The 103512-nt window shown below is 38.1% G+C and overlaps 1 protein-coding gene across 1 annotated transcript; it reads right to left on the reverse strand.

Moving 5' to 3' along the window:
• Positions 1-12631: 12631 nt before the first annotated feature.
• Positions 12632-102877, reverse strand: kitlga (kit ligand a). The gene is made up of 10 exons (XM_057836032.1): positions 102567-102877; positions 27919-28029; positions 27512-27568; positions 26373-26525; positions 24372-24549; positions 20758-20817; positions 19150-19247; positions 18914-19023; positions 18768-18822; positions 12632-18605 (listed from the first exon to the last, which is right to left on the reverse strand). The coding sequence occupies exons 1-9, from the start codon at positions 102579-102581 to the stop codon at positions 18792-18794; spliced, it is 813 nt and encodes a 270-aa protein (XP_057692015.1). The 5' UTR covers positions 102582-102877; the 3' UTR covers positions 12632-18605; positions 18768-18791.
• Positions 102878-103512: the final 635 nt, after the last annotated feature.

Raw genomic sequence — 103512 nt, forward strand, 5'->3', positions numbered from 1 at the left:
CCTGATATGTTCATGTAATAAGTTATAGTCAGGGGTGCACATAAGTGGTCCGCATGCGCGCATGCGTACTGGACGTAGACAAACGCGCTGGCCCTCAACGGCTTCCATACGCTTTTGCGTACCGATGGCTGACCACTGTATTTGCGGCGGACACGAGAAAATAACTTCTCAAAATGTCGAAGAGGCAGGCCACACTGAGTAATTACTTCCGTATTCCTCCACCCCCATCTAAAGACAGACAGACGACAGAGACGTCACCGGAGCTACCGAAAAAAATGACTTTTGCTGAAAAGTGGCTACAGGAGGTACCATGACTAGAAGCAAATGATGCTCGCACGGAAATGCTGTACAAAATGTGCCATGAGAATCCCAATGTCGCCGATAAGAGCAGCGCATTTTATGTAGGGTCAAAGAATTTCAGCCATCCAAACTTTGAAAAGCACGAAAAAAACAGAGAGCATGTGGGAATTAAGCAAACTATCGATGTCAAACAGGACCCCACTTGCCCTATGGACAAGTGGCGGAATAGGGCGGAATAAAGGTAATGAACAGCGACATGCACTGACCAACGTGTTTTTGCTCGCATTTTACAAAGCTAAACATACACGTTCAATGAGGTCTTATGAGGAGGACATCCCACTTTTAAAAAGGCTTGGAGTTAATGTGGGAGCAGCATAATGCCCTTTATTTTGAAATGGTGCTTTTTATTTCTTTACATTTCACTTCAAAGAAATGGCAATTTTGTTGTGCCAGTTGATGTTAATCAAGGATTAATTGTTAATATAATTAATTAAAGTTAATTGGCTCTAAGTAAAGCTTGTCATAAATTTATCGCATCAGGCGGGTCGGCTCTCAAGCTGAATGAGGACCAAGTCACATCTCCAGGTCCTCCTCTGAGAACCTGGGCAAAAAAATTATGTGCACCCCTGGTTATAGTATAATTGAAACAGTTCATATAGAAATAAAATCAGCCATTATAAGCTACAATAGTACCGCGACATACGAACAACTCGCCATACGATCCTTTCGACATCCGACATGAAATTTGACTCGGACGACATGCTCAAAATACGACGATTTACAACAGCATCACAATTTCATTGTTTCCCCTCAAGACGGCAGCAAGGCGGATTTTCTAGTGAGAGAAATCAATATGGGTGCCAAGAAGGTTTGTGCAGGTGGTGAAAACAGGAAAAAGGTGACGCTTACTATTGAAATTAAGATGGAAATGATGGAATATGTCTACGATCTCGACAGTCTTCCTCTGACCTCTGTTGGCCGGTCTTCATAAGTTAAGGTGACAGTTATTATTATTGTAACATCAGCTAGAAGGTCGCTAGCTTCATCAGTTTTTAATTCAGAATTTGTGCAATACAACATGGCTGCTGTCCACCATTGCTGACGCCAACAACAACAGAACAAGAAAAGTGAAGGTATAAACTCTTCCGCACCTCTCTCACCCTGTCATCTATCGCACTGTTCAAGAACATGCAAAAACACAACCGCCACATTAGAACCTGATTCGTTTTATTATTATTCGGATTTTGTATTCATCATTTATTTGTTTCGCTATGTGTAATTGCTATTTGTAATTGTACCTTCAGTATTTATTAGGGATTTAGCATTGGTTTTTGGGCTGTGGAACTAATTACTGTAATTGAATTATAATGTATTCTTATGGGAAAATCCCCCTCGACATACGACCATTTCAACTTACAAATGAATATGACTTTTAAATAAAAACTTAGCAGGTAAAATGTTGTCTATAGAAGTTGTAAAGCGATAAAACAAATAACAAAAATGACTGAAATGAACAAGAATCCTACAAAACTGTCCTTTACTCTGCTTAGCTAAAACTTCACCTGAGGAAGCAAAGAGGATGTTTTTGGAATTTCTTTGTTTCAGGTTTTGGGGATCGTTCTTTAAATCAGCAATAAAAAGAGCTTTTGATGGCAAAAGATCTTTTAAGTATAGATACAGTGGGGCAAATAAGTATTTAGTCAACCACCAATTGTGCAAGTTCTCCTACATGAAATGATTAGAGAGGCCGGTAATTGTCAACATGGGTAAACCTCAACCATGAGAGACAGAAAAAACCCCAGAAAATCACATTGTTTGATTTTTAAAGAATTTATTTCCAAATAAGAGTGGAAAATAAGAATTTGGTCACCTACAAACAAGCAAGATTTCTGGCTGTCAAAGAGGTCCAACTTCTAACGAGGTCTAACGAGACTCCACTCGTTACCTGTAATAATGGCACCTGTTTTAACTCATTATCGGTATAAAAGACACCTGTCCACAAGCTCAGTCAGTCACACTCCAAACTCCACTGTCGAGCTGTCGAAGGACACCAGAGACAAAATTGTGGACCTGCACCAGGCTGGGAAGACTGAATCTGCAATAGGTAAAACGCTTGGTGTTAAGAAATCAACTGTGGGAGCAATTATTAGAAAATGGAAGCCATACATGACCACTGATAATCTCCCTCAATGATCTCCCAAAATGATAACAAGAACGGTGAGCAAAAATCCCAGAACCACATGGGGGACCTAGTGAATGACCTACAGAGAACTGGGACCACTGTAACAAAGGCTACTATCAGTAACACAATGCGCCGGCAGGGACTCCAATCCTGCACTGCAAAACGTGTCCCCCTGCTGAAGAAAGTACACGTGCAGGCCCGTCTGTGGTTTGCTAGAGAGCATTTGGATGATGCAGAAAAGGACTGGGAGAATGTGTTATGGTCAGATGAAACCAAAATAGAACTTTTTGGTAGAAACACAGGTTCTCGTGTTTGGAGGAGAAAGAGTACTGAATTGCATCCGAAGAACACCATACCCACCATGAAGCATGGGGGTGGAAACATCATGCTTTGGGGCTGTTTTTTCTGCAAAGGGACCAGGACGACTGATCTGTGTAAAGGAAAGAATGATTGGGGCCATGTATCGAGAGATTTTGAGTGAAAATCTCCTTCCATCAGCAAGGGCATTGAAGATGAGACGTGGCTGAGTCTTTCAGCATGACAATGATCCCAAACACACAGCCAGGGCAACAAAGGAGTGGCTTCGTAAGAAGCATTTAGTTTAGTTTAGTTTAGTTTATTCACACATCGTATCATTGTACACACAAAAACATGGTCATATATAGAAGCAGTTCATCTGACAAGATGCATGAAAGGGACACTCCGAATAAGCTATTTAAAGCTTTTAGTAGGGGCCCAGTCAAACAACACACACATACACACATCCATACACATACATACAATTAACTATGGGAAATTTCAAAATTCTGATTACATCGGATTTGACATGTGATACCTTAGGAATGTTATTCAAAGACAGCATATTAAGCATACAGGGCAAGGAAATGAGTTTTCAGTTTTTTTCAAAAATAGAGATGGAGTGTGACATTTTAAGTGTTTCGTCCAGTTCATTCCAGATCTGTGGTCCTCTGCACACAATGCCAAAGCTTGTAGACTTTAGCCTTCTGTTTTTTTCCCTGTGATGTGATTTTTTTCTTCTGGTAGTATGTGTATGCTGAGGAGTATAGATTGGGATGAGATCACTTAATTTATGGTTTAGTTTATGGATGACCTGATACATTATGCAAGCATTTTGAAAGTAGTTGTGTTCTTTCAGCTTCAGAGGGTGGTGATGGTGAAATATTAATTTAGTTGGAGCATTGAACCCGGACCATGTTATGGCACGTATGACTTTTTTCTGCAGTGTTTCAAGCTTTTTTAGATAGGTTGGAAATGTGTTGCACCATATGATATTACAATATTGTAGATGTGGTACAAATAAAGATTTATACAGGGTGAGAAGTGCAGATAGTGGGATATAATGTCGCAGTTTAAAAAACAAAACAATTTCAAGGTCCTGGAGTGGCCTAGCCAGTCTCCAGATCTCAACCCCATTGAAAATCTGTGGAAGGAATTGAAAGTCCGTGTTGCCCAACAACAGCCCCAAAACATCACTGCTCTAGAGGAGATCTGCATGGAGGAATGGGCCAAAATACCAGCAACAGTGTGTGAAAAGCTTGTGAAGAGTTACAGAAAACGTTTGGCCTCCGTTATTGCCAAAAAAGGGTACATAACAAAGTACTGAGATGAACTTTTGGTATTGACGAAATACCTATTTTCCACCATGATTTGCAAATAAATTCTTTAAAAATCAAACAATGTGATTTTCTTTTTTTTTTTTTTTTCCCCACATTGTCTCTCATGGTTGAGGTTTACCCATGTTGACAATTACAGGCCTCTCTAATATTTTCAAGTGGCAGAACTTGCACAATTAGTGGTTGACTAAATACTTATTTGCCCCACTGTATGCAACTACACTCTTGGAGCAGTGCTGTATCGCCGCATGACCCAAGATGAACATCAGTTGCTTCTTTTGCCCAGTCATGGGTACAGCTGCCAAGAAGCTCTTTCTGCCTCAGTCCATGGAATTTGACGACCGAGTCTGACACTTACTGCCTGGGTGCCAGATCGTGGCTAAGGACTCCCAGACTTCACTGTCCTGTCCCTGTTACCACCTCCTGATCGCCACAGGACTTTGTCTGATCCGGGATGTGAAAATGATGAGCTCCCATTTGGGAGAACACCTGTCCTTTAGCGTGGGGAGTCTGATGCGCCAGCAGCCAACACACAATCCCTGGCAGAAAGGGGCCTTAATCTAATGGCAAGGAGTCCATGATGACTGGAGACCACCTTCTGTTGCAGCCCTCTTCCACCTTTAGTGTTGTTGTGACTTTAACAACATCCACCTGTCCATTTCCGCCATTCCGAACTGCACTTTATCTGGAAACTCCCCTTTGACCGAATAGGGATAGTTGAACCTACCAGGAGCAAAAGCTCCAGAAGGCATCACTTTTAGTTTCAATGGAACAAACAAGGATCTCCACCTTGACAAAGTCGTGGTCCAAAATATATACAGTATATACTGTATATATGAAAGGGTAAAAAAATTAAAAATTGGAGGTAAAGTGGCCACATGGATGTGGGTCATATTGTTTAAAGGTACCAGAATTTCTAAGGATATTAAAGGAAGGTAAAAAGTCGTTTCAATACACACTTCTAAGGTGTATGACAAAGGCACCGATTGCCCAGTGCTATGCTAAGGTACCAGAGTGCCGTGTCGATGTCGTGTCGATTGTGTGACGTCTGACAAAGAGCAGATGTCCCAAATGTCACGACTCTCTAAAAGATGCAGCCCCGCTTTTGTTAGGCCGCTCTCTCTTTAAATGCTATCATCTTTCCCTCCTTTTTTGAAGTGGGAATGAAAATGGAAGCGGCTCTTCGTCAGTGAAGTGGAGACAAAGTGACAACACCCACGCCAGCGCCAATTACATCCTTTTAGACAACTCGGTCGCGCTTTCATCCTCTCACTTCAATTTTTTTTTAAATCAATATTTCAGCAAGCACTCCAAGATGAAGGTCACTTAATAGAATTTGGAGGATCAAATTGTTGGGCTACAAAAGAAATTCATAAATAGACTGAATAAAATAAATATTTCCACTTCGACAGTATTTTTCACGTGACCTCTCTTCATTCACGTTACGAGCCAGAGCCCCTCTAGATGTGCTTTGTCATTGACTGGTGACCAGTCTATTGTTTGTATGTAACATTGACTCTTCTGTTGTGGGGGCGAGCTGTTGAGCTGCTTGGTGACTCATCCACCCTGAGCGGAGCTGAAAGGGTAAGCTAGAAGGATGAGTAAGGGGGGACACTTAGTCACAGTGAACACGGCTGACATGGGATCAGATGACGGGGGCTGGAGTTGTCGCGCGTGTGCTTGTCAGAGTGATTCATCTAAGTGCCACCAGACACACCCCCGCCCCCTACTTGGCCTCCCACGCCAATGACTTGCTGCCTTTCATCGCCGCCTGTGTGCTCCTGCTCCTGTTGGAAAACTGTAAAACTTCACAATTTGCCCCCAACCTCAATAAGTACAAAGGAAAGGAGCATAAACGTCATAACATGCGCACACGATGGACCAGCCAAAGTTTTGTGAATCAAAGAAAAAAAAAATCTACAAAAGCGATTTTTTTAAATTCGATGTTATATAACTTTCTAACTGAAGTCAAATCTTGCACTTTTTTTTTTTTTTACTAAACCCTACAACATCTCCTCTTTGAATACTGACACGGAAAATTGAGTTCGATACATTGTTTTATTCAAATAATAATTTTCCAAATCTGTGTTTTTATTGCCATATGTATGGTAGTTTTCTTAACTCTCTTTCATTTTTGGTAAGTTTCCATTTGGTTGCCTCAAAAAGATAAATATACCATATTGGCCCAAATATAAGACGGTGTTTTTTTGCATTGAAATAAAACTGAAAAAGAGGGGGGTGGTCTTATATTCGCGGTCTAGACATTATACCCATTCACGACGCTAGATGGTGCCAGATATCAGTGAAGCAATGTTCTGTCATGACATATCTCAGCTACTCTCAAGTTAAACCAGTTTGCTTTATTTTATTGCAATGTTTTTCCTTATTCAGATTTGTTTCAAGACTACAGTTAGTTAGACTTCACTTTGATGGTTAATGCAGTTATTGCAATTTTGTTGCTTTATCACAAAAGATTAATTATTTACATTTCAGAAACCAGAAGCCATTCATTTACAAATGTGATTGCACTTTAGTTTACATATTTAAATGTTCAGATATTAAGATTTGAATGAGGCAAAATAACACGCTTTTTCTCTCAAATATATTGTTATGATCATTTGTTTCGGATGTACTGTAATTATTTTCGGTATAAAAATTAATTTGGTGTTCAAAAAGTATTTTTTTCAAACTTGAATCTTGAAAAAGAGGGGGTCGTCTTATAATCAGGGCCGTCTTATGTTCGGGCCAATACGGTATATGGTCCATAAACATTCCCTTTCTCTCTTTCTTCTCCATTACTGTGTAAAGTCATCAAATGGTTTTGGCTCTGTATCCAGTGCACATAGTTTTGTGGTTTCAACCCTTTAATGCCTGCAATATGAAGCAATTGTCAGAGAATCACAAAATTTGAAAAAAAAAAAGGTCTTAATGAAACCTTTTTTTTCTTCCAAATTTGTAAAAAAAAAAAGAAAAAAATAATATATGTAATAAGCACTCTAATATCTATAACCCTTGCTAAATCCTGTTTTTTTTTTGTCATGGAACCTGCAGATGCATGAGTTGACTTGCATCCATTTTTTTTTTTTTTTGAGGAAAGATTTCAAAATTCTGAATTAGTCTCAAAATCATGAATTTCTAAGTGTATCAAATGTGATACATTTGGCAAGAAAGGATTAAAACATTACAGAAGATAAATGAATGAATCCCTTGGCCTAAATTACTAGTGTTTTTTTATTTATCCTTTTATCATTACTGGTGCAGACTTGGATCCCTATACAATATTTGCATCACAGCAATTTAAAGGTTTATAAAATGTACTTGTCCTATTAAAAAGTTGGATATGAAAGAATACTTAATTTATTCTTACAAACGATGTACTTGCACTCATTTACACATTAGGGTACAGTCGTTTTGTCCCCATTTTATGTAGCCATTTATCTAATGGTTTCATAAGCAGACATCGTCATCAGATCTGGCGAATCTTTGAAATCCAAATTTAATTTTCTTATTCAGTTCTGGGCTCTCTTTCTTCCATGTGTCTATTTTCTACTGATAATTTGATACTGCGGGTACACGGAAGTGACTTGTGTTTCAGAGCAAATACAATCAACCACTATTGATTCTAACAGAATTGGGGACATTTGTGGATGATTGAGACCATGGGATTTTCTGCGTTTGCAGTAGAGAAATACTGTAACAACTTCAAATGTGATGGGTGTGTCTATGAGTCAAAAAATTTCATGTACCCGTCCCCAAAATGCAACAGGAAGCTGGTCATTTTGGTTTGCTATTTTAAAATATGTTCCATGTGCCCCTTCAAATCCAAACTCACAGTTTCACACACAGTAATTACAACCAAATTTTAACCTCATTTTCTAAAAAAGATGGTTGCCAATCTTTACTTTTTGATGCACTTTTTTGGGCTGCATCTCTTCTCCCTCCTGCCCAGCAAAGTCTCCACTGAGAGGCGGCCTGGCGGACCTTTCACAGGAGTATTACAGCACAGTCCGACACGGCGATAAGCCTCCTGTTACGGCCTCTCGGGACGGGGCCGTACGGGGGCCGTGTATTCTCCCGTGGCTGCGGGGAAGAGCAGCATAATGGCCAGGACGCATCATCATTGCGGCAAACTGAGAAGGCCTGACCTGTGACTACGCTACTGTGCTCATTCCCACACGCCTTTAGCATGCCGCATAATGACACTTTTTGTTTGACAGACTGAAAAAGAGCAAGACAGAGAAAGACAGAGTAGCCAGAGATAGACATGGAGAGAGAGAGACAGACAGTGAGGGTTAGACAGATAAAAAGACATACTGTTTGAGTTTCAACCACAGTGTTTTCGAGAAGGAAATTACAAATTATGATTACTGATTTCAAAATTTGGCTTGTAATTTTGATTTAGTTGCGCATCCTCATAATTTTGTTACCTCATATCTTTCTCAAATGTTTTCAGCCTGAATGTTGAGCACGCCCTCTTCTCCATATTCAGTGGACCATCATGATACGAGCACCTCACGAGTTTTTCACTATACGAGCATCGTCACAAGAAAAAAACAGTCTCCATTATGTTCGCAAATTTTAACAAGGCGAGCAAAATCCAGAAAAGCCTCCCTTTTGTTTGGCGTATCCGAATGCTTTATCATCCTGCCAGGTGGCACGCAAGCTCTCTTTCGCTTTGTTTCCCCAAGTGTCTCAGTATCCCGCAAGGCGGCATACGAGCATTTTGCGTCAACAGAATCCCTCATCTGTCCACCTGCCACTCATCCTCGTTGTCTAATTTTGTATCAAAGTGCATCTGAATCATTTGTGCGTACAAGTGAACATTAACCATGTCCTTCAGGCAAATGGTAACCAAAGACAGTGGTGAGAAAAAGAAAAGAATGCTTGTTAATGATCTTTGTAAAGAGCATAAGCATTCAAGTTCTATAATCTGGTACCTGGTTGTATAAATGACATTGTTTTTATACTTTAAATTTTTTTTCAGATTATTTAGCCATAAAAATGATGCCTTGGATTGATATTTAAGGGTAACGTGGGGGGTCGTGGTAATTGTTGCACGTCCTAACTGGAATTAAATAGTTTCTTATGGGGAAAATACATCCATGATTGGTGCATATTTAAATTACGAGCTTGGTCGTGAAACAGACTGTGCTCTTATCTAGAGTCAACCGTATTCGTTTAGTTGTGCAGCCGTATAGTTTTTAAAATCACTTCCAATTTTTAAGCTACTCTCTTCCTTCGACATGCTGAAAGATTTGGCAAACTCCCTCGGCACATCCTTAGAAATCCGTTCAAAACAAGGCTTTTTAAGCCAATAAAGATAACGGACATATAGTTATGCATCCAAATGCAAAGTGCTAAAAGGGATGAATATTAGCCTTTTTCCAATTTATTGTGCCAAACACCTCCACTGTCTTCTTGAATTGGTGCACCTCTCCCACTCACACTGTAAATCCCCAGGTGTGTGCATAATAACATTTAATATCCTGACACACTTGGCTTACTCCTCCTCGTCTCCCCTTTAACCCTTTGATGCACAACATGGGTCAAAATTGACCCAACCAAGTTTTAATGATCTGTATCTTTGTAATAACTTCATGTTATCTTTCAGCATTCCAGGTATTCCTCAATTAACTTGTTTTTGGTTAATAAGTATTGTTATTCAATTATTTATCTTCATACTTTTTGAATAAAAACATTTTTTTATCGCTTCCCTTCCAATGCACAACATGGGTCAAAAATGACCCACATCTATTTTCTATGGTATCACATGTAAGCCCGAGTGTTGCTTAGCTATACATTTGAAATAAATGTATTTTATTGTTTACTATCACGTATATTCAGTAAATATCATGTTTTTGTTCAGCACTAACCATCATTTTTATGTTTCCTTTTTTACTCTATGAACAAACACAATTTTTGTATTCGCACATCAACTTCACACACATGGGTCAGAAATGACCCACCTGCCTTCACTGTGGTACTTGGTAGGAACCTTTTGAATTTTAGCGTATTTGTAATCAGGGATACATTTGGTAAATGTTAAATGGACAGTACTTGTATAGCGCATTTACCTACATGGTTACCATGCCCAAAGCGCTTTACATTAGCACAGATTTACCCTTTCATGCACACATTCACACACCAATGGTGCTGCTGCCATGCAAGGCGCTACCAACTTCGACAGTGGAAAGTTGTAGCCGGGAATCGAACCACTGACCCTTCGGTCCAAGGACAACTCCAGCTACACACTGCACCACGGCCACCCTTTTGAATCCTCCCACTTCCAGCAGAACAAGAAGTTATACCATTCTTAGAAGTTGCTCTGGACCTACAACTGGATCAAGAACTGTTTTACCAAAAGATGCATGGGATATGTTCATCACTGAAAACATCATTGAGGAGGTTCTAAAATGCACCAACTTAGAGGGACGCAGAGCAGCCGCGGCTAAAGGGAAAGTGTGGAGAAATATAGAGAAAAAGGAATTCATGGCCTTTATTGGTTTGACCCTCCTTTCAGGGGTGGGGGAGAAGAAATGGGATGTGGCCTTGCAAGAGCTATTTCTAGATCAGCTGCAAAATCCAATGTACAAGGCCATTACGGGGCTCAGGAGATATGAGGATATCCGCCGCTTCATACGGTTTGACGACAGGAGGACCATGGCGTTGCGCTTGGAAACAGAATACATGGCAGCTTTTAGATATGTGTGGAACTGTTTCCTTGACAATTGCAGAAGACAGTTCATCCCCAGTGATTGTGTCACCATAGATGAACGGCTGGTGCCATTCCGTGGCAGGTGCAGGTTTTGCAGTACATGCCTAGCAAGCCTGCAAAGTATGGAATAAAAATCTTCTGGAAGTCTGATGCAAGGGTCCCTATGCAATAGATGGAATTGTATACACAGGGAGACAGGCAGGAGAGGAGGTGCAGAGGAACCTTGGGGAGAACGTCGTCCTAAAATTGAGCAGTGGAATCATACAGACAGGTGAATATAGAGTATATAAAAATATATAAATTCTACAACACTGTTAGAATTGATATAATTTTGAATTCTATGTCGAACATTTTGTTCATTTCCTCTCATATGTCGCAACATCACAATTGACAACTTCTTCACCAGTGTCCCTCTGGCTGAGAAGCTCCTTGAGAAGAACCTGACTATTGTAGGGACTCTTAGCCAGAACAAGCCAGACATACCACCAATCACAAAGCCATCCAAATCACGGCTGATTCATAGCTCAGAACTCTGGTTCAATGGTAGCATGACCATGGTGAGCTATGTGCAGAAGAAAGGAAAGGCTGTTGTCTTTCTGAGCACAATGCACGATGACAAAGTGGATGACACTCCAAAGAAGATATCCGACGTGATTCACTACAACGATAGAACAAAAGGAGGAGTGGACACAACAGATCAGATGGTTGGCACCAACACATGCAAGCGGAGAACACGAAGATGGCCCATGGTTCTGTGGTACAATATGCTGGATATTGCCGCTCTCAATGCTTACACCACCTTCAATGCAGAACACCCTGGTTACATGGCCGGTGTCACTAATGCACGCCGACTGTTCATCAAGGAGCTGGGCAAAGAGCTGGTCATGCCACATACGAAGAGCCGCTTGGAGGGCACACCCACACTCCAAAAGCATATAATCGAAGCAATGGGAAGATGCGGGATCGAAAAACAAAGCAGCACCGGACCACAAGAGGACAAGGGCACAGCAAAGAGGAAGAGGTGTGTGATCTGCCCATCTGCCAAAGACCGAAAAGTCAGAAGCTGCTGTTCCCGGTGCAAGAAGCCTGTGTGCAAGGAGCACAAACGTACAGTGGTCATTTGTGATACTTGTGAGGAATTGTAAGAACTGAATTTACAGTTTGTGCTTTGATGATGTGATCAGTTGTGTTCGATTTTACGCTGATCAAATTCACGTTTAGTTATCTGTCAGATGTTTGGCAAAATGACAAATAAACAAGTTTCTTATAACAAATGCACAGATTGTTTGGCCTGGATAACATCTAAAATAACTATTTGAAGAAAAATATTATAAAATATGCCTTCGTTTGTTTTTAAATTGCACTTGGATAAATGGGTCATTTTTGACCCATGTATGTAAACTTGATGTAGTGTCACAAAAATAACTTTTGTTCATAAGATATGGCAGAAAAAATATAAATAATGATTTGTGGGAATGAAAAACAAGATTTTTAAAGAATACTTGGATTAATAAATTATGAAATACATAGATTTCAAAAGATGCAGCAAAGAAAAACTCCGGCGGCAGGAAATAACATGAGAACTATATGGGGGTCATTTTTGACCCATGTTGTGCATTAACAGGGGTGCGAATATGTTGTGCATCAGAGGGTTAAATATCCCTACAGGATTAAAAAAAAAAAAAAAAACTAAACTAAATTTACGAACACTGTATATAGGTTAGAAATCCCTAAAAACATTTTCCACATTCAAATCTTGGCAACTACTTTTATATACATCTGGACCAATAACTACACTCAAAATCCAAATCATTGCCTGCCATGGTTTGAAAATCCCTCATTTTAGACCATGCAGTCTTCATCAACATCCTGACAGCAGCACACCAATACACACCCTAGAAGAAATTTAAAGCACTATAGTTTGGGAGTCCCTTAAGGCTCCTACCAAATGTTTGGAACCAAGCACATCCCTCTAGTTCTTGACATTTTGCACATCCCCCCACCCTAAAACCTTAAAAAAAAAAAACTGGCAAGAGTTTAGCGTAGTTTGGGAATCTGACAGTCTTTTCCAAATGATTTAAGCCATGCAATCCCTTCTATGCGCAGGCCCTCAAAAGAAAAGAGTTGCCATACCCCCCCGAAACATTTGGTGAAGGTAATCCGTCACTGTTTTGACTGGTATGTCACTAATTAGCCTTCACATAAAAAGGCTAAGTATTTCAGCCTCGAGCAAATGTCTGAATGTTTGCAGCCATTTGGAAAGAGTATTTTCATATCAGGATACATGTACTTTATTCATATTGTATGTATGCTTGTTAACATTTATACAAAAATACAGACTACAGTAGAGTTCTCACCCAGAATTGCAGCTGGGCATTCACCATCATCATAGTAATAATAATATCAATATATGCCTTTTTTTGTGGGCCATCCAGATTTATTTTCATTTCTGGAGCTGTTTTGATTGTCCCACTGTGAGATTAAAACAGAAAAAATGAACAGGAGGGTGGGGAGTGGTATTCATGACCAGTAGAAACAACAGAATTCAAGGAGGTGTGCAAAAGTTCTTGAAACAAACGCATCACCACCACGTTTTCATTCATTCACAGCTTTCGTCAAAAGTCAGTGTGAGGGTGAAAGACACTGTCGCAGCAAGGCGTGTGAAGAAAGGGCGGAATTGTAGCAGTAGCATCCCGGGTCGGGACATTGTAGAACAAATGGAAGTCTTTTAAGCAATGACAAACAAGCTCCGATGACAAATGGGCCAAATGTACGCGGAGGAACACACTCGCAAAAAAGTGGGCGAGAAATCCATCCATTGACGATCCCATTGATGGTGTGTAACAAATTGTCCAGTCATATATGCACTGTCACATTGTGAATCAAAATTACCCGTAGTATTGTTTACAACTCCAGAAAAAAAGTATAAAAAAAAAAAAAAAAGGATACAATTTCTTCCGCTGGCTTTAACTTTTGGTCACTTAGGGCCATTCATTTATGTTTTCATTTGAGGTTTAGACATGCACATATAAATTTGTAGCATTTTGCGTGTTGTTTTAAAGTTGATCTGGAAAAGAAACTAACACGAAGGTTCCTCACCGTCACTTGAAACAAAAAACAACGATTAGCATCTATCCAATCAGTCAATAGCCCTGCCAAGTGGACTTTCATTCAAAATCAATATAAGAGAACTTGATCCATTAGATTCTAACGTGCACACTGTTGGCATGTGGATTCATTGTAATTAAACGAAATGGTCCAATTACAGTAGATAATAACATAAGATTGGATATGGCTCCATATTTAAATTAAAAATTTCATTTAAAATTTATTTACACTTGAGTTGAAATGAGGCCAGTAAATATAAAATATTAATTACACAATATTTTGTATGTATATGTTGTAACTAGTGTTGCACCGATACCATTTTTTGGGCCCGATACCAATACAGATACCTGGCTGTGCAGTATCTGCCGATACCGATACCATTCCGATACCACTGTTTGCAAAAAAAAAAAAAAAAAATATATATATATATATATATATATATATGTATATATACATATATATGCATATATATGTATATATATGTATAAGGGATGCAACGATACAGTTAAGTCATGGTTCGGTACGATTTTCGATACAATTCAATACATTTAATGGTCTGACACAGAAATTACAACTGTTATTATTATTATTTTGTTTAGCTAACAAGCAAAAATAACAGTGCCATCATATAAACAAGCATTTTAATGCATAATATTTATGTGCCCACTTCTTACTGATCTGAAGAAATTTTGTATATAAGTGCTGAGAACAATCTTTACTGTTTGTAAAGTGGGGCACACTGTTGATTGCTGCAGCTCTCTTAGCAGCTATATTTACCATATAAGCAAAACATACTATTTGTGGTCTGAGTCCATCTGTAACATGTGCTGAATTAAAAGTATTTGCAGCATTATCTATAGTCACTGGTATGGATTGATTTGGCCTGCTTAACTTTCATTCAGTCATGGCGGTTTCTAATTCATCAATGGACAATATGGCGTCGCTCTGGGCTCACGCAGCTAATGGCATGGGATCTAATGTAGCACATCTAGGTTGCTATTTGATGATATCTATGGTGTGCGCGTGAGAGTTAGCATGGGAATCTAACATAGGACATCTAGGTTGCTATCTGATGATATTTAGTGTGCGCGCTTCGCAGCTTGAGTGTTTTCTGGCCACAGAAGTCAGTTCTGCTCATTACTGCACAACACCAGCATATGATAATCGACTTTTATAAACAGGACAAGTTTGAAGTACGGCGCTCTTAATTTGCCACTCATTGTTCATCATGAAACCATGAGTTTGCTTAGTCTCTCATGGTCTTAACCTTTCTGATCCCATCATCTTCCAACAGCAGTCATTAGCTTACGTATGCTAATCGATTGTGAATGCCATGTTAGAAAATCAGCGTAACATCTCGGATATGCGTTGTAGTGAACGTCTGGAGTATTGAAGACGAAGATGATACTTACGTATGGTAAATTCGAGACAAATACATACAAATGTCATGCATCGAGATTTGGAAAGTTAGCTCACGTGGGAAAGACAGTTCATTTGCGCTCAAGTGACGCCAGTAGATGGTATCGGCGCCCTAAATGATGGTACTCGTCGATACCGATACCACCAATTCGGGCCGGATTGGCGCCCCCTGCCGATATTGGTATCGGTATCGGTGCAACTTTAGTTGTAACAATACCTGATACCATCATGGACAATATAAGTTATACATATATAATTACTTACACTGCATACAATTCAATTAAACATTTTAAAATTATATCTTTTTTCTATTTCACTTAAAAGTAGTCCAATAATTTCAATTTTTGCAATGTTAGAAATGCAAAATTGTTTTTCTTTACCCCCAGAATGTTGGAGTCCAAAATATGACCAGCAGTTGATATAATATACGTGCTTTGTTACATCCCAATCCAATTATATTCAATAAATATATATTTTTTTAAATATAACATTTGAGTAAATTTCTTATTCCATCATGTTACATGAGTTTTGATCGTAGCATTTGTAAAGCGTCCACCTATTCCTGCAGATGACTCATACTTGAAGCTTGAGTGCATTTAGCTTTTGGCACATCAAAGACGCGCAGAGAAGTGGAAGAAAATGAATGAAGATGTCTGCTGTTTGTTAGCTGCAAATCAGCCTCATAGACTGGACATTTTAAAGGGTTAGCTTCAGCTGGCGCAACGCTATTTGAAATACTTCTCCAATTTGATGTTGGTTTGCTACAATAAGGCAAAATGGAAAACAAAAAAAACAAAAAGGATGCAAATGCATATATTTCTTCTTTTTAACGGGCATTCGTGGCTCTTTTTGGCGTTCTCGCGTCATCTTTCTTAAATAGCATAGCAGCTGGCATGTGTTTGAATACAATGGAACTTTCAAAGCCAAAATCTCAGTCCTCTTGTTTCAAAATGCAGTAAACCTTACTTGTTGGTAGAAAACATGTAAAGACTGAGAACTACAGAATGTATTATACCACTGTGGGAAAATAATAGAAGCCTGTGGTCATTATTTTCATATTATTGACATGTGGTAGAACTGCTTACAACACTTTGTGTAATATGTCAAATTTACAAGACATAGTTATTTGTAAAAACTTGAAATGTATTTTCCCATGAGACTTTAAACAGATTTTGTATTACTGTTAGCACGAACAAACAAACAAACAAACAAACAAACAAACAAACAAACAAACAAACAAACAAACAACCCTGGAACAGATTATTTGCATTATTTCCTTTTGGGAGGTTTTAATGTTTTTTTTTTTTCTTTTTAATTATTTTTATTTATCTTTTTTTAAAAACAATCTTTAACCTTTTATTGATCTACCGTATTGGCCTGAATATAGGACGGTGTTTTTTGCATTGAAATAAGACTGAAAAAGTGGGGTTCGTCTTATATTCGCGGTCTAGACGTTATACCAATTCACGACGCCCAGATGGCGCCAGATATCATTGAAGCGATGTTCTGTCATGACATATCTCAGCTACTCTCAAGTTTAACCAGTTTGCATTATTTTATTGCAATGTTTTTCCATATTCAGATTTGTTTCAAGACTACAGTTAGACTTCACTTTGATGGTTAATGCATTTATTGCAATTTTGTTGTTTTATCACAATAGATTGGTTTTAGGGCTGTCAAACGATTAAATATTTTAATCGAGTTAATTACAGCTTAAAAATTAATTAAACATAATTAATCGTAATTCAAACCATCTATAAAATATGCCATATTTTTCTGTAAATTATTGTTGGAATGGAAAGATAAGACACAAGACGGATATATACATTCAACATACAGTACATATGTACTGTATTTGTTTATTAAAACAATAAATCAACAAGATGGCATTAACATTATTAACATTCTGTTAAAGCGATCCATGGATAGAAAGACTTGTAGTTCTCAAGAGATACATGTTAGTACAAGTTATACAAATTTTATATTAAACCCCCTCTTAATGTTTTCGTTTTAATAAAATTTGTACAAATTTCAATCAAAAAATAAACTAGTAGCCCGCCATTGTTGATGTCAATAATTACATAATGCTCATGGGTGCTGAAGCCCATAAAATCAGTTGCACCCAAACAAAAGTCCAAAAAACACAAGTAACAAGTGGACATTGCACTGCCCTGTCATTTTAATCTGTTTCAGCGAGGCATGCGCGTTAATTGCGTCAAATATTTTAACGTGATTAATTTAAAAAAATTAATTACCGCCCGTTAACGCGTTAATTTTTACAGCCCTAATTGGTTTATTTACATTTCAAAAACCAGAAGCCATTCATTTACGAATGTGATTGCACTTTAGTTTACATATTTAAATGTTCAGATATTAAGATTAGAATGAGGCAAGATAGCATGTTTTTTTTTTCTCAAATATATTGTTATAATCATTTGTTTCAGATGTACTGTTTTCTATTCTTCTATTTTCTGTATAAAAATTAATTTGGCGGTCAAAAATTCTTTTGTTAAACTTGAGTCTTGAAAAAGAGGGGGTCGTCTTATAATCAGGGCCGTCTTACATTCGGGCAAATACGGTATTTTCTTTTGTACTTGTATGACAGCCAAGAATAAAAAAAAAAAACAAAAAAAAAAGTGTTTTGAAGGTTCCACTGTATATTAATATGTTCCTTTTTCCTATGTAATGTTTTTCATCTTTACCCACTCCGTATCCTCACCCAACAGTCCGCTAAATACTCCAGGGAATGTGTGAGAGACGCAAAATACCTCCCTGGAGTGTGGCAATAAATAAATACAATGTACAAGCTTCACAACGAGACTAAAATAGAGATGATGGCCTTAGAGAATGTGGAGGAAAAGGATGGGATATCCGGGGATTGGAGTGAGTAGAGGGCCAAAAAAACCCACCATCAGCATAGTAACAATCTGGCATTCTTTTCTTGCTTTGAAGTTTGTTCTGATGCCATAAGTCCTGAAGAAGAAGGTCAAAGGGCTTTTCATCGGACCACCACTTCTTTTCCTTGCTCCTCAAGGAATAAAACCAGTTTTAAATGAAAAAAGGAAAGCGTATCCATACAGTAGAAGGGTCAGCCAGACCGGTGTTGGTGGTAGCGGTCTAAATGGAGAAACAGTTTGTAAGCAGGTCTTCGTTATGTTTTGTCGTTGTTGTTGTTGTTTTTTTTGGGTCGTTTTTGTTTTTTAAGCACTTCAGAAGTTTCTCATCAATGGAATGTCACTTTCATCACCTGGCAAGTCACAAACACAAAAAGAATTAAATGAGATTTCAATAAAAAAATCTTACATTTGCATGTTAAAATACAACTTGCATTAATTCAATAAAGGAATTGTTGGTTAAAATCAAGTAAAAATTAAATAATGCAAATAAAAACAGAAAGGAGATGTCTTACCAGCTGAAGTAGTTGTAGGAGTCCTTACACAGTTTCAATCATGTTCAACCTGTTTCTGGAACCGGGAAAGGAATAAAAAAAAAAAAGTTGTCAAATGGGGAAGAAAAGCAACCAAGATCTCTTGACAAATTGAGAAAGAAAAATACTTTTCTGTAATTTGGGAATCTAGCGGGGATGCGCTTCCTTCTGTTCCCGTGAAGAGAACGCCTTCTCCAGAAGTCTGTGGAAGACCTCGGCTGTTCCGTCGCGATCTCAGCTGCTTGGAGGAAGGCGGGATTGTTTAAAAAACAAACAAGCAACAACAAAGTACACTCAATTTCAGAGCATCAATGATAGCACGGTTGGGGTTGGGAGACAAAACAGGGTGACTAGCATGATTTACCTTCCATACGAGCAGCAGGATGAGCGCCAGGAACGGGATGAAAAGTAAGGACAGCAGACTTCGCTCCACAATCTCTGGAAGCAGACGTGCTTCTTGGTCTGGGTACAACAATTAATTAATGATGTCATTATCAACAATAAAACTGTCAAAAAACACATTATCATAAATCCAGAGACCAAAACCAAATACAGCAGACATACAACACAGTTAAATTTGTATTTTGTCAATACAGTAAAATTAGAAACACAAATTGAATAAAAAAAAAACAAAACAACTAAATCAAATATTAGAAAACAACCTGACCTTGACGGCCTTTTTGAGAAATTCTGACTCACTTCCGTCAACCTAACCTGTTAGATAACAGGTTTGTCTGCAAACTCATGACTTTCTGCCAATTGCCTGAAGCAAACATTGCTTGTCAATTTCTCCGCAAGACCCATTGACACAACTCCATCTAAAATGATATGCTGACACCCCCAGATTCATTTGTAATCCAACACTTTTGCATCAGTAGTTTTCAAAATAAAATTCTCTTGTACTCAGACATTATGGATACTTTGTCACAAACATATTTGTCCCAGATTAAACAAATATAGCACCTAACAAAGGTAATATATTTTTTTACATTAATAATATCTTTGAATCTTCCCATTTTTTTTTTTCAATTGGACATAACATATACAAACAGTATCGGAATAGTTGGCATCGCTATCTAATTAAAACATAAAACATTTTGTTTTACATATGTAAAATAATATTATCAAATAAAGGGCATATCAGACATGATAGCCTGCACATTTGTATGAGAAATGTTTTTAGAACAGTTCCATGAAAATTTAATCTGTTAGGCCCCCTGCCCTTCCCTCCGATTGCAGGTTGGACATCTGATGGGTGGGGCAGCCACAGGTGCTGGCCATAACAATCAGCCATCTTTAAAAGCCAGTAGACGCCGCCAGCACGTTGCCTGATCAACTTGTCTGTTTTCTCTGTCAGTTGCATCTCGCGTTCTTTGATGATTCCATCTGATTACCGGTTAACGACTTTTTTTGTTCTTGCCCCAGGACCTGCTTAATGCGAGTCTCTTGTCGGATTCTACGCCTGCCACCTTCCGAGCCTCGTCGTCTCACGCCGGCTCAACTACCCCTAGCGGAAAGATCCACACCCGCCCTCTGCCATGGCTCGAGCACGATTTCGTCACAAATAAATTAATAATATTACTCATTATAACTTTGTGCTTGTCTGCTCTGGGATCCCCTCCATTTCGGGCACCCTAACATATTTCAGTTCCTGCAAATTTTGATCAGCAGTAGTGTCGGTTGTTGCAGAAGACTATGATCAATTCCATTTGTTCTCATGTCACATGAAAATTTGTGAAAATGTAGCAAGTGTCACTGACTCACAGTATTTAGGACAATAAGCTCGTCGGAGAGGAGGAATTTCAAAGCAAAACAACGGCACCAAATGTTCTATTAAATATCTGTCAAACAGACCAGCTGGACTAGTTCCTTGGCTATGCGCTAATGAGTTTTTACACACACACCCAACACATGCACACCACCCGGCCCCCACACAGACACAATAAACATACACACATGCTTGAAAACGTACGTGTTTGGCAGTCTGTGAATGTGTTACACTCTGAGTTGTTACTGCTGGATGATGGCAATCCTGAAACACACACAGAAATGCAAATTCTTTTATATATAAAACCTGACTGTATACAGTATATGTAGTGGTGCACTCAAAATTGGCTGTCATGAAAATCGGTTAACTAATGAGGAAGCGATTGGCTGCTAACCAGTCCAGAGGACTGCCCTGCCTACTGGCCACGGTTAGCTGGGATAGGATCTAGCACCGCCGCGACCTTCGTGAGAATAATCGGAATGCAAGAATAAATACAATTAAAATGAATAATGAGAAAGTCATTGCATTGGGGATATTGACGGGAATGTTGTCTCTCTAACGTGGCCCCCACGTTTTTAAGGCTATGTTCATACCGCAGGTCTTAATGCACAATTCAGTTTTTTTCCCACTCGAGTGAGGCATTAACTTGATGGTCTGAACGTGACAAGTCACATAGAAGTGGACAATTTCGCAATCAACTTTCGTATGTGGTTTAAATCCTAACTGGGCCACATTTTTCCAGAATGTGGCGGCGGTCTGAACTGTCAAGTCTCCCAAATCGGATTTCATGCAGCAATTACAGTACGTCAGCAAAGAACAAAGGCGGCAGACAGGACGGCAGCGATTTAGCTGTGCAATAGAGTTAGCGCTTAGCTTGAACTCGGCTTTTACGCAAGAGGGGGGCTTGACCACAGCCACAGTCATAAAAAAAATAAAATAAAGAAAAGGATAAGCCTGATAATGCTCGATTTTCTTTAAGTGTACCAAATGAGCAATATCTCAGTATTGCTTATCTGGCCGAGTTGGGGCGAACTGACGCACACACGTAAGGCTTATGTGCGTGCGCCATGCATGCACAGTGCGTGTATGATTTCTATCAGTCCATATAAACTTTGAATATAAGACTAAACAGGGATTATTAACGTCTGATATTTGTGTCGATACAGGCAGCATGTCTATTTATTTGTTTTGATGCTTTTGCGCTTACGGGTCAGTTTGTTCAGTGGGTGTCGGACTGCAAATTAGAGCGCGTGCTTAATAATTGAACGGGCTCAATGGGCAAAAGCAGTCTGAATGAGCACAGATATGACCAAAAAAAATCGGAATTCTTCATTAAGACCTGGAGTATGAACATAACTTAAGTTACAGCGCGCTTGCGTACTGACCGTACGTTTAGCGGTGTTGCCTGTTCACCAATTCCTGAGGTTTGCTTTACATACTGATCTTGCCGACTTTTTGTCAAGAAAAGATCTGAAGTATCACTGCAGGAGAAGATTTAAAGCTAAACATGGGTGGTGACAAATTTTAAAAGGACAGATATCGACAGTAAGCTACAATGAGAAGCCGAGGCTAGCGCGTTGCTAGCTGAGTTTGTTGAGAGCTTGAGTGATTTTATTTAAAAAATCGTCACTTATAATTTTCCACGACACGGTTTGCTTGCCCATTGAAGCAGACACACCACATAAAACTTTCAATACATGAGATCTTTATAATAGGGACACCTGCCTACCGATCCACTCACTCGCCAACAGCTACGCGAGGTCTATATAATACAATAGCATGTCCACATTCACAAATGACCAAGTAAAATAGCTTTAAAAAATGAGATTCTGAGCATTGTTGAAACATATTGTCTTGCAAACCTGTTAAAATTACATCAAAAAGGGTTTTAAATGAATGTACAAAAATATAACCAAAGCTCACCATTGAAACTGTTTCATAGAAAATCAGTTTTCTTTTCAAGTTGGTCTTTTTCTCAATTGCAAGCCCCATAAGATGGCTGTAAAAATTCAATAGCGTTCTATTTTTCTTGCATGACAAAGAAGAACAGATTTGTTGGGAGGAGTGGAACAGATTGATGGCATTTCGATCCCTTCCAATGTGAAATACTGACAAAATTAATTTACATACTTATTGACGTTTATGTCATTAACAAAAATGTTAATTTCACATCAACATATGATGTACCCAGAAATCAGAGAAACTAGTCATTTTCAAGAGCTAGTGACAGGGAGATTTCTTTGACTTGGATGTAAATGATCTATAGATGGCTTCCATTAAATGAATACATGGAACAAGATTGATGAAAACTACGACACAATCGTAGTCTACGTTTTGTCACCCTGGTGTTAGAATACTTGTGTGGACGAGGGATGCGTGACATCGACATTTTATTTGGCCAAGACAAAGTTCTATTTTCTAAAATAACTTTCCCACACAGCTGAGAAGCAGTGGTTCAAAGTTCAACACAAAATATTTTGGAAAAATATGCCTTCTTAGTCAAATCAGGAGCAATAACAGAAAATAATAGCAGAGGTCATTAGCAGATGTTAATTCAGTGAGTAACTCATTTAAAAGGGTATGCATATGAAACCCATACAGTTGTACAGGATGATAACAATAAAAGTACAAGTACTTTTAAAAATAATAAATAAAAGGTTAAATTTGCTGGGAAATTGGCATTCAACAAAAGTAAAGCTTTAATGTTGCAGAAAAAAAAACCTAAGAAATAAGTGCATGTACAAAAATAAAGTTGAGCATGGTGGACGAGTGGTTAGCATATCGGTCTCACAGTTCTGTGATCAAGGGTTAAATCCTGGGCTTCGATCTTTCAGTGAGGACTTTGCATGTTCTCTCTTTGCCTGCGTGTGTTTTCTCCAGGCACTCCATTTTTCTCCACCTTCCCCAAAAACTTGCATGGAAGGCTGATTAAACACACTAAATTGTCACCATGTATACGTGAGTGTGTGCGTGAAGGGTTGTTCATCTCCTTGTGCTCTGCGATTGGCTGGCAACCGATTCAGGGTACACCCAGCCTACTGCTTATAGTTATGTGGGATAGGCTCCAGCACCTATGTGACCCTGGTGAGGATAAGCGGTTCGGACGATGAATGAATGAATGAAAATAGAGTTGGAAATTTACAAATTAAAATAAGTCATGAGATACCTTCACATTTGTTGTAATATCACAATGACAATAAATATTCAATTCTATTCTATTATGTTACTGGAATAAAAACATTATATTAAACATATCTTGCAACCCTAATCAAGTTATCTTTTTTCAATATGCAATTGATTGCCACTCACTTTCAGGACATGCGAAGCAACGACCTCGGTGAAGTTGGCCCCCCATCAGACGCAAATTTATATAAAAATTTTGTCAATCGTTTGTGCTACATTTGTGTTGTAAAAAGTTTTGTTTGTGCTGCTATCTTTTCGAGATATTTGCAATTCTTTTATAGGTTAATCTGAGGTCAACCGTTTGGTTAAAAAATGGCAAAAAATGGTGTGTGGTTATGCTTCGTTTGTGCTGTAAAAAATTTTGTTTGTGCTGCTATCGTTTTATAGATATTGAAATATTAATTCTGAGAGATGACGTCACTTGCAGCCCTTCCGTATCCTAACTCCCACGGGTGACGGAGCGGACCAACTCTCTCAATAACAGAGGGGTATCCCAAAAACTAGCACAAACGTAGTACAAACGAATGACAACACTTCGGGTCTATTATGCAGTAAATGGGGGGCTGTGACCTATGAGTGACGTTATCACTCGAAATTATTACTTCAAGCTCTGACAAGCTTTGACAACCACTGACCTTTTAAATATTGTTCTGTTTGCGTGTGCGGTGTGGTGGGACAGGGAGGTGGTTCGCAATCGTCAGAGTCGTCTCTGTGTTGCGCGCTCGCCAGGAAGTCGGACACAAACTCAAAGTATTTCTCCGTGGGCCACCGCTCCTTGCGGTAGTGGCACTCAAAGTCGTACATGACAGCCTCCTGTTCGAGCAAAAAAAAATTTGACACGTGATTTGGATGCACGTAAATAAAGTCACTACATCAAAAGTTTCTGTGATATAGGTTAAAACGGCTTAGGCGAATGTCCTGATCAGTTGTCCACTGAGTTAACCCTTTCTTGTTTAATCCATTTTGACTGGGATGGCACTGGCACTGAATCGTGCATTTACAGCCAGTCTTCCCGGTTTAATTGAAATGGACGTCTATCAACATCAATGATATGCAATGAGAGAAATACTATGAAACATAAAATCTTCTTGGAGCCATAACTAGAGGTCATCCGATATGGAATTATCATAGGCCAATGTCGATACAGATAAAAAAAAAACAAAAAAACCCAAAAACAAATTCAGCCGATTGCCAGTGTCTACAAACAATTTTGTCAGCCAATATTTGAGGTACTAGACTTACTTTTTGTTTAAAAGCACGTTGATCATGAAAGGCAAGTGAAACACTCATACATAAATGGATATATTCGAAGCAGTGTTGTTTTTGGCAGCCATTTTAATTTTCGTCTTAGTCTAACGAAAATACTTATGAGACTTAGGCATATTTTAGTCATTTCGAAATGTATTCGTCTTCGTCTTGTTTTAGTTAACGAAAACTCAGACAAATTTCGTCTAGTTTTAGTCGACAATTATCAAAATGTTTTGGTTTATCAACTTCAAACGTTTTAGTCCATGAATAAATAAATAAAAGGTTTCCTGCAATTTCGAATGAACATGACAAACGAGCACATAACTGTAGTCTATAAGGACGTTGCCATTTTCATGATGATATTACACACTCAGCAGGAAAGCTGCACATTATTTGCAATAAATTAAACTCACAGGGACGCAATGAACTGTATATAAAATTTTTTGCATGCGTTTAAGTAGACAGCGAGTCACCGCGCTAAATGCTTATGCTAATGCGAACGCTATGCTAATTTTAGTGTGTGATGATCACTCAGCACAGACCTCAAAAGGCTAAAGCAACATGGCAATCTAGCTAAGATAAGAAAGCAAAAATTACCAAGCAGCACCTGACACATCTTTCACAAAATGAGCCGGGAATCGGCACACGCTTAAGCCTGTGTGTGGGTCGGGGGGAGGCGCAGTACATCACATGAGTGACACAACCAAACACTGCTAAATGCAATGTTTGGTTGGTCTTTTAACTAAACATACAATAAGAAAATATCACACATTGTGAATTTATGGGGGAAACTTTGGCGGATTTTGATCTCGTTCTCATGTCGTCAGACTACAACTGGCATCCATCTCGTTATGTTGGGAGTCCCAAGACAAATTTTCAGCGCATCATCGTGACGTCATCGTCATGAAAAAATTGTTCATTGCCAAAATATTTTCATTATCTTCATCGTTGACGAAAACAACACTGATTTGAAGTTAAGTGAAGATGAAGTTAGATTTCGATTCTGCTACTTGCTTTTGTAATGCTGGCCACTAGGCGGTGCAAAATCCCAATTAACAAAGATCATCACCCAAACAGGGAACATAACAGTTAACCTATTATATCGGTTATATACTGTATCGGCCAATGGCCGATCTTGAAAGAAATCTATATATCGGTCCGATATATTGGCCGGCTCGTACTGCATATCAGTCAGCCATTTTTAAGCTTTTTTTTTAATGACCAAAAATATCCATTCACTCTATGATAGTTAAAGGTTTAAAGGGTCAACTTTTGAATAGCAGCCCAGTAAGGTAACCATAGTCCTTGTAAGGGTTAATGATATACAGCATATAAAAAGAAACAACCAAAATAATGGGATAAGTCCATCCAAATGTAGTCATTCTTACCACAGAGCCCATATTGAGCCGTAGTTCCTGAAGTATTTGTATAAATATGCTAATGTCTTTTCTATTGGACGAAATGTTGCCAAACTTGTGCGCTAAGTCTTGTAAACTCTCCTCTAGGTAGAAGACGTTGAGCTTGACCCAGCACATCCCACCCTGAAAATACAAAATCAAAGTACGGATCAGCACAACACAAGCACAACACAAGCAGCGAGGTTTGTCTCTTCTTAATGGACGCACAACTTTATTCTTGGAAAAGTATAGTCATGCTCCGACTTTAAAAAAAAAATTCTTTAAAGTAGCATGACTTTTTCTCATGTGAATAACTTATCATCATAAATAATTTATTTTTCCCTAAAATAATTTTAGATGTTCAGTAATTCTGTAATTGGGTATGTTTAACATTACATTTGTGGGCAATATCGAAATTAATTTACTGCTTTTACATCAAAATATTGCAACTTTTCTATGATATTATAAATATCCTCAGAATAATGCAATTTATATAAGTATTACAACAAAATTGTTTTCATAACTTTTCCCTTTCAAAATTGTATGACATTACAGCTTATTTGGTTAATATTCTGACTTTCTTCTCTTAATGTTGAGTTGTTTCGTTACTTAGTTTATATTATACTGACAACATTAAACTTTTTATAGCTAAAAACGGTTTCATTAAAATACATTTTCTTTGTGTAAAAAAAAATAAACACAATATACATTTCCGTTCTCATAACAAAAGAACACAGACAGAAGTATTGTGACTTTCTTCTCATGTTATGACAACATTAATATTCAATGTTATCTACATGTTATAACACAACTTTTTTTCTTCTTAAATGTATATTTATGTTTAAACTTTTAATATGTAACAAATTTTTCCTAAAACTAAAACCTTTTAATGTAACTATGACCTTATGCTCACGAAATTAAACTATTTGGAGTATTATAACTCAATTCTTAAAAATTTACCACATCAAAACTGTATTCTGTTCTCTCTTATAACAATACAACTATTGTTGTGCTGTCCAACCTTTTTTAGGACTGTGTTTGCACCACACATGTGCGACATTCAACAAAAAGCTGCTTGCAAATGTTCAAACGTCACCAAATGGCTTTAGTGAAAAAAAAAAAAGTCATACCTCTTCTTTCGGAACGTAATGTACAGGAATTTTGTAGTCTTTGGGAATATTGTGTTTCTGCAGAGAGAGAGAGAGAAAAAAAAACAATCAATTTGAAGGTTTAAATACAAGTTGGCATTTTAAACACGAATGGAAAAGCAAACAATTAAGCTATCCAGTGGATTTCTTTCAAGTAACAATTGTCAAGGCCTCTGTGCACCTAATAACTGCACTATGAAATGAGGCTTGGTGGCTCTTAAAGGAACCAGATGTTTTTTTTTTTTCTCACTGTCTCATGAAAAGCAGGTTGTACTTTGAACATTTCCCCCCCAACTGTAAATACAGCTAGGCTGTTTCAATGGAACATAATGTCAGGACCTATTAAAAAGTAGGCTCCGTTTGTTATTTCTGTGGATACGTGTCCTTACCAATATCGAGAGTCTCGCCACGTCATCAGTCACTGGGTTGACGTCAAATTTACTTGAATGCGCCCCGAGCGTTATCAGCAGCAGTAAATGGACACAGACGCGTATCCGAATCTAACAAACACACAAACAAACAGGTTAATGACAATGTTGCAATCACATGACCTGGGAACATCACATTCCATTGTAATTTTTGGTAACACTTTATAATAACTATCCATTTTACTAGTTAATAAATCATTAGTAAACTGCTGATAAATGATTTATTGTTGATTTGTGAAGTATTTGTTAACAGTTTGTTAAGCATTTACAGGGTGTTCTTAACCTGAAACAAACAACAAAAACTAACATTGTTTTACTCATTAAACCAAATATTTCAACAATAATGCATATTGTAACTGAGGAAAAACTTAGGACACTCTACCACCTAATACTTAGTGTTCCCCCTTTTGGCTGAAATAACTTCAGTGAGACGCTTTTTGTAGGCATCTACCAGTCTTTGACATCAGTCTGAAGAAAGTCTGCCTCACTTCTCAACGCAGAATACTTTCAACAGTGATTGACTGTTGAAGTGAGAGAAAACAGCATGGTGAGATCAAAGGAGCTGTCTGAAGCCTTAAGAAAGAAGATTGTAGAGACTTATGAGTCCGGTAAGGGATTTAAAAAGATCTCAAAATAATATAAAATCCGCCATTCCACTGTCCGGAAAATAGTTTACCAGTGGAGGAGATTTGAAACAACTGCCAACATGCCCAGGTCTGGCTGTCCAAGCAAGTTCACCCCGAGAGCAGACCGCAAGATGCTAAGAGAAGTCTCCAAAAACCCTAAAATGTCATCACGGGACCTACAGCAGGCTCTTGTTAATGTTGATGTGAAAGTGCATGCCTCTACAATCAGAAAGAGACTATACAAATTTAACATTCATGGGAGGTGTGCAAGGAGGAAACCTTTGCTCTCAAAGAAGAACATAAAGGCCAGACTAAAGTTTGCCAGAGTGAATGTAGACAAAGACCAGGACTTATGGAATAATGTTCTTTGGACAAATGAATCTAAAATTGAATTATTTGGACATAAGAACAGAGGACATGTTTGTTGTAAACCCATTCTATTCCAGGAAAAGAACCTCACACCAATTGTGAAGCGTGAAGGTGGAAATGCCATGGTTTGGAGATGTTTTGCTACAACAGGACCTGGCCAGCTCACCATCATAGAATCCACCATGAATTCTATCATATATCAGAGGGTGCATGAGGAACATGTGAGATCATCTGTGAAAAAATTAAAGCTGAAACGAAACCTTGACCCTGCAACATGTTAATGACCCAAACCAGTAAATCCACCAAGGACTGGCTGAAAAGAAATGGAGAGTCCTGGAATGGCCGAGTCAAAGCCAAGATCTTAATCCTATTGAGATGCTTTGGGGTGACTTGAAACGGGGCCATACATGCATGAAACCCCGCAAACATCTCACGGTTGAAAGGATTCTGCGTTGAGAAGTGAGGCAAACTTTCCCAGACCGATGTCAGAGACTGGTAGATGGCTACAAAAAGCGTCTCACTGAAGTTGTTTCAGCCAAAGCGGGTAACACTAGCTATTAGGTGGTAGGGTGTTGTAACTTTTTCCTCAGTTAGAATATACATTTTTGTTGCTAAATTTGGTTTAATGAGTAAAACAATGTTTCACTTTCTTTTCCAGTGACAAAGAAAAACCAGATCAGACATTGAAATATGAACATTTCTTAATAAATAACTGAATATTTAATGGGGTGTCCTAATTTTTTCACATGACCGTAAAATGTTATAAAATTAAAAAGAGATGGTCCAAAGATTCCCCAAAAATATATCTTTTAATGCCACAAGAATGAAGTCAAAATATTATCAAAAGTCATAAAATTATTAGGAAAGATGTCATTTGAAGAGAAAAGAAAGAAAAAAATACTAAGCAAATCAAACTGCTGCAATCTTTCGAGAGAAAAAAAGTCATGATGTTAGCAAAAAAGTTGTATTTTTAGAAGCTAAAAGATTTCATGTCAGTTTATAAAAATAAAGTGCCGTGAACACATGATACTACTTTTACATTATCATCTTGGGGGACTCAAAAGAAAGAAAAAGTGTAAGTGTAAAGTTGGGTAAATATTGTTATGGTATAGTGCGATAAGTTTATTTCGTACGAGAATAAAGTTGCAGTGTTATAAGCGTAAACATAACAAGACATGTTAGTAAAGCAATGGCATTCCCGGATACAGACTAATCAATTAATAATTAAATACTTGTTGGTTATAATAAATAGTGATAAGATTGAAACTCAGAACTTCTATTGCAAATTTACCATGAGAATCAGAATAAAAGTCTAAACATGGAATTTTCAAGTCTTCCAAAAAATAACACTGTGACATTATACAGTACATTGCATTTCGACAGGTTTACCTTTTGACAAACAGTGTTGTGATGAACAAAGAGCAAAATAGAATAACAAATAGAAACTTGCTAAACACGCACACACATGCTTAATCTGTGCTTGCCACTAAACACAATAACAGCTTAGTTTGCCGCTGAATTGGCACGCCGTGTTGAACCAGAATAATTTACTCATTTTTTTCCCCCCCAAGTCGACATTTAATTGTTTGATAATAAGTGGATGGAAGCCTTAATGCTCAGACACGTTGAAACCACAATCTAATGTCACAAGGCATCTGCAGCTTCAAAGAAATTCAGAACTCTTTAACACTATTACTTACACTTACCGACCACTTTATTAGGAACACCTGTCAAACTGCTGGTTTAATGCCAATTTCTAATCAGCCAAACACATGGCATCTACTCAATGCATTTAGGCATTTAAACATGGTCAAGACAATCTGCTGCTGTTCAGCCCGAGCATCAGAATGGGGAAGAAAAGTGATAGAAATCTGATAGAAAGGCTAAAATAACTCAAATAAACACCCATTGCCAGTGTAGCTCAAGTTACCTTTGAAAAGTAAATAGTTACAGTTATAATTACTTCTCTGTCGAATTAGCTAATTACTTTACTGGTTATTCGATTACAAAAGTTACTACATGAAGTTCTTTTGTTTTGCTTTAAAAAATGATATGAAAAAAAAAAAACGACTGAAAAAATTACAGAATTTTAAAATGTTTGTATTTTCATTAGAGCTGTCCTGACTAGTCGACAAAGTCGATGTTATCGATGACGTAAATCCTTCGACGAGCACAACATTCCATCGACGGTTAATGAAGGGTTAAAAAAATATATGCGTGGAAAGTTCAGAATGTCAGATGCTCTGTATGCAAGCGGGGAAAGCGGCACAAAGCCAAAAAAGTGCACCAGAGTGTCCAAATCATTGACTTATTTCAAAGAAACAAAGGAGGGTACACTGTTGTGTGCTGTCTCTTCAATGCCAAGCTTGACTGCACATCAGCTGTGAATGAACATCTACTCTGTCACCCAGTTGTAATTTTCGAAGACAAAAGGAGTAAGTCCATCTAACTAACTAACGACATGTTTTATTGAAGTTGCTAAGCCTGTCGCGGTATGCAATGAGTCAATTAATCGCATGGCAAATAAAAATGAGGGCAGTAATTTTCACAGCCGTGTCTTATCGCTGCGCGCGCGCATTCGTGCATACATATGTGTGTGCGTGCTGATGGCATATGAGACTCCAGTTCCTTTCTCTTATCAACACGCTGTAGATTTAAAGTTCAGACATACAGAATAAGAAAACACATCTATATTAAACACTGTAACGTTAGCATTGCTACACTGAGGTGAATGGGAAAAAAAGGCAACCAACTTTAGCCTACTATAAAACATTGGCAGTCTTCTCAAACGAAACAAACAAACAAAAAAATCTACAACTGACACCACACTTAATGGCAAAAAAATGTTTTTTTTTGCGGCGTGTAAAGCTTAAGTTAGCTGTTTAGCGAACGTACTTCAGGTGAACATTTCAAAATAAAAGCATGTCATGTTCGTCATATAAATATCAATTTCTGGAATTCATCCCACATACTTCAGAATTCAGATTCTAAACTAAGAATACCTTTACAATGACACCCTTTATGAAAAATCTGATTGGCAATGAATAATTATTATGATTATTATAATAATATTATACTGTATATAGTACTATACTATTAAATTAATGCTAGGGGTTTTATAAGAATTGTTTTGAATCATGTTGGAAAGGCAAAGTCAGTGTTCTAAATCTGTTTACATTCCATTCTTTTGCACTAGTTAATTTTATCAGCATTTGAACTCATTTTTTATTTGTGATTTATTATTGTTATTTACGTGTTTATTTGTACTTCAATAAAGAATTTAAGTGTTCCAAAATGTTTTTGTGAAATGATAAGCGTCAACAAAAATTTCATTGCTAAATTAGTCAAAAAAGTATATATATTTTTTAATTATTAGATTAGTTGACTAATCGCAAAACTAGTCGGCTGACTAATCGGGAGAAAATGAGTAAAACTGGAGTTTTATGTGTATGCGCGTAAAGTAAGTTTGTATGTCTGTGTTTAGTACAGCCATATTATTAAGAACCGCGCTATTCTCTCAGACTGTCTCTGATTGGCTTACCCTGACGTCTTGCTCTATGTTAGCCAATAAATATCCTCTACTGGGATGTGCTGTGTACATGTTAGAAAAGCACCATGTGGACTCTGAGACTTATATGAGGACACAAAGATGGCAATAGTGAACACCACAGATAGCGCTCTCTGTTAGAGAGAGCAGTAGAGATGTCTGTTAAATGGCAGATAGACTCACGTGCCATGACGCTGCAAGAGGAGACTTTTCACTTGGATCACGTAACATAAAAACTTAGGTAATGCATGTACTAGTACAATAACTATTGAGGCCATTATTGAATGAGAAAATGGAACACGTTACGTTAGAAGTTACAGCAAAAAATAGTCTGGTTATGTAATGTAACAAATTTAAGGGCGTTAGTTCCAACACTGCTCATTACAATCTGGGTATGCAGAAGAACATCTCTGAATGCCCACCAAGTGAATTTGAGGCAGATGGGAAACAGTTCGGAAAACCAGACAGAGTGCCATTCCTGTCACTTAAGAACAGTTTCATCTAGGCCCACCATTACTGGACATTAGAAGATTGAAATAACGTTGCCTTGTCTGTTGAGTCTTGATTTATACTGCAACATTCAAATGGTAGGGTCAGGATTTGGCGTCAACAACATGAATGCATTAATCCATCCTCATCAACTGTTCAGGAGGGTGCTGGTGGTGTAATGGTGTAGGGAATATTTTCTTGCTATACTTTGGAACCCTTAGTACCAATTCAGCATTGTTGCAACGCCACATCATACCTGATTATTGTTACCGACCGTTTACATCTCTGTATGACCGCAGTGAGTGTACCCATCTTCTGATGGCCACTTCCATCAGGATAAACCAACATGTAGGAGCTAAAATAATCTCAGATTGGTTTCTTGACCATGACCAGTGTTGTCACTAACGCGTTACTACTTTCTTTTAGTAACGAGCAATCAAATTTTTTCCAAACCGGTAATCTGAAGTGAAGTTTCTTTAGTGTCTGTGCGTTACTATTTTTTTATTGCTTCATAAAGTATGTAGAAGGAAGAATATTGTAGTCATGTACGAAGAGCATTTTGAATAGAAAATGTTAGAAAGGTTCCCATTACGCGTTCATTTCCATGGTTACTTCTTGTTTTGGTCGCACACACTAAGTGTTTTGGGACTGAGAAAGGCGTGTGGAGCGCGGGTGCACATTCGAGCCGAGTGCAGTCACCTGTTGAGATGTTTGAGGTAATGTTGATCTGTGCGCATCTATGAATGTATGTGTGTATTTTTCCTTCATTCTGGAGGGTTCCAGCGATAGGTTGAAGCCGCTACATGCGCGGCTGTTTCGTAGCTTTGCCATTGTAACGGCAGGTAGTCATCGCTCCCGCTCGTCCTCGCGAAGTCGGCAAGCATTGTTTACATCATATTCGTGTTGCACATTTATGCCATTCGTTTAGCATTTTTGGGGTTGTAAGTTTGATTGAGTGTAAAGTGTTTAGTTGCTGCCATGTTTTTTGGCCAAATTGACCGCGCGTGTGTATGGCATACTTCCGGGTTGGGCCGTGCATTCACGCCCGCTCCCACCTTTGTGTTTATTGCACTGTGCACTTCATTTGTGTGTTGTTGATTATTGTGCAGTCAATTTGCATTGTTTTACATTGGCACTGATATGCTCTTAACCCTAACCCCTAAACCCTGACCAGTGTTGTCAGTAATGCTTACTAAGTAACGCGTTACTGACAACACTCGGAGATTAATTCTTATGTGAAAACTTCAGTTACATGCGATGAGATTTTTCTATTGTCATTTTTATGTTGAGGCAGCAAAAGGAGAAAAACTGGGAAAAATTAACTCATAAGTTACTTTCAAAGAAACTTAGTTTGATAATAAAGTAATCAGTAAAGTAACTAAATTACTTTTTTGAGGTGTAATCAGTAATTAAATTACTTTTTAAAGTATATTTTTCAGTAATCTGTGACATCACTGACCCTGATCCAAAATTCTGAATTTTTGACAGTAGGCTTAATCTTCATGTTAACTGTGGTTTAATTAGTCGGTGGAGTAGATTTCAACAACTTCCATGCAGTTTTTCAGTAATTCAGGGTTCTGGAGTGGCTAAGCTAGCGAGTGGTGGTTGAAATAAACTCCATCGACTAATTAAACCCCCGCTAACTCAAAGATAAAGCCTTATGTGAAAAACTCTGATCTTCCTCTTCAAATTCAATTACTGGAAATTCAATTATTTGCGATGACATTTTTCTGTGGTCATTCATATGTTGAAGCAGCAAAGGGAGAAAAATTTGTAAAAAGAAACTGATAAATTACTTTTAAAGTAACTTGTTACTTTAATAATAAAGTAATCAGTAAAGTAACTAGATTTTATTTAGGCATGATCAGTAATTAGTAATTCAATTACTTTTTCAAGTAATCGGTGACAACACTGACTACGACATTGAGTTCACTGTACTCAAATGGCCTCCACAGTAACCAGATCTCAAACCAATAGAGCACCTTTGGGATGTGGTGGAACGTGAGATTTGCATCATGAATGTGCAGCCGACAAGTCTGCAGCAACTGTGCGATGCTATTTTGTGTCACTATGGCCACAAAGGATTAAGGCAGTTCTGAAGGAAAAAAAAATGGGTCCAATCTGGTACTACTGTCGTAAGACATATCTAATAAAGTGGTGGATGAGTATACTTCAAAACTATCCAAAATACTAAAATTTTTATATAACCCAAAGTAGCAGTAGTAGTAGGTTGAGTTTTATTTATTTATTTTTTTCGGGGAAAACTTTGAAGACTTGAAACTTTCAAACAGTCACCATCAAAACAAGATTTTTTGTAACGGGGCAAAAAACAAAAAATAATGTTGGGCATTCAGCTTCATACCCCTCATTACAAGAATTGTGGTACAATATTCCCATTCACACAGACAATCCTGTCTCTGAAAATTCTCTGTCAACTTTTCCCAAATTCCATCAGATCCATAAAAAAATTGGGGATTTGTCCACCTGTGACTTTGACAAACAACCTAACTAGCACATGTACATAAATACCCATGGTGCTGAAGCACCTGCCAATTTGCTTTGGATGTGAAAAATTAGCCTTCTGCCAGAGCCTATTGTCATGTCTGTGTGCCTTCTCAGTTTTTTTTCATTCCAACACCTGATTCAGTTGGATTGGCAGGGCTGTGCAACACATCTGTGGCGCATTAGGAACGCTCAATATTTAAACTCCTATCACTGTCTTCAATTGTCAGACTATTGCTTACTTGCTTGTTCACCGCTGTGTTCGTCATCTTGAGTCTCCCGCCTACTTACGTTTGTATTTGTGGTACACTTTGTTTTTGTGCTAGCATTTTTGTTTGTACTTTGCTATTTTGTTTTTGCCTTTTCTAGCCATCGTCTTTCCCTTGGTTCTCTCGCAGACTTGGTTCGTGCCTTTTTTTGTTAGTATTTTTCTCACCTGTTCTGGCGTGCTCCCTTGGTTGTTTTTGTAGTAAATTATAAACAAACTTATTTTCATATTTCACGGCTCGCCTTTTTATCACACCTATAGTTTACCAATTATCCATATTTAAATCAAGCTCCCTCAAGGCATGTTCATATTCGACAAGCATTTATTTGAATTCTTGTGAGAATTTTGCCTTTGAGTGCCGCCAAACTGCTAGGCTCCAAGTCTCCCCTAAATTATAGTATCAGATAATAATAGTGTTTGTGAACATTGCTGTTAAATGAATCATGTTTCAAGAGAAAACACAAAAACGAGAGGATGTATGTATTTTTGTTAAATTCATTTAACGGGTTACCCTGTTTTATCACTGCGGGCGCTCCTTTTTTGGAAGAAGCACTTGCTCCCCAAAATTTAAATGCATGTGACTCGTAGCCAGCCAGACCTGATGTTGAGGCATAGACTTCACTATCAGTTGACGGGGCTCGGGGCCGATCCATAGGGGGCCTATTTTCAAAAACTTCAAATATTTTCAAAACCAAAGCCGCTAGAGACCTAAAACCAAAACAGGCACCTCCACCTCCCTTAGGCATTTATGAATATCCATGAGCAGCGACATAAAAAAAAATTCAAAGTTTTTCAGTAATAAAATCCCGAATAATTATTTTTCTATACAAGTATAACAAAACTTAAAGTGGGAAAAATTCTCAAATTTTACACTAGATGCACACAAATCACCTAATACAGAAATAATTACCTATATTTTCAGGATCAATAGCAATATTTAACATATCATACAAAGCTTTGCCCAAAATAGAAACTTAATATATATTTTTTAAATTTAGTGCAAGTATTCAACAGCTAATAAATCACTCAATTTTCACATCAGAAACTTAATACTTGAAGAAAGCATGAAGAATCATCTTGATTTTACTCAACAAAAGCAAAATTTGCATTTTTCTATATACAATCACAACTTATTTAGGTTGAATGGCAGCCGTCACAAAACAAAAAGCTTTTTAAGTTGAAAATTCTTGTAAATAAATGCGCAAATCTTGGAATTTCTACAGTTATTAATGTAAAACAGTCAAGATTCTTGGTTAAAAGCAAAAAACGGGCAGTTATCGTTCATTTTATCTAAATATTTCAAGCAAAAGTTACAATATTATGTAATCCAACATGACGGCCGTCACGACACAAAGACCTTTTTAAGTTGAATTTTTTTGTAAATAAAGGCTCAAATCGCGGAATTTCTACAGATGTGAACATAAAACAGTCTAGATTCTTGGTTAAAGGCAAAAAAACGGGCGGTTATCGTTCATTTTGCGTAAATATTTCAAGCAGAAATTACAGTATTGTGTAAACCAACATGGAGACTGTCATTAAAAAAAAGACCTTTTTAACATAATACTTGTAAATAAATGCTGAAATCGCTGAATTTTTACAGATATGAACGTAAAACAGTTTAGATTCTTGGTTAAAAGCAAAAAACGGGCGGTTATCATTAATTTTACGTAAATATTTTTAGCTAAACTTTTACATTGACTAATGCTGTGATGTTAACAGATCATTAAATTTGCATTTGATGTGAGGTCTGAAATTGCTTAAAATACAATGGTATGAGTCAGGTGTCAGGGGTCAGGTGTCAAACTTCACTACGTAGGGCTGAACTTCAACTCCCCATTTTATGTTGGTGGTACCATTCCACAGAGCAGCATTAGAAAATACAAGGAAACCTCAATCGGTGCCAATCAATTCGAAATGTAAACTGGGATTGGTTTCAGCCCCGTACGACTCTTGTGAGGATGCGGAACAGAAGATGAATGAGTGAATGCAAACCTAAGTGGCCTGATAGTTGAATGTGTTGAAATTGTTGAAAAATGATCCTAAGATTATACATTGGTCTGGGTTGTGTTATGAGGGATTTTTCCACCCTGATCTCCTGAGAAAATAGTCATAAATGTTAATGCTGAACAATATTTATGACCTCAAATTCTTATGTCAGAACTGAATAATAGACTTTGATTGTGACAATAGCCAGGTAGGAATTAAGCCAGTAGATTCAAGTCAAGTCCATCCATCCAAACATTTTTTATTTGGGGAGAAAAAGATAAGATAATAGGGGTATTTTTTTTAGTTATCATCATTATTTCATAGTAATTTAACAGTTTTAGTTCACAGCATTGGCAAAGTTATGGAAGAGTGTTGTTTTGATAATGTTATATAGCAAAGATTCTTCTCTTTAGTAGTCCAGCACAAAAAAAAAAATCAATCACACATGTATTTTTATAGTACCTTTCATACTTGCAAAGCTGTGTTTTACTGCGTTTGAACCTTTTCATAAATTGCCAAGGACAAATAGTAACAACTCCCTTAACAAGTGTCCAAGCAATCTTAACCTCAACCGCCCAGCAGGCTGCCTTCACATCAATCCAAGTTGACACTAACAGCCTGCGGCTGTTTGGTCTCGCTCCATTCGGAAAGTATTTTCCGACCACCGGCAAGGGGGCTCCCCGAGGGCTCTTCGCATCCAATGAGTTGTAGGATAAAACGAAAGCTATCAGTGTGGCTGTGGGCTTGGCCTTTGCTATGCAAATACTAGTCAATCACGGCTAGGATTAGTGTCTTGGCCACGGACGATGCACCATATACACAAGATCAGCCCAGTGATAGCCACATGAAGGATGCCTTCCCAAATGTGACATTTCGATGAAAAAAATAATTCATCACCTTAGAAAGCATGACTGTGATTATTTCTTTGAAGTAATCTAAACCCTTACTGTATTTGTTTCGGGTTTACAAAAGGCATATGTTGTTAACTCATTCACTCCCAGCCATTTTCACCAGAGCGACCCCCTTTTGACTGATTTTGCAAGGCCCACAGAAAATTCTGTTCTATTGCTATATAAACATGGAACCCACCAAAAGAAAGATTAGACTCTCTTCTTTCAGCTGGAAAAAAAAGTTAGTTCATATCTATTTCCATTCTTTAGAAATCAGCATTAGAAAATAGCTTAGTTTGAGCAATTTTCTAATTTCTGATGAAAAAAGTAGGAGAAATGGAGCTTTTTGTAAAAGCATACATTTAAAAAAATAACGTTGACTTTAACACAGCTATTTTTTGCTTTTGTGACATCCCAAACATCTGAATAATGTTTTCCTTCTACAAAATATCATAAACAACAAGACAAATAGTGCTTTTGATGGCAAAGTAACAATTTATTTATACATAACTAAACTATTGAACTGAGAGATGAAGCTGTTGTGCACATTTCCGGCTGAGTCACGAGACAGTAGAGAGTCACGAGAGACAAAAGCGGCCGAACACGGCAAGGCGAACTCTACTCAACGAGCAACACAGAGTCAACAACATCATCCGCTACACTGGTGATCACGATCGTTCTGCTCGGTCGTCCAATGCCTGGCATCCTGGACGTCCTCCCGATTGTTCTGCTCGGACTTCCCACATCCTCCTGGTCGTCCGTTCGGTCGTCTTCCACTGGCGCCCCGGCTGTGCGGCCCGACCGTTCGTTCACTTAAACCGGGTTGCGCCTGGCATCCTGTGTGGATGGGGACCTGTGTGGTGACCGCTGCCTCATGGCAGAGTTCACCTGGGGAGCTTGTGTGGGGCATGTTGTGTTCCTGGGGGGAACTGGTTTGGCCGTGCGCATTTCCCGCTGGGTTGTTCTCCACATTTTTCTCATGCTTCTTGCTTCTTCCGACATATGACTTCTTACCAAATGCGCTACTGCCCTCCAGTGGCCATTTTTATTGCTTTAAAATGAATTTTGACCATTGTGCTTTGGAGCGAAGTTGCATCAGAACCTAGAGATGTCTCTTGTGAAAAAAATGTAAAAGACGTATAAATAAGTTTTTGGGAAACTGAAACGAATAAAAATAGAACATATTTATACGTTTTTGGGAGCGAGTTAATGAGTTAATTAGGTTGTTTGAAAACAATTGTCATCTGTTCAGGAAAACTAACGATTGTACGTTAATTTGAAGACTAAACTGTCACTGAACCTCAAAAAGACACGTTGGTAAGGTATTACATTAATTTCAGTTAATTGTACCCACCTGGATGCCACGCACTGTATTAAAAAAAAAAAAAAATGTTGCCCGAGAGTTTACGATGACGCTCGTCACGCTAAATGCTAATGTTAACAAGAACGTGAATGCTACGCTCTGAGCATCAAGCCAAATAGCCAAACATCATCGCGTTTGCAATGGCGTCACCACCCCATTCCCTTCTACCCCCTCCCACTCTCTCCATCTCCATGCAACCGAATTGTAACACGCTTCTCCACATCGTCAGTAACAGTAACAACAAGGGGTTTGCATAGGGACGGTAGGGATATAAAACTACCAACTTTTCAGGATGCTGAAATTCCCCCCACCAACTTTTAAGCAACCTTATTTGCATTATATAATGACTTCAGTTATATCCACTCCGCTCCGGAGCTTTGTTGTCTGAAATCGCCAAAACCGGAGAATACGGCAGGTGAAACCCTATTGTGGAGGCTTATAGAGGTCATTAAGATTGTCTTCCCGTATGGATAGAATTGACCCGGCCATTATTAAGTGAATTACAGTACTCTACTTTTATTATGTTCAGAATTACATTGACCCCTTTTCACTTGCTGAATGTGCCAGTCCATTTTTTTCCCCTCAAACGCCTCCCTCCGAAGACAAGGGATATTAGAAGTTTTTTTCCGCCAGCAGCAGCAGGCACTGTATGTATTGTAGAAAGACTTCAATGTTGTGGAGGTGGGGAACACACCACTAATTTTGCTACTAAAAGTCCGACCTGCAACAGAGTTAGCATGGCATTAATCTGTGTGAATTTCTCAAACTCGAGGAGGAAGCTGCGGTGAACTATCCTCCCGCATGTTTTCTACTGTTAACGTTAATTAAACTGTTAGAAATGCAGTGAACTAAGGATTACCCCCTTATAGTTAATTTATGAATAAGTTTGTATTTCTTGTGTATGTTAACATAATTTGTGCTCAAATATTACAATTTAAATTTGCTAATAAATCCTGACATTTATTCTGGAAGTTTTCAAAATGTTTTAGTAGTTTTTGAAAACAAAGGTTTAAATCGAACGGTGTATCACCTGAACCAATCCACTTGAAAGTTAGTATAACTCAATACAGATTTATTTTTGCATTGATCTTAGCCTATCGATTCGGTTCATATTTGTGAGAAATGTAGACCTGACCCCCGTTCACCCAGTCTGTTTGGTTTTATAAATGTCCCGTCCCCAGCAAAAAGTCTACATGCAGGTTATGCTGTTTACCGTCTCAACCAATGTTGAGACCAAACCTACCCATTGGGTAACGGCGTTGCAAAGATGGGAAAAGTAATAAATTTGATTACTCACTACTGAAAAAAATAACACCGTTAGAAACGCCTATACTCTAACGCCGATATTAAAAACACTGGTAATAGCACAGTGCTGTGTCCTGTGTTGAAGAAATTAACAGAAATGGTGTCAATAAAACAATGTTAGCACCGCTTTCCCAAGAACCAAAATGGACGATAAATTGACTCTCCATTCAAGAAAAATGCCTTTACATTACAAATACACTAACTGGCCTCTTTGTAAGCTTATGTAACGTTACATTTTAGCTTTATGATGGATGGTATGAGATGTTAAGATTTAAATAATTATTTATGAAAATAAAGACATAATTTAGGACATTAAGTAAGCCACAAAGTAAAGGCAATAATTTGAGAGATTAAAAAGTCGTTCTTTACGTGTTAAAACTTGTAAAATCTTACAATCAATAATTTTACGAGGGGAAAACTGATTAACGTATTTAACTATAAGCAATAATTTATGAGAATTAAGTAATTATAATATTATAAAGACTATTAAAACATCCAACTCATAAATATAAAGTTGCACATTTTTGCTGCTTTGTGGAACGCGGATAAGAGAGAAATCAGCTTCAGCGGTTGTTTTTTTCCCTTCGATTTCTTGAGAATATGATTGAAATGGAATATTTTGAATACAGATCCTCTTCAATATCTCATGTGCTAAGACAAGACAGATTGCAGTATGAGCTGTATAGGAAATCTTTAGACTAGGCTGAGTGATACAAACAGAAACACTCCAGCAGGCCCTTTCTGCATGCCCAGAGCCTTTTTTTTTTTTTTTTTTTTTTAAAATGACAAATTAGGTTTTTAATTAAATGCATTTTTTGTATTTTCCTCAGATGTAAAGATTCCCAAACAACAACTCTACATTGGGTTTGTAGATTGCGTTAGGATGGCATGTGGTAAAGCAGCAGGGCCAAAACAGTTTGACTGACATGAGGGAAAGTCCTTCCCTGGCAACTGTCATTTGAAAAAATGCAAATAGAAAATGGTTCTTGCAAGTTGCTATTGTAGATTGCAGAAGAGCTGAACCAGGACCCAAAACAGCTTGATATACGTACAGTAGCTGAAAAAACCCCAATTACCTCAAGTGTTTGCTGCTCAATATTGAGAATAAGATGCTCAAGGTAAAGAAAGTCAAGATGAAGGAAAAAAACAACAACACATTTTTGTATTTACATGAAGTTTTCCTACAAGTAACTTTTTCTAAGATCAAATGTTAATGCAAAAATGTAGGATTCTCTTTTTGTGGTGTATGTTTGTCTTTTACAACTTGATATCCTCAAAATTTTGTTAATACACAATTATAATACACAATCAAGGGTGCCAGCAGAAAAGCACTCGCTCTGCTCCTGGCAAATTGACACCCTGGGCAACCACCCAACCCACCTGAGTCCACTGGGCTTGGAGAGTGCTGTTTATTGGCATAGAGTCCAGCATCTCCTCCTTCAGGAATAAGACTGATAGGGCCTTCTCCAACATAGGCCCTTGGGCTTGAGCCCACCTTAGCCTGTTGGATAAGGCGGCCCTGGTTGTACTAGGTGCTATTAGCCTGACAACAATGGTAAAATTCTTCGTTTTCGGACCAGAATTGAGTTTGTACTCAGACGGACATTAATTATCAACAAGGGAAATTTACATGGTCTCTTTAATGTTTACAAGTGATATTTTTTCTAAAATAATAACATAAACAATAGTTAAAGTGCCTATGACAGCAAAATGCATGTTTAGTTCATATTTTCCGCGGTTTTGTATGCTCCTGAATTAAATTGACCGCTTGGATGTGTGTGGAAGCGATCGATATATTTATTTAGTTTTTTTAATCCCGCGTCATGAAAATGAGCGACTTCCTGTTTTGACGAGGATTGCTAATGTGACGTCAGCGGGATAGTCATCTACAGTATGCAGAACGAATGCGGATTCAGCTGGTTTTGCGGATGAATTTGTTTATTTTTCGCATCACGCCAGCCAAACGGCTGCAGAAAAATGTTGCTGCACCAGGGAGAGGCGTTAGACCCTTTTTGGGGTTTCAAAAGGTTCCCATTTAGGGGTCTTGTTTGGCCAAAACAAGCCCTACTACTGTGGGACCACTGGACTTACAAGGAAGTGAGTAAACATCGTGTTTTGTATTATGTCAAATACCGGGATTGTTTTAATATGTAGGTGGCTTGCATTTTGTGGCTGACATGCTCCTTGTCCACTCCGCCAACGACCGGCAGCTTGTCGCACATCCCCCCCGTCGGGACAGCACTATGCTCGGTATATTGCCCTCTTCATGTACCTTATGTTCTGTCAAATTTTCCACCCAATGGGAAATTGCAACTTTGTGTTAAAAATGGCTGTGAATACACCGATTACAAAGTAAACACTACAAACTTTCTTTAAATAAAGGTCTATTTATTTGCCATATTCGTGTTGAACATTTGGCTGCTATGCTCTCCTCCGACGTCGGCCGGTTTGTCCGGCAGTCATTGTCCAAACGAGCTCTCTGTCCTCAGCAGGGGAACGACGAGCTCTAACTTGCTCGCCGTCGGGCAGGTTGCCGATCGGCGAAGACAATCGACAACCCCGCCGCCGTGTCAAATGATCTGGGCTAGTTATGTGTGATTTTTCGCTTTGAAGACTTTGAAACATCACTCGGTTCAGGTTAGCATGTCGGCTAGCTGTCACGCCTCTTGGTTTGTTTACATTCTACGTCTCTTGGTTTGTTTACATTCTCCGAAGCCGGTAGGGAAATGACAAAAGCCCGACTAACTACGGTGGCATAAAATATCGTTCGGGACGTGCGACATTAAAGGTGAAGTAGAAGTTTTGACCATTATTGAGTCATTTTGCCATGTCGTACTGAATAAATGCATTTATATTATTTCATATTACATTTAGAACAAGAGTGTTATTTGTCATGACCATCCAATTTTTTTAGCTATTGGGGAAAAATACTTGGATAAAAAGAATATCCTGTAAAAATATTGGAGTATAGAGACTGAAACAATGACATTTTGCGGCTCTCTTCGTCACATTTTCCTCGTTCTGAATAATTCCCCCTCAATGGGCTGAATAGTAAAACAGATGAAACCATTCTCCTGCCGACGTCATCCACCTGTTGGGGACGCTACAGCCCTATAATGGTAGGCGTGGCTAACTGGCAGATTGGAAGACTAATTTCTCATCAACTGTGCTTTGCCAAATTGTTGTATATAGTTGAATCGTCTCAAAATATGACTGTAATTCACATAATAATGCTATTTAACACTTTTTTTTCTCCTGTCGTACGTTAAAGATATGTTAGCTTACTCACTCAAGTACGTACTCACTTCAACCTCACTTGTCCGAATTCCTGCCAGCACACAAACACTTACAATTTTGCAGATGCTTTTATATATGATTATATAAAAACGATGTTAATGTGACAAGTTCCTTAGCGACAGCAATGGTGTTCACCTTAGCAACAAGGGGTATGGACATGTAACTGCTATCATGATGTCACAGAGCATCCCTATTATGCAAGTCCCTGCCCTCTTCGTTCTTCCTCCAAAGCCACTAATATCAGGAGTGTTGAGTACTGAAAAAAACATCTGGAGGTTGTCACTTCCTGGTTCTTAACGGAGCCAGGTATACATTATATAAGTAATGTAGTATTTGAATCTACTGTATACATGTGCATTAGCTGTGTTTCAGTACTATACATTTATTGCTCGACCTCTTCCTGTCTTTGTCATTTTTTCCTGTGACCAGGAAACCAGGAAATGCACTCCTGACACGAGTGGGCATGGATGAACCACAACGTGGGCAGATTTTTGAATAATAAAGTGCAGGGCGACGTCACGTCATCAAGGATTTGATATCTGCTCATTTTCAGAGTAGTTTGCACTCATTTTGACCCATAGTATGCATAAAACAGAGGAAAAAAAAGAGGTTTCTAAAACCTTCTCATTGGTTTTCAACTGTCCGAAAACCTAATTCTTAAAATGTGATGTGTATATACGGTATATATATATATTTGTATGTTTTACCCTGGTCAGACATCGCGCAACCGCTTTTGTTTCAACCCAGCCATTAAAAAAAAGGTAAGTAATTATATTTATTATTCAAAATGTCTGTCACTTTTAGCTTGGAATCATTAATTGATGTCTAATATTTCGTTAAAAAAAAAAAAAAAAAACGACTTAAAAAAATTATTCACTCACAAATTAATATATATTTATAAGTTTTAAACAAATTACGTCACAATGAAAAAATTGGCGTCTGTAAAAAAGTCACGGATATCTACCTAATAACTATCGCTTAACTCTATTTTTTTCATTACTGTCGCATTTTCCCTAATATTTTAGATGGGAAATAATCGATCCAAACAAAGAAAAAAAAAAAAAACTAGGCCTGCAAGCAGGACTGAACGGGCCCTCACAATCTCGCGCAACTCGGACGTCACGCAACTCGGACAGTGTGCAGGTCAGGGTGGTGGCAGATCCTCCTCTCTAATCATCTCATTAGAACCTAACATGCTCGAAAGTCCCCTCTTTACATTCACACACCTAAGAGATAAAAACCCCTATTGGAGAGAGTACTACAAAAAAAGGAGCCACTACTGAGCTGTGCAGCCAAGCCCTTGTTCAAAACCAAAATGAATCTTCTCACTGGGGCAATTCGACCATGTGTGCGAAATTTTGTGGCTCTATAAGCTGCCTGAGTCTCTGCAAAAAAATATTTCCTTTTAATGGCGAACAAAGGGTCGTCACGGCAACAGACAGAGACATGTGGACATGGGCCGTAAAATAAGTATTTCAAAAGGTGTTGAAACTACAATGACCAACCTGAAAAGAACTGGACATGTATTGGAAAAACGAGTGACTTTCTATTGCCACTAGTTGGCGCTGTAGGGTTGATGCAAATGACCCCTACAGGACCCTTCAGAGTATGACTCAACAAGCACGAGATGTTTGGCGCAGATAAGTTGTAGATCTTCCAAGTTATGACTGTTCAAAACTTGTGGTGAAATGAAATGGCTTCAGTCATGTTCACTTCTCCTGTTGGACCCTTCTGCTTCAACCAAACCTCAGTATTTTTCATCAGGCACCTGAACACATGTCTTATGGCGCCCCTGATGCAGGTTTCAGGTGAATAGATTTTTTTCCCTTGGAGGAGGAACCTGTCTCATAAAAAAAGGCATTTCCTGTTCTCACTAGGGGGCACTAGGCCCAATGGGTAATATTTCAATGCACTCGTGTTAAGGGTGGGATACCGCACATACATGCCAGATATGAAAAAGATTGAACATTGTGTCAAGGAACTATTAGTCATTTACTGAATTTGTCATTTTGCTGAAAAAAATGGCCGACTTTGGCACCATGCCCAGGTCAGACCCGTGAATGAAAACGCACCATTTTAAAAACCTAAGATCTAATATGTTTCCTGAACAGTCTCACCAATTTTGAAGATGATCCAACTAACTCCCTCCGCGAAAAGGTCTCAAATATGCACCCTGTAAATCGATAAAAATTTCATATTTGATCCAAAATAACCGATTTCCTGTTGGGTTTGGAATATGGGTGCCAATGCTTTTTTGGAGCGGTTTTGGACAAAGTATTGACTCCCCAAATTTCATTGCTCTACGCTGACAGACCCTAATGTTATGGGCCAATTTTAAAATTTCAATGGGGCGCCACTGAGCCATTTTGTTACATTTTTTCGCAACGTTGCAAAATTATCGAAATTTACAATTTTCTGCACGTATGTGCAAATTTTGGTGACTTTTCATGTTCAGGCTTCCAAATTGGCCGTTTTTATTTGCCTTGAAAAAAAATAAAAATAAATAAATAATAATAATAATAATAATAATAATCCTTTGCAAAACAATAGGGCCTTCGCACGCTTAGTGCTCGGGCCCTAAAAAAAAAGGGTAAACGTATGAAAATGAACATCTCAATTACTCCTTGATGTCTGCGATTTCAGCATCGCGACCCTTTTTATATTACCATGTTTCACCCATAAAATCCCCCCAAAATCCGGCTGTGGCCATTCACATCTGTGTCTTGACACTCGATGATACATGCTATATGGAGTTTTTGGATTGAAACGAGGTAAGTATGCGATAATACCTCGTCAAAATCATGGCGTCTTTAATTCTGCTGTCGCATGTTCTCACTTCCAGTTAGGGTTTTACTGTTTAATAAAATTACATTTTTTTTTAAAATGCCCTCCTTTTCAAAAATTTTATTCCCCAGAAAATTGACATTTTAAGCTTTCCAATGACATATCACACATGCATATAGGACAATTGTGAAATTTGGCCAAATTGCGGGTCTCACAGCGGAACTTCAAGTCACTTGAGTGTTTTCCGCCATATAAATAAACATATCTAAATTGTATAATGTACCATGACCGATGAAGACTGAAAGGACTGAACTGTTAGCATTATGCTTAATCAACACATACTTGATGACTAAATAGTCATTGGTGTTTACAAAAACATTGTATGCTTGGTTGATTAACGACTAAGGGGCAGTTTACATGGCGACTCTGCGACACAAAGACACAATGACTGAGTAGTGGAATCGCCTCGCGTGCATATGGTGTCGGCGAAGACGAAAAATTCTGAATACTGCCTCCAGAGTGGAAGAATTCGATTGCGGGGGATTGAGGGGGGCTTGCTCCGTATGGATATCAAAAGCTCCCGCGGCGCGAGACCGCGCCGATAACGTTAGCGCTCGTACATGTCACATTGGGCGTGCGCAGTGGTGCTACTAAACATTAAAAACAGAAAATATGGCAGAATTTCGGCTTTAATTTACTGTTTTAATAATATTTTTAAATTAAATATGTTGAATGTTTCCATTTTTATGCCTTTTTGAACAAAAGAAAAATGCCATTGCTTCGAGTGGGCGGGGATATTTTTTTCCGGGCTGAGGAGCTTGTTGGGGTCAAAGTGCATCATTAGCTGTCTGTCCTTGTAAATCTGCACTGCCCCCTAGAGCCTGGCATGAATACTATATAGTTTTCATGCGGAATTTCGACATTGTTCGAATGAAGACGTGCCCATTTAAATGCAAATTTGAAATTTTTCGTATCATCGGAGAGTCACCATGTAAACGCCCCCTAAATTGTCACAAAGTATCTATTTGCAAAAGAAGTGCGGTACATTCAGTTGACCAAACATTCTGTTGTCGCCAATGTTTACATTCTTAGAGTCATTCATTCAATGAATTAATTATTATAATTATTAATTGTGATATTTTGTGTTGCTTAAAAGAAAGAAAACTAAAATGTCATATTAGGTATTTAGAGACAATCGATGTAGTTATGCTAAAGACTAAAAGTCGCCGGTGTTCATTGAAGACAGAATCCTCTTTAATGTTTAAAAATCACACAGGCCTATTCAATACTATTAAAGTTTACTTAAAAATTCATTTACTGAAAAGTACATTTTTGTCAGTTCTTTAACCAAAACATGTACATTAGCTTCATTAAAGACTCGTCTTTGCTGTTTCTAAAAAAACGTTCCGATGCATTGGTTCATGGTATGTTAGTCTATGCCTGTAGTAATACCGAAATCAATCAAATGTGTGTTGGGTTGAATTAAATTGTCTTTTGGGTGAACAAAAGGATTAATTGACAACTCTAAATTATTTTAAAGGAATTCTATTCTGACCTCATCTATTAATATGTTAGTGTCTACATTGTATCCAGTTATCAGGTCAACCACTAAATCAAGTACTGTGTGTTAAAGATTTATTCATTCATTCATTCTCGTTTTTAAATATTGTTTATTTAAGGTGGCACGTAAAGCTTAGTTGAGCAGGAGAAAAAGTACACATCCAGCAATTCACAAATTGAGGTCAGCAAGCTGAGCCTTGTTGTGGATGTTCTATTTGGATTGCCACACTGGTCTCGCAGCAACTTGTTGCAATTTGCATGAAAAACGCTGACGTCCACACTTTGCGTCGCTCACAACAGGAAGAATAGCAAACAGCAGTGCCGTCCAAGGCAGCAGGAAGGACGTAATTAAGCATTAAAAAAAAACAAAACAAAGAGCACGCTAGATCTTTTTCAATTTGTAATACTTGTCATACTTTGCGCTGTTTTCGGAATGTCCTGAAAAAAATGTCTCTGCTTAAATATTTGGACGCGATCCAAAACATGCGGCTGTCAGGTCTATTGACTGCTCATTGAAATGTATCCTCTGTGTTTACTAGAGCTGGGAATCTCTGGGCACCTAACGATTCGATTACGATTACGATTCAGAGGCTCCGATTCGATTATAAAACGATTATTGATGCACCCCCCTCCTTTTTTTTTTTTTTTTTTTTTTTTTTTTTTTTTTAAATGTTTTGTACATTAGTTCCAAAATTGTTCAAAAATACTCTCAGGCTAAACCACACTACTATTTCAGTATCAAGTTAACATATAGCAGTAAACAAATATACAAAAATAACATTAAATTAAAAACTCCAGTCCCCATTCTGTATCAGCAGCTTTAAACTACATTCAATTAATTTAATGTTGTGAATCAACCGTTAAATTTGTTAAAATTGCTCCCGTTATTCCATAATTTCCCTTTTGTCTACTTTTGACATGTGAAAGTTTTAAAACTATTTTAAAGATAGATTCAAGTCAATATTTTACCGATTTAGGAGTATTTTAGATAAAAAGTTAATTAGGTTTGCTTGGAAGGTTCGCTATAACAGCCTTGCAGGGAAGTGTACTGCTTTAAGATGGCGGCCGTTTATAACATCCACATCTAGCTTTTTGTAGATGTGCTGCTAACACTACCAAATCTATAATGCATCTAGTCCTATATTAATGATATACACCGTAACACTCTATGGATGTACTTGTAGCAGCTTTTCGGCAGCAGTCAGATATGTTGTTGTGTTTTTTTATCTCGTTGCATGAGTTGAGCTAGAGCCGTGAGTTGAGCATTGGCATTACCCGAGGGGCCGGGTAATGGGAAGCATGATGTTTAGCTACTCTCGCTCCGTTCTGTCCCGAAGACCGCGCGGCGCGCTGAGTGTTGTATACTTTCGCTTTACTTCGCATATTTCAATAATCGGAATTTGGATGTTTGTGAATCGTTCTCGAATGTTCCACGGCCGAATCGCGAATAATCTAAGAATCGGAAATTTTGCACACCTCTAGTGTTTACTGTTTGAGTGTATGTGCTAGGATGAGTGGGGATACTTAGAGCAGCCCTGTTTTCCGCTGCGTCACCAGATCGACAACTCATGAACATCAATCCGCGTTATTTCTTAGTGTTCAGAGATTTATTCCGCCCTTTTTGCCTGTGTCCCCTAGTCCGCTCAATGTTTTATTGTCCACCTGCCTTGACTCCTGAATGTTCTTTACTTTACCAAGCACACTGATTTGATCTCCAATCAAAAATTTCCTAATTGGTACACTTAACTCAGCTTAATAAACTTATGGGACAAACAACAAAGACTCCAAGATACACTCGCATAATCCACATGAGCACCTTTCATGGACTAAAAGAAGAGGCACCGAAACACACAAGGTGATACCACCATTTTCTGGTTTTGCGGGCGGCATAAAGGTTTTACCCCCCACCCTCCAGTGTTCCTAAGTTAACAAATTGAAATGGAAGGACCAACCTACAAAAAATTAAGTTACGGCACTTGTATTAAAAAAAAATGGAGCAGAGGCAGGACAACAGTGGAATAAAATGAATTAGTGAAAAGCCACATATCTAAATGCTTGTTGTTTTTCTGCTTGAATTGTACTAAAAAAATGAAATTGAGCCAAAAAATACTTGGCATTTAATATTTTTACCAACAATTATGGGGTGGCGGAGAGGCTTGAATGGAGGGAGTTATTCAAGCAGAATTGAAACATTCCAGCTTTGAAGGCAGTGCCTGTATTAGACACTCACACATAAAATACCGTTAAAATTACTACTCAGCCATGCTCCTATTTTTTTTTTTTATATTTTATTAAAATACATTATATATATATATATATTTAATAGGGGTGTTACGGGACACAAAAATCTTGGTTCGGTATGTACCTCGGTTTTGAGGTCACGGTTCGGTTCATTTTCGGTAGAGTAAGAAAACAAAATGCAAAATATAAATGTGCTAGTTGTTTATTACACACTTTTGTGCTTTCAACAATAGGAACAGTAGCCTATACATAGCCTATATATAAGCTAGAATTCTGCTCAAAAAGAAGCGGGTATTTAAAGATAATAATCCAACAACAATTTACCTTTCAGACCCCGCGTATTGGTCAGCTTTCTTTCTGAAAGCAAGAAGAAAAAAGAAGTCCTGTGCTAAAGAGAAAAGCAATCCCAATGACAAAGATTTTAACATGTATTTTACAAATGAAATGCCTCAATGAATTTTTTTTCTTATGAACGGTTTTCACAAGCTTTATTGGTGGATTTTCTCAAGTTAAAGCGCCACACAGAAATTAATAAATTTGTGTAAGCAGGATCTGTATATTATTCTTATTATTTAATTACAGGTGTTTTATTTATCTCATTTCAATTTTTTTTATTTAAATGGGCTATTATTTATTTTATTATGTGTTTGTATTTTACAAATGTGATGTAGTATTCATTTATATTGTATATTTTATGTGTATAACTTTAGTACCCATGTGAGTATTAGTCCCTACTTGTTTTGTTGTGGTAGGAGGGTTTTGTATTGAATACGGGGCCGTGTTGGTTATTATTATAGCAGAGAAGACAACTGTGAATCAACAAAGACAAGTCAACTGTGCCCCGATCTACCACTGAAGAGATCTGATGGACTCAAAAAGTGGGTTACGATTGCATATTAGTTTGAAAATCGACTGGATCCAACGTATTTTTCCACGAGTGACTTCCGGTCTGCCCGGTCTGCTAGCTAGTAGTATTGACGCAGGAGGGCCGCGTCTCGCGTCAAATAATAAACTCGCTGTGAGTGTCGTTGTTTTCGTGTGCATCGCGTTGAGCCGCTTCTGAGACGCAACACGCGGCCGCGCTGTGACTGGTGTGCATTCGCTGATTGACTTTAACGGCCGCGTTTCACTGCGTTCTCGCGGCGGCCACGTTGTTGCGCCGTTGACGTTTCTTACTGTCCTACTGTGTTGGTCCTCATTATAGTAGAGAAGATGGAGTAAATATAATATACACAAAGAAACTGTAACCCGATCGACTCACAGCCTTGAAAAGTAAGGGTTACATTACGTCAGAAACTCGTTCGGTACGCGTCCGTTCCGAACCGAGCGCCAAGTACCGAAACGGTTCAATACGAATACATGTAGCGTTACATCCTTAATATTTAAATATCCATATTTCAAAAATTCACTTTCACTTTTCCAAATATGTGAAATTCCTTAGTTAACTTCATCGCCCTCTTCTCAAGCCAGTATCTTTAATCAAGAAAAGCGACAAAGGAAGAAGCAGTATCCGTTGTTGTAACATCATTATTCCTTTTCAGTCAGTGTCCGTTATGCCCTGTTACACTTCTGTTACTACTTGATAATATGCCAGTTGTGATCCTGCCTTACGTTCTGCATTGATGCCTTTCTCCCTGTCTGCAGGCTGCACGGGTGCGAGAGGGACCAGGAGTGAGGCTAACCAGCAACACCTGTGGCTCGTTAGTGGAGCCTTTTCTGAATTTCAGGTTAGGGTTAACAGCATATCAGTGCCAATGTAAAACAATGCAAATTGACTGCCCAATAATCAACAACATACAAATGAATTGCACAGAGCAATAAACACAAAGGTTGGGGCGGACGCGGATGGCCGCGCACACCTCGGGAGTATGCCGTACAAACACGCGGTCAATTTAGTCAATTTCATTATCGTAATTTCCCGAATATAAGGCATACCTGTGTATAACGCGGACCCCAAATTTACTTGTAAAATCTATGGAAAATTATTGTACCCGTGTATAACGCGCACCCTAATTTTAGCACCACTAAATAGAAGAATACAAGAAAACAGAGCTCGTGTACAGATACAGAAATGTCATTTTACTGACTGGTGAAACATAGCACAAGCATAGCACATTGGTAGTTCAAAACATTACCGTAAACTGACCATATGTACGGTAATAATATGACCTGATAACTTCTTGAACTTACCAGAATCCAGGAGAAAACAAAACAGATGTGACTTTTCTTTTAAAGCCTGCTGTATAACTTGCTTGTTTCATCATGATGAATAAATGTTTCCTCCATGGAATGTTACAGTAAAATGAAATTGAGAACATAAGTCGGAAATCCGAGAGAGCTCATCGCTGTCGACACGGCAGTAACAATAGGAACTATTGTTATTTGGGTTCGAGTTTCCCGAGGGACATATATAGTTGACGGGCACAGGAAGTCTGTGTTGTTACGTTTGTTATGGTTCGAGTTGCGGAGCTGCAATAAATGTTGACTCAAATGAGTTCAAGAAACTAAATTCTGTGCTTTATGAAGAGTGAAAAAAGCAGAATTTAACACAGACGAAATCATTCGGCCGATCAGAGTGAAGTATTACCGAAACAAAATGGTGACGTCACATACCGTAATGGTCGGCAACGGATCGCCGCATACGTTTCTTAAACACAACATGGCCGTGTCAATTAAAAAAAAAAAAAAATCGGTTTTTATATACTGTATATATAATATATACAGTATATATTTCTGTCTCCATCCATGTACCCGTTTATAATGCGCACCATAATTTTAAAAGTTGATTTTGGGGAAAAAAAGTGCGTGTTATATTCGGGAAATTACGGTAATGTGGCAACTGAGCACTTTACACTCAATCGGACTGTTACAAAACATCCTAAAGATGCTAAACGAACACGAATATGATGTAAACAATGGTCAGCCGTTGCAACGGCAAAGCCATTAAACGGCCACGCATGTAGCGGCTCCAACCTATTGCTGAAAGCCTTCAGATCGCAGGGAAAATACGTTCACTCATGGACGCACACAGATCAACATTCCCTCGCACATGCCAACAGGTGGCTGTACTTGGCTCGACTGTGCACCGTGTTCCTCACACCTTTCTCAGTCCCAAAACACTTAGCGCGTGTGACGCGAGACCAAATCAGGAAGAACTATGGGCGGTTACCATGGAAACAAACACGTAGCGGGAACATTCCTAACATTTTCTATTCAAAATGCCCCTCTTGCATGGCTACAATATTCTTCATTCTACATACATTATGAGGCAATTACAAAATAGTAACACAGACACTAAGGAAACTAATTTTAATCAGATTACTGGTTTCGAAAAATGAACGTGTTAGATTACTCGATACTAAAAGAAAGTAATCAAATTACGGTAGTAACGTGTTAGTGACAACACTGGTCCCGTTGATATTTTTTTGTTGTTCCAGAAAGTGCATTATTCTCTTGATAGTGAATTGTTGTTTGAAACTTTTGTAAATAAAATCTAAACCACCTCTGCTACTGGGTCCCCAGCTTTTCCTGACTGCCCCGTAACAATGCCACCTCCTCTATTAAGTGCCAGCAGATTTCACGCTGAAAAGAGAGTCACAAAATAGCCTATTCATTCTGTTCCCCTTTGGACTTTTAGAACATTACAAGAGGCGAGCTTGCTTTCAACACATATTGGTGCGAGTGTAAGGAGTGTTAAACTTTACACCCCAGTTCCAATTCGGCGTTCATCCATTCTAAAGATGCAGTCCCCATCACCTTTAGCGCAGAACAGTAATAGGAAAACGCCAATAAAGTGGCATGCTGACAAGATGAAAATGATTACAATGTGAAACCCATCCATTTTTAACACCACTTACGGTTTACATTTTAGTGCAGGTTCTTAAAGGTTCTTATTACATGGACTGACTGATTGTGTTGTTTTGTAAGAATGGCGCTGTGAATACACAGGTTGATTGTGCAGGGTGGGGCAGAGTAACTTGCTTATTTAAAATTGCCGCCCTGAAGCGATGGTTACCCTGAGGATGGTAGTGATGGACCTATTTGAGAGGGTGGGGTTTAAAGTTGGATTCTTAGCTTGGTTATTTATTTTTTTCTGATTATTTTTGATGAACCCCAGTGAGCATCATGGACTGGACAAAGTTGGAACAACGCTTTTACCTGTTGAGGCATTTTTTTCAAACGGTCGCTCAATCTTCACAAAGCAACTTGCATTTCGTTTATATCCCGTAAACACCCCCCCCGTGGTCGAGTTACTGGCCGGCAGTCGATTGTTTCATGGGTAAACAACATCAGGGAAACGGGTCATGTAAAGAAAGAGAAACTTGGACTCCCACGAACAAAACGTTCACCCCAAAACAGGCAGTGAGACAATCTGTTTTGAGATCTCCCCGACGATCTGCCCAAAAACAGGCATTTGCTCTTGGGTTGTCTGCTCGTTCTGTGAGAGAAATCCTCCATGAAGAATTGAAATTTCATCCTTACAAATTAGCTATTGTGCAGGAACTTAATCCACGAGATTTTATTGCTCGCTTGAAAAAAATGCCTGAACAGCGAAAGCGCTTTCCAACTTCGTCCACTCCATGATGCTCACTAGGGATCCTGAAAAATAAACACAAAATAAATCACGCACATTGAGAACCAAACTTTAAGCTCCACCCTCTCAAATAAGTCCATGCCTACGATCCTCAGAGCAACCATCGCCTCAGGACGCCAAATTTAAATAAGCAAATTGCTCTGGCCCACGCTGTACTATTTGCCATATAATGGAGGAGCACTTAGAATTTGAGATGTTCTGCCTGTCACTGGCATCGATTGATGAGCAAATATACTGTAAATTTAGGTGTCAATATTGAATAAAACTGGAATCTTAGGATGTTTTAAAACAAAAACAAAATTACACCGAGAACTGCAAATGTTAAAGAAAATAAAAAAACTAGACAAACCATGTACAGAATAGCATAATAGAAAAATTCAGGGTTCATCTATTTTATGTGGCATTTTAGCTTGCTTCTTGGCTGTGTGATTTCTAACGCAGAAGATGTGCCTTGGCTCAAAATTGGTCAGGAATCACGGTATTAGACTTGTGCACAATACACTCATCCCAACACCTCTTGCAGAACCCCCTTTGGACTTATAAAAACGCTAAGCTAATATCCATCACATGTTCTGCTAGTGACGTGGGTAATTTTTCAGCTTGGCATAGCCAGTCAAGATTGTCACACTTACATGTACTTGAGAAGCTTCCACATGTCTTCTTTCTATTGACACATGTGTTCCACAGGATGTAAGTGTTGTAGCAGAGTAGCGCAGTGAAATTATTGCAACTTAAACGGTGGCCCCCTCCCCTAAAAAAGTACTCCAGATATTGGTAGGTGTCGCTTTTTTTTTCTTCCGAGAATAAAAAATCTGCAGCTATTCGTAGTTTGTTTTGTTCTAATTATATTTAAATTAGGGCTGTCAAAATTATCGCGTTAACGGGCGTTAATTAATTTTTTAAATTAATCACGTTAAAATATTTGACGCAATTAACGCAGATGCCCCGCTCAGACAGATTTAAATGACGGTACAGTGAAACGCTCACTTGTTAATTGTGTTTGATGGAGTTTTGCCGCCCTCTGCTGGCGCTTGGGTGCGACTGATTTTATAGGCTTCAGCACCCATGAGCATTGTGTAAGTAATTATTGACATCAACAATGGCGGGCTACTAGTTTATTTTTTGATTGAAAAATTTTACAAATTTCATTGAAACGAAAACATTAGGAGGGGTTTTAATATAAAATTTCTATAAATTGTACTAACATTTTTCTTTTAAGAACTAAAAGTCTTTCTATCCATGGATCGCTTTAACAGAATGTTAATAATGTTAATGCCATCTTGTTGATTTATTGTTATAATAAACAAATACAGTCCTTATGTACCGTATGTTGAATGTATATATCCATCTTGTGTCCTATCTTTCCATTCCAACAATAATTTACAGAAAAATATGGCATATTTTATAGATGGTTTGAATTGCGATTAATTGCGATTAATTACGATTAATTAATTTTTAAACTGTAATTAACTCGATTAAAAATTGTAGTCGTTTGACAGCCCTAATTTAAATATGACAGTCATAGGACTCTCTTTATTCTAGAGCACATGGTTGACACCACCATTGAGCTCTGTGCATTTCTTGAGGCGCCGCACAAAGTTGTTGAAGACATCCTTATAATCAGACCAAGGAATGCCACTTATCCTCTGCCTGATAGCTTCCTTCAGTTCAATGAGGGTTGTGGGTCTCCCTGCAAGCACTCGGTCCTTCAGGTAGCCCTAAAGGAAAAAATCTCAGTGGCTGAGGTCTGGGGTGTGAGATGCCAACTCAAAATCCGTCTTGAGACTGATCACACACCGTCCAAAGTTCTTTTTCAAACAGTCTAGGGAAAGTCTGGAGGTGTGAGAGTTTGCTCTCTCTTCTGCTTCTAATGTACGTACAGGTTCCGACAGACACACGTCCACTGATGGCAAATCAAAGCAAAGAGTATGCAAATTAGCTCCACTCAGCTGAATAGTAATGAAAAGTCCAAAAAGGACCAATAAAATTAGCTTATAAAATGACATTCTGGGCACTTTCAACGCAAATTTTTGAGCAAACCTGGTGAAATTGCATCTAATGTCTGTAAGAGAATTTATTCATGCTTAAAACACAACCATTATATATTATATGTTGAAGGCTTTTGTTATGCTTGTTATGAGAACATTATAGCATATTGTTATATCATTGTTATAATAATCTGTTGTAATCTTTTCGAGTGCGCCTTCTCATAGCCTTGACGATTATAGACAGAGTCAATATGCCCAAATATGGACTGTCATGTTCCTGTTGTTTTCCAATATGCCCTGAATGAATACAATATAGCAACAGTGGCTTATCAAACTTCTTCCTGGCCAAAGCTGGTGATTAAAGGTTACATCTTAAGGTGGTTTTCCCCTATGAGAGATGTTTTTCTGTAACTTGAGATGTTTTTAATAAGTTTCAATTTCGTTTCTATGGTGTCAACCCATAAATAGAGGGGTGCCCTGTATCTCTCTTTTGTCCACATGCGGAGAGACGCTTTGTGTATTACTCCGCGTCTGTACCCAAGAGCTCTTGTACTACACCTACTAAATCCATGGTTGTGGTCGTATTTATTTCTCTTGTCTTGGAGTTCAAACTTGAGCTTCCCTGACAATGTCATGAAAAATAATATTTAAAAAAACTAAAATCAAGTGCACTTCTAATAACAGTGAAATTTTATATGCACGTAGCACAACAAAAATTAGGTAGGATATTTTTAGATTGAAAAATGATTCAAATAATTAAAATGAAAACATTAGAATACCGTAATTACCATACTATTTAATTTATTTTGTGGTTGATAACAAAGTTCCCTTAACTACAGACGATCAATATTCTATTGTTGTTGTTTTTCTTTCTACATATCTAACAGCGTTATACATGACCACTAAATTTGTGACCAAAGGATTCCTGAAATGCAACCTTTATCGCACTGGTATGCATGACTTTTTGAAAACCTACTTGAGCAGGTTTGATTTTTTAGAAGAAGACACTTAATTGGAAAGCACTGATCAGGCACAGATAATACTAGATGTCCAGACAAATAATTACACACAAGTCACAAGTTCAACTAGTTCAAAGACACTTTAACCATGTGAATTTACGGTTTTAACCAAATAAATTGCAAACGATTTATTTGATAAAAATCTGAAATTCACATGGCTAAACCCTTTTTGAACTACTTGAAACCCAGTGGTATTTCGAATATTGTTCCTCATGGGATTGGCTTTGCCAACGTTCTTTGTTGGAATTCTCAGTAGCTTATAAATTACATTAGGCACTTTTGTAATTTCTGTCCAAAATGTTCTGCTTTTGAACGAGATTACACGTGTTGTGCTCAAAACTACACCATAGAAGGCAAAGGGCTGACTTATGCTTCTGCGGCAGACCTACGCTGCCAAGGCAGACCCGATTTACGACCTTTTCGCGTTGCCTGACGTGCATCTCCACAATTTTCTGACATTGGTTGTACTTGCTCTTCGATGATACTCTCGTCGGCTTGGTCCATTTTTGCATGTAGCGATGCAGTGCTTGAAAATGGCGGTGATTTTGTGCTGAACCGGAAACAACAGTCTGAGCAGACCAATCACAGTCCATTTGCGCCATGTCACCAAGCGTTGACGCGTCGACCAGACAGAAAATTGTGGAGAGGCATGTCAGGCTACTGCGAAGGGTTGTAAATCGGGTCTGCCTTGGCGGCGTAGGTCTGCCGCAGAAGCATAAATCAGCCTTTAGCCTTCTATTTTTTCACAACTTCTACAATTTCTCATCAACACATTATAAAGATTGCCAAATGGCAAGATCAGTGATTGCATAAAAAAATGGAAGAACCACCGAGACAAGTATGTGTGTGTTGGGAAGTGAATGGCCACCCGAAGCAGTGACACAGTCGATCAAAAACTGTCTGCTTTTTATCACTTTATGTCGTATTTTTGGTTGGTGCACTTCATCATTTATTGTGTACATATGTTTGCTGTGAGTCTGTGACTTATTTACATGTCACACTTTAAGTATATGAAGAATAAAGCACAGTTTTGGTGTCAAAAGAGTTGTTTTGATGTTTAATTTTCAACAACAATCCACACACTTGATACATCATCACTGATTCAGAGTGCCTCGGTGCTTTTATGATAACGGATGGGAGGAAGAAGGATAGGAGTCGATGATGACTTTCCCCACTTTATTGTGGCAACAATAAAATAAATAACAAAATAATAGCGGGCTGCCGCAACATGGGACCGTTAACTTTTGTTTTCTCCCGTTTTTCCACTCGCTTCCCACTACGTCACCGCTCCCCAGTCTGATCGCCTCTTAAAGGACCTGCGCTTAGTTACGGACATTACAGTATGATCAACATTTGTTGTTCAATGTTGATGAGCTAAAGATCCACATTCAAGCATTCCATCAATGTTGGCATGATTGCGTAACCGGAAGAAAACTAGAGGAAGTCGACAAGAGTCACCCCAATCCGTACAAACACAACGCCACATCCCTCTAGTTGCTTGGCGGTGAATTACAGAGCAACACGTTTCCTTGCCGCAAAACTATCGAATATTAGTTGACGCCGTAGTAGCTTTGCCGTCACCGCAATGCAGAAGCATACCTAAGGCTTAAGACTTGGCCGAGATCAGAAATCACCAAGACTAGCCCAAGACTTTTAGGTGTTGAAACTGAGACGACACCAAGGCCTTCGAAAAGTATTCTCGGGACCAGTATTGAGGGTTACAGTACCGAGTTCACAGTTATCATAAGAGAAAGCAACCAGTAAAAACAGTACACCTTTACCAAGTACTTTCTGGACACAAGTACATGTTTGTTTACCTTCTGACCCATTGGAGTACATGCATGCTGCTCTTTATCGGTGTGTTGCTAAATGTGCATTATTCATTTAGGCAAGTTAAATAGTTTGAAATTAAGTTATTGATATGACGCATGAAGATAAAACTATTCACAGAACAAATTCAATTTGATTAGCATTACCATTCAAACTTTCTAATGAGTTGCATCTAACCCCAGAATCAAATAAACAGATAAAGATATGCCGAATCAAAAAGGTCAACACTGAGGACAATGGCAGGAGCAGTGCTCGAAAAGTATATTAGCATTAGGGCCTATACTAAACCACAGCAAATATACATGTATAGAATTCACTTAGGCCTGCACAATATATTGTTTGAACATTGCCATCGCAGTGTGCTCATACGCAATCGTCACGTCGCAGGACGTGCAATTGTTCAGGTTTTTTTTTAAACTTGTAAACTTTTGTTTTACTTCACAAAAGCAGCAAGTGTGCAGATCCTGGATCCTTTTATATACAGCAAGCCTGGATGAAACGGCATTATATAAATGAGCAAAGTCCCACGATCCGATCACGTGATCAGAATTTTTTTCAGAAATCAGATCAGAAATTGCGCCATTTTTCAGGGGATCAGAATCGGCTGAAAAGGATCTGGTTTTTAATTTAAAAAATATATATTCATGTTATACTGCTTCATGCTTATACAGAGCCACAGCCTCTCAAATGAGGACATTTTAGGCAGTTGTGCCCAAACTGTTTTTTTTTGGGGGGGGGGCACCAGTGCAGCTGGCCTTTGGTATGTAATGTTAACGCCGATTGACAGGTTTGTAGCTTTGATCTGGCCTGAGAAGCCTCGGTAGCTCGATAAACAAAGGCACAAATGTGTTAATCATCGTTGAACTTGCAGCCCAGTTTGAAGTGTGCTGTGCCAACTCATTCATTGTGTAAGTGAGAGGCTGTTCTAAGCAGCGCGAGCGTCAAAGTTTTGCACCGGTGCACCTTAAGTAATAAATTAGGTGCAACCAGTGCAATCAACGCAAAAAGTCAGTGTGGAACCTTGCCAATATATATCACAATATTAATGATTTTCTCATATCAGTCAGGCCTATCCCAAGCAGACTTATTTGAGTAATCTGGTGCAAATTCTTCTAGTTTTAATGTAAAATGTATAAAATGTTCAATGTAAAAATTGCAATATATCGCAAACCCCCAAAAATCGTAATAATAGTTTTTTCCAATATCGTTCAGGCCTAATTTCAATATTGCGTTATTTACAGTGGGGAAAATAAGTATTTAGTCAACCACTAATTGTGCAAGTTCTCCTAATTCAAAATATTAGAGAGGCCTGTAATTGTCAACATGGGTAAACCTCAACCATGAGAGAAAGAATGAGGGGAAAAAAACCCTGAAAATCACATTGTTTTATTTTTAAGGAATTTATTTGCAAATCATGGTGGAAAATAAGTATTTGGTCGATACCAAAAGTTCATCTCAATACTTTGTTATGTACCCATTGTTGGCAATAACGGACGCCAAACGTTTTCTGTAACTCTTCACAAGCTTTTCACCCACTATTGCTGGTATTTTGACCCATTCCTCCATGCAGATCTCCTCTAGAGCAGTGATGTTTTGGGGCTGTCGTTGGGCAACACGGACTTTCAACTCCCTCCGCAGATTTTCTATGGGGTTGAGATCTGGAGACTGGCTAGGCCACTCCAGGACCTTGACTATTCACTAGGTCCCCCCGTGTAGGTCCCCCCCCGTGTGGTTCTGGGATTTTTGCTCACCGTTCTTGTTATCATTTTGACGCCACGGGGTGAGATCTTGCATTGAGCCCCCGATTGAGGGAGATTATCAGTGGTCTTGTATGTCTTCCATTTTCTAATAATTGCTTCCGCAGTTGATTTATTTACACCGAGCGTTTTACCTATTGCAGATTCAGTCTTCCCAGCCTGGTGCATGTCTACAATTTTGTCTCTGGTGTCCTTCGACAGCTCTTTGGTGTTGGCCATAGTGGAGTTTGGAGTGAGACTGACACTTTTGTGGACAGGTGTCTTTTATAACGATAATGAGTTAAAACAGGTGCCATTAATACAGGTAACGAGTAGAGCCTCGTTAAACCTCGTTAGAAGAAGTTAGACCTCTTTGACAGCCAGAAATCTTGCTTGTTTGTAGGTGACCAAATACTATTTTCCACTCTAATTTGGAAATAAATTATTTAAAAATCAAACAATGTGATTTTCTGTTTTTTTTCCATATTCTGTCCCTCATTGTTAAGGTGTACCCATGCTAAATACTTATTTGCCCCACTGTATATATTGAATGCTTGATGTGGCTCAGTTAAGAACCAGGAAGTGACGATCTCCAGTCGAGACAAGAATGAAGAAGGCAGGTATGCAGTACTCCTAAAATTATAATGCAAAGCACACATCAAAATAATCCCTGTACCAATTTTTAGCTGAAAGCGTAAATATTTTTTCAGCTCCAATGTATTCTATTACATGAGAACAGAGCATGACTTCAAATAATCTTTTCTAGGAACTCAATACATACGGAATCGAAAAGCTGCCAGTGATTAGCGAAACATTTCTACCAGGGCTTTCTCGTTTTAACTTATTACCAACTCGTTTTAACGTATTGACAACTCGTTTCAACCAATGGCTAACCTCGTTTTAACGTATTGCTAACTTCATTTTAACGTATTAACATCTTGTTTTACCATATTGATAACCTCATTTTAACGTATTGGCAAACTCGTTTCAACGACTACTTAGTGGCGAAGGCTCAATACTAAAAACATTGCCTTTTCCCATAGTTCCTCAGGGTTTGTCAACGTCCTTTATGTTGTCAGATGCAAAGTACTGCATGCCCAAATCCTGGGGAACTATGGGAAAAGGTAATGTTTTTAGAATTTAGCTGTTGCCACTAACTAGTCGTTGAAACGAGTTTGGCAATACGTTAAAATGAGATGTTAATGCGTTAAAACGAGGTTAACAATAGGTTGAAACGAGTTGTCAATATGTTAAAGCGAGCTGGCAATACGTTAAAACGAGAAAGCCCTGGTAGAAATGTTTCACTAATATTGGGATTCTGCGCTTCTGTAAAAATTCAACAATTTTCAACAATCTGACAAATTCCAGCACTTCTACTTTGGCAAGCTTACTAGGGAATTTGCCAAAACAATTACCCAAGCAAGTACGAACATAAGTTTTGTGTCCATGCCATCCAGTAACATCGCACTGGATTTAAAAATTTCACTTTGCTCATGAAAACGCAGGTGTGAGACCTCTGTTGCTAATTCATCACATTTATTGGATGATTGCACACTTAATCATTGACATGATTTCCTTCCTTCATTAGACTTTCTTTTGTTAACTAATTGATTTTTAATTTTCGCCACTGTTTATCCTGTGGTCCCAAAGTTCTGGCTGCTACTTCATAGCTGATATTGGGTGAACCTGAGCTGGTCGTCAGTCAGTCGGAGGGTCGTACAGAGATGAACAAAAATCATTGATTATCTTGGAGCAAATGTGGCAAAGCTGTAATAGATGAGGCCACTTCTAGTATTACATACATTTCCCACTGCATGAAAAGACACGCCACTTCTAGGCACGGAAAGCTGGGCATTTTGGTGTTAAGAGGCACTTTTAAACATTTTTTACCAAGTGATGGAGAAACATATGAATGGAAAGCTACAACAACCTAACCACAGAAATAAAAGAGTTACGCTTAATTGGTGTTTAAAGAGCTTATTTAACCAAAGGTTTGAGATAAATATGAAAAGCTGATTATATCAAATGGTGGCACTGTGACAAAGTGGTTAACATGTCCACCTCTCTGTTCTGAGATTAAGGGTTCAATCCCAGGCTCCGGCCTTCCTGTGTGGAGTTTGCAATTTCTCCTCATACCAATGTGGGTTTTCTTCATGTACTCCAGTTTACTCCCACATCCCAAAATTTGCAAGGTAGGCTGACTGAACGCTCCAAATTGTCCATAGGTATGTAAATGAAATTGGCTGGCGATCAGTTCAGGGTGCACCCAGGCCACTTTGCAGAAAAGGCAAAATAAACAGACCAACAACAATTGACCAATGAAAAATGAACTTCTTACGATGTCGTGCTTTTTTACCCCCACTTTTTTTTTTTTTATTTTTTTTTACATGGGACTAAAAGCAGGACATATTTCTAGAATTAAGTTTTTGGATCACTGCAAACGGGCAAACGAAAAGATTCAATTTTCCCTCTGCTCTAATTTACTAAATTTTGTTCACGCAAACGTATTTTATGCTTGTTTTCTATTTCTTATATGTAATGAAATAAGTCAAATTGTATTGAATCTAAAAGTAAAGTGAACTGATGACATTGTATATTGAGCAGTTGCCTGCGTGACTGGTCTGAGGACGACAGCCACGTCGACCCTCCCCCTATTGCAACTAAGACGTATCATTAGCTGAGCGTAATCCCATAAAGCGGAACATGCAGTGCTTCGCATGACATGGGTTCCGTGATTTCACGCTAATCTCCGGGCCTCTGTCATTGTTTTGCGATACGTTTGATGGCGAGGATTAGTGGCGCACATGATTAATGCTGCCTGGGTCGTCCAGATGTTGATCTCCCATGACTGCTTTAAGGCAGAAGTTTTTTTATGTATGACGTGCGATTGCAGCATTTTGCTCAGAACTTGTAAATATGTGTAAAAACTCTAATATAGTTGAGTTTTTGTCATTTATTGTGATTAGAGCATGACATTGGTTTGACGACTGACCATTGGTCCATTAATGCACCCAAAAGGTTGGGGAAATCCAGCTGGTGAAGCCAGTTCCACTTAGCAACAACAAAACTGGTCGTCATGTCCATCGTTAATAGAAAATAAGTCAAAGTGAAAAGAAGCCATGCTTGAAAAGATGCAGAGGGCCTGTTATTGTACACCAACTAAATCTAGACCAGTCTAATTCTGCGCAAAGTGAGGGTCTGTTTCAGAATGATTTCACAATGATTAAGAGGGTTTAATGCACCCTGGTCATTAATTTATGAATGAAACACATTGCCGTGCTGAGTATCTGTATATGAAAATAGGGCCGACAAAGTCTGAAATCTTAAATTTGAAAGTGGCCATTCCCAATGGTCATTCATTCATAAACAAATGTGCTCTCAACATATTGTCCAATCGCTTCACAAGTGCTCTTTTTAGGAAGATGAGCAATGTCAAATTGCCACTATCTTGTGTTTTGTTATTGTTTGTGGGTTATTTAGCAAGGCTGACACCCAGAGATTTATTAAATTACAGCCCAAGGAGCCAATTTCTTCCATCCACATGAAACCTTGTATGCATCAGTAGTTTTAAAAAGTCTATTTATAGAAATCCAAATTTGTTAATGCCACATGACTGGGGATCCGTCTTCCAACCCACGTGACTCAGTCTGAAGACTCTTGGCGAACTGTACTGAGGCTTTATTGTGGGCGAAATCTATCCATCTATCTGTTTATCTAGCCGTCTGTCTCAGTGTCTCCCTGCCTGCCTTTCAGTCTATCTAGAAACGTCTGCTCCTTTAATGCACCTATCAGACAGTGGGGCTAATTGTTTAACCGGTCCCCACCTTGTCATCAAAATTTTCTGTAAGACAGCCTATTTATACTTACATCTGTTTTCCAAACATATTTTATATTCATTAAGGATAAGCAGCTCGAAAGATGTATTTGAGGATAAATATATTTTATAGGGCTGTCAAAATTATCGCGTTAACGGGTGGTAATTAATTTTTTAAATTAATCACGTTAAAATATTTGACGCAATTAACGCACAAATGCCCAGCTCAAACAGATTAAAATGACAGCACAGTGAAATGTGTACTTGTTGTGTTTTTCGGAGTTTTGCCGCCCTCTGCTGGCGCTTGGGTGCGACTGATTTTATAGGCTTCAGCACCCATGAGCATTGTGTAAGTAATTATTGACATCAACAATGGCAGGCTACTAGTTTATTTTTTGATTGAAAACTTTACAAATTTTATTAAAACGAAAACATGAAGAGGGGTTTTAATATATAAAATTTCTATAACTTGTACTAACATTTATCTTTTAAGAAGGCTTTCTATCCATGTATCGCTTTAACAGAATGTTAATAATGGTAATGCCATCTTGTTTATTTATTGTTATGATAAAGAAATACAGTACTTATGTAGCGTATGTTAAATGTATATATCCATCTTGTGTCTTATCTTTCCATTCCAACAATAATTTACAGAAAAATATGGCATATTTTATAGATGGTTTGAATTGCGATTAATTACGATTAATTAATTTTTAAGCTGTAATTAACTCGATTAAAAATTTTAATCGTTTGACATCCCTAATATTTTATATAGCCTGTGTGTATATATACGTATATGACAGTGCTCTAAAACTGCAAGGGAAGCTCACCTGTCCCCAAAATGTCAAAAAATAAGTGATCAAATGTATGCGGTTGTGTATACATGTGCATGGACATGCGCAACAACTTGCTAAATGTTTGTTCAGAATTAAAGTCTTCTAACTGGTTACAATGCGGTTTGCTTTTCATTCATTCACACAGCTTCATAGTCCTTTAAACAGTGTGGACGCTAAGGTGGGAATCTTTGTGCACAATTACAATTTTTACCCGCCTTTTTTAATGATTTGTACATTAGTTCCAAAATTGTTCATAAATCCTCTCAGGCTAAACCAAACTAATATTTCATTATCAAGTTAACCGTTAAAAACAGTAAATAAAATACTCAAGTCCCCATTCTGTATCAGCAGCTTTATACTACATTTAATTAATTTAATGATGTGACTCTACCGTTAAATTTGTTAAAATTGCTCCCGTTATTCCATAATTCCCCTTCAGTCTACTTTCGACATGTCAAAGTTTTAAAACTGTTTCTTCATTTAAAGATCGATTCAAGTCAAGATTTTGCCGGTTTAGGAGCATTTTAGATAAAAAGTTCATTAGGTTCGCTACAACAGAGCCTTCTCGAGAAGTCTACTGCTTTAAGATGGCGGCTGTTTACAACGCGGCAACTACTAAACGACAAGTCTGTTATTTCGAATCAAGTTCTCCTTATATGTTTTAACGCCGCCGTCCTCTGTCATTTCACATCTAATTCTACATATATGTGATATCTATTATAGCAGTATGTGTCCGTATGTTTGTAGCAGCTAGCAACTGGGCGGTGTTTGAAGCAGCTATCGGCCGCAGTCAGGTATTGTTTTTTTTATCTAGCGGCATTAGTTGAACACGATATTTACTCTCGGACCGTTCCTCATTGCGTGCCGAGCACCGCGCTGACTGTGTTTTAGTTCTGCTTTACCTGGTATAATTCAATAATCGGAATTTGGACGTTTGTTAATCGTTCTCGAATCTTCCACGGTCGAATCACGAATAATCCAAGAATCGGAAATTTTGCACGACTCTAGTAGACGCTGTGCGTCTCTAGAGTTGAGAGTGCATTGTTCCACTACAGTGAAACGAGACGAGTCATCGGCTAAAGGCTGGGTTTATTCTGCCCATCTGCCCATGACCTACACAGGGCGCCATGTTTTATGCGTGCGATGGACACTCGGGGTGATGACATAGATTGTCGCTGTCACTAGACGACCACTCCCGTTATTGCATTAGTTCCCTTTTGTCTACTTTTGACAAGTGTAAGTTTTAAAACTATTTCATCATTTAAAGATAGGTTTAAGTCAAGATTTTGCCAATTTAGGAGAATTTTAGATTAAACGTTACTTACCGGTAGGTTCGCTAGGAAGGTTCTCTACAACATAGCCTTCCTGAGAGGTCTACTGCTCTAAGATGGCGGCTGTTTACTAATGCATCTAGTTCTTTATTATACATGTTGCTAATGCAGCCGTGTCTGTCATTTGCATCTAGTTCTGTATATGTGTGATATCTACCGAAGCATCATGTGGGCGTAGTTTGTCGGCTATCGGCTACAGTCAGGTATTATTGGAGCCACCTAGCATAGTAGCATCGCGTTTGCAACGGCGTCACCCTCCCTTGCCTCCTTCCCACTCCTGCTCTGCTCTCTCGTCTCCGTGAGTCCGTCTTTCTCAGACTTTTCTCGCGTCATTCAACCAACATAGTAACACACGCCTTTCCCACCTCGGTAACGATAACAGCGTTGCCAAAATGAGAAAAGTAATTAATTAGATTACTCACTACTGAAGAAAATAACGCCGTTAGTAACGCCGTTATATTCTAACGCCGTTATTAACAACACTGCATGCTGATCCATTTTTAATTGCTGTATTTGTGCCATCATGCAGCATTTTTCCCCCAACCACAACCTGTTGTCACAGACACAGTCATAGTCAATATTACGGTAGTGCCTGTAATGATCACGTGACCATAATGAGCCAGCCTAACATTTTTTTTATTTTATTTTTTTATTGCTTGCAAGATTGGAGACCATCAGCATGGCTTGTTCAAAAGTTCAAAAAGTTGACTCAGAAAGTAGTTTTCAAGAATGAACTGACATAGCTGTAATTTTCTATTTTTCCAAATCCAAACACTTAACCCATATGCAACGAGCAACAAGTCGAAAGAAAACAGAAGAAAGTTATGACCATTATCCACAGAACTATTGAGACTAGGGTGGGAATTGCATAAAAGTAGGATTAAGAATTTAATGGTGAATTTAATTAAAACATAATCGTGACGTGGTGGCTTGATTTAGGGGTCGTTTACATGGTGAAGCTCTGAGAATAGGACAAATTTCATGTTTGCATTTATTTGGTTCCATTTCCATTGGAACAATGTCGCAATTCCGTGTGAAAACAACGTGGTATTCATGGCAGGCCTCAAGGGGCAGTGCAGTTTTACAAGGCAACAGCCAATGATGCACTTTATTGACAACAACCTCAGCAGCCCGGAAGACAACATACCTGCCTACTCGAAGCAATGGCCTCCACGCGGATTTTCTTTTGCTTCATAAAGAACAAAAATGCGAACATAAAATATATTTACATAAAAAATACTGGAAAAGCAGTAAATCAAAGATGACGTTCCACCATGTTTGCTGTTTTGAATGTTTAGTAGCAGTGACTGCGCATGCCCAAAGTGACATGTGTGAATGATGACGTCATCGGAGTGAGAGTGTTCCATTCATATGGTTGTGGGGCAATCCACGCAATCGGATCACCGCTTTTCAGGCCAGAATCAAAAGTTTGCACCTTCGCCCTCCATTTTCGCTGTCACCGTGTAAATGCGAGGCCACGTCACAACGCAATCGCTGTGTCTTGGTGTCGCAGTGTCACTATGTAAATGGACCCTTAGCCTGAGCGGCGCTTTCTTGGACGAATTAGTTGCACATTTACCGTGGCAGAATGAAGAGACGCAGTTAATTCAAGGCAGGTGTGAATATTCCACAAAATGGATCACCCCTTTCATTATCGAGCAGGATTTCTTTTAAATATTGGCAAAGTATTATACCTACGCTACCGTTCAAAAGTTTGGGGTCCAAGCGACCCCAAACTTTTGAACCGTAGTGTATCATGTAGGATTTTTCATTATGCACGCTACGGTTCAAAAGTTTGGGGTAGCTTAGACCCCAAACTTTTGAATGGTAGCGTATCTAAATAGTGAAATCACTGTAATTAAAATACTTGAATGTAGTTACATGTGTATGGGAATTATGAATAAGACACTAATTTCTGACAGTACTGACCCTGTGCTGTATATTCTGTTGAGAGAGGAATTCTGTTTACAAGTGCTTTTAATTTTCAGAACAGCAGAGATCTCAGTCAAGGGAATTCTTTGAATTTATCCTGAAATGACCTTTGGTGGATTTAAAATGTTCTCCTCTTCATCAAACAATATGACGGAATAAGGCAGCATTGTACTATGCATGTATTTAACCTATCACAATTAATTAGAAGAAGAAGAAATGCAGGTGAAGAAGATGATGACTGACAGCAGTGCTACCCAGTAGCGGCACAGGGTTAAGTTTATTCGAAAAGTTAAACCTGCTGTGGAGCTGGCTAGCTGCCGGGGCTGCATCACCACAGTTACTTGTCCAGAATCAGCCGTGTATGGAAACACGCTGCTTTTATGTGACCGATTTTAGGTTTAGATCATCCGGAATGATAGAAATTACGGGCGCAATCCCTTGTCCTAGTCTTGTGCAATACCCACCAGGGCTTGCCAGATAACCCAACTGAGAGCCAGTAACAGCACTGCTATGAGACTGACAAGCAAAATAACAAATTGGAAATGAGATGTCCCAACAACATGGTGTGGATTTTGGGCCAACCCAAAAGTGCATATTAAAGACATACTTTTCCTTGAGATTTCATTTTATTGCTATCAACTTGGAAGCTTATCAAATCAACAGATGGACAACACTGAATTGTTTTGATTTTATTCATTTTCCGCATTAGATATGAATAGGGTATGAATGTGAACAGTTGATGACTTGCGATTGGTTTATTAATGCTGTCCAGGGGTTTTGGAAAATGGAATTGCTTGAGACTATTTCACTTTGTACCGTCAATTTTTGCAGATTGCAATTGGCTGAAATCCAGTCTGAAGCCTGAAGTCAGCAAGGAAAGATACCAGCACACTATCAAGCCCTATAACGATAAGTGGTAATGAAAATTCTGTATGTCTATTATAGACCGACACACCAAAGGGTCTCAGACCTAGTGCCTGAAAAAAATTTCCACCTCTCAGTTATCTGGTCATTTCCATTACTACTGCTACTACTAATAATACTAGGAGTGTTACAAAAAAATTCGATTCTGAAATATATCTCGATATTATGTCACGCAATTTTCGATTCAAAATTCATCTGTATCAATCCTTACACGTGTGTTTTCAGTAGGAATAAACAATTCAGTGGCTGCACTTCTACCCCCCTCTACTAGTTTGCAGAGTGCAGCAGGATTGCCTTGCAGTCTGCTGTGACTAATCTGAGTAAAGATTTTTGTATGTCGCCCTCCAGTGTTTGGTTGCCATTACTGTGGTGTTTGCAAACCTGTAGCAGCAGAGTGTCAGTCAATGTAAACAGTAACGTTAGCTGCTGTTGGCTGTTTTCTGCAGGTGGCACACTTCAGCAATGGCGGACAGAGTACTTCCGGTCGTTTTGCTCGGATTAGTCAACAGGGATTGGAGATATCAGAGGTGCTTCGGGGCAAAGACGGAAGAATAGACTATTTAGAATCCTGCATTTAAGCAGGTTTGGACGAAAGCAGGTTTGCACTAGATAAAGAGAAATATAATAATGAAAGCCATATGTTGTTCAAACATAAAACAAAAACATTTTTACTTGAGTGCTGGGTGAGGTTTCAGGAATAAATTGATATAAATGTACAATTGTGCATATGCGGAGATCGAGGGGAGGCAGGCAGGGCAGTGCCCCCCCAGTGGCCAAAAAATATTCATTGTATGGGATTATGTTTTCTAGATATAGGAGATTAAAATAAAGACCTAGCTGGTAAAATGTTGTCTATAAAAGTTGTAAAGCAATAAAACAAAAATTAAGGGAATTAACAAAATCCTACAAAGGTTTTCATAATGGGACAAAATTATTTTTCGAACAGATCATGTGACTAGCACCTTAGAGGCGGTCCTTTGCCTTGCTTAGCCGAAACCACACCTGAGGAGGCAAGATAGAAATTTGGAATTTCTGTCTCATGTTTTGCCTACCCCTCAAAAAATTCAAACACTGCCTATGAATTTATGTCCACTTTGATTTGTTTTTCTCTAAACGTCTTCAAGTGTAGTATCATGACTAATTGGGATTGAATCGAATCCTGACATATGAATGGTGATACGAATCGTATCGCTAGATATGAGGCAATAAACATCCCTAAATCATACATTTTATTTACAGAGTGTTTTTCATGAGTCTCAGAGATTCATTACAAGAAGGATGGAAACACAAAAATAGTAAAATAAACACAAATTCTATGTTAAAATAATTTGTAAGAAAAACATGTGTAAAAGAACAAGGCAATCTGGAAAGAGAAAAAATAATGAGAAAAATAAAAGTATCTATTTATATTAAAAGCAGACGGGAACAGGTGAGATTTGAGAAGTGATTGGAATGATAGTCAGAGCAGTTACACGGTATAAATGGGGAGTGAGTTCCAAAGGCTTCTGGCTATTACTGGCCACATAACAAGAATTCTACTGGTTTCACTCAACAAGATCAGATCTTGATTAAAATTTCTAAAGACAATTCCATACTCGTAGGCAAAAGACTATGAAGCCATTCCTGAAAATAAACCAGAATTCTATCAGTTAGGTTTCGAGCAAGCATCCTCGCGATAGTCTGAGGGGTGTGTCAAAAGTAATAAGATATACATTTAAATCCCGTTTATTTTAGTATAATAGTGGCGTGTGGTTAGTAAAAATCTAGCAAAGGCCTAGCCTTGAAGAAAAATAAAAAGCATTAACTCATCTCCAAATGTTCTGCTTTCCTTCAGACTCTGCACATTGGCATCAAATGGTCCGTCCCACTTGCAGCTTTAACATGGAATTCGAGACTAAAAGAGTTGCCGATGGCGCTGAAATCATTAAGATTAGACACTCTGGCCCGCCTCTCATGTCTTTTATTGCTCCCATATTAAATCATCAATCATGTTGATAAAATCAGACCACTGGGCCGTTGAATAAAAAGGCTAAATACCAAAACAGGCAGAAAAACAGGAAATGTCCTACATTCCCCCTTCGATGGACTCTTGCTCGCTCACTCACTCACTCTCTCACTCACTGCTCTGCATTTGCTAATCAATTTAGCCTTTGAGATCTGCCAGTTTGCCGAAGAGCACTTAAAGTGTTCGATCTAATGCGGATGAAGAGAAACAGGAGCCAGACAGACAGCCGGGAGACACCAGGGCCCAGAGAGAGTCTTCTTATTAATCCAACAGGCAACTAACTGGATGGCAACTTGTTGTTTGAGTTTTGTTGTTGGTGTTCTTTCATGTTTTCATCAAACATTTTTGTTTAATTTGCTTTACACTATATGAATTTACATGACTTACTAACATTTACTCAAGGCAATTTACAAAAAAGAATTTGTAGAATCAAGCCTAATTTGAACCCGTCTTTAAAAGAAAATTGATGCATTTTTCAAAACAAAATCTTGATTATTATTAAAAAATTCTTATTCTGGCTTGGCACTAATTTAAAATCTTGATAATTGATTGAGGCAGGCTTGGAACCGTAACAAAAAACTCAAAAAAGGGCTTAAACTTTATTTTTAAATTTAAGATTTTAAATTTAAAATCTTAACCTTGGCTTGAAACCAACTAAAATCGTGGCCTTTGTTTGAAAATGTAACACAACTCTTATTCAAACCTCACATTCGAAACAATGATTCAGACTTAAAGCCCTAAACTCATAGGCGGAGTTTGACTTTTGGGGCAGGGGGGGCACAGCATGTTGATGACCCCGCAACATAGTGTTAGCAATAAAATTAACTTACAAGACTATTACAATAATAAGTTGACAATGAGTGTTTTTTGTTTCCCATCATTCTTGAGGGGAATTCTAAATCAGGCTGCTTAGGCAATACTTTTCGCCAAGATCGTCATCCATTGAATATGGTACGCCCACTGGTGTCGTGCCAATGTAGTTACCCCAGTCAAAAATTGTATCCCCTGGGCGGAGCCATATGGAGGTAGATTTGTGTCTTTATTATTCAATCAAAAAAAAGTTGCTTCAATAAAAAAAAAAAAATAAAAAAAAAAAAAATTTAAAAGTTGCTTCAATCAAAATATATATTTTCAACCAAAAAAAGTCGCTTCAATCAAAAATAAAATGTGTTTGAATGCAAAAATAAATTTGAAACTGCATGCATGCGAAAGGTATTTTTCTTAGATTTTTTTTTTTTTTTCTTGAAGCAACTTTTTTGATTGACGCAACTTTTTTGATTGAAGTAATGTTGATTTGTGTTTGGGCCACATTTTCACATTTTGGCTCGGACATTTTTGTCATTATTCAATCAAAAAATAAATTGCCTCAAAAAATATATATATTTTCAATCCCTTCAATCACAAAAATCACTTCAATCAGAAAAAAGAAAAAAAATCAATGATGGTAAAGTTTTTGAATACGGAAAAATATTTGAGATTTAAAAATTTGCATTTGAACACCTAATTTTTCATCGAAAAAGTTTTCTTTGATTGAAGCAATCCTTTTTGTGTTTGGTCCATATTATGGGTAGGACATTTGTGACTATATCATTTAATCCCCAAAAAAGTTGCTTCAATCAAAAAAATATATATATTTTCAGTCAAAGAAAAAAAAAATCATTTGAATTTTTTTTTTTTTTTTTTTTTATATGCAAAGCAAATGACCGTCTAAGTTGCTAGTCACATGATCTGCTTGAAAAATAATTTTGACCCATTATAAAACTATATTTTTGTGTTCATTTCATTCATTTTTGTTGCACTTTTAGTGCTTTCAACTTTATATATATATATATATATATATATATATATATATAAGAAAGTCAGTTACATGCTATGACACTTTTTGCCACCGGGGGGGCCTGCCCTCCCTTAAAATCCGCTTATGCCTAAACTTTGGTGAACCTCTTAACCTTGGATTGAGACTGTAATTTATAACATTAACCCTAGTTTTCCAGCCATGAAATCATATTTTGAAACCAACCAAAAGGCCTAAAAAGCATGATTTGAGAGACCCTAACCCTTGCTTTGTGACTCATGACTAGACATGTGCCGATTACCGGTTTCAAGGTATACCGTGGTATTAAAACGTCAAGGTTTCAAAACCGCATAAAAATTTCCGTCATTCTGTCCCTAAGGTATTAGCTCTTTTTTATGTCTCAAAAATGCATGGAGAAATCCTTCGCTTGCAGCTGTAAGGCTCAACCCTCCCCCACCGGTTGTTGCTCTGTGTGATTGAGTCAGCTGTGATACATGATGGCTGGAGGAGATGAAACTACTGACGGTTTGAATTGCGATTAATTGTGATCAATTACGATTAATTAATTTTTAAGCTGTAATTAACTCGATTAAAAATTTTAATCGTTTGACAGCCCTAATTATTTTTGTTCTGATGGTAATAATGTTGAGCTGTGGCTGTGGGTTTAGGCTCACCTAAAGGACTAATTGAAAATCCAGTTCAATGCAAAAAAAGCTTTTATTTTTTTAAACCAGATATCTCAGAGTAATACATTATAGAGCTGTAATTGCAATACCGCAATACCGTAAAACCGTGATATTTTCGTTTAAGGTTATCATACCGTCAGAATATCATTCCGACACATGCCTACTCACAACTCGGCTTTAAACCCTAATTTGAAACCCATATCCCGGATTGAACCCATACCCAAGGTTATAACATCAATTTGAAATGTTAAGTTTATTTAAGATTGGATTTGACACCCTAAGAGCTTATTAAAATCCTATTTTTTAACTTTAACCCTTAAAACTCTACTTATTGGATCCACACTCTCACTCTTTGGCAGAAATTAATAGATGCTGCAATCATAAGCAAGAAAAAAAACATACCATTTCCAGATGTGGCCAAACTAACTAGAGCTATAAATTTAATTAGACCATATAGTGGAAACCGAATGCTTCACATAAACACTAAAATTACTGTTTGTGCTCCTTGCAATACATTTTAACCAGACAATAAATAGCAAAAGAATTCAATTTACTACCAGTTGTTTGTTTTTCTTGGCGGGAAAAGTAAAAGTGCTTATTTTAGGGAAGCGTAAGCCGATAATGCGTAGCACTTAATCGGGGGCACGACATCTATATGAGGGATGAACCTTAACAGAGGTCAAGTTAAACTAACAAAAACAACACACGGTGTGACAATTCCACTAAGGGATCTCCTGCAAGATTTACCCATGAATCATTTGGTGCCAATGACGGTGATGGCCACGCAATCCCTTTGAACTGTGGGGGATTGGTCACTTATGGCCATCAGTGGCAGTAAATGAGTAATGCATTTAAATATGACTGATATACGAGTCATGAAATATGCTTGCTCTTTTAAATGAAACAAAACAACAACAATAAAAAAGAATTATTTCAGTATATCTTGGTTTTTTGGAAGATTTCTTAATTCTTTATTTGGGTTTTTACGATCATTTTACATTTTGGGTTGCATTGCAATACGTTTAGTTGTATTGTTGTCATTTTATTTTGTAACATTATAACTTCCATCCAATGTTGATAATCATTTGTATTGACATAAAAAATATGAACAATTGAGAACATTACATCCAAAGAATGTAGTCATTTTCAGCACATTCAAAAGTAAATAAATAGTCATACTTGAGGTTACCTCTCTGTTGTCATACAAACATTATTCCTCCTTCAGCTATGTTCTCATAAAAACGTACTACAGTTATTTTTACCTCATCACAGGATTTCTTGATTCTTTATTTGGGTTTTTATGATAATTTTACATTTTGGTTTGCATTGCAATACGTTTAGTTGTATTGTTGCCATTTTATTTTGTAACATTATAACTTCCATCCAATGTTGATAATCATTTGTATTGATATAAAAAATATGAACAATTGAGAACATGACATCCAAAGAATGTAGTCATTTTCAGCACATTCAAAAGTAAATAAATAGTCATACTTGATTTTACCTCTGTGTTGTCATACAAACAAACTACTGTCATTTTTACCTCATCACCTTCTGTTGTCATTAAAACTGAACTTTTAGTTCTACTAAGTTAGTTACTCATTTCAACCTAGTATTATATGATTATATTCGAGTAATATTAAAGAAAATACATCTACCATTACAAATCAGGATATTTCTTTTTAGAAAACATAAAATTATGACTTTATTCTTGATACATTACAAAAGTTTGGTCTCAACATTGGTAGGGAGGATATAACAACATAACCTGCATGTACACTTTTTGCTCGGGATGGAACATTAATATGGGCGAACGGGGGTCAGGGCTACATTTCTCATGAATATGAACCTAATTAATTTGTATGCTAAATCAGGGGTGCTCATTACATCGATCACGATCGGCCGGTCGATCGCAGCGGCATCCTCTCCAAAAAAGACTTGTTTAAAAAAAAAATGTACATAGTTAATTATGATTATGTTGTGTGTATGTTATGTTGTGTGAGCAACATATGAGGTTATGCAGCACCCCTCTCTCTAAGCAGCTTCTTGCTCACATTTTTCTAGTTCTACAGTATATAGTTTCCAGCAGAGTTCACCACATTAACGTTAAGAGTAGAAAACACAAACAGAAGGACACTTCTCTCTAAGCAGCGACCTACTCGAGTTTGGCAGGTTAGCAAGTTCACACAGTTTAATGTTATGCTAACTCTGATGCAGACTTTCGGTAGCAAAATTAGTCCTGCGTTCCCCAACTCCACAAAATTGGCGTCTTTTTAAATTACTTTGAGTGGCTGCTGCTGGCCAACAAAAACTTTTATTATCCCTCCCCTTCGAAGGGGGTGGAGGAGACGGCATGCATTTCTTATGGGGCTGTGTGGGTGTGAGCGTCCGTGCGTGTGTCAGGGGTGGGTCAAGCCATCAGCCAATGAAATGTGCGTTTGAGGGGGAAAAAATGGAACGGCATATTCAGCAAGTGAAAAGGGGTAAATGTAAGCTTGAACATAATGAAAATAGTTCACTTAATAATGGTAGGGTCAATTCTATCCTTGCAACATATGGGAAGACAATCTAATTTACCTATATAACTGAACTCATTGTATCATGCATATAAGGTTGCTTAAAAGTTGGTGGGGACAATTTGAGCATCCTGAAAAGTTGGCAGTTATGTCCATATCGTCCCTATGCAAACCTACGCCCTTGGTTTTATGACATTATTCTTTTTAAAGCAACACTATGGACCTTTCAGTTTTGTTCAATTTTAGCGCCGATTGTCATCCACTGAATATGTTACGCCCGCCGGTGTTGTGCCAATGTAGTTACCCCAATCAAAAATTGTACCCACTGGGCGGAGCCATATGGAGGTAGATTTGTGTCTTAATTATTTGATCAAAAGAAATGTGTTTGAATGCAAAAATAAATTTGAAACTAAAAAAAAAATGCATTTGAAAGCTATTTTTCTTAGAATTTTTTTTTTGATTGAAGTCAATTTTTTTTTTTTTTGATTGAAGTAATGTTGTTTTGTGTTTGGGCCACATTTTGGCTAGAACATTTGTGTCTTTATTATTCAACAAAAAATAAGTTGCTTCAAACAAAAAAAATATATTTTCAAACAAAAAAATGGCTTCAATAAAAAAATTTTTAAAAAATCATAGAAAATAAGTTTTTGAATGCGGAAAAATATTTAAGACTCAAATATTTTCATTTGAACACTTAATTTTTAATTTAAAAAGTTTTCTTTGATTTTAGCAATCCTTTTTGTGTTTGGACCATATTATGGGTAGGACATCGTTCAATCCCCATAAAAGTTGTTTCAATAAAAAATATATATATTTTCAAACAAAGAAAAAAAATTCATTTGAAAAATAAAATTGCCCTCCCCTATTTTTGTTGTCTACATAATATGCAAAGCAAATGACCATCTAAGGTGCTAGTCACATGATCTGTTCGAGAATTTTTTTTGGACCCATTATAAAAATATCTTTTTTTGTTCATTTCATTTATTTTTGTTGTTTGCTTTATTACTTTACAACTTTTATATACATATAGGAAAGTCAATTACATGCAATGACACTTTAGTTGCGAGATTGTTGAAATTATTAATTAAAAAAAAAAAATAATGACGCAAATGTGACACACAGAATGGCTTCCTAAAATTTGCTTAAATATATTGTTCTACGTAAAGAACGTCAGCTAAGTTCGCCCCCCCCACATTTTTACCACACCAAATCTGGCCCTCTTTGCAAAAGGTTTGGACACCCCTGCTCTAAGGCCATAACAGAGGGACCAATCAACTAGTTTTCAGTCAACATATCATCACAAATGTTATGAAAATATTTTATAAAGGTTGAAAAGTTGCCTCGTGTTGCTTTAATAATCTAACATTTTATTGTATTTCATAGTTTTTCATTACATTTCAAAAATTTCTTTAGTGTGTAGCAAAAGTTTGTCAGCAAAACACAAGTGTATGACTGCATGATGAAGGCTGCACTGTACTGGCCAATTCCTAACCTACAGGCAACAACGAGTTCTCAATTTATCCAGCCCTCATACAAATTTTTTTGGGTTCTAAGGATCAATTGATGCTGGCCCAATCAACACTGCTACCAAGTTTCAAAATGATCAGTTCACGAAAAACTGAGGAGTAGGACTTCAAAGTCAGTTTCCAAAAGAAGAACTACCAAAACTGCTTGAGTGGCAACTTGCAAGAGCTTCAGTTTGAAAAGAAAAATCTTTTAGTCTTTCATTTTCCGAGCCACCAATCCTCACAAGGGTTGCGGGGTATGGGTGGGGATATCCCATATCTTAAACTTATTTTTGTTTCAGTTGCACATAGAAATTGAGTACAGACAACAGTATGTTGGCTGCAAAACGCAATGGCAATCGCCTGTCATCTCACATTTTTTGGATGGAATAATGTTTTCTACTGTAGAGCTAGTGAAATACTTTCCCCCCCAAAAAAGCAAACATGTTAAGCTAAACACTGTTGGAAAGCTTTTATTTCTAAATAAAAATGAATAACAAAGTCCTTATTGCACTTGTTGCATCATGTTCATACTTAACCCTTGTGCTCTGTTCAAAATCTGGTCACATTTTTGCAAGTAGAGTAAATTTGATCTGTCATTGAACTCAGCCGGAAAATACTAAACTTTTGCACTATATTGTTTTTGGTTCGAGATTGACATGTTTTCAAGTTTGGATATAATTAAAAAATAAGTAAACTGGGATAGGCTCCATCACCTCGCAACCCTGACAAGGATGATTGTTGTTGACAATGGATGGATATACAGTATGTACTGTATATGACACAAATATGTGAATATATGTGAATCACAAAAACAGGGTTCTCACACAGTACTCATTAGGGATGGGAACCTCTTTTTTTAACATTGACCTTTGAAAAACGAAATCTCGATTCTTGGCAGGAGTGTATCGATAACCGTCAACCACCAATTGTGCAAGTTCTCCTACTTGAAAAGATTAGAGAGGCCTGTAACTGTCAACATGGGTACACCTTAACCATGAGGGACAGAATATGGAAAAAAAACAGAAAATCACATTGTTTGATTTTTAAATAATTTATTTCCAAATTAGAGTGGAAAATAAGTATTTGGTCACCTACAAACAAGCAAGATTTCTGGCTGTCAAAGAGGTCTAACTTCTTCTAACGAGGTCTAACGAGGTTCCACTCGTTACCTGTATTAATGGCACCTGTTTTAACTCATTATCGGTATAAAAGACACCTGTCCACAGTCAGTCACACTCCAAACTCCACTATGGCCAAGACCAATGAGCTGTCGAAGGACACCAGAGACAAAATTGTAGACCTGCACCAGGCTGGGAAGACTGAATCTGCAATAGGTAAAATGCTTGGTATAAAGAAATCAACTCTGGGAGCAATTATTAGAAAATGGAAGACATTCAAGACCACTGATAATCTCCATCGATCTGGGGCTCCACGCAAGATCTCACCCGCGGAGTCAAAATGATAACAAGAACTGTGAGCAAAAATCCCAGAACCACACGGGGGGACCAAGTGAATGACCTACAGAGAGCTGGGACCACAGTAACAAAGGCTACTTTCAGAAACAAAATGTGCCGCCAGCGACTCAAATCCTGCACTGCCAGACGTGTCCCCCTACTGAAGCCAGTACACATCCAGGCCGGTCTGCGGTTCGCTAGAGAGCATTTGGATGATCCAGAAGAGAACTGGGAGAATGTGTTATGGTCAGATGAAACCAAAATAGAACCTTTTGGTAGAAACACAGGTTCTCGTGTTTGGAGGAGTAAGAATACTGAATTGCATCCGAAGAATACCATACCCACTGTGAAGCATGGGGGTGGAAACATCATGCTTTGGGGCTGTTTTTCTGCAAAGGGACCAGGACGACTGATCTGTGTAAAGGAAAGAATGAATGGGGCCATGTATCGAGAGATTTTGAGTGAATATCTCCTTCCATCAGCAAGGGCATTGAAGATGAGACATGGCTGGGTCTTTCAGCATGACAATGATCCCAAACACACAGCCAGGGCAACAAAGGAGTGGCTTCGTAAGAAGCATTTTAAGGTCCTGGAGTGGCCTAGCCAGTCTCCAGATTTCAACCCACTCTGTGGAGGGAGTTGAAAGTCCGTGTTGCCCAACAACAGCCCCAAAACATCACTGCTCTAGAGGAGATCTGCATGGGCCAAAATACCAGCAACAGTGTGTGAAAAACCTGTGAAGAGTTACAGAAAATGTTTGGCCTCCGTTATTGCCAACAAAGGGTACATAACAAAGTATAGAGATGAACTTTTGGTATTGACCAAATACTTATTTTCCACCATGATTTGCAAATAAATTCTTTAAAAATCAAACAATGCAATTTTTCGTTTTTTTTTTTTTTTCACAGTCTGTCTCTCATGGTTGAGGTTTACTCATGTTGACAATTACAGGCCTTTCTAATATTTTCAAGTGGGAGGACTTGCACAATTAGTGGTTGACTAAATTCTTATTTGCCCCACTGTATATCACCGTTTTGATTTATTGTCACACCTCTCGTACTCATACAGAAAATCTATCTAATCTATCACAAGAATATCTATCGAATATGACAAGAATAAATACCAATGTGATTTTATAAGAAAACAAGTCCTTTTGTTGTGTAAAACAAAGGGTAACAAAGGCTTTACAGTAATATCATGGGATGTTTTATCACTGTGGTGAGCATAGTAAATTACTGTAGCAGCACAAAGCCCATTATATGACAAATTAGGCTACAGGACCGCTGTTGACAAATTTTCCTTTTTCGTGTTGCAGGAAGTTGTTATGCAGCAGTCGTATTCCATTCCATTTGACGCTACTTAAAAGAGAGGGAAAAAAACGGCATGAAAGAGATTGTTGATTTGGGTAAATTAAAGCCATGTTTCCAACAAAGAGGAGATGACAAAGCTTCTACACAACACAAACGGCTGGATGACAGATTTTTTATCCACTCCATCTGCGAAAATTCTGAATTACAGTGCTGCTCGAAAGTTTGTGAACCCCACAGCGATGGTCAGATTTTTTGTAAAAAAAACTAAAATAACCTTATTAAATGTTAAGTTATACCCAAATCCACAATACTGACATTCCAAATAATGGACTGAAACAAAAGAAATAGTTATATTGTCATTCTTTATTTAACAAAAGTGGTTGATTTAAGAAAAACTCAGATATCATGTGTGCAAAAGTATGTGAACCCCTTCAGTTAATAGGATATTGCGCCTCCTTTTGCAGAGATTACCTCAACCAAACGGTTTCTGTAGTGACTAATCAGCCTCTCACATCTACTTTGGGGGATTTTTGCCCATTCTTCCTTGCAGAACGCAGTCAGTTGAGAGAGGTTTGATGGGCGTCTGGCATGAACTGCTCGCTTCAGGTCCCGCCACAGCATTTCAATGGGATTTAGGTCAGGACTTTGACTGGGCCAGTCCAGAACACGAATCTTCTTCTTTTTCAGCCATTCCTTGGTTGTATTGCTGGAATGCTTTGGATCATTATCATGTTGCATGATCCACCTTCTGCCAAGCTTTAACTTCAAAACAGATGGTGTCAGGTTATGTTCTAGGATTTGTCAATATTCCTCAGAATTCAAGATTCCCTGGACTATGTGGAGTTGTCCAGGTCCTGAGGATGAAAAGCAAGCCCAGATCTTGACATTCCCACCTCCATGCTTCACTGTTGGGAGAAGGTTCTTTTGGTGGTATGCAGTGTTGACTTTTCGCCAGACATGGCGGTTTTGGTTGTGACCAAACAGTTCAATTTTGCACCTACATCAGTTGATGAAAACTCTTTTTAATTTAGTCTCGACAACACAACTGTTAAAAAAACAAAACAAAAAAAACTACTGAATTGATTGATTAGGAAATCAGTTTGAAATAATAGAAAATTCCAAAATGTTGAGGGGGTTCACAAACTTTTGAGCAGCACTGTATTGTATCCATATTATAGAAATTCACGACAACAAGTTTGCACAAAAAGTCATCATTAATCAAATGATCTCTTTTGTTCAAAAACACTACAAAATGTGTCAAATGGAGTCTTAAATTTTTATATATAAGATATAAGCCTTTTGAGGACACAATTCCAGGCCACCCTTGGCACCCATTTTCATGAGAAAACATTGATAGCAGACAGCTATCTTTCTCTTAAAAGCGAGCGGAAGAAGTGACTCTCTGACCCCTATTTCAACTTTTTGCTCACGAGATTTCACACAAGCAGAGTCAGATTACTAAAAATATATACATGAAGCCCGCAACTGGCTGGCAACCAGTTCAGGATGTACCCTGCCTCCTGCCTATTGTTAGCTGGGATAGGCTTCAGCACCCCTGAGATCCTCGTGAGGATAATTGGTTCAGAAGATGAATGAATGATGGATAAATAAAAAAAGCCAGCATTCATCTGCCTGAGCTTTTTGCACAAACCGCAGCAGAGGCTGAATGTTTCCAATGCTGAATGTGGTTTTAGTCAGATCATCATATATTCTATTCTATTCTATTCTATTCTATTCTATTCTATTCTATTCTATTCTATTCTATTCTATTCTATTCTATTCTAAAATGTGGACACCTGTTTCTTATAGTCCAGTGCAGTTTGTATACAGAATAAATTAAAAAAAAATCTTGTTAAATTTTGGTCGTGTGTTTTATAGTCCGACGTTTACTGTATTTCTTTGAGCTATTTTCACGCCGATCAAATGCAAAACTGATACATTGTACATTGAATAAAAGATTTAGCATCTATCAACCTTTCCCTCTCAACCAGAAAATACCAGTGCCGTCAATACGTTTTAAAGACTGTAAATTGCCAAGATAATCATTGTACTCGCATTTCTGGCAGCCTCTTGCACACATAGATCTTTAAAAAAAAAAATTGAAGACAGACTTCAACTAAGTTCCCCACAACATAGAACAACAAGTAATTGCCAAGTATCAAACCCTGTTCCAATGAATTCCTTTCACGCAGATGGCTTATAATTGTTTCAAGACAATATGGAATGCCAGGCGGCACGGTATATTAGTAGTTGACACTTTCATTTCACAGTTCTTGTTAGGGTTGCTGCCCATCCTTCCTGAGACCTGGCCCACCTTGGAAATGTGTGCATGTTTTGGTTGATTACAAGTTAGATGGCAGACGAGTGGAGCGAACAGATACAGGCAATCATCATCAGCCGCCTTTTTAAGCCAATGAACGCACCACTTTGTCACCCAATCAAGGGCGTAGGTTTGCATAGGGCCATAACACATAACACTACCAACTTTTCAGGTTACTCAAATTGTCCCCACCAACTTATAAGCAACCTGCTTTGCATTGTATAGTATAATAACTTGGCAAGCAGCAGCAGCAGCAGCAGCAGCAGCAGCAGCAGCAGCAGCAGCAGCAGCAGCAGCAGCAGCAGCAGCAGCAGCAGCAGCCACATCAATGCTGTACAGTTGGGGAACACACCACTAATTTTCCTACTGAAAGTCCGACCTGCATCAGAGTCATAACATGTAACAGAATCATAGCATAACATTAAAGTGTGTGAATTTGCTAACCTGCAAAACTCGAGTAGAAAGCTGCTTAGAGCAGGGGTGTCCAAACTTTTTGCAAAGGGGGCCAGATTTGGTGTGGTAAAAATGTGGGGGGCCGACCTTGGCTGACGTCCTTTACGTAGAACGGTATATTTAAGCAAATTTTAGCAAGCCATTCAGTGTGTCACATTTGCTTATTTTTTTCTCTTTGGACTCTCAGGCTTTTGCGAAATACTGCTGCTGTGACATTAAACTAGCTTCAAGTTGCTTCAATTTCATGCTGCGTATCGTCCCTGTAATCTTGTCGTACATGTCAGCGTGTCCTGTTTGGTAATATCGTCTCACATTGAAATCTTTAAAAACGGCGAATGTCTCTTTGCAAATAAGGCAGACACAGTTTATGCGTATTTTAGTGATGAAATGGTCTAATTTCCACCTGTCCTTGAAGCGTCGGCCGTCACAGTCAACTTTCTTTTTTTTTTGTTGATTGTCACCATTTTAGAAAATGGAAGTAATGGGTCACACAGAGTAATGTTGCTTCGCCCTTAAATACCTACAACATGAAGCAATTATCAGAGAATCCCTAAATTTGAAAAATAAGGTGCTAATGAAACCTTTTTTTGAAATTTGTAAAAACAAAAGTCAAAATGAATGTGTAATAAGCGCTCTATATCTATAACCCATCCTAAATCATGTGGGGTTTTTTCTCATGGAACCTGCAGATGCATGTGTTGACTTGCATCCATCACTTTTTTTTTCAAAAAGAAATGTCAAAATTCTAAATTAGTCTCAAAATCATGACATTTATTTGTATCAAATGTGATACATTTGGCAAAAAAGTGTTAAAGTGCTGCTGCCTTTTAGTGGGTAAATGAGGGGCAGCATTTTGTGTGTAAGCTACTTCATATGCTGTTTGCAGTACTGCTGACCAATTCATTAAATCTGTGTTCGGGCCAGACATTATTGATTTCATGACAGAGGCTGAGGGCCGGATGAAATTTGACCACGGGCCGCATTTGGCCCCCGGGCCGGACTTTGGACATGTCTGGCTTAGAGAGAAGTGTGTTTGTGTTAATTAACTTACTTGTGTTAATAACTGTTAACGTTAATTAAACTGTAAGAAATGTTACAAAAGTTAACCGAGGTTTACCCCTTCTCCACAATTTTCATTTTTATTTCATTTATAATGTCATTAACCTATCAATTAATTAGGTTCATATTTGGAGGAGAAAGAATATTGAATTGCATGCGAAGAACACCATACACACTGTGAAGCATGGGGGTGGAAACATCATGCTTTGGTGCTGTTTTTCTGCAAAGGGACCAGGACGACTGTTCTGTGTAAAGGAAAGAATGAATGGGGCCATGTATCGAAAGATTTTGAGTGAACATCTCCTTCCATCAGCAAGGGCATTGAAGATGAGACGTGGCTGGGTCTTTCAGCATGACAATGATCCCACACACACAGCCAGGGCAACAAAGGAGTGGCTTTGTAAGAAGCATTTCAAGGTCCTGGAGTGGCCTAGCCAGTCTCCAGATCTCAACCCCATGGAAAATCTGCGGAGGGAGTTGACAGTCCGCGTTGCCCAACGACAGCCCCAAAACATCACTGCTCTAGAGGAGATCTGCATGGAGGAATGGGCCAAAATACCAGCAACAGTGTGTGAAAAGCTTGTGAAGAGTTACAGAAAACGTTTGGCCTCCGTTATTGCCAACAAAGGGTACATAACAAAGTATTGAGATGAACTTGATTGATCAAATACTTATTTTCCACCATGATTTCCAAATAAATTCTTTAAAAATCAAACAATGTGATTTTCTGTTTTTTTTTCCCCCACATTCTGTCTCTCATGGTTGAGGTTTACCCATGTTGACAATTACAGGCCTCTCTAATATTTTCAAGTGGGAGAACTTGCACAATTAGTGGTTGACTAAATACTCATTTGCCCCACTGTAAGTGGGATGTGCTCCAACAGCCCCGCAACCCTCGTAACGATAAGCGCCTCGTCAGATGAATGAATTAAATAGTTAATACATTGAGTGCCATGTTTTCAATTTTGCACCTATGTAACAACACTAAAACAGATCTGAAAATAAGCCTTTGAACTATATTACCTTTCACAATGAAGATCCCTAAGGGAAACACCTGTCCTTTGCAAGCAATGTCAAAGGGATGAGTGCGTAATTTTGATGACTGAAAATAAAACCAAACATGTATAATATGTGACAGGGAATATATTAGACACATAAGTTGTGTTTTTGTGAAATCTGCCACTTCAAAGGACAAAGTCCCATGTCAGATTCTTGCTGTTGCGATCATCCGAAACAAACACGCATCATATTCACTCCCAAAAATCAAATACATAACAGGCTAGTCTTCAGTTTTTAATCAGTTTTTTGTTTTTATTTATTTATTTATTTTTATTTAAATATTATTTTAGATTAGAACCACCAAGCTGTGGCTGGAATTCAAACACTTTGATGTTGCTCTGCTATGGAAAAATGAGGCCTCATGGAACAATTTGCATCACATCATCTGATTGACACAGAAAAATAATTGCTGATAAATGCCTAAACTCGTGGAATAGGACACAGTAGATGCCCTAAGAGAATGTTTGATGAAATGAAAAAGGCACGCTTAAGCTATACAACATGTTAAGTACAATTTAAAGGTGCCCTTAACTTTCATCTCTGATGCCATTTTACCAGATTAGCACGTCAGCTTGCATTTAAAGTGCCCAGACTGTCATTTTATAAGCCATTTGTAGTTTGTCCTTTTCTTGGCACTTCTGAAAAATCCTGATTCTCATTACTATTCAGCTGGATGGAGCTACTGTGCATACTCTTTGCTCCAACTTGCCTTTGATGGAGTAGATGTGTCGGTGGGAAGCTCGCGGGCAATGGCAATGCATGTGGTGACTGATGCATGTCAGAGTCGCAGACTACATGTTTTTAAAAACGACACACACAAAAAAAGTGCCTCTTAGTCGACTAGATGGAAAACAGCAGTGTGGGTTGAGGTCGCGGAAAAAAAGGTGACAAGACAGGAGTTATTCGTGCGATCAAAGAATTGTACCTGACCACATAAAATTCACAAGTATACACTGTAGACATGTGCCGAGTACCGCTTTGAAGGTATTCAGTGGTATGAACATGCCGAGGTTTCAAAACCGCAACATTTTTCCGTCATACCTTCCCTAAGGTATTACCTCTTTTTTATGTCCCAAAAATGCAAGGAGAAATCCCTCGCTTGCAGCTGCAAGGCTCAACCCTCCCCCACCGGTTGTTGCTCAGTGTCAGTGAGTCAGCTGATCTAAACGATGGCTGGAGGAGGTGAAACTACTGAACTTTTTCGCCCATGGAAGAAAATTAAATCGGTGGTATAGGGATACTTTGGCTACAGAAAAGTTACAGACGGCCGCGGCTTAGTGGAGGAGGGCCAACCGACATGTAAAACATGTTTGCGAAGGGTGTCTGCCGAGGAGGTAATACCTCCAATGTGATTTCTAATTTATACAAAAAAAAGGTTAGTAAAAACTGTCATGAACGTTTCCCACCAGCTATGAAAGTTAACTTCAGCATGTTTAGTGTGTCTAGCAGTGGTAAAACAAGCAATATTTTTTTTCTCTCTGGCAAATGTCTGTATTGAGAAAGAGAGTGTGTACAGTATAATGTAAAGATGATACGAGTCATACACACATGCTTTTTACGGAACATAATTTAATTATTTTTGTTCCGAAGGTAATAATGTTGAGCTGTGGGTTTAGGCTCACCTAAAGGACTACATTTATTTTAATTGTATTCCGAATATTTTTTTTTTTTTACTTTTTTAAATTTATTTATTATTTTATTAAAATTATACTATACTATACCTATGTTCCAGTTTGCTAATAAATTTTGAAAAATAAAAATTCCTGTTCAGTGGAATAAAAGTTATTTTGTTTTTGTTTTTAAAATCCAGATATCTCAAATTAACACAGTTTAGAGCTGTAATTGCAATACTGGGATATTTTGGCTTAAGGTTATACTGTCAGAATATCATACCGGCACATGCCTAGTATACGGTAGATTTAATTAACGCTTTATTTATATATTTTACATCTAATGCGGCACATTTTAGAACCCTGAGAGGAGGCTGACTCCTGTCGATAAGCAACCCAGGAAAAGGACCACTCAGCTAGCAGGACGGCCATGAGTGTTGCAGGGTGAAGGTTGCGGGTGAAAAAAACATTGAGTGAGAACCAAGGATGCCGACTTTTGGCGTTGAGCAAGCCGGTGGAAGTGTTTCTCAGCTGGATAAATGACGAATAGCAGAGGAAGGGGTGTGAAGCTTGTAGGGGAAAAAAGTGACAAAGACAGGATTTGGTCATGCGGGCAAAGTATTGTACTAAACTACTGCAATACAGATGTATAGATTTAAATAATGTTTTTTTTTTTGTTTTGTTTTTTCCCAAATCGTGTTGAGCTTAATGAGGCACATTTTAGATCCAGGAAGTGGCAACCTTTAGACTGCTGTCCTTAGTGCTCTGCGCTCCCGATATGAGTTGGCATGGAGGAAGAACCAAGACGTCAGGTACTTGCATAATAAGGCACAGTGTGAGGTCACAAAATTTCCAAACCTACTGTCTGCAGACCGATTCAAAACTACCAAAACCCAATTGCAATCAAATAAAAAACTACACAGATAAGCCACTGCAACCAGGGCATGCCCTTATGTCAACCTATTCTGTGCATGAAACGATTAATAAAATTGAGGAATGACTTTAGTTCCACTTTAAATACATGATCGTGTTCAGGGGTGGATGTATGTTTTTCAGTATTGTTCTCAAATGAGTACCATAGGTTGTTTGTTGGTACTCATGTTATATGTCCATGCTTAATGTTTTTCCGAAGGCAAAGTATGGCCTGTATATCATATCTGTCCTGTCCAAAGTCTCTCAATCTGCCTCAGAGCCTTTAAGAGGTCTCATATAAAATGTTAAGTATGTGCTAATTTGATGTAGATGTGTAAGTAGGGTGACCACCTGTCCGGTTTTAGGATGGACACTCAGCCTTTTCAGTGTTGTGTCTGGCATCCAGCACAACCAATTAGCCAGACGCTATTTGTCCGGCTGTTAAAGGAAATGGGCCGTGGTTCAGGTTATGTGACACAACTCAGCCCCACGGTTGTCACAACTGGTCAGTAATTGGCCAAGAGTGGCTTCAGTTTAAAACGTCCTTTATCATTGGTTCAATAAAATGTAAACAAAGCTTCACGTGTGGCTAGATGATGATTTTACAACAGTGCTAGCAAACATGGCAAAACGGTGGACATCTGATAACATTGAATGGAAAAAAAGAGCACGATTTTCTTGCCAAAAGCAGCTGAGACTCGTTCCACGGTTTCCGTAAGCTTTGCCACTGTGACGTAGACGTGAGCAGAAGCTAGGGGCAAAGCAGTCGTAGAACGTCACGCGGAAAGCGCGAAACATTAAAGAATGAAGCAAGCGGCGAATGGGCCAACACTGAAAACATTTTTTTGAGAACCCTCATCACCTCTGGATAACAAAATAACCAGCTGAACTTCGTAAAGTTGTTCCTCTTATACAGGGTTCAATTCTTATGAGCATCTCAATTCTCACATTGTTTTTATACATGAAAGTCTTGTTCTTAGAATTTGCTTTGTTACAAATGTTGTTGTTATTACCATTATTCTACCAAAATAGCTACACCGACAAAACGTCTTACCAATGGCGAATTTGACACCCTAAGTGCTACCAGACACTTTCAGCTTGTTTTGTTTAGATGCATACAGGAAAAACGTACTAAAAATTCCTTAAGTAAATACTTAAACGTAATAAAATCAAATAAGGATTGTTTAAATACACTACGAGACTAATGCGGTCAACAGATAAACACTCTGCTTTAAAGCTACCACAATGCAAAGCTATCAGAGGAAAACACACGCCAAAACTAATTTGAGGCAATGGAAAGGTAAAAGAAAACCGTAATAAAAACTAAAATAATAAGTACTCTCTGCTTTTAACTGATGTGTGCATGCGTGCAAAAGTGCACTGGGCATTGGTAGATTTTTCGCAGTGTAGCATATTTTGGCAGAACGCCGTTTCAAAATAAGATTTGTTCTTCAGCACGTTGCAATTTGAAAACACGGTACTGTAAACGAAATAAATTGTCAAAAAAAGTTTGACCTTTAACTGGTGTTTTCTACTATTTAGTAACACAAATATTATCAATAAACCATGCAAAACTTAATTGTTGATGAAAATGCAAGTCTGACTTTTATTATTTTTATTTTTTTAAACATGTCCTCATTTTGACCTCATGGAAGAGGTCAACCTATGTGTATGAGCAGTGTAAAAAATATCTTCATTGTGCGAGCTTAGAAGTTGCTGTATTTAGTTACTTTTCTCGCCATTCTAGGAATTAATTACCTCTTAGCAGGATTATTTCCTGCAAAGGGGAGCAAAGAGAGGAATTGCTTTGGAATGGTTGAGTAGTCTTCAGAGTGACTGACAGGGTTTGAATTCCTACTGTTAGGAGAATTTAAAAAATATAAAACATGCTTCAAGGCAATGTTTTTTATGTAAACATAGATTAGATTTGCATGTGTGTAAATATGTATAATAATGTGACTGACTATAGTTTTTCCCCAATGTTTTATTTATGAATGATCACCGTAGGCTTGATGGCCAAAAGTGTTACTGCAACTAGATCAAAATGTTGACTAGCACAAAATGCACTCCCCTTTCGGGTTGCCAGAATACCGCTTCGCATTGGAGAACCTGCAGGAAAAGAACTTTAAGTGCAAGCGACGAGTCCTCTCCAGAAGGTAAGTCTTATTTTTAATTTTCATGCAAAATGTTTTCCATGTAATCATGCCGACATTTAGAAATGGCAATTAAAAGAACCTTGATACGAGGTCGAAGTTAGTTTATGTCTACATAACCGAAGTGAGGGAAGGCTACTTTTCTCAAAATATAAGCACTCTGACAAAGAAATACATAATTTTGTAATGCATTGACAGCATCCAAAAAGACAATTTAATTTAATTGTTCCATCCATTTTAATGTACCGTATTGGCCCGAATATAAGATGGCCCTGATTATAAGACGACCCCCTCTTTTTCAACTCAAGTTTGAAAAAAAGACTTTTTGAACACCAAATTAATTTTTATACAGAACATAATTACAGAACATCCGAAACAAATGATTATAACAATATATTTGAGAGAAAAAGCATGCTATTTTGCCTCATTCAAATCTTAATATCTGAACATTTAAATATGTAAACTAAAGTGCACTTACATTCGTAAATTAATGTCTTCTGGTTGTTGAAATGTAAATAAACCAATCTATTGTGATAAAACAACAAAATTGCAATAACTGCATTAACCATAAAAGTGAAGTCTAACTGTAACTGTAGTTTTGAAACAAATCTGAATAAGGAAAAACACTGCAATAAAATAATGCAAACTGGTTAAACTTGAGAGTAGCTGAGATCTGTCATGACAGAACATCACTCCTCAAGCTCAGCATTCGCTTCAATGATATCTGGTGCCATCTAGCGTCATGAATGGGGCGCGTAGCTGAGAGCTGTCATGACAGAACATCGCTTCAAACACTGTCTTATATTCGGGCCAATACGGAATTGACGATTGAATGTATAGACAAGTAAAGACTTTATCTTTGCCCCAGTCAGTGGATTCACATGCTAAATAACATAGCAAAACCACCATCCTTTTTTTTCTCTTGTTGTCATTAATCCTTTGAGATTGGTAACGATGTTTTTTGTTTGAGAGAGTAGACATAATTCAGAATGATTGTCAAAGTTGGCACAGCCTTAAGGCTGGTTTATGCTTCTGTGTCGGACCTATGCCATCAAGGCAGACTCATTGTTGCCATTGTTGTCTAACTGGAAGAAAACTCATGGAATTCGACAAGAGTCCCCCAAAACCGCACGAAGACAACACAATTACAGAGCAACGCTTTCCTTGATGCATTCGAATGCTCGGTGATGACGTAGGCAGGGCTGTCAACAGACTTGAAGGGGCCCGGGGTCAAAAGACCATTATAGGACCCGCCCACCCCACCCCTGCCACCGGCTTGTCACGACAACATATGCAGTGCTTTTAAAGCTTTGCAAGCAATAACAGGGTAAATTTTCAAATTATTTAATTTGAGATGGACAGTTAAATTTAACAGGCCGTAATGTGATGTGACACAATATAAACAAACAATTTCCATCTATTGTCCCATGTAGGCTACAATACAATAAAACTGAGAGTGCTATACCTGCCTGCTAAGCAACAAAACAATATAACTACACATCCTGTGCCTGCCCCCTCCACAACCCTGGAGTTATCAAGCCCTCAAACGGTGATGCGCCTAGATTTTTTTGACAACAAAGTCATTCATAACATCAGTGAAGTCCAGTTTTTGAGCAAGCTCAGGCTCAATGGAGAGCATGTCGAGGTTGTTAAGCCTGCCCTGTGATGCAAAAAAAGGAAATATATATATATATATATATATATATTTAAAATATTGAATATGTTAAAGTTTTAAAGTATATATCGAGTAGAACATAATGTTTAATCAGACAATGATTTAAATAAAAACAAATATGTGAATGTAACGTAAAATAAATTAAGGGTCATTCAGGGGCCCCTACGATCCTAAGGTCTGGGACAACATACCCGGTTGCCCCCCCCCCCCCCCCCCCCCCCATGTCAACGGGCTTGGAGGTAGGGTTTACGCTGCCGCTACTCCATCACCACGGCTTTAGTTTACGAGGCGTACGGAGCTGTGGCAACCTGGACGAAGACTGGAAACTTGTCTCGTGATTGGCTGATGATGAACATGGAAGCGAAACGGAAACATATTTGCAACGCATAATCATATTTTAAAATGGGAAAATCTCTGTTTAACCATTTAGATCTGTCTTTAAAGTATTTCCAAAAATATATGTTTCTTTAATGTCTATTGAAATGTTATCGCCATTTGAATAACTGAAGTCCAAATCTTACATTGTGCACCTTTAATTTCCCCCTAATTATGACAGTATAATCAACAGCCAAGCAGCAGCTTATTTGAATAGTACAGAAAAAAAGATAAAATTCAAATTCAACATCATTTATGGTGGCGATGTTACCTGAATCAGAGCATGAGAACGCTGTCATCTATTGCTAATTGACTCTAACTTAGTAGTTACCAGAATTACAGTAATTTCTTGTATGAAAAACAATTGAAGGCCCACACGTTGTTGAAACCATAAATTTAAACACACTTTATAACAAGACACTTCAGCTTCCACAAAGATGTAGGACGAATGATGAAAGGACAAATATAAACTTTGGTATCTTCTGTTGGCCCTAGCCCATACCAGTGAACCCGTAAGGTACAATTTCTGTTCTTATTTGCATGGAAAATACCACTGTTAAACAAGGTGTAAGAGTAATTACCGTATTGGTCAGAATATAAGACAGTGTTTTTTGCATTGAAATAAGACTGAAAAAGTGGGAGTCGTCTTATATTCGGGGTCTAGACATTCTACCCATTCACGACGCTAGATGGCGCCAGATATCAATCAAGCGAATTCTGAACTTGAGGAGTAATGTTCTGTCATGGCAGATCTCAGCTACTCTCAAGTTTAACCAGTTTGCATTTTTTTATTGCAATGCTTTTCCTTACCCAGATTTGTTTCAAGACTACAGTTACAGTTAGACCTCACTTTGATGGTTAATGCAGTTATTGCAATTTTGTTGTTTTATCTCAATAGATTGGTTTATTTACATTTCAAAAACCAGAAGCCATTCATTTACGAATGTGATTGCACTTTAGTTTAGATATTTGAATGTTCAGATATTAAGATTTGAATGGGGCAAAATAAATTGCTTTTATTCTCAAATATATTGTTATAATAATTTGTTTCTGATGTACTGTAATTACTTTCTGTATAAAAATTACTTTGGTGTTCAAAAAGTCTTTTTTCAAACTTGAGCCTTGAAAAAGAGGGGGTTGTCTTATAATCAGGGCCGTCTTATATTCGGGCCAATACGGTATTCTATCATTCCGTAATAAGTTAGATCAGTCAGTAAGTCAGTGGCACAAATGAGTGAAGCATTTTAACGTTGAAAGGCTTTGAATCAGTTCATTAAGTAGATTAGGTAGAAATGGAATTTTCTTTCATGGAAAATGAGCAATTGTTGGAAAAGTGGGAATTTTTGGGAGTGTAACAAACAGTTTAAGAGAAGTCCGGAACTAGCAGAAGACTTTAATGTTTGTTTGTTTGTTTGTTTGAGAAATGTTTTCTTTTTTTAATCCACCACACACCCCGTAGAAACTATGATGCCGAAAGGATGAATTCATATGATTCGCTGAAGTATCATCTAAATTGAGATGTTGTGGACACTGTTTTCCATGTATAGACTCTCCATAAACACTCACATTTTCATCACTGGTGGTAGCATCAGGGCTTTCACTGTGTGCTATGTCATGAATAGATACTATGCACCAGTGGTGTTACCAGGATGCCAAGTGTGAGTGGGCATTAGTCTTACAGGGGGAGGGGGGGCAAAAAAAAAAAAAAAAGCTACAATGCTCAAGTGGGTCGAAATCCAGCGTAGGGCTACTGCACCTTAAAACATGTTTTGTTTTCTCCTTGAGATAACTGTTGTTGTGATTTGGTAGAAACAAAATTTGATTTGATTTTATTTGACTTAGCACACATCCATAACTGAACAGTTTGGACATGCAGGTGACAATGTTTTTTTTTAGATAACCTATTGTGGTTCCTCAGTTTGATTATTATTATTATAGTTATTCTTTGTTCCTCAGCCCCTTTGAGCTCAATTTGACCTCCTTAGAATGGTTCAAAATGCGCCAAAATCGTCAAGCAGGTCAAGACAGGTGCAATCTTTGATACCGTGTAAAGACAAATTCCAAATACACTATGTAGCGCCCCCTATCAGTCATTCTCTGTGTTGCCGACACTTGGAGCCCTAGTTTGACCCCCTCAGAATGCTTCAAAACTCACCAAACTCAATAGCCAGGTGAATATTGGTGAAAACTTTGATAAAATGTATTAAAAAAAAAAAAAAAAAAAAAATTAAAAATCAAAATATGTGTAAATGTGTGTAGCACCCCCTAGGAACAAAACCAACATTTCTCTCTTTTTTTTCTATGCTTTTTTTAAGGTAAAAGAGGAGGTAAGTTAGAACACATCAGTACCCCTGCCCCCCGTGGTAACGCCCCTGCTGTGCAAAGAAATTTGCTCCAGATAGCGTACTGGTAAATTGTACTATGTGTTGTAAATGAGCCAAAAAGCTGTTCAAACTGGCGCTGAACTGCATTTGGCAATAGAACTTGCTTGGCTGCTATTTTGCAATGGTGCCCTGATGTCAATATGATGTGCCATTAGCAAGGGAATGATGAAGAAAAACAGCGGTCAAATGTTGATGGTCTGAGTAAGAAAAGAGATGATATAGACAAATGGAAGTGGACTTTATCAGTGGACTTGATAGATTTTTTATACAGCTGCTGTAGAAGATGTACAGTATGTTTATGAATAAAAAAAAAAAAAAAAAAACACTAGAAGCCATTGACTGAAAAACAATCAAGTAAAAAACTAAAGGTAAAACTGACCTTTTTGTTCAGAATTTATAAATCTCCCACATGTATTATTGAGAACTCCTACTGTGTAACTCTTAAAGCACATTTTTAGTGGAAAAACCAGTCCAGGCTTTAGAAGCACATATGTGGGGACACTTGTTTGCCTGTGGGGAAGCATGTGTCAATCACTTGGCCTTTCCTTCACAGCTGCAATGATGAGATGTCAAGGGAGTTACGTCCAAGGTCATTTTGATTTATAGGGTAAAATAACCAATAAATAACCTGAAGGGGCTTTCATGAGGTGGACTCAATAGTCTTTAATCCCACACAGCAGCTTAAAAGTGACTTTGCACTAATTCTAATTTTTTCCCACTGTTTCATACACAAGATGGATCATAATGAATGTGTGGCTTGGCTTTGATTTGTCTTTAATGTGGTTTGTCATTTGATTGTAGTTACTTTTGTGCGTCAAACTGTGCAAAGTACCCGCTGACCTTGTGCATCCTACACACCCATTCGCTGATGGCCACACAAGGACTTCATATAAACACTTGCCAACAGCCAGTCAGAGTAGCAATTTTAAATGTAAACAACATTACATTTTCAAATTTAGTCGAGTCTGCCACATATTGATGAAAGTCTGTCTGTTTGGCATTGAGAGAGCATTGACTAAAATCGCTTGAAAATTGAAATTCTGGACATTTTCAATGCAAATTGTCTTATAAACCTTGGTAAATGACATCAAACATAAATGACATCAGATATAAATGATGTAATAAAAATAATGTAAATAATATACCTGTATACTAGTATTGTCAACTTTAAAGGTTGGGAAAAAGCTAATTGACATTTACTATTGCAAGAGACATGGACAACCATCCATGCCTTAATTTTTCATACTGGTCAGTTGGAGCCTATCACAGTCGCTAAAATAACCACAGTGGACAATTAGGAGTCTTTAATTAGCACGAGAGACATGGTGCACCCTGGGCTGGTGGCCAACCAAACAGCTGTTTGCATAGATACAGAAAATTTACATCTACACAAATGGACCGTTTAAAGTCCAAAGCTTTCTGGCAGAGATTCTAACCCAGAACATTTCTGCCTCGCTACCCACTTGACCTTAATGCACAGGCAAAAAAGATTTAGATAATCAAACAGCTTGATGACTAAGTCCAGATTTGAAAGATGAAATTATCAAAAGCAATATAAACTTGTAAAACACTCAACCAGAGGTAACAGATGCAATGAGAGTGAAGCACGTTGAAGTTCAACACAACATTCTCATTTTTACAGTAGCATTTCTCCCATGGTGACTTCAAGTAGTGAGCCATACGTAATGGAGGAACATTTGATTAGAAATACGAGAAAAGACTACAGCCCAACTTGCCATCTCAATACTTCAAATCCTATGTTTGAAAGATGGCTCTGTGTGTAAGTGGAAGAAAATAATAATTGTATCACAGAGATGCAGAAAATGAATCGATCACTCCAATCATTTAGGGGAAAACAAAGACACACTCTCAGTTTTTCACTGTGCCAGTACGGCCAGCTTATCGCAGACCGATCTTCCAAGTTCCAATACAAGGGCAGCGTGGTCTGCAATGACACAAAATACCCCTGCCTCGTACTTAACACTAAATTGCACGGAAAACAGAGCACTTAAAAGCGAATTTTGTTGCCTTGAGTGCAGGTGTTTTGTGTTTATTTAACATTTTATTATAGATCAAATCTTCATCAGTTTTTCCATTATTAGTTACAGGCCACTATACATGTTGCCTTCAAAAAGATTGTAGAAGGCCACCACTGCTGTTCAATACTGGTCACAGCTTAGCACAGCAAGTAGGATAATTGATCACTAAATACTGTATGTCCTATCAAAGATGCGTGGGACTTGTTATGTGAGCATACCATTTGCATTCATGGCGTAAAAATTTAATGAACGATAAATGATTGAAAATAATGAATTATAAACTCATTACATGTAATTACTGCGTTACCAGAAATAAATAGTCACTAAGAAAAGTAGAAAAGTAATCAAATACAAACATCTGTGCAAAAGCCCAGCAAAATGCGTTTTCGGAGTTGTCATTGCATTGGAATGTCCTATGATTGCCTGTGTGGCACACAGATAATTTCAATATAATTGTTTTGATATTTTAGTGTGTCCACGGTTATTTGGTTCACCCTATGTTTGACGTGTCTCCTTATATTTTATTTAAATGTGTTTTTGGTGGTCCAAAATATACTAGTATATAGACCCCGCTCACCAACGTCACAGAATGACGTGTGGCTGTATCCGGCCACCATATTGTCCGTCATTGTTTATCCGTATTCTTAATGGTTTCAATTTGTCGTGCAATTTATAGTGCAATTCATGGAAGCCCCGGTGCTTTCAGACGCTGTAAACTCATTGGATTCATTGCATAAAAGGCGTCATGTGGAAAAGCTTCAGTCTATCCATTCGCCAGATCCATATTTGATGCCTGAATCGATATTTTTCGACCCGCTGTCTTCGCCGTCTCTGCCTGACATCTTCTACCCTGATATCTACAACGATCTTGTCCACACAAAATCAGCCTATTCTCACGAAAGTTTGAAAAACTTTAAGAGCAGCACTCTAAGCAACATTAACCCGTGTGACCCTTTACTTCCAATTTTCTAAAATGGCGACAATCAATATAAAAAAGTTGACTGCGATGGCCGACGCTTCAAGGATAGGTGGATATTGGACTATTTCTTCAATAAAACACGCAACCACTGTTTCTGCCTCATTTGCCAAGAGACAGTCGCTGTTTTCAAAGAGTTCGATGTACGACAACATTACAGGGAAGATATGCAGCGAGAAATTATAGCAACTTGAAGCTAGTTTAATTTCACAGCAGCAGTATTTTGCAAGAGCTCGAGTGCCGAAAGAGAATGCCACAAAGACGAGATTGTAGAAATTAAGAATTAAAAAATAATAATAAAGCAAATGTAACACACAGAAGGGCTTGCTAAAATTTGTTTAAATATATTGTTCTATGTAAATCAGCCAAGGTAGCCCCCCGCATTTTTACCACACCAAATCTGGCCCCCTTTGCAAAAGGTTTGGACACACCTGTTTAACTGATGATCCGTAGACGAGGCCAGCTTCTTTCACTTGGTACCAGCTAAATATTATTTAAAAAATAATGATGGTGGAAGAAATAAGCATCTTGAATTTGAAACTGTATGTTGTTGCCGATTAGCTTCGCAATGATCTTAATTGTGGTGGTCAGCCTAAAAACCCTTTAAATATATATTAAATGCATCTTACCAGATATAAAATGACTACTACATAATCTGTGGTGATCGTTTGGTGCCCAGTTTTCTCGTCGAATTGCAGCAGTCCATCTCGCTCTCCTCTCCGGGTCTCTCGGAATACGGTAGAACTTCAAGTCTCTCCGTCTATCTTCTCTGTTACTGCAACCAACCGCCACACACGCCTTCACCATTTTGATTATTATTGTTAACGAGCAGAAAAACACGCCATAATAGGAGGAATTTACATAGCGGTAATGCGTAAACAAGACGAGCTGACGGACAATATGGCGCGGAGGCGTGGTTGTGACGTCATGTGAGTGGCGTCTATAGATGTCTCATCCTGAAAGAATGGCGTAATGACAAATTTCAGCCAGTAAGATGCAGCGTTTGCTGCTTGGTGTGCATGGGAAGGGATGCTTTGCAGGAAGATAGAAATGAACAAAATAAAATTAAATGTGTAGCAACAGACTCAAGCAGTGCTATTTGTCTGCACCACTCTACACCTGCCTGTATTTGTAATACTTTGGTTGCACCCTAGTTGCTCTTTGGGGTTACTGCTGTAAATGAGATTTAATTTTGAATGATTCCCTTTGTTTGATTATGGACATTTTTTGCTCATTTAAATTTATATTATTTATAATGGACATTTTCCATAACTTCGGTTGAAGTTGTTCTCTTATTTTTCACAGTCATTTTTCACATGTTTATTTTATTTGGAAAACCTTGAAGTTGTTACATTTATCATTATTGAAGCATCCAATGGGGCATCACAATACAATTAACAATATTAGGTTTGATAACAGAATCGGATTTTTACGGTTGGACAATATCGGAATATCGGTTGTCGGTTACAAAGTCATTATTCGGCAACTCTAGATTTTAATGTTCCAAAGTCCTTATTTTTTTATCAAAAAGTAAGAGAACATTAAAACATCCACATCCTTTCTTTAAATAAAAGCTTTTGACATTTTTTTATTTTTTATTTTATCAACTATCATGTTGTAAATTTTGCTGACTTATTCAATTGTTTTTTTCTCCAGTTTTTCTACTTCTTTAGTGCAGTATTTTGTCAAAGCTACAAAAAAAATGTTTGGGATTGTTTCACACATTTTTACTGTAAAAGAAAGTGTTACATTCAGTCCTTGTGTTTACAAAATATTATAGTCAATTTCACTTGCATTTTTGTTATGCTTTTTACATGTTTGTTTATTTTTCTGCCATATTTACAGCATTTATATACTATATAAACGAGTGTGTGTCTGTTTGTGTATAGTTAGCATGTTCTCCCTGTGCCTGCGTGGGTTTTTTTCTGGGTACTAGTTTCCACCCATCCCTAAAACACACATGTCAGGCTGATTTAACACTCCAAATTGTACCGACGTATGATTGTGTGAGTGAATGTTTGTTTGTCATCTTCTGCCCTGTAATTGGCTGACAACCAACTCAGGGTGTACACCGCCTACAGCCCATAGTTAGCTGGGATAGGCTCCAGCACCCCCGTGATCCTCATGAGGATAAGCGGTTTGAAAGATGAATGAATGAATACATTGCCAAATGTACAAATGGATGCAGTTTATATTCCGCTGCACAAGATGTGGCGTTTTCAAGAAGCAAATTTAGGCAGGTCCCTCACACAATCCTCCCCTCTCTTTCATAAACTGTACATAGGGAACAAACTTGCTCTTCCACCACCTATTGCACCTTCTGGCCAGGCCAAACCAATAAAAAATATATTTACCGCCAGTTTCAAAGTGATCAAAAATGACTATTTTGAAGACAAATAATCTATTATCAACATAAAGTGATAATCAACCTCGTAATAATTGTTGTTAAAAAAAGAAGAACAAGAAGAACGTGGTGATTCATTTAGGGTCTTCTCATAAAATGATTATGCTTGAGGACTTAAAGTGGACAAAAATCCCCTTTGTTAAATGCACTAAATTGTTGACAAAAATGCAGTGTCCATAATCACTTTATATTTTTAGAGCGCTTATAAGGGACCCAATGATGCTTTAACCCTGAAGCAACTGTGTATTCAAGGACAGAATCTTATCACAGAAATCACCAGAATGAGGTCAGTTAACGACGTCAAATTGTTTACAAAAACATGTACGCCATGCTCATGAAAATACACTGTATCAGTCTTTATAATGAACTATAATTGGAGCGGTTGTGCGTTCAATGACCACATCATGCCACGAAATCTTCACCGCATGGGTCATGAACTTAAAGTTGACTTCAATGATTGTTTACAATAAATTAGGCTTTTAAATGCAATGCCGTTGTGCAATATCCAAGTGAAATCGGCGGTGTGTGTACACGCATGTCGGTCATTTGCGAGGCGCCATGCAGAGCGCTGTATGTCCTCAATTATCCCACGCGTCAACAAGTACGAAAATGCAACAATGCATGTATGCATTAATAGTTAACAAAAAAATTAATTAAAAAAAAGAGAGAGAGAGAAAACACTTACTTTTGGCTTCTTCATATGGAACGACAGGGGAGAAGCTATAGTGCGCGAAAGCCTATTTTATTTTACTTCTACGGGTAGGAAAGGGGTTGTCATCATCTTGTGTGCACATATCCAAGGCGTCAAAATTAGTATCCGAGAAGAGGAGGCAAAAAAATAAAATCACAAAAAAAAAAAAAATGAAGGAGGACTCGGATGAGGACGCGTAGGACGAGTGCAGTCAGTGAGGGTGTGAGTGACTGAGTTTTGCAGGCGGCGTGCAAAAAGCGTCTGAGGGCGCGTACATCCAGAAGGCTTCCACGCAAGGAGGGCGCAAAGCTTTATAAAATTAAAACTACAGCCAGAGAGAGAGAGAGAGAGCGAGAGAGAGAGAGAGAGAGAGAGAGAGCGAGAGAGAGAGAGAGAGAGAGAGAGAGAGAGAGAGAGAGAGAGAGAGAGAGAGAGAGAGAGAGAGCCTCCTCTTTCTCCGCCCAGGTGAGGAGAGAAAGCACTCTTTTAACCCATTACTGACCACCAGCTACCATACTTTACAATACAGTAAATAATAATTATTTCCTGTGTAGAATTACATGGTTTATGGTTGTCATTTAAAATTAAAAGTTACAGTCACTGTCTTCACAGACGAGCCTGCCACCTGGTGCAAATCCAATCCCCAGTCAGCACTTCATTTGCTTTTGGACATGAAGAAATCTACTGGATATTCCATTAAATACAAAACTAAAATGAATTACAAATGGAATTTGAAAAAGCTAAACATCATTAAAGTTTGGTTCAATCAAGAATTATGTTTGAAAACTCACCCCTTGGGAGACAATTTACTTTTCGGACTATAAGCCGCTAGTTTTCTTACTCATTTTAAATCCTGCGGTTTATAGTCCAGTGGGGCTTACTTGTGGATTGCTTTGGGTTATTACAGTGCTGGCCAAAAGTATTGGCACACCTGCAATTC

This window comes from Corythoichthys intestinalis, chromosome 5, assembly GCF_030265065.1.
Source record: "Corythoichthys intestinalis isolate RoL2023-P3 chromosome 5, ASM3026506v1, whole genome shotgun sequence".
Classification (NCBI taxonomy): domain Eukaryota; kingdom Metazoa; phylum Chordata; class Actinopteri; order Syngnathiformes; family Syngnathidae; genus Corythoichthys; species Corythoichthys intestinalis.

What these genes read in the sequence shown, in the direction of transcription:
- kitlga (XM_057836032.1), bottom strand. An exon ending in TGGCGAGACTCTCGATATTG is followed by an intron (nt 27,569 to 27,918) that starts GTAAGGACACGT and finishes CTCTCTCTGCAG; the next exon opens with AAACACAATATTCCCAAAGA. An exon ending in TCCTGCTGCTCGTATGGAAG is followed by an intron (nt 19,024 to 19,149) that starts GTAAATCATGCT and finishes TCCTCCAAGCAG; the next exon opens with CTGAGATCGCGACGGAACAG.